Source organism: Alternaria atra (genome assembly GCF_907166805.1).
Source record: "Alternaria atra isolate CS162 genome assembly, contig: 14, whole genome shotgun sequence".
In the NCBI taxonomy this organism is placed as follows: Eukaryota; Fungi; Ascomycota; class Dothideomycetes; order Pleosporales; family Pleosporaceae; genus Alternaria; species Alternaria atra.
This window is the reverse complement of record NW_025091311.1, coordinates 1-111,285: the sequence shown is the minus strand read 5'-3', so window position 1 is coordinate 111,285 and position 111,285 is coordinate 1. Positions and strand designations below refer to the sequence as shown.

Genomic DNA, 111,285 nt, shown 5'->3' with positions numbered 1-111,285 from the left:
GCTCACGTGGTGTCCCATGGTCGTTGGCGCAGACGGAGTTGCGAGGATTTGGTGGGTGGGCCGAGGACTGGTGGAACACGTTAACGTGTTCCACCAGTTATCCGGCCACACCACTCATCCGCCACCCCAAAACCACCAAAAATGACAAGAATCGCACCTTGAGATCTCAACAATTACTACGCGGAACAGTCTAGGATTTTCCATATAGTCTTTTTTGCGCTTCTAGAGTATATTTTGTATATATGGAACAATTAGATCTAGTAATTCTTAAGATACAGTACTAAGCCAAAAGTCTGTTCGCGCTAAATGCACGGGCCACGAACTCAGAAAATCTCACACATTTCAACTTAACGCAACTCTATCAAAGTAGCTCCAAATAAAAAATTAAAACGACAGAAATAATAGCAATTGCCTTAGTATCGTGTCTGGTAGCCTCTAGCTTGAAGAACTGCGTTGATACGTCGCGGCATAGATGTGATGAGGCTGCGCACCAGTTTTTCGGGTATAGCAGCCCATGTGATGGGCTGGAGCCCAGTGAGAGAATCCTCGATGATATCTCGGTCACGTGCGCGTAGTGCACTGTCCGCAGAATCCGGGTGCTGCCCGAGCACCTGGATTCTGTACAAGCGAGCCCGGCCGAAGGTTATCCCGAGCCGCCGCCCCCTGAACGACCTTCAGAACCCTAGCTACCTGTAGTTCTCTCCTCTATCGAATACAACTCCAGTATACCTGTGCGATAGCTCCTTGAGCGCAGCCCCTTACAGCCCACACCTCCTTCAAGCCCATCTCAAACTCAGCCCACTCACTTTCTGAGCCTCCCATATGATCGAGATGAGGTTTACGCTTATAGAGCTCCTTTTTAAGACTCCACCACAAGTGTTCTATAGGGTTGAGATCGGGTGAGTATGGTGGCCAATCGATAGTATGAACACCATGAAGCTCTAACCACTCCCTCGAGTGATAGGCAGTGTGTATTGGTGCGTTATCCTGCATAAACAACTCGCCTGGTCTGTAGTAATCGCGGAGTCCTTCCTCGAGAGCCCTAGTGTAGCTAAGGCTTGTATACCCGTTGCGCTTTGCTGATGCGTCGCGGGTCATGATTACTAGAGGACTACGCCCAATTCTACCCCCTGGAGTCATCCAAATTGCGGCCCAAACCATGCGAGCTGGTTGCTGGCTAGTCTCCTTCTCCTCTACCATCTCATGCCTCCATTTGTTCGCTGGTAAACGCCAAACCCAGCGAGGATTGCGGCCAGATCCGCGGGCAATGCTGCACTCATCGCTGAACTTTAGAGTAGTCGATCCCAATCGAAACCAGCCCATTGTAGAGCCCATTCACGGCGAAGTTTGGCAGTATTTGCGTTAATTTTTGGCCTCCGGGCGGCTTTATACTTGGAGTAGTTTGTACTTGCAAGTGCGCGGGCAATAGTTCGAAATGAAACTGGTGGTGTCGTCCCATCACCGTCCAGGCCCGCGGCTGTACGGAGAGCGCTGTACTCGATTGTAGGATCTTTCTTTACGACGATACGAAGCCGACGATGATCTCTACTAGTAAAAACAGGTGGGCGGCCCATACGATCGTGCCTGGTGTGGTAGGTAGTCGATTTCCATCGCGCGACAATCTTCTGTACAGCGCGTTGCTTGCGATCTCATGTTGTTGTTGGGCCCGTGCGTTTAGCGCGAACAGACTTTTGGCAAGGCACTGTATAAGGATTTAGCCCTATCTCAGCCCCCCGAATTTTAACATATTAACAACAGCTTAGTTATAAACCTTAAGAGTCTAACATATGTCTAAGAAGGAGTGTAAAAAGCTTATATTACAACATAAAGTGTTTCTGCATAGCGGTTGTTGAGATCTTAAGGTGCGATTCTGTCATTTTTGGTGGTTTTTGGGGTGGCCGGATGAGTGGTGGAACACGTTATATTAACCAGACGACGTCGTTCCACAGCAACTTGCCACCCCCACGATGAGTTCCTACTTGTCAGCGATAATAGAAATAACAAAGCTTGGTGCACCCTACGCTTCAGCAATTTGGCTACGCGGGGAAAGTGTTGCAAGCGCATGCAGGCTACTGTATCGCGGTACGAGCCATCACGATGTGTTCTAGCCAGTTACCTATTTGTCTGATTGTAAGCGTCCTTGAAAGATCGACTTTCCATATATGGTCACATGTCTCGTGGCTTCCGGGAGTATGCAATCTGTAGGAATCCAGGACTAGTCCTCGCTTTCAATGTTGCATGACTCCTTATACCCGCATCACCACCCTTCACATTGAGCAACGCCGTCCCCCATAGCCGGTTGATCTGCAGTGCTGGTTTCACACGTCATCACGATGGTTACACGAGGCGTTTGGCGGCTAAATCATACCTAGACAAACCCATGGCACGCGGCCCCCTCAAGCGCCCCGCGCTGCCGGTGGTACCAGGTCTGATTCGCCCAAGACAGCCACGGAAAATTCGTTCATGCCAAAGGACACACTCTTGCACTGCATCGAGAGCACTGCATCGAGAACAATGCAGCAGATCCTGCAACATGGTCGTCCTCGCCGTTGTACCGTGACGAGCCGACGAGTGTGTAGCTGTCGCTCTTTCCTATTCGTAGTCCCACGTGAAAGTGCCTAGCGCCGTCGCGTAAGCTATCTCGGAATGCTTACCTCACCAGATCTCGTCCCGCAGCTAGGGCTATCGTCGCGTTACCCCATCCTCCCGTGTCTGTCCTTTTGCCTGCTGGTCGCCACGACTACAACACCCTGTGATCTTTGTCTTTCTAGTCACCGCTTCCAACAGCCGACGCTACGTATTCTCTTCAATGCGCGGTCTAATAGCCCGTACTGGCCTTTGGTCTACTGGTTGCTATCAATCGCCACTGCTTCCCGGTGTGATATCATGCCGCACTTAGCATGCTCGCAATCGTCGTGGCTGCTTCAATGTCCGTGGTAATCGCAGGCTACTGTCCTGTGAAGTTTCCAGGCTCGCCATAAAAGCGTTACATCCGTCTATAGCTTCATTACAATACAAAACATTCTTCGCTATTATCGAAGCTTGCTGCTATCTGCTAATTGCTATCGACTAACTAACCGTTACCTCTAACTTCCCATTTTTCTTTCTTTAGAACAATCTCCAACACTAGTGTTCACCATGTTGCTTCAGGGTGACAGTACTGCCGAGCAGCGGCCCACATATGTGTACCGACGTCAGTTGACTTACGAGCGACGTCAGCTCAGCATCACCTCATTCAAGTCCTCGGATGCGCTCCACAAACTCAAGGAACAAAAGGGAACTCTTGCGGCCTCTGTCGAGGTCAGTACCTCTAATCATACATCCTAAAGATTATTTGCTAACATGTGGATTTGGCAGCCTCTCTACGCAGGCCTCACTGTCGCCCAATCGGACGATGGAGACTTTCGCTATTGCATTGCTTTGCACGATGGAACCTATACCATCAACTGCAAAAGCCGATCTCTTGAGCTGGCCTGGAGTGCAGGTGAAGGCAACTCATCGAATGAATCATCCCGCGTCGGATCAGGTGTCTCCACACCAATGTCCGTGGGAGACGTCTCCGAAGCTCTAGCCGATGCCTTTATCGAATTTCTTAGCAACTACCGAGAGAAGAATCTGTCCAAGCCTATGGGTGCTACTCTGACTACCCAACTCGCTAGCCTAAGCCCGCATCTTGCCGTACGCCTATGGACCGACTTGGACATCATACCATTCATCTTCCCAGCCGATGCGAAAGACAAGGACGAGCTATTGATACCTCTTGACCAAGAGGCTGAGCGCATTGCCAGGAAGACAGTGAAGCAATTCAATGTCAAGGGTGAGTTGCCTGTTCAGATGGGCCATCGTCGCCAGGTCTTGGTTGATCTTGACAGCCGAGTGCACATAGCCGAGCGCGAAAGCTACGATTCCACTATTAGGACGGACACTACGGGAGCTGCAACTATGCACTACGCCAACTCGTTAAAGCAGAGGAGGACCAAGATCGCGTTCTTCAACAGCACGGCACAAGGCGGAGGCGTGGCTCTCATGAGACATGCTCTGATGAGATATCTGAGTCTTCTCGGTATCAACTGCAAATGGTACGTTCCATACGGAAAGACCGACATTTTCAGAATTACCAAAGACAACCACAACATCCTTCAAGGTGTCGCAACTAGTGGTGAGCGTCTTACCGACGACAAGATCGCCAAGCTTGATGCTTGGGTCATTGAAGAGACCGAGAAGTGCCACTGGGTCGAGTTCGGTGGCCCGCTTTCTGCTCGCGAGAAGGGCGGCGCCGATGTAATTATTGTTGATGATCCTCAAATGCCGAGTCTTGTCAAGATCGCCAAGCAGAAAGACCCTAGGTTAGTCTTCCTAGTTTGCTGTCCAAAGTTCTCAGCGTGTTAGTTCTAGCTAACTCTGTCTTTCAGTCGCCCGGTCATCTTCCGCAGCCACATTCAGGTGCGAGCCGACCTGGCTGATCAAGAAGGAACCACTACCTCCGAGGTGTGGAACTGGATCTGGAACCACATCAAAGACTGCGACGTCTTCATCAGCCACCCTGTTCGAGCATTCGTGCCCAAGGTTGTCACCCCTGAGAAAGTGGGTTACCTGCCCGCGACTACGGATTGGCTAGACGGCCTGAACAAGCACATGCACCCTTGGGACGAACAATACTACCTCCACGAGCTCAAGGTTCAGTGCTTTGCAGCTGGCATGCGTCAGCTCGCTCATCCGGACCGTAAGTACATTGTTCAAATCGCCCGCTTCGACCCAGCGAAGGGTATCCCAGATGTTCTCGCGTCTTACGCCCGTTTACGCAAGAACTACATGAAAGACACTCCTCTTGCAGATATTCCACAGCTCGTAATAGCTGGACATGGAGCCGTCGACGATCCAGATGCGACCAGGATCTTCAAGGAAACTGAGACGGCTCTCAACGGAGACTACAACGAATTCAAGAACGATGTTATTATCATGCGCATCGGTCCATCAGACCAAATGCTCAACGCACTCATGTCCTGTGCCCATGTCGCCCTCCAGCTCTCTACCCGCGAAGGCTTCGAAGTCAAAGTCAGCGAAGCGCTCCACAAGGGCACTCCTATCATCGCGACTCTCGCTGGTGGTATCCCTCTGCAAGTTCAACATGGGAGGTCTGGCTTCCTGGTTAAGCCTGGTGACCACGACGCTGTTGCGAAGCACTTGTACGATCTCTTCACCGATTCGGAACTCCACTCAACCATGTCCGAGTACGCGAGCAAGCATGTTAGCGATGAGGTCAGCACAGTGGGTAATGCGCTGGCTTGGCTGTATCTGGCGGATGAGCTCTCCAGAGGTGTGCATGTCGCTCCCAATGGTCGATGGATCATTGATATGGCGAGGCAGAAGGCGGGTATCACATATCAGAGGGACGAGGATATTCTGGTCCGCGATGTGAACTTGACGGGTAACTGAGTATGAATGTCTTCGGGCTCTACTAGACATGATTGTATGAGTCGAGGGAAAGGTAGGATAGTTTCCCTCGTTTGATGACATCACACATACTACTATTCTGTGTTCAGTAAACATCCAAGTGCTGACTTCACTCGATTTTCCTACTAGCTTTGTAAAGGTCTTCCGGTGTCTCATTCTGGTACATAAGTTCTCTTCATGCTGTTTTGTTCCTCTCTCTCGTGCTGTCAATTTGATGTCTCTTCCATGCGTAGTATTTAAAACTACGTTTTGCCATGGCCTATTGTGTTATCTTCCTTCAGTCGCGAGCCTTGCACGCAGTGTGTTGGAGATTCTCCAGCTTCTGTATATGTTCCGCCCACTCGGCATCGCTTAGGTCTTGGATATCGAAGCAAATCGGGTCTTTAAGATTCTGTACTCTCGAAAGACGAGCGAATTCTGGGGGATCCTTGTCCAAGAAAGCATCGGAAACGACACCGAAGTCCGGGCAGAGATCGTGGAACAACCTTAACAAATGGTTCGGAACGGGCCCGTTGATATGGCACGTACGAACAGTGATAGTAAATTCGACGTTGGCAACAGCAGCATCGACTTCACGTGTACCAGCAGCCCCAACGTAGTAAGAACGGCAACTTCTGACAAATCGCAATATAGGGTGGTCGCCTTCTTTAGCGTGAATTGACAGTGCCTCGGGTGAAGTATCGAAGCAGGTATATAAGATGTCGCGAGTGGCCACAGTACCGTGTCCGTGCACCGAACGCCCGCTCCGGCACCTTCACGCCCACCACAGAAACGAGGTTATAGAGCCACATACAATAGCTATTATTACGAGAATCTTTGTAGTAATAGACTATAGGCCTATGCGATTACATTGATGCCTGCCACACCTTTTTTGGTTTAACTTTGCGGCCACGGCTGCTCTTTTTTGTCTTAGGAGTCAGGGAACGCTCATAGACAATAGGTTGACTACGAGCAGCTGTACTACTACACTTCTGCTTCTTTCTAGGTGATGCAACCTGTGGGACCTTGCGCTTGCCTCTTTGGGATAATTGTATAGCTTTCTCAGGGTCGCGAGCTTGCTTTTGACGCTCTCTTTCAGCCTTGCGTTCTGCTACTTCTTCTGCTTTCTTGGCTTTAACCTGATCTCGCTCCTCCTTCTCCTTTACCCGCGCCACACGCTTTTCTTCTGCAATCTTCTCCTTATATAGCTTATTAGCATGTGCCAACTCCTTCATCTCAGCTTTTTTTAGCTCCTCCTCCTCCTTCTCACGCTCTGCAACCTCTGCGCGAGTGCACGCCTCTCGGAAGGCTCTGGGTGACCACATCATCGCCCCACCATAATACTCCTGATGCTGCTGCAAGTCCAATTGCTTACTAGGTACTTTCTGACGCTTCCTGTTTTGGTATAGCTTCTGCGCAAGCCATCAAGTTCGCTGTGAAGGAGCTCGATTTGGGTTGGGAGGTGATGGATAGTTTGACCCAGCTTCCGCGCACCCACACTGCGCGGATCCTTCACCTCTGCACGCAATGTGCTGCAAGCTTTGAGCCAATCCTCTGCACAATAAGTCGTAGAAGCAGAGGAGACTGTTGCTGAAGTCTCAGGAGTAGTGTGGCGGAATCTATCGAGCATAACGTCGGCATTTACCGGGGATATGCCGGTGGCTGAGAAGGCCTTCTTTACGAGGTTTTCTTCGAACGTGTTGACCCAGGCAGGCCAGAATAGGTTAAAGAAGTCACCTTTTGACAGTGGGGATAGACCTTGAGATTGCTGGAGGTGGTCATCGAGTTCGCTGCTGTAGTGTGAAGAGAGAGGCTTGAAGCAGACTACATCTAACGGCTGCAGAGTCTGGGTACTGTGAGGGGGTAATACTGCCAATATAATACGATTCTGGTGACAGTATTCGAGAAATTCCTACGTTAGGTGACTCCCGTGGCCATCCACAATCAAGAGGCGGTACTTTAACCTAGCCTTAGGTTTAGTATAACGGTCAAACACCTGCTCTAACTAGGCTAGTCCAATGTCGTTGTTTGTCCATCTAGAGGATGAAGAAGCCACGTGAATAGTGTGTTTTCCGGCCTCAATATCCGCCACCTAGTGGCTCTGGATAGTAGAGTTTTTCGACGCGAAGATGATGCTAGGGGGAAGAGCAGTACCATCCGCACAAATCGCAGCCAACAGGCTCACCCACTCACGTGAGCCACCTTGACGAGCCTGCCTAACCTCCTTCTTCTCATACTGACGCCTGCTAAAGATGCGCTTTGACCTGCCCAGCACCCCGATAGCGAAACCCTTCTCATCCATATTGTACGTGTGCTCAGGCTCAAGACCATACTGAGTGATTTTCTGCTGCAGAAGCTCGAAGTACAACTTGTACCTGTACTCTGATTCAGCGTTGTGGCGATTGGAGTCCATGCCCGTGGTCCATTGAGATGTGAGTTGATCGTGGTGACGGTGGAGGAAGCGCGTAACCCAGCTCTCAGAAACGCGTCCTTGCGCAACTGTAGATGCGAAATTCTGCACCATACTCCTTGTAGGTGGCAAGTGACGCGCAGTAAGCTTTTCTATATATTTAACTAGATCATCTTCTTGCTGGTCGTTAAGTTTGCGGTTGCTGAAGACATCGACGTGTCGGTGGACCTGCACGCCTCGGTGCGCGCGCGACAACGTCGTGCGCGACACACCATGATTTTCTGCAATATGAGTATATACAAGTTTCTCTCTTGGCTTTAGTGCATCTATTGCTGCAAGTGCATTATTCAATCCTGGCATGGTGTTGAGTTATTACGCGTTAAAATGTGGTATGAATGTTGTGCTCCGGGCGTTCGGTGCACGGACACGGTAACGTCCCAGACCATGAGAAAGCGCACTGGTACATCCGCCATCGTCTGGATCTTGCGAGCCATGATAGGTGAAGCTTCTTGGTTGACTAAGCGACAAGTAGCTAGGATCGACATTTGTAGTGCTCCTCGAAACATGACAATCGACGCACTGTGTCCATCAAACCAAGTAAGTTACTTGGTTGACATCAGGGCTCCAAGCAACTGTGGGCCCTCTGGACCGACCGGTTCAACCGGTTGCTTTAACGTAAGCAGATCGTCTTGACGTGATTGGCCAGTGTCACGCGTCGGTGCTTAAGGTTCCAGCTAATTTAGTTCGGCCCATTGTAGTGCTCTAGCGTCCTGATGTCAACCAAGTAACTTACTTGGTTGATGGACACACTGAAAACCACGAAGTAAGCACACTCATGTGGGTGGGGTTCTCGCGATGGTCGTAGCCTTGTCGCACGCGGATTGACTCTTTCAACAATACACAACCTATATCAACATTCGACATATGAGCCAGCTCTGATTTCAGCAACACGCTGGCCGGTGGCTTGTAGCTGGCTCGGATCATGACATAGGCGCACAGCGCGACGATCATGCAATATGCCTCCGTAGAGCGCTCCATACCAACAGTTGCTTCTTGCGCTTTTTCCCAACTGAGAACGGGCTCCAAAGGGTAGACATAGGTAAAGAAGCATCTTGTGCAGCTTTCAACAAGACCGGGGGGCAACAAGTCTTGCGTACGAGCAAACGTCGAAAATAGTGACCGTCCATCGAAGCTAAGGTTAGTTGGAAATCCGCCAGCAAGCTGGATTTCGCGTATTTCAGATAGAACTTTAGCGCGGCTACCCTGCGGACCTTTCTTTTGTGGAATGGCATTGTAGGTACATACAAGACCAGCGGAGATGCAGTTCTTGCAAGGAGCCGTATTTTCGGCGATGCACTTGACCTTCCTTCGGTGACAGCTATAAATTGACAGAGTGAGTGATGGGGCTTGTGGGGTGTGCTGATTATACGTACCTGTCACAGGCTCGCTTGACGGAAGCAGTTGTGGTAGGATTCGAAGTCATGAGGGAGAAGAAAGCTAGTATAGGAACGTTTCGTCATCAATCTGACGAAGATTGCAGTCGCTAAGCGGGTCCACTGGCTCCTATTAGTAGAGCAAGCAGCTTGTGCCTACAGCAAAAATGTTTCTTCGGAAGTTTGTTTTGTCGCTGTGCTCCGGTGAGCATGCATTCGCACCCGGTTAACCTGCATAATTTGAAAGCCCAAGCGTCAGAGTGCATATTAGATTCGATTACGTAGCTTGAGTGGGCTAATCCCGGTAGGTCTGGGGGCTTGCCAATCCCACAGTCTAGCAAGGAGCAGCGGGGCGTGGAATCAGCCGAGTATCCACCATGATCGCACCTGTCAAAGGACAAAGATCTCTGTCTCGGTCAGCGGGATCAAGGAGATCGGTCGGCAATATGAACAATGCTGTGGAACACTTCTCAGCTTTGTGGAGAAGGCAAGCGGGGTTTCGCGAGGATGTCTACCGTGGAATTAGCGTAGCGTACTGGCCGGATCAATAGAGCGTTGCCGTCGCGCAGCAGTTCATGCCAGTGTGATTCCCAACAACTGCAGGACGGTATCACACGTAAGCCGGGCATAACCCCCACACTGCCTAGTTTCGTTAGAGCCGAACGTATGCAGCTTAAGGGGGACCTTGTTGCCATTCTCATAGCCAAAAATGCGGAAGAAGGCCTGTAGCTTTCGGTGATGTTCGTGGGCGGAAGGAAGCAGGGCGGTGGCGTAGATGCGCGAGTTTAGAGCATGTTGAAGTAACATCGAGACACGAAGGCAGGTTGACCAAGCGATCACAGGGCTTGAAGAGATCCATTATCTTGGCGTGATTATATCGTTTTACTCGACGCAAGCGGTTCGGATGTTGAGATAGGTAGCAGCGGAGACTATTATTTTATCTGGTGTCTAGATGGGCCGCGGGAATGCTTCAGTCCCCACTTGCCGCACTCGCCCCTGCCTTTAGCTAAGATCGGATGCAATGCTCCATAAATCTGCGTGCGGAACAGGGGCTTAGGTGGCGGGCGGCACGCGTGCAGATTCGGTACCTTGAGCGTGCGCGCAATACCTGCAGGAGACTACGACAAACTGGCATAGTACAGAATACTAAGATTCGAGTCTAGGCTTCGGCAGGCGGAGTGAGTGATACTGGAAGAGACCCTTCATTGCAAGCACGTACAAAGATGGAAAGAGTCTGCATATTTCGGGGATACGGCTGTCGCACGGCTGTACAACGAATGGTTCTTTGCATGAGCACTGCAATCATTAGGGGTGTAGTAACGCGCTTCAGTTTGATCTCTGAAGGTGCTGAAGAGTTTAGATCGTCGATGCTTATAAGCGTTGGGTAAGGTAGAGCAGAGATCTAATAGTAGCTTTGCTTGGTAAGATACTACACTATATCAGGCTGCATGCCGTCTTGTCATCGACAACGGCCCTTGTATCTTTTCGCAATGCAATCCGGTGCGGACGTTCATGATAAGGTTAGGGCTAAGCTAGCCCGTATACTTCCTGCGCACCCCACCAACGTCGCGATTACGGTCTTTGAAGCTCGCTATCACCACTACCACCCATAATGGACGCTCGCGAGGCTGCGATACAATATGTTATTGCTGATCTTGGATCTGGAGTTTTTTCAAGCCAGCGAAAAGCTTCTAGAGTGTACAGCATCTAAGAATCGACGCTGCGCGCATGACGCGCTGGTCACCACCAAGCCTACGCGATGGCTCACCAGAACCAGCAGCGGTTGACTCCGAAGCAAGAGGATTTTCTTGTCGATTGGATTATTGATGAGGATACCGGCGCTCAGCTTCCATCTCATGGCCATGTTCGTGCGATGGTACCCCGGATCCTGCGCATGAATGGCGATCACCAGCCTCTCGGCCGTCTCTGGGTCACAAATTTTCTCCTTCGCAATCTAGGTGTTGTGAAGGAGGTAAGAGGGTACGCAGACGGTTGAAGCGCGTTGTTGCCCATAAGGAGAGCTGAACAAGAGCGGTAGATACTTTGCCGTCAAGAGTCTTGGTCTCGATAGAGATACATATTGGCCAGAGGCGAACGCCTTCGTAGGTAGTGTGGCTGATGCTGGTGATGCTGGTGATCCTGTTTCTCGTATCTGCAAGCACTTGGCTGATGGCGATGAGGACGAAGTCAACGAGTTTAGATTCGGCATTAATGTCGCGGACCTTGGGAACAAGTTTGGCGTCCAATCGTACCGCAGTAACGTTTTCTTGCTGGATGCCAGGAAGGTTTTGGTTACCTGGCGCAACATCACAGCAGAGAAGGTAGGGGTAGAGTAAGTCAGACCAATAGAAATTCAAATGCAGCCTTTAGAATATTAACCAGCCCATAAGTCATGTTTCAGATCTGGCAGCATGGGTGCAGGGCGTGGCCAGCCACGATGGAAATCCAAAGGCTCCCAGTCGTCGCCCTTGCGCGTGCTATGAATGCGCTCCAACCTGATGACGAGAAGACTGGCGTCCAGTGCGACAACGAGGATGTTGACAAGAACCAGGTGCCGAATCATTTTTCCCTTGCGGCTCCCTGAATTTGAGAACGTGGTTGAGAGTGCGGGAGGCCTCCCAGATATAAATACCGGCGATGATGCACTCCTGGACGGAGAAGCCGGCGAGTTGGATCTTTTCGTAGATTTTGAAGACGTTGGTGAGTGAATTGAAGGAGCGGACATTGATGGCGAGATACAATGCCGACACAGGTAGATGGAGGACGATGAAGTTGGTGACGATCATGATTAGCACGCGGCGCGTCTTTTTCCGGTCGCTAACCAGATGTAGTCGCGAGTAAAGCACAACGGCATGGCCGGTCACCATGGCCCACCAACCCAGGACAACAGCGAAAGACATGGCCACGTTCGACACCAGGCCGAACATGCGTACTAGCATAGCGATCGCATAGACGGGGATACCGATGCATGCGATAAGCATACTCCAGAAATACAGCCCTTTGCGGTGTTTGAACCGGCGGAATATGAAGAAGAGGATTTCGATCGAGTTAGAGACGGACATGCCAAAATGGCAGCTATCGTCATCGCCCTAGGTAATGATAGATGTACGGGCCCTGACTCGCCCGCCATAGTGTCGGAGTTGAGTAGGAACGGCTGGGGGATTGAAGAGAAACATACATGGGCAAACCGGTTAACCGGTTTGGCTCACCGACCGAAACAACTGACCGATTTGACCGGTCCAACCAATCAGACCAGTTGAAAATGTAGACCGACCAGAACGACCGATCATTTTGCCCATGTATAAATTGATCCGATTGGTCATTTCGGTCGGTCAACGTAACCGGTTAACCGGTTTGCCCATGTATGAAGAGAAAGACACGGCAGGCGAGAGAGCAGTCACAGATAAAGGGTCCGTTGGGAGAGAGTGTCGCAAAATGGTGGCATTGAGCTGACCGTTTCAATTTAACGTCATGCCTTTGCTCCTCTATACAGCTTCGATTTGCGGCTGGGTGCGCACATACAGCCTCCTGTGGCCTGAACTGCCAATCAATGGGGTCACGAAGCTTTCTCTGCAATATTTAGACTCAACGATCAGAGTATGCCCTGCTTACACGAGAAGCTTGGCTGGAACATGATTGAAAGGCACCTTTGTCGCAATTTGAGATGGAGTTATGTGCGAGCTGGCATTATGGAAGCTCTGCGAGATTTCTGCAACGTCTCTTCCTGCAGCAGCGTGCGAGAAATAGTGGACGATGATCGACGGTCAGATAGCTAAAACCCAGGAGCCCGGGAAGTCCCGTCAAGCTGCGCCGCACGTTCCGGATCGTCCATCCAGTAAGGCTGGAGGATGATCGGGCACGGAAATTGGTTTCTTCACACGAGTCAACGGATCGTCGCCCACTTCCCCGCGCCGCTCTCGCCACAATTTTCCCACCCATAAAATTGCCAATAACTGACTTTGGCCCCATTCATACACACTCCATCGGAAGTATCATATCCAAAGAGCTACAGCGCTAGCCCTGGCACATTCTGGTCGTTCTGCTGCCGAACTCGACTGGCTGAATGGCTAGTCGCAGACCGTGTTTAATTTCGCGATAGTTTTCAGCCGCGGCAGGCACAAGAGTCTTGGATATTGTCCAAAGCGATTCTTTTGGTGTCAACATTTACGCGCACATGCTTAAAGATGCCTGAGGAAACGGGTGTGCACGGCATGGAACCTTGGCGAGCAGGTGACTTGTCTCTAAATGAATTCGACAGCGCCATACAAACCTAGTGCAATGGGAACCTCTGCTGGTATGGACTACTACCGTGCCCGTGCGCGTGACGAGCCACCATAACATTGAGATCGTCCCAACTTCAACGCGTCATGACTCCACCACCATGGACCCGATTCAAGAAGCGATTGAAGATATCGAATCGCAAGAACCAGGAGATAAATTCTCGTACGGCGAAGTTGCGAAAAGAATTCGGTGTTGATCGAACGAAGTTGTCGCGGAGGCACCAAGGGCAGCAGCGCACCAGTGCAACCAAGGCAAAGCGTCAGCAACTACTCAGCCCACAACAGGAGTCAGAACTAGTACGATACATAGAAAAATGCACAAAACGAGGCTTGCCACCGACGCGAGAGATAGTAGCAAATTTCGCCAGCGCGATTGCGATGTGGGAGGTTTCTAAAAGCTGGGTTACTCGGTTTCTGAACCGCCACGCTGACCAGCTCACCACCAAATGGAGCGCTGGTATCGATCGTCAGCGCCATGAGGCTGATAGTAGAGAAAAGTATGAGGCATGCTTTAATTTACTCCACTCTAAGATGCGCGAGTACGAGCTTGACGAGCGCAACACGTACAATATGGATGAGAAGGGTTTCTTCGTCGGCATCTCCTCACGCTCAAAACGAGTCTTCAGTAAGACAATTTGGCAGTTGAAAAAGCGTACTGAAGCGATCAAAGATGGCAACAGACAATGGGTAACGCTTATTGCTTGCGTATGCGCTTCTGGAGAGGCACTGCCGACCGCCCTTATCTACCAGGGATCCTCTGGGATTCAATCGAGCTGGGTTGACGACGTAGAGGTCTGAAAACATCAGGTTTTCTTCTCCAACTCGCCTACAGGCTAGTCAAACAATGATCTTGGGCTTGCCTGGCTCGAACAGGTGTTCAACCGCTATACTAAAGCCAAAGCGCGTCGACGATGGCGCCTTCTGATCCTTGACGGCCACGGCAGCCACGTTACCGCCGATTTCCTGGATTTATGCGACGCCAATCGAATTCTGCTTGCCATCTTTCCCCCGCACTCAACTCACAGCCATCAGCCGCTCGACGTGGTGCTGTTCTCGCCGCTCGTGAGGTACTACACCACAGGGCTCAACCACAAGCTCCACCAATTGCAAGGACACACGATAGGCGCGAAGCGAGCTTTCTTTACAAACTTCTAGGCGGCGTGGAGCTCTGCGATAAAGCCGGAGACGATAAGGAAGAGTTTTCAAGCTACAGGCGTGTGGCCGATGTATGCGGAGCCTGTACTAAAGCGCTTCAACAACCGCACTTCGCGACAAGATCACGACTCAGAACTTAGAGACAGTAGCGGCAGTGATATACCGAAGCAGCTGGTGAGTTTATGGGAAGCTTTAGTCGAGGACGGTGCCAAAGAACGCACCAAAGAGCTGCTAGAGAGAGTAGAAGCGCTACAGGTCAAGAACAAGCCGCTTCGCGACGTACCAAGACACGGAAAGCTCATTGCCTTTTCATCAGCAAATCGCATCGCTAACCAGGTAAAGTTCGAATCTGAGGTTTTAGTTACGACTTTGTATCAGATTAGTGGAGGTTGCCCAAGTGAGTCTAGTGCTCGATTTAGCTTCCACAGAAAGATTCTAGTCGAAGCAGCCTTTCCATGCGTGCCACAGACAGGTGTCGTGAGCTACGCATCCGTAGAGACATTGACTGCGTGCTGTTTCGGGATTTCCAAGTCGAAGATGCAGTAATTGCAACGAACGCTAAGCACACGTACGATGTCCGCGCAGCGGAGTCAGTGTCTTCAGCGGTAGCCCAAAGGTCGCAGCGCACGCAGATACGAGCGTTGTACTTTGTGAGATATCCTTCGCTGCCGAGCTTGTTCGATGCAACGCCTAGTAACGGAAGAATACAATGGTCCTTGTACGTCCCGATTCTTTTCATAACCATCCCTCCTTGGCATTTTTGTCTCCCATCACATAGATCTAATGATTTGTTTTTGTGTAGGAGGGATGGCTCCATACCATCTGTATAGTTGTAGTCCGACGGGGACAGCCGTGTGATGAGACTGTAGCATTAGTGACTTTGCAAATGCACCTGCCAAGTTGGTCTGTACGCATTGACAAAGAAGATGTTGCCTCGTCTTGCTGGCTCAGGGATGGCTTCGCACTATGAACCAGTAGGCTCATTGCTCATGCCAACGCAATCCGATATCCGAGCTCATATCGGATGACCCTGTCGCCTAGGTATCCCCTGGGGCATGTATGACCTACCCTCGTTCTGATGTGCTTCCACATCGAACTGGCAGACCATGTGGAGACTAGGTATCGCGTATACGAAGTGAAACTATAGTATGCAGGAGGATGGCACGAAGACATATCGTTGATCGCGGTAAGCTGTGCAGCTGTGGCTTTGTGGGCTGATGGAACCCTATTGGAGGAGCTGCTCTTGTCGCCTTCTTCTGGTTGCAGCATGATGTGCATGCAGCGATGTGTGCTAGGTCGTGTCTTGGGGCTCCTTCGATGCACAGGTAATCTATGGCCACCTAAATCCGGAGCGATCGGCGACATGTCTCCATAAGGTCTCGGCATGATCGAAGATGTTGTTTCCTCAATCGAAATGAACGGTCGATGAAGATGGGCGCATGAGTTTGATGCCGTTGTCGGCGGCGACGGCTGTGCTTACTGCGCAGTCTGCGCCCTATACCTCGATGCGTACTTCTCATCTTCCGTATGTTGTAGCGTTGCTAGAGGAAGCTTAACATTCGGCATTAGAGACCAGCATCGTCGTTACACCTCCAATTGTCCATCAACTACATGGGTTTTCGAATCGAATCAGTCGTTCTGACCAGGTTTGTAGATTAAGGCTTCTTATATTGCTGAGGCGATTATCAGGAGCTTGTCTAGTAGGCCCTGGAATCGTGTGCGCAATCATTTCGGCTTCTTCAGAGTGCTTGACAGTTTGCTCGGCCCTAACGTATGTCGATCGAACAGCACCGCTTCCAGAAGTGGATGTCGCCGCCACGATCTTTTCCCCGTTCATGGTGTTGAGACCTTTGCTTGGGACGCTCCAGCTTGTGTATCACTATTTCCTGAAGTGGCGAGTTTATGTCATATCCACCTTGAAGGTTTCGATGGCAACAGTGTCGCGGCACTCGGACCAACGATTATGTAGCTTAGATGAGCTAAAGCCCTGTTCGTGATTTATACCAGCTTTCCAAGGGCTGCATTCCTTGATCTTCTTGTAATTAACACTAATGCCCGCGTTATATTGAACGAAGGCTTCTTGATCAGGCTTGGATGCGAGCGACTTGTCGTCCCCGATGTAAGGAATAGATGAACACGTGTCGTCGATTTCTGGCGTGGCTGGATGGCTTGATCGGATTGGTTTCGTCTCATACGTCTCTCGCTTCTGCTGCTCTCTTAGTAACCAAAATGCAGAGTGTACCTACAAATGTAGGATCTGAACTGGAAAGTAACGTTAGTTGGATGAATTACTTAGTCATGCCTACTAAGCAGTTATGTGATGTGGTCTTGGGCTTACAGAAGATGTCGGCATGGTCCACATCAGCGACTGTGCCGTGAGGTTTCCTATCGATAAGTCAGGCTGAGATGCCAGAGGAAAGAAAGGCTCACACAGTTTGCTCGTCCCATACATCCACGACTTCCCTAAGTTCCCTTACGCAACATCGCGACACAGAGCATTTACATGCACAAGGTATCACGAATCTGGTTCAAACAGTTAGCTGATTGCGGGTAAGGGAGTGTAGAATGTTGTCAATTCGACGTGCAAATTGCTTCAAACTCAACTGACGACGGCTGTGATATGTGTTTCGTGCGCGCAGGAAGATCGACATCAGACCTTACTGATCAGTCAGAGCTTGTACAGAACCAGCAGACACGATCAATGATTGCTTACCTAATGGCCCATCGCGCAGTACATCTCAAGAGCGAGGCCAACCGCTGGCTTGATTTCGGGGTCAGGGCGCTACGAGATAGCTGTTAGCAGATGACGTCGCAGTTGCAAGCAAAAGTACTCAACGTCGCGTATCGGAACTCAAATCTGCGGAAGATTTGAGAGTCGGAGCGCGCTTGAAACTACGTAGCTACCTGCTTGAGGCGCTATGTGAGTCCAGAAGCTATATTCGGATTACGACTTCTTCGACCTTGGCCGGTGCGCCCCTTATATAGATGGTACGCTGCAAAGATTTGAAGGCACAAAGGCTGATTGGCGTTAGCGAGATCCACGGACACACTTCCATGGGACACGACGGATTGTAGATACGCGCCTCAGCGTCATCCGAACGAGGTCTAGGGGTTTGTCGGTCAGCCTTCAAGCTTATTCTCACAGCTTTGATGCATCTCAAATGATCATCGAGGGTCTAGATAGGACTTACTGTCTCTTGCGGACCTCGAGGATCTTGATTCAGCTCGACGGAGGTAGGGTCGTAGGACGAAGGTTGCCATTCGACAGGATCGAGGATGTCTACTGCCTTAGTGTCTGGGCTGACTTCCCTGCTACTCTAGTCTTGAAGGTACCGAATGACAGTTCCTGGTCATGCTGGTCATGTCGTCGTCTATCGACGCTGCGAGAAGTATGAATGAATGGCACATGCTTAGGCGGCGATTGCTCAAGGTCGGAAGATGTCAGCGTAACAGCAAGCAGCTATTCTAGCAAGCTCCAGATTGAATCCACGGCGCGATCGACCTTTGAACGTTGCTATACTTACACGCAACAAACGGAGTGATCGCGTACTTGACTGTCAATAGTTGCGGAAGTTTCGTCGGGTCTATGCGTGAAACACAATAGAACGGATGCCTGTAAAGCTTGGATTAGCAGAAATCAAGTGGCAAACCCGAGGTCAACGCCTCCACGCTTTGCTTGAGCACAGCCCCGCAAAGAGATACACAGCCTTATGGATCGCTCACCTGGGTAGACAGCAATAAGCGCTCTTGATCTATGTTTCGGGTACGCTGCACTACTATCAGTATGGTCGCCTGTATCCCAACAACGGAAGCAAGATCGTCGTCCGGAGTAGGACACAGCGACGCATGACGGAGCCGTCGTGACTGATATTCTGTTAAAGCTCTAGACACGACGGGGCTAACTGAGGCCTGTTCAGTGTTTAGCTACGGCCCTCGAGGAGGACTGGCCTGTTACGACTCTAATTGTGAACAAGTATGAGCAGCGCATTGGGAAGACCAGAGACCATGACGTTGACCTATTCCAGTAGTCAGTCGTGGAGCATTGATACTGTGAAGCTCGCCTAGCATTCGGTCATAGATCTTTTTCATACCACCATGTGAGCTGACTTGAAGGACAGTTTTCTTTTCAAGTGCAGTCTTTTCTTCAGCAATAGGCGCTGAAGCATAGGTATAGAGCTGATAAAGGCGAACGAGCCGCTCACTCTTTGGGATCGGGACTTACGTAGAGTAGACGATCATAGAGAATATCGCAAAGGTGCGGACAAGCTACGAACGACTCCCGCGACTCGAGTAGTCTTCTCGATATTTGTCAGTGATTTCTTGAGGAAATCTTTGTTCAGATGCACCACCAAAACTGTGTGACTGGTTAGCATTGACTGCAACAAGCAGTTCAAGAACGGGCAAGCAGTTTCGGCGTGTAAGTCAGCTACACAGTTGTTGCACAGGAAGTATGGATGCTAGTCAGGAAAACCGGGCAGTTTACTGAAACTCGATTCCATAATTCGTATATGCGTATCAAGTTGCCCTGAGAGAGAGGTCAGCGAAGATCGTTGAGGTGTAGGTAACAGCAGTTACTAGAGATTGTACAAGCTAGTAGGATGATACCTCCTGGCTTGGCCATGATGATCCGCGCTCGCAGCCGACGCGACCGTGTGCACACCACGATATTCAGACGCACAAAATATACGAGACGGCTGTGGAGGAAGACAAATTTCCTAGAAGCTAGGCTTCGACTCTGAAAAGGCCTCTATAAAGCTCTCACACCTCGTAAAGCAGCCTGAGAAACACTACAGACCTAAGCCTCAAGAGCACGATTCGGCGCCAAGCGGCGCTGACCGTACTGGCATGCATGTTAGTTTCATGCAAAATGAAGGCCACAGGATACTCACTGTGTGGACAAAGCAGGATGTAGACGCGGAGTTCAGTGCGGAACTACCGGAAATGCGGAACCGGACGCGGAACTGAACACGCGAGGCTTTCCCTAATGTCAGCTAGCGCAGTACAAGCCTTCTCTCTAGTGTCTCAACAAAAGACATGGTGGCTAACATCGCAGATCCCCGCCAGAAGTGAGCCTTGAGTGTAGCGATGTATGACCACAGACGAGCTTTCCGAACATGTCGCACCGGCACCTTTATAGTCACTGACCCACAGTACGCTTATGCTGATAGAAGGCCATCTGTAAAGCAAGTGCCAACAATCTGCACTACAGTGTCAGCCTACATCACAGTACTTACTGTCCGCCGTGTCGAGAAGTCAGCCTTCTCAAGTGATGAAGTTCAAAAGTATGATGTATGTCCTCGGTGATAAGCAGGAGAATAGCATAATGCCAGCTGCTAGCATAACGACGATGGAAGCTGACCTCGACACGTTTACCATCGCTGACATGGTAGCGTACGGAGATCAGAGATAGGCACGACGGTAATACTGCTGACCGTGTTTATGGAGGTGAGCAATTGGTATCGAAACCATGGTTGTGGCAGCGCTGTTCGCTCCAAGTAGTCTCTGCTTAAGCTAGCGGACCGGGTTTCGAGTCACCCGGGGTTTCAACTCACTCATCACAACCCAACACCCTCATCAAAACACGTGTTTTCTCGCCACCCACACCGCCAAAATGGACACCCGTGAAGAATCTATGCAAGCAGCTATCCGCGATCTTAATGCTGATGTTTTCCAGAGTCAAAGAGCTGCCGCAAAGGCCTACAACATCCCTCAAGCTACGTTCTCTGCTCGTGTACGAGGCACACAGAACAGCCAAACCAGCCACGTATACCAGCAAAGATTGACTCCAGAGCAGGAGGACTTTCTCGTACAATGGATACTTGAAGAAGACGCACGAGCTTTTCCTCCCTCACACGCACGCGCACGAGAAATGGCGAACCGAATCCTCCGGATGAATGGAGACCACAGACCTGTAGGCAAGCATTGGATGGCTGCCTTCCTAAAGCGCAACGCACGCGTCGCATCTGTTGTAGGTCGAAAGATTGAAGCTGCTCGAGCTGAGGGAGCAACACCAGCACAGATACGCGCGTTTCTTGAGCTCTTTGAGAGGACTCGTACGAGGCTGGATATAAGAGCTAAGGATACATGGAATATGGTCGAGACTGGGAAGGCCTTAGGTGTATGTGCAAACACTAGAGTACTCGCAGACAGTCAGAAAAAGAAGGCTTACCATCAGTCGCCAGAGAACCGCGAGTAGGCATTAATAATCGAGTGCGTGTTAGCTACGGGCAAGAAACTGCGCAGTTCAGTCATATTCAAAGGGAAGAACCTACAGAGTACCTGGTTTCCTGCGACAATTCCTGACTGGCTTTATACAACCTCTAAGAATGGCTGGACATCAAATGCGATAGGAGCTGAGTGGTTGCAGCGGGTATTTCTGCCTAAGACAGCTCCATTACACGATCGCTGGAGGATGCTAATCCTAGATGGCCACGGCAGCCATATTAGCCTAGAGTTCCTATAGGCCTGCAAACAGAATAAGGTCTATCTCCTGTTTCTGCCTGCTCATTCTTCTCATGTCCTACAGCCTCTAGATCTCTCATTATTCTCAGTTGTAAAGAGGTTCTACTAGCAGCAGATCCAGGCTCTCTCGTATCTTGATGACGCAGCGTCTGTCAAAAAAGAGCGCTTTATCACAGCTTATTATCACGCAAGAGAGCGCGCAATTACTGAGAGAGTTATGCGAGCAGGATGGGCTACTGCAGGTATCTGTCCGTTCAATATTGACCGGGTAGTCAACTCATCTCAGGTATCTCAAAGGCCTATCACGCCACCTTCTCAGAATCAACCTCAACCTACTTAGAGCTATCTCTCTACTCCTTACGGACCTCGTGCGGTCTTTGTAGCTTAGAGACAGCTTCACAAGGTTGAGAGTATTACGCGCAAGACTCATCAGTTCTTTGAAAAAGTGGGTAAGGCACTTGCAGTAGTAAATACACGGGCAGCACAGTTTAAAACAGAAAACAAGAGACTTTATAGTTAACTTAAGGCTCTTAAGCCTCAACAACTACGAAAGAAAGTTTATACAAATTCAAATGAGCGCTTTGCAGAGATAGATACAATTATGGTTGCCGTACAGGCCTCACGGCTTCTTGAGGCACAACGAGAGAGCAATGCTGAGGAACGGGCTGCAGAAAGAGTAGCAGCTGAAACAGCAGCTTAAACGCTTCAGTCTATGTGTACAGAGTGGCAATTGTAACTCTGTTGAGAGAATAAACACGATTTTCATGTGGATGGCTGATTTCGGGTCAGTGAGTTGAAACCCCGGGTGACTCGAAACCCGGTCCGCTAGCTTAGCTTCACGTTTTCGGATGGCATTCCGAAGGCCTTGGGGTTATGCACGCGCTAGCCAATACACCAACGTTGGCCTTCACCTATACCTTCTGCTATACTATGATGCGGTGAGAATGCAAATGCCAACTCTTTGAAGTCGAAATCTGTCGGAAAGACCGCGATAGATGCATGGGTTAGGCGATTAAATTACAGATGATACGTACATTGCTTTGTGACCGTGAAGTGTTGAATGTAAACTCCTAAGGTTTCTATCAACGGCCAAGTGTTTAGTCAGCCAAGGCCTCAAACATCTGGTTGGTGGCTTCTCTTCCCGTTTGCTAGCTTAGGCAATCGGGCTTCAGCATTGCGACAACCACTTACACTGCTCTAAGTGTATGCAAGTCATGCTGTTGTGTGCGTGGGCCATTATGAAATATGGCAGGGACGTTTGCGCGACGTGACAACACAATGAAATCGCGATGACGCCACGCATACCAAGCAAATACGACGCGTCTTTATCCCACGTTAAGACCTCACCAACGCTGCAACCTTAGAACTCTTCCTACTACTACCTACACAGCCAAACTTACACAGTAATTACTCACGCGTTAACGCCTCAGTACTCATGCAGTCTATTCTACATCCCGTTATTGGCCCGAAAAAGGATATACACGATCTTAATGGCAGAGTCGCTCTCATCACTGGCGGTGCCATGGGCATAGGGTGAGATACGAAAGACTGTGGTCTGCAGCGACGTCTTATCACTGACTGTAACGCAGCTTCGAAATCGCCAAAGCGTTTGTTCAGAACGGAGCGCGAGTGATCATGGTCAACCGCAAGGAAGAGCAAGGTGAAGAGGCTATCAAGAAGATTAAGGAAGAGTGTGGTCAGGATGCGAAGATCGAATGGGAAGGATGCGATATGGGCACGCTCAAGGAGGTCAAAGAGGTCTTCACGAAGATACGAGAGCGCGAGGAGCGACTTGACTTGGTGAGTTTACACACAATGAGTGATTTGGCTGTTTAGCTGACAGGCGATGTGGCTCATTCTTTCCGCCGGCATTAATGCAAACCAATACGGAGAGACCAACGATCACATTGACCGCCACTTCCAAATCAATTGGCTTGGACAGTTCTATGTGGTCAACCTGCTGTACCCCCTGCTTCGGAAGACATCCAAGATGCCTGATACGCCTGCACCCCGTATCGTATTCGAGTCATCAGAGCAGCATCGCGCGGCTCCTTCGGTAGTCCATTTTGGCTCGCTTGATGAGATCAACAACCCGGAGATCGGCAATCTGGAAGTGTACGGCAGGACGAAGCTGGCCATCATCCTCGGCGTCAAGTACGGTCTGCTCGATCGGGTCATCAAGCCGAATAACGACAACATCTACGCTCTCTCGGTCCATCCAGGCGCGGTAAGCGACGTCCCTCTGGTTTGATATAACAGGTGTCGCTAATCATGATCTCAGGTAAATACCGCCATGCAGCAACAGTACGTATCCCCAATCTCGGTGGTCATTGTGCGCATTTGCTGACCAATACCGCGACAACAGGTGGAAAGATGCTTACCCCGGTCTATTCGGCAAGATAGTGACCGCTATCATGCTCGCCGGTGGACGCGACGTTGAGCAAGGTTCTTACAGCGCGTTGTACGCTGCGACCAGCCCTGAGGTCGAGGAGAAAGGCTGGAATGGCTACTACTTTAATGATCCTGGCCAGCCTGGTAAGGAGACGAAGCAAGCCTCTGATCCGGCTCTAGGTGCTGCCTTATGGGACCTGAGCACTCGGATCATCGAGGACAAGGTCGGTAATGATGCATTGGTGGACTGGAATGCTACTTCGTGAGCTACGGCCTGCTACTCCCTTCTTCAAGTCCGTCAACGGACGTTGGCTGTCCTAGTATGTCCGCTTAAAGCTAAATTATCTTAATGCAAACTCTTTCCTGATATGATCTGTCCTGAGCCACCCCATAGTTATCACATGCCACATCTGCACCAACAGCGGCCTTAAGTTTGTCCGCGTCTGCGTCCTGACAGCAAATTGATTGGAGACCAAATAATACGTCAGTTCTATGTCAATTTGACACGTGCTTTCCAGCTTGTGCTGCCACTTATGTCACTGTTGCGCAAAGTAGTTGCACCGGTGCCGTCTTCCTTCACAACCGCACGTCTCGCGCCCCTCATTCTCACAACACTCTCTCGCCGCGCCCCACGACCTAGCTTAATAATTCATAAAGACTGAACCGCAACCACTAATCATCATGGCGGATGCTCGTGTATCTGTCGAAGACAATGGTGATCAACAGTTTTCCCATCGCGCAATCGACAACGGCAACCCAACTATTTACAAACCTACATGGCTAGTACTCGACGACATCAATGTTGACCTCATCTCCTACTTCGAGCTCATCGCTATCGTAGCCTCCGTTCTCTTCTTCGGTCTCCCGGCTGTTCTAGCCCTTCCGATGGCAGCGGCCTTCCTCCTACCATTGCGCCTTTTCCTTCCCCGACCTAAACCACCCCAGGGTCTCGTCCTGATCACCGGAGCCTCGAGCGGTGTCGGAGCCGAGCTCAGCTACATCTTTGCGGAGAAAGGTCACGATCTGATCCTAGTAGGACGGAACGAGGAGCAACTTGAGGCGGTTAAGAATAATATCTCGGAGAGGTATGCGAGAAAGACTTATACGATCAGTGCCGATCTCTCCATCCCAGGAGCAGCTCAAAAACTCTATGACCATGTCACCGAGAGAGGTTTCATCGTGGATGTCCTGGTAAACGGCGCAGCCCTAGGAGGCGCAGGCGACACCTTCGAACAACCCATCGAACTGGCGGAGGGCATGACGACCCTCAATTGCACAAGTCTGGTTGTGCTTTCGCAGCTCTTTGGCAGAGATATGATCAAACGAGGTCGGGGATGGATGCTCCAGATCTCCAGCGTTGGCGGTGAGTTCACGCCCGATATATACACAGTGAGCATGTACTAACCAAGGATCCTAGGATGGATGGCTTCCCCCGGCCAAAACATCTATCACGCAACCAAGCACTACGTCCGCGCCTTCTCAGAAGCCCTCTCCGTCGAACTACGCGCCTATCCCGGCATCACTAACACGCAGCTCATGCCCGGCCCTGTGCACACGCAGTTCGTCACGCGCGCGCACGCTGATGAGACAGTCATGATGGGGGTGATGGGTCCTGGCGCCTTGGAGGATCCGAAAGCTGTGGCTATGGCGGGATACAGGGGCTTGTGCAAGGGCAAGAGAGAGGTGTTTAGCAGTTGGAACGCTGCGGCGAATGCGCTGATGATGAAGATGGCGCCCAGAAGTGTGCATCTTACGGTAGCAAGTCTGATGAATGCGCCGACTAGGGGGATGGCGAGGATGAGGGAGCCGGAGAAGGATCAGCGTGTTAGGGGAGAGAAGTTGGAGATGAAGAGGGAGCAGTAAGGAGACGTACAGCGGTAAATTGCATTGAGGACTATTGAGCGAATGGCGAAAAGGGAAATGGTGCCTAGGCATGACACATAGAATCATTGTGGCACTGCATCGTGCTCGCTTCTCGAAATGCTACATCTTTCTTAGAAGTTGTAGAAACATCTGATATAAGAGAAGTAGAACATTTTCTGATGCGGCGAGGACTGGAGGTACCACTGTCAGAGGATATGATCAAAGGTGCCGTTAGAAACGAAGAAAGTGGGAGGGGATATCATGCGTCTTTTTCTTCAAAAACGCGAAAGCGAAGTCGAAGTGACAGAAGGAGTGGTCAAAGCCGCTGCAGAAGACGTGAGAAGTGGGGAGAGACATCATGATCCTTCTTCTGCAACGATGCGAAAGCGAAGTTCAGGTGACAAAGAGGGTCATCAACGCACTCCAGGTGACTTCAGAGAGAGGTCACAAGGCGGTGGTGAAGTTACTTACAAACAAAAGCACTATCACGTGAGAACATAGCGCGGAAGTTTTCTCAAGGACAAAACACGCATAGTTGTCAACAAGCAAATAACTTGCAATTAATTGATTGGTTGATTAGTTGAAGCAATCGAATACCAAGTCAAGTAGAGGGTCGCGATAGCTACCAATCAAATCAAGTAACTAGTTGTTGTTTGATTGACTACTTAGTTAATTGCTTTAGTTGTGATCGCAATTACGGCCGATTTAGGCGTGTGGCTATAGTGTTTGGTGAGACAGGGCTATCGCAGTGTTTTGCTGATGTTGTTGTTACCGAGGCTGACGGCCATGTGAGCCCGACGGCCGTTTGGGCCACCCGAACACCAAAACCACCACCAAACTGGAGGTCGTGGAGCCTCACCCAATAGCTATTATCGCGATCTTTCTTAGAGTAGTGATCTAGACGTTGTATTACATATATCTATCTACTTGTATTTGGCTGATAACTTGATTGATCGGGCGCGACGCGATCGCGGAGCCGGGAGGCCTGTTTTTCGATCAGGTGGCTGATCACGATCACCATGATCGCCCACAACAGTGTCGTTTAGAGCTGGCGTTGTAGAAACTTTGAGAGTGCTCTTCTTACCCTTTTGGGAAGTTTTGAGAGCCTGTTGGAGTCGTTGTTGAGTCTTTTGAGCTGCTTTTCGGGCGGCTCGATCAGCAGCCTCCTCAGCCTTCTGCTGAGCGCGGAGTAGACGGGCCTCTGCCTGAGCCTCACGCCTTGCCTCAATCTCATTTGCCTTGATCACCTTTGCCTCTTTACGCAGCTTGATTGCCTCGGCTTTTTGGAGTTGTAGCTGTTGATCGTCGTGATCCCTTTGATGCTGGCGCTTGTGAGCTTCCCTCACCTTCCTTGGGGACCAGAACGCAGCTCCACCATTGTACTCCTCTGGCTCTTGGAGTAAGAGCGGTTTCCCTCGCTTCCTGCGCTTCCTCTCATTAATCAGAGCCTCCTTAAGGTCTCTAATCTCGTTCTGAGCAAGCTTCGCTCAGCTTAATAGCCGGTGGACTGTTCGGTTAAGCTGAGAGATCTTCGTCATCTCCTTGTGGTTGATAGCACGATCAATAAGCGTCCTAATCTTTCTCCAATCAGAAGCGCTAAGGGCTGAGGAGTTGCTGTCGCTGCCAGAAGCTATAGGAGCAAAGCGTTGCAGTATTACTTCTGGATTAAACGGTGATAGCCCTGTAACTTCGAAGGACCGGAGGATCGTCGATTGCTTAAATGAGGCCTCACAGGCTCGGTAGAACAACGGGGAGAAGTCTCTCTTACTCATAGAGACGAGCCCTTGGCCCCGAGCCATGAAGCTTGAGATCTCATTTGAGTAAGCAGTTGATAGAGGCTTAAACAGGGCAACGTCGAGCGGCTGCAGCGTATGAGTTGAATGAGGGGGATATACGGCAAGGAGGATCTTGTTCTGATCACAGTAGTCAATAAACTCCATCGTGAGGTGGGACCCATGCCCATCTAGGATAAGTAATCGATAGCTTGATCGTGCCTTCGCCTTTGTACTGCGATCAAACACCTGTTTAAGCCACGCTAGGCCGATCTCATTGTTCGCCCGGCCAGAATGGGATGAGGATATATAAGCCCGATGAACATAGGATCAAAGCCTTGAAGCTAGGAGTTCTGTATCGATCCAGATTTGCTCTGATAGATGAGACTAGGATCAGGATAAGATCCACCTGCGCAGGCGCAGGCTACAAGAGTAATCCACTCGCGAGAGCCATCTTGTATAGTACTTCTACTCCTCCGGTCCTCGTATGAAGCCCTGCTGAAGATCTTTTTAGTGCGGCCGACGACTCTAAGCATAAAGCCCTTCTCATCCATATTGTATATATGACGCGTCTCGACGTGATATTGATTGATCTTATCGCGTAGGGGGTTGAAGTAGAGGCTTTACTTCTTGTCTGAGTCGGCTTTGTGGCGGCTGTTATCCATGCCCGTAGTCCATTTTGAGATCAGCCTGTCGGGCCACCTCTGCACGAAGCGATTGACCCAGTGTACTCCAAGCTCTTTGTGCGCGATCTGAGAAGCGATCGATCGTATAGTAGCCCGTTTAGGTGGTAGGCCTTGCCCTGTGAGGCGATCAATATAGCCTAGGAGCTCCTGCTCTTGTTGTAGGTGGAGAGGTTGTTGATTGAGTGCCATGGCTTCGCGCGAGCCCGATCGGCCTTGGTGTCTTCGAGCGAGCGAGCAGCGTTCGGCTGCAACCGTACTGAATTGCAATTTTGCGATAGCTAAATTGTTCTCCTAGTTTACGCGACTCGATTGCCGCGATTGCGGCCTCAATTGGGCCCATAGTGGTGTAGTTATTAATCGTAAAAGTTGGTGATCGATTTCGGTGGGTAGCCCAAACGGCCGTCGGGCCCACACGGCCGTCAGCCTCAGTGGGTCTCGCGTTTTTAGATCACGCACCAAATTAGATTGAGTAGTTGATATTCACTAGCACTAGTGCGGGGGACACACCTCAGAAGGGGGACAAATCTTACCACCTCTGCGCGCAATGCGCGTAGGGACACAGTACGGTAGTGAATTACTCATGATTAGGCAGGTGAGCCGAACCAGGCACAAGTTTCATTAACAGGCATGAGGAGATCTAAATTTTAACAAGACATCATAACTACGAGATATTGTTGTTCCCCTAGTGACAAAATTGGAGCGTAATGAAGCAACATCTAGCCGCGGCCAACGTCCGCGTGACTTTACGACTGTTTTCAGTATGACCTCACAAGGAGCTATTATCGTGAACAACGTAAACCCTTTTTGGCTGGTGAATGGTTCTCTTACAACAACTGCATTCTATTGACCCGGCTTGAAATATGCTACAAGTAACCGCGACAATCGAACAAAAACTTACTCTCATTCTTCTACGTTGACTACTATGCGTCACATCTAGCCATGGACATCCCATCATCTTCAGAAAATTACCCCTGCAAGCCACGCTTACGCAGGAACATTTCCTATCCGCCTACTCCGCTTCTCGACGAGGAGTCATCCCGGCCGACTCTCCAAATCATATCCTATGATTCTGCAACAGTCCCGATTACGCCAATGGTACTCACCTACGACCTGCAGGGCAAGGCCAACCTGTCGCGTCACATCCGTTTCAGTCCATTGATAGGTGTATCGGGATCTGCGATGATAGAATTGCGAAAGGAACCCCACTACGTCTCCAATCTCCAAGCAGCAGAGAAAGAGATACGCAACGCTATGGAGTGTCTGCTTATGTCCATTGAATGTCGCAAACGTTCTTCATCGACTAGCAGCGGTGAGGTTGTAGCTGAGTGGGTTGGGGGGTTGGAGAAACAGGACACGGACGAAGTCGTCATGGATGACTTCGAGAGTGAAGACAGCTACTTCAATGCGAAGATGGCGACCTTAAGAGTGGGCTGTAGCTGTTTGATTGGCTGTTACAAGAGCGTTGCTTTTGCGGAAGACCTAGCCAGTCGGCCATGGCCGAAAGAGTGGGTGGTTAATGTGGAACACCGCAGTATCTTCGCCAGTGTATGAAAGCTCACATGGCAAGGCATGTTCATAAACTCTCGGATGAAGTGCTCACAAATCTAACTTAAGAATCAGTCGTCATCTATGACATCTCGGAAAATCTCATATGCGATGGCCATTCTCTGCACCTGGGCAGTTTCGATGGTAGACGACTCCTTAGGCGTACGAGCGTTGAGAGCTCGCACTAGGACATTTTGCACCAGCTTACTAAAAATGCGTTATGCGCCGAATCTCGCTCTTGGAGCTTACGATTTCATGGTCCTACGGTGCCATGACGATGCTCATTCCAAACTCCGCGGGATTGGTACCCTAGCGCAGCTTTGCGAATAAGTTAGTGATGTGCTCAAAAATGATTTCCAGGCCCGGGGCCAGGTATGAAGACCAAAATACTCCAATCTGGTAATCACATTTTCGATTGTTATAAAATCCCTGGAGCAAGGAGATTTCGCGAGTCTTGCAAGGAGACCTCAAAGGCAAGTTGATTCTGCGACAAGAAAACTACCAACCTCAGATTTGTAGATATACGTGACGCGCAGCAACACCCTGGAAGTCAAAATGCATTACAAAGGCCCAAACACGGGGGACGACTACGTTATATACATCGCGAGTGCTGAAACAACACGAGACTGGGAGAAAGACAAGACAATCCCACTCGTAGACGTGCTAACGTTAGATAGCTTCTTCGTCTTCGTCTCACAAAAATATGTTCCTCGGAATGGAAGCTATCCTGGAGTACTGCTGAGTCTTCATAGACAAGAAGCGCAAGGCATCCTGGATCCAGCGTCGAATGCGCAGCTGGAGAGTGAATTTAGAACGCACAAGATTGAGGAAGTCGCGCAGATGATTATAGAGAAGGGCTAGATTATTCAGAGTAAGGTAAGTGACTTACAGTTTATTCTTCTCGGTAATTCACAGGCTTCGTAGTCGTCGAACAAGGAGCGCGATAGGAACCCTACAAATGGCCCCGGTGTTAGTAGTGGAGGAGGCGTCCACCATTGAGATAATATATACGGTAGACGCGTGCTACTGTTAAGTTCGTACGGCAATTATGGCTAGAGTAATTTCTTTTATGTAGATAATTAGATTCGCTAGAAGAATTGTAAGAATTGTCCAACATTGTCGCACGGCTGGGTGCGGGTATTGTAGACGTAGAGAAGTTAGAAGAGAGTGTATGTGTTGTATTGTTTGTAGCATCCTAGCCGATGAGCCACCCGAACAACAACAGGACTCCAGAAAGATGAGGCTGTACAGCCACGCGCAAAAGTGATTATCGCGAGATTTCTTGGTGTATTGTTCTATAGATGTATGCGAAACTTTCTATCTATTTAGATTTTTCAGTTGGCTTGATTTGACGCTCGCGCTTTGAGACTCTAGGTGGAGGCGGCGGCGGCGGCGGCTCAGGTGCAGCCTCAGGCTGACTCTGAGCACCAACAACACGACGACGCTTTGTCGGACTTTTTGCAGTGTGAGACTTTTCGCTTAGCCTCTTTGGCTGTATTGTGAGATTTTTGTGAGGTTGCAGCTTCGCGTTGCTGCTTTTTGAGCGCCCGAGCTGCAGCCAGTTCATCAGCCCGCGCTTTCTTCACCATGCGCCTCTCCTCAGCGGCATATTGACGAGCCACCTTCGCAGCCTCAGCTTGATACTTCTTGTAACTTGTTGCCGCCGGTTTCCACTCTCTCCAACAGCTCTTTAGCTCTAACTTGGGCCTTGTCAGCGACTGCAGTTTTAAATAAATTCACCAGCTGCTTCGGTATATCGCTGCCGCTACTGTCTCTAAGTTCTGAGTCGTGATCTTGTCGCGAAGTGCGGTTGTTGAAGCGCTTTAGTACAGGCTCCGCATACATCGGCCACACGCCTGTAGCTTGAAAACTCTTCCTTATCGTCTCCGGCTTTATCGCAGAGCTCCACGCCGCCTAGAAGTTTGTAAAGAAAGCTCGCTTCGCGCCTATCGTGTGTCCTTGCAATTGGTGGAGCTTGTGGTTGAGCCCTGTGGTGTAGTACCTCACGAGCGGCGAGAACAGCACCACGTCGAGCGGCTGATGGCTGTGAGTTGAGTGCGGGGGAAAGATGGCAAGCAGAATTCGATTGGCGTCGCATAAATCCAGGAAATCGGCGGTAACGTGGCTGCCGTGGCCGTCAAGGATCAGAAGGCGCCATCGTCGACGCGCTTTGGCTTTAGTATAGCGGTTGAACACCTGTTCGAGCCAGGCAAGCCCAAGATCATTGTTTGACTAGCCTGTAGGCGAGTTGGAGAAGAAAACCTGATGTTTTCAGACCTCTACGTCGTCAACCCAGCTCGATTGAATCCCAGAGGATCCCTGGTAGATAAGGGCGGTCGGCAGTGCCTCTCCAGAAGCGCATACGCAAGCAATAAGCGTTACCCATTGTCTGTTGCCATCTTTGATCGCTTCAGTACGCTCTTTTGACGCGCAAACTGCCTTACTGAAGACTCGTTTCGAGTGTGAGGCGATGCCGACAAAGAAGCCCTTCTCATCCATATTGTACGTGTCAGACTTGTCAACAATCAAGCCAATCAAGCCGATCTAACTACATTTAGTAAGATCTTAACCTCCGCGAGTTAGTGGATTACCATATTAGGTTAGACCGGCTTGATTGGCTTGATTGTTGACAAGTCTGGTACGTGTTGCGCTCGTCAAGCTCGTACTCGCGCATCTTGGAGTAAAGTAGATTGAAGTATGCCTCGTACTTTTCTCTACTATCAGCTTCATGGCGCTCACGATCAATACCAGCGCTCCATTTGGTGGTAACCTGGTCAGCGTGGCGGTTTAGAAACCGAGTAACCCTGCGTGATGGGACGCCGCAGACAATCCCAAACATAACAATGTCAACAACAGATGACAAGAATAGATATTCTCGGAATAGCAGTCTTAGTCCGTAAAGTCCAGTATGTGGTAGTATCTTCTAGAAATAGGTTATTCTTACCGTGCAATACGATAATTTAGTATAAGCGTCACGCGACCGCCTCGCTTTAGGTAGCACTAGGTGCGTCAGAAGCTCATGCATCCTGTCGAAAGTCCGTCGGCTTACAGCTTGTTATATCATCATCCTATCCCGAGCAATGCACTTGAGCTTGAGTGATTGTAGTGCGCTAGATCGGAGGCTGTGTGGCTGTGTGGCGTTTTTGCCAAGCGCGCCATGACACCTGAAAACCGGCGCGGATTAGGAGCAGACCTAGGTCTAAAGGCCCCCGGCGTTTAGCTCGCGTCAACGAACACACTCATCATCGAAGCCGCAACTAACTTCCGATACAGCCATTATGCAATTTCGAGACGCAGTGCAATAGATGATTATAGCTAACGCGAAAGCTTACATGTTATAGAGATAAATCGTCGCGCCGCCCTACAGCTCCGCAGGCCCGCCTTTGATCCCTCGTCCGACCTACCACATCCTCGTACTTTTCGATCACATCGCAACCGATACATATACGAAGTAGCAGCTAAATGCTGCTTAAGCTCTTTGAAGGAGAATATAATGAGTTATGTGGCATCTAAAGAACAGGGTGGGCATGGCATGATGCAGAATACCAAGATCTGAGTTTAGGCTTAGCAAGCGCAGTGAGTGTTACTAGAAGAACGCGGTCGTTGCAAGCACGTACAAAGGTGGAAAGGGTCTGCATACCTTGGGGATGCAGCTGTCGCACGGATGTACAACGAGTGGCTCCTTGCATGAGCACTGCAATCATTAGGGGCGTGGTGAGGTGCTCCAGTTTGATCTCTGAGGGTGATGAGGAGTTTGGATTGTCGATGCTCATGAGCGCTGGTAGGGGTAGAGCAGAGATCTGACGGTAGCTATGCTCGGTAGGGTACTACGCTGTCCAAGGCTGCATGTCGTCCTGTCATCGACAACGGCCCTTGTATCTCTTTGTAATGCTATCTAGTGCGGATGTTTATAGCAACCCTGTGGCCAGTGCGGGTCGGCCACCTCCTGCTAGCGGTGGCAAGGCACGACCTGTGCTTGACTGAACACTACACCTAGCCACTCTGGATAGGATGCCATGAGTACTTCCATGTTAGATAGCTGTGCGAAGCCTATAAGATACTGTTGGGCTAGTTTCTGTTTAATGAAGATGCTGAAATTGCAGACATACGATGTCAATGGCCGAGAGCAGTTGACTAAAGGGTCATGCTTCGCAGAAGCAATGCATATTCATGGGATCAATAAGGTGCAGCAGACGATCCTTGTAGGAGAAAGGAAAGAATTAATATTTAAGAGAGATAAAGGTTGGTGACAATAGAGTACCATGACGGTTGTCGTCGACGCGAGGCTGTAGGATGCTGAAACTGGCGCTGATATACAGAGGTTCGTGGCGCGGCAGACGTAGCGAGATTGATTGGTCGAATACTCAACCGGCTGAATCAAGCTTTGCCACTTTTGCCACCAGTCCGCTACGTCATCTCTCTGCAATAATTCGTCATAAGAAGCTGTGAACGCTGCACCCTCCAGTTTGCTGGCTACAATCATACACTGTGCGTAATATCATCGTCACAGCCCCGTCTCTCACGTATCAGCTTGCACTTGCGCCCCGGTATCTTCTCCTATTGAACGATTACGCGAGCTCCACCCAGCCGACTCAAGCCACCTCTAAAGGTGCTTGACATCAATGGAGAGCAGCAGCGGCCCTGGCGCCAAAGTAGCCATCCCTCGGCTCAGGCGGCCTGACCAGCAGACTGTCCTTCCGAATCCACCCCGTATTCGTCCCGAGAGAGTGGATAAGGCAGTAAGTACCGTACTTCCATGAACCCGCACCATGACGCTAATCAGAGGTGTAGTGCAATAGATGCTGGAAGCGCAGTGAGTATAATATCTAATCGTGTCTTTGCGACCGTACCTACCAGTTGCTTCGTGTGGACATATTGTGCGAGCTAACATGTGCAGAAACGAAATGCTCTGGCACTAGACCGCGCTGCATCAACTGCGAGAAGCATGACGAGGATTGCATATACCATCTGCCACGTCGGGACCGGCTAAGAGAGTGAGTTGACTTGAATATCTCTTCAGTGCGCTTCTGACTTGAACAGGACCACTCACAAGAGTGAGGTTCTCTCCACACTGCTCCAGGACATCCGTGGCGCCCTCGATAATGAGCATACAAAGAGAATTGATGATGCACTCAAAGAGTTTGAAAATGACACGCCTCCACCATCGCCATCCGTATCCATCAAGTCATGGAACAAACGATCGAGGACGTCATCGTCTAATGAAATGGATTGCGACAGGCAGGCGTTTGACGAGGCTCACGTCTCATCCTCAGTGGGCTCTAACGAGGATCTCCATTTCCTAGAGGAAGATGTCCTAGGGGACCTCGGATCAAGTGAGAAGGGCTATATGGGTCGCAACTCTCAGATCCAATGGATGCGGACTTTGCAACGAAAGCTAGATCAGTCTGGAGGCGGGTCGTCCGACATGCCATATGCGGCACCTAGAGACAGCGAGGGGGCTCCCTTCAAACGCTCTGATGCACCTTATGAACGTCAAAAGCAGTCAGCGGGCGCCGGGCCTCTTTCAGATTGCTACTTCTATCCTGACAACACTGACATCAATATCGACATTGACGACCCAGATGTTGTTCCACCTGTCGAGATAGCCAAGAAACTGTTCGAGTCCTATCAGGTAGCGGTCCATGATCCGTTCCGGATCCTTGACAGCTCATTCGAGGAGCAATTACAAACGTATTATCGGGTTTCCCAGCGCGGCGGTACAATAAACGTCTGCGTAAAGTGGAAAGCCATCCTTAACCTTGTTTTCGCCATCGGAGCACGCTTCTCGCACCTTGTTGGCGACGACTGGCGAGCCGATGGCGGCGACCATCACATATATATGTCGAGGGCAGTACACTTCCTGGGATTGAATCAAACCACGACACTCATTTGCGCTCCTGACATTTCACTCATACGAGTAAGTGTTTCGGTCTCTTGTAACCCAGGAGTCAATCTCTGACTAACAGCATACAGGCGACTGGGCTTCTCTCCTTCTACCATCTGACTATTGGTTATGTTAATAGGTATGTGAAGTTTGCATAGAGCACGTCCCTAAGACGAGCTTTACTTCAAAGGATGCGCTCTAGCGTCAGTACAATATATTGCGCATTTCCACTAACATGTGTTGCACAGGGCTTGGTATGTGATTGGTATGTCCATTCGATATGCGCAAGCAGCTGGTCTCCACCTTAGGAACGAGGATCCCTCCGTTCCGACGAGCAGAAAGAATGCATTGGCACAACTCTGGTGGGCCCTCCATTCGATCGAATGTGTCCTCACTTCCGTAACGGGACGACCGCGTGCCATAGCAATAAAGGACTGTACAGTCCCCCTTCCGACAATCATGACGGAGAGATGTAGTCCGAGGAGCAGTTCACCGCCAGAAGGCTCCACGCCCCGATCGAATCCCATACCGCCCGCGCCATCATCGACCCAGAGTCAGGTCCGGCAATCGTTCAACTCTATAGAAACGGTCACAAATCCAGACTCGTTCCTAAACGCTTACGTAGGTCTTGATCTCATTCAGCACAAGATACTGTCTAACCTCTATTCTGCACAACCCGCTATTCACTCATGGAAGCGTATGCAGAAGGAGATATCCTCGTTAACCACAGAACTGAACGAATGGGCTCTGCAAGCACTTCCGCATGGTTCATTCAGTACAGCATCGATCGCGGAGCCTAGCCTAGGGCGCGAGCAATCAGTGCTCCATTTCTGTTACCTGAGTGCTAAGATCTGCATTACTCGACCTTGTCTGTGCAGACGGGACATACGCCAAAAAGGCCAAAGCGAGGAGTCAGTCGAGTTTAATTGGAGGACAGCCGAAGCTTGCGTTCAGGCCGCCCTAGATTTGGCATTGTTGCTGCCTGAACCCCTTGGTCCCCGATGGATCTACGAGAAAGGACCGTGGTGGTCGAGTGTACACATCAGTGAGTTTCAATTCTGCAACAAAAAGGGCCGACTAACTTTTGTAGTTATGCAGGCTATAACGGTGCTGCTCCTCGAGTTGGCGCAGGGAGCAATTCATTGGCCAACAGATCCGTCAAACATCGCCACATGCGTGGGGAAACTCACTCGATGGCTGAAGGCCATGAAGTCCAATGATGTCGTCAGTGAACGTGCATACAACATCGTATGCAAGATGCTAGGCAAACATGAACAATCTAGGGAAGATGTCGCGACTGGTCAATGGGCAGCGGAGATGGCGGAACAACCCTACAACGAGCCAACAGCCGCATCCTATATGGCTTCTCAACCGTACGACGACCTAGATCTCCAGTATCTCCAAGAAACCCCTTGCCTCGACACTTATTTCAACGATGATTATTACTCTCAAGCCAACAGCGGGAGCTTTGATCTCAACTCCCTGGCGTGGCCTTTCAACGAGCCCCCTGCAGACTTTCTGTTCGGCCAGGCACAGTTACCGTTGTTCTTTGGGAATCATCGCATGGCAAACTTCGACCAAGGGACGGAATACTACGGCCTGGACAGTTCTACCCAACACGGACAGCAGCCCCCACAATAGGATCGCGGCCAACGTGTTCAGTGGTTTCGGCGAAGGGCGAACCAGGCAAACAATCTTTTAAAAATATAACATAACGTGGTTCATAAGTGAGCGCCCCACCCAAGTGAGCGCCCCACCAAACACCAGCGCAGCGCACGCGCAGCGACAACACGCAATGTCACAACAACACTAAGCTCTAAGACTCTATACTGAAGGCGACGTACAGCTTGCTATCTCTGATGTTCAAAGCAACTAAGTAAAAAGCCTACGACGCGCTAAGGCAATCTACAGCGTTCCCCAAAGGACGATACAGCGGCACCGTAATGGGAAGCGCCCTCAACGCGACTGCGAGCCAAAATTAAAGCGCCTTACAAAGCTAGAAGAGGAGGCGATTGTACAGCGTATACTTGAAGAGAGTCTACGTGGTATACCGCCCTCGAAGGCAAACGTACGAGATATGGCTGATAGACTGCTAAGGGAGCGTGGTGGGAAGCCTACGGGCAAGAACTGGGTTGATAACTTTATTAAGCGTACACCTGAGCTGCGCACGCGATGGAGCCGTCCATACGATCGCCAGCGAGCTGCCTGCGAGGACCTAGCGGTTATCAGGCCCTGGTTCAGCCTAGTTCAATCCATAAAGGCGAAATATGGTATTGTGGATGAGGACATCTGGAACTTTGATGAGTCTGGCTTTCTGATGGGCAAGATATCCTCTCAGCTTGTTGTTACAGGCTCAGAGAAACCTGGCAAACAGAAGAAACTACAGCCTAGCGATCGCGAGTGGGCTACTCTAGTACAAGGTGTCGCTGCGACAGGGCACGTTATCCCACCCTTCCTCATCCTTGCAGGCAAGGTCCTTATCACCTCCTGGTTTGCAGATCTACCTCGCGATTGGATTATCACTGTTTCTCCTACTAGCTAGATCAACAACGACCTCGCGCTGGCGTGGCTTAAGCACTTTGACGCCTATACAAAGGCGTCTTCTGCTGGGGCGTACAGGATGCTTATTATCGACGGCCATGAGAGCCACTGCTCAATAGAATTCCAGGACTACTGCAAGGAGAACAAGATCATCGCTCTCTGCATGCCACCTTACTCATCGCACCTCCTGCAGCCTCTTAACGTTGTCCCCTACTCGCTGTTGAAGCGCCACTACGGCGATGGGATCTCGCTCTTAGCACGCAGCCGCATCTACTATGTTAACAAGGAAACCTTCCTACTAGCCTTCAAAGAAGCTTATAAGAAGACGTTTACACTAGAGAATGTTCACGCAGGCTTTCGAGGTGCTAGGCTAGTCCTATACGACCTAGAGGTTGTGTTATTAAAGCTAGATGTGCAGCTGCGTACGCCGACGCCACCTGCACTAGGCACTGTCGCCTGGGAGGCGCAAACACCGCGCAACGCCCGCGAGATAGAGGCGCAGTCTACGTTGATTCGAAATCGCATGCAAAACTACCAAGGGTCACCAGCAAGCTCGTTAGATGAGCAGGTCAAGCAGCTAAGTAAAGGCGCTCAGCAGATAGCTTATAGTATGGTGTTAGTGCAGGAGGAAATAGGCCGCCTTCGAGACGCTGTTGATACGCTCACAAAGCGCAAGACTCGTAAAAGGCGGTATATACGCGCAGAGGAGACTCTAACAGTTAGTGAGGTATCTGACATAATTGCTAAAAAGGAGGGTGGTAGGCGTGAGGACAGCAAGACGCCTGCGAAGAGGGTGCGCGCAGAGAGGCGCTGCGGCCGTTGCAGCGAGACTGGGCACAACTCCCGCACCTGCAAGGCAGAAATAGAGGATGTAGATAATAGCGGCGCTTCTGAATAATCCTATAGTATTGCGTATAGTATAGTAATTTGATGTAGTGTTGTGCTGCGTCGCTGCGCGTGCGCTGCGCTGGTGTTTAGTGGGGCGCTCACTTGGGTAGGGCGCTCACTTATGAACCACGTTAGTGGAATATGCAAATTATGGAGAGACAGCACATCGCTTCGTGTGAAGCATCCTTCTCCGCTGAACAGCATGGCCAACCCAGAAACATGTGGAAATCTAAGTGCTACGCTGAGAATGCTATGTACTCGACGGCGGAATGGTTTTAGCTAGAAAAGCTCGTCTCGATTCCTGCCATTCTTGGCGAAGCATTATAGCTAGGACTTCAAGTAATGACAAAAGATCGCAGAGAGAGACTTTCATCTTCGCCACACAGGTATGATATGTAACCATAATAAGTACTATTCGTGGAGATCGGTTGCCACCGCTAGCAGGTGGTGGCTGACCCGCACTGGCCACAGGGTTGTGACAGCTTGTCCTCCGGAATCAGGCAAGCGAGGATTTGGTGGGAGCGATTCAGCATATAATAACATGTATTCTTGTCAATAATACTAATTTAATTTTTCCTCCAATAACGTTATATCGTTCGTGTCCGCATCAGGGTCAGAATGTACTTTTGCAGCAATATCGGCCTTGCATGACCTACCGTGAACCATCAGTCCCCAATAATGTATATCGTTGATTATACCTATCAGCTGCTGGACACCAGCAAGGATGCAGCAGTCACCAGAGTAGATTGTGGACATGTTGCAGCCAGTCCAGGTAGTAAAAGTCTTTGGCACAGTACACCACAAGTCCCAAGTTGATCCAGTGAATGTGATAGAGTAGTGGCGCATTTGCTCTTTATCCTCCTCCTTCCACTCTTGCCCAGTCATCTGAAGTGCGCAGCTTTTTAGACGATAACGATTATACACTGCCATAGCCGAGGCGACGGCAACTTGCTGACGCGCCGTAGCGAGAGTGTCTTCGTCCCGCTTGAACTCGACGGTCAAGTAAGGGCAAAAAGCTCGCTTTTGTGCAACGGAAATGTGTTTTCGTACACTTGGGCGGAAGCCGGGTTGAAAGGCCTGAAGGGAGACATGGTACGCACAGTCTGGACGAATATCCCACTCGTAGCGTTTTCCGAGCGAGCCAATCAACGGGGGAGCAACCCATTCATCCTGTGGTAATCTCCGAACCAACTGTAGCATGCGAACGGGCAGCCATCGCTGATCGCCGTCTTCCTCTGGGAGCCATGGATGACGAGGCTCATCAAGGAATATGTCTCGCAGAGCGTATGCCGAATGCTCAGCCTCATTGCATTCGTATACTCTCATAGCTTTGTATTCACGCTGAACGTGCTCTGCGTCTGGCTCCAGCCATACGTCAAGTGAAAGTGCTTCTTTGTAAACATGGAGTCGACGCTTCGGGTCGCGTGGCAGTTCTTGGATGCGAAAGTGTTTGTGAAGGTCCTTGTTCACACCCTTGTTCTGGATGGTGATTCCATACGGCTCGAGAACTGTATCTATAAAGTCCGCATCAGTAACTCTCGCAGCCATCTCCTTCCTAGTCCTGACACTTGAGGCTTCCGATGTAGGAGGTGTTTGCCGCCAGCGATGTCCAGACGCCGATGCTGATTTCGACGTTGTGCTTCCAGATGAAGAGATCTTTGTCCTTCTTTTCCCCCTTGAGCTCTCTGTATCTGTGGTATGTGTCATGATTGTCGCCCACAACCGTGTGGTTTGTGCTGGATCGGTTGCGGGGACAACAAAGCGGTGAGCAGACTTGAGCGATTTCGAGGGTGACGACAACGAGGAAGACGTAGGGATTATCGACGGCAGAGGTAGGAGTGATTTCGTAGTATGTCTACGTGCAGAGGAGTTGGCGGTTGGGTGCATGTAGCGAGGGCGGCTCCAGGTCCCTTCGAGGTCTATCGATGGCCGCCCGTTGTGAGATCGAAGGGCTTGCGTCTTATTCCTAGAAGCTTGGTGGCTTTTTTCATCCGTTGTGATGGATTGCGACGTAGACATTGTCATGAGTCGCACGGCATCGCGACGTTGTACAAGGGCTGTCGGGACAGCGGCTCGCGCTTTTGCAGTTCTGACGCTTTGGCCGCTTTTGGTTGGCTCAGCAACAGCGCCAAGGGACGTAATCGTGACTAGCGATGAGCCAAATGGCGCAACAACAGACCTAAGACAGTTGCCGTTCCCACGTCCTAGCGGAGCTGAATCTAGCTCCCGCTGCGGGGTAGTTTTAGTCCCGGGATTTGGGTAACTGGGCATCCAAGTGGATGTGGGCCAGCGAACTCTTCATACTACTACCGGTATGGCCCCACTATCTTATCAAGAGCAGCTTGATCAAGTCGCTTTTAGCGCAGATCTATATCCTGTACGCTGTACGTCTGGCGCATCTTCTCTACAAGCTTGAACTACGCTGCGATAACGACAGGATCCTCGCAACGAGTGCGCTAGCTGTGGAACTTTCTATTCTACTTAGCCTGAAGTTTAGGCTGGCTGTTAATAAAGCGCGACACTCAATTCTTGCCTACAGGTCTAGGATCCACCGAACAAGAGACTTCTCCTCAACAGGATAGAGCCTTCGTTTCTAGGCGTTGGCAATCGCTTGAGGCTAGATACCTTGGAGGCAGCGTTGAAGAGTTGTACGACGCACTTTAAATAGATGGGGGCATTACGTTGACTTTTAAGTTGGTTTAGTTGGAGCGCTTGAGAAGCAAGAAGAATTCTACCCTCTTTTTGAGGCGATAGAGGACGTTGTTGTCGTGGCATTGTCGTTGTTGAGTTGAGCGTCGCGTCGGGTTTGGTGGGGTGGCCCGATGACTGGTCTGGCCCGCTGAGTGATCCAACACGTTACCGGTAGTCGCACTGCTGCCTGGTCTCCACCTCAGCCTCACTACCTCTTGCACTTGAAGACTAGAATCCGTTCGCAAAGTCTTTCATCCTATCACATTATGTCTGAATCAAGTCGCACTCCGAAACAATTAAACACGATACTAGTTTGCGACCCTAATGAAAGGCGCAGCCTAACTCGGTCTAACGTACCCGTCCCTGCCCGAACAGGTATGTTTAGAGCGGTTACAGCCACGCTTAGATGTTTAACAGTTGGAGCTGATTACTCTTGATCACTCTATAGAAGGGCCTCTAGCGTGCCTAATTGCTCAATGTAGTGGAAGGGGTGGGTGTACATGCAACGCCAGGCATACACTTTACGTAAGGAGGCAAGCCGATCGTTGCATGAAGAGCAGGGCTTGCTCCCGATCCAAACCCACTTCCTCATCGTCCGAGAGGAACTACCCATGTCAAGAAGAACAGAGAGATGGCACAAGCCGTAAGTCTTACACTCCACAGCCCACACATCAAGCTGTTCCTAACCAGAGTTGTGCAAAGAAGCCTTAAGGGTGCCTCGCACATCCTCCAGAGTAGCCTTTTCTTGTAAAAACTATAATTACGGACGTCTGGTCTGCCCGAGGACTATAAGATTGCTGGTGATCCATCCAAGCCAAGAGAGCACTTCGATATTGTCCTGTCATCTCAAAGTTGTTCCCCTGGACTCAGCACCATCTTATGAAGCACTGTCTTACACATGGTGCAAACAAGAAGATGGCTACCTGCGGTGCAATGGAAAGAATATCAACATAAGGCGGAGTCTGAGAGAGGCCCTTACACGCCTCCGTAGCACTGTTGTCGAGCGAGTTATATGGACCGATGCCATCTGCATAAACCAGGATGACGAGGAAGAAAAGGCAAATCAAATAAAGCGTATGCGGGAAATCTACAACAAGGCGAAGCGCGTCCTAGTTTGGTTAGGAGAAGATGTGCACTGTAAGGCTGAACAAGCATTCGATCGGATCAGCAGGATCGCTCAGCCCGAAAATAACGTCCTTTCTCCCAAAACCTGCTGGTGGGACCCGGTAGCTGCGTTTTATAGGTGCGCATGGTTTTCGCGTCTGTGGGTCTTCCAGGAGATAGCAATGGCAAGCTCTGCTGACCTCTACTGGGGAGCCTTGAGTATCTCCTGGCGAACGGTCGGATATGCTTCCGCCCAGATAAGGACACGACATCACCAAGCCATATTGTACCACTCTATGCTAAATGTGTACAACGCGTTCCTCTTTTGGAAGTGGTCAAATATCGGAGGCAAGTCCCATCGGCACGAGTCTTTGCTGTACATGCTGCAAGTCACCCGGCGTCTCCAGTGCACTTTTCAGAAAGATCGCATTCGCGCGCTCTCAGGATTCACGTCTGTGGATACTACTCCGAACAAGTTTCCAGAGCCCAAAGAACGCACGCAGTGGGTGTACCGAAAATGGGCTCTACAAGTACTTCGAGAGACCCATACACTCGACCTACTCTCAGCTGTTCAGCATGAATCTGCTATCTGCAAATTCAGTTGGGTTCCGAGATGGAACATTGGCACCGCTCACACTCTGGCACCGCTTGGACCAAACCTTGACACGTATAACGCCTCCCGACACCTCCCCCCTCTTTCGATTCAATGGACAGGGAATTGGGGAGAGTTTTTGCATGTTAAAGGTATCGAGTTTGATACTATTACTAGGACGGGACAAGTGGTGAATGAACCTGAGAACCTGAACGGACTGCAAGCAACGTTGGTGAACATGTCGTCTCAATTACTTGCCAGAGCTTCCCCTTACCCAACCGGCGAGTCCCTCGACCGAGTGGCCTGCTTCACTTTGACAGCAGGTAAAGATGAGTATGGGATGATGGTCGAAAATGCGCGACAACATCTAGCCAACTTCGATGCATTCTGGACCAACAGGGAGTGTGTCACAAACCGCTACTCGCCTCGATCGCCTTCTAGTATATCGGGCGACGCTGATTGCTTCCTTTTGGCGGCCCGATTCGCTTGCGTTCGCAGGAAGCTTTGTCATACTTCGAGAGGCTACGTAGGTATCGGTCCTGCCCTGTTACAGGCTGGGGATATAGTATGTATTCTCCCTGGTGGAGCTACACCATTCGCATTACGGCAAGACTCGCATTCGAACCCTTCAAAAAGAAGATTTCAGCTTGTCGGAGAGACGTACGTTCATGGAATCATGCATGGCGAGGCTGCCGGCCAATGTACAAACGGTAAACTGACAAATGTCGCATTCCACATAGTTTAGATATTGAACAGATAGCGGCGGCTCCAAACACCGCAGGCCAGGGAACCTGTTACATTGATACGTACCTTACGTATGTGGTCAGGTGCCGTTTGCCTTGACATGTGATTTGCCATGGTAGTGGGAAGTACTTTTGTTAGAGCTTGAACTGGTAGATAAAGGTCTGCACTCTGCAATGCGGAAGAACATGATATTACCATCTGGATGGAATCGGGTGGGCTGGGCCAACTCGGCACATGAATAAGTCGTTCCCACTAGCGTATATTGCCGATCGCTAAAAGCTCGAGCCTGCCCCTCCAAAACAAACAAGCCTGGCCCCGACCATCATCAGCTCTTCACATCCACTTTGCTCCAGAACTCATCGAACATGAACACCACAAGCGTTTACAAAATGGCGGGCTCCGATCGACGGCGTCGGTGTAACGCAGACTGTACATGAGCCTTGTCCTCTGACCGCACCTGGCGGGCGACAACTGACTATCTTCTGTTCCTCTAGCCCGCTTGACTTATACAGCCTGTTGCTCCCCAGGCAGCCAACGCACCCGAAACTAGCTAAAAGAACGATGCATCATGCAAATATATTCGGACCAACCATCTCGTTCCTCGAAGCGGCTCCATAACCTCAACAGCGTGCCCCGGTTTCCGCCCTCTCCGACCAAGAGTGCGACGAGCGCAACAGCATCTAAAGCCTCCGAATTCGAACCACATCAGAGCGGACGTTTGAGCCTCATGAGACAGCTCTAGATACCCGAAAACGTTACGGCGATGCGCAGGGCCACTTTGCAGTTTACACATCATATCAAGATTTTGGGAGCACAACGACACTTGGAACTATAAAGCCACCAAAGAGCTTGCGGAGATCAAGAAAGGTAAGGTGGATAAGAAAGACGAGTTGACAGAGGAACTGGAGAGGGAGGCCACAGTTCAGTGCAAGGCGTTAATCCCCCGTATAAAGGAATTGCAGAAAGTCATCTTTCCTGGTAGGAAGCGCTGGCTAAGAGAAGATCGTCAGTTGTACTCGCGCATGAAATCTGTTCTCCAGGGGGTTGCAGAGGAACTCGATGGTATAGAACGACAATAGCATCAAGTAAACCGAGCCCTACTCTTACTAATGCACTCCACCTACGTCATCTCTCCTTGGGTATAGAGACCTGCGCGACACCTGAATGTGACTCTATTTCCAGACAATAGGTTTGTTATCTGTTCTGGGTAGAATGGGTGTTATGCAGGGATGGTTCCTAGCTAGGCAAAGGCTCCGTTTTGGTTCCCATGATGGGTCCCGGTTAGTAACTCGGTTTTGGGCTTTCGCAAGCCTAAGATGAGGCTACGAGTGGCAAACCCGTGTGATGTATACTAATTCCTCTCCCCAGTTATGCAGCAAGGTTCAACGCCTCCGAGGCAAGGGTGTGGCTGGTGCGGGTCGGCCATCATCCTTGCTTGCGGTGACGGAACTGCGTTACAAATCGCTTGTAAGCATGCTGACGTTTATTGTGCTTGATTTGCCTAGCATCAAAACGAGACTGAGCAAAACACGACAAACAGCGAGAAATCTATCTTTGGAATTACCCATCACAACAGCCTCAAGAAAACATCTGCCAGCGGCCGCAATGGTCTCTACAGGCCATCACGCGTCCCCCCGCGTCGATTTGGCACCTGTAGAGTCGCTGTTGCGGCCCTGGCAGACACAGACGAGCAAATCTGCGAGCAAGCTACTTAACATGACACGTCCACCAAACGCAGCGGCAGCCATGTAGCCACGACACAGCAATGCAAGACGCGACGACGGAGCCCAGACACTTTTTGAGCGCAACAGCAACAACACACAGCAGTCACTGATGGGCTTCCTGGTCAGCCTATCACCAACCGACAATGTCTGTAACGTTCCGCATCGACGAGCCCTCGGGCTGAACAGCATCACCTTTCACGCGAATCAACTCACAGACACCCGGCATGCTACCATCGGTGCCACAACACACTTACAGATCATCAGACAGCCTCGTCCACTGTCGCCCTACGTGTTGAGGGAGTGGTGCCCCTTCGACACACTCGACTAGGTCTGAGGAAATTCGCGTGGGAGCTCTCATGCTCAGTAGGCTCAACGGCACGCACGAGCGGAGCATCGCCCTTGTGGAGCCGCGTTATGACGAAATGCTGCTGCCGCCGCGCCCGATGGCAGGTCACACCACAACACACAGCCGCATAGGAACCTAGTGGACGGCATCACAACACTGAAGGATATCGGAGTTTGGAGAACATATTGCAGGCCCTGGGGCACGAGGGCAAGCTAGCACACACGACAGCTGAACGCTAGGGGGAGACTGAAGGTATTGCGGTCGCAAAGCATGAGGCAACCGTGCCTCTACGAGCCTTGAACAACGCTACACACACGAGGCTTCGAGTACGGCATACACACAGGAGGAAAACTCGAGGAACACAAACACAGGCAAACACGTCACTTCTAGAGACGAGATGTACATAGTCGTAGATAGAAGCCAGACAACGCCAGGCCTCTGGGGACAGATGGCTCTTTCGAGAGTGAAGTGGGGCGGTGCAGATTCACGTCCGCACCGCGTCGGCTGTCTGCCACGCCTGTCAACCGGGCATAGCTGCGATTCGCGGCTGAAACCGTGTAGGAATCAACCAACCAACCAACCAAACGAGACTGAGCACAGATGAATTAATGTAATTGATTATCGTGTAAGCAAGTGTGGTACAATATATTGTGTCTTCGAGAGATCTTCCGCGCTCTAATCTTACGTCACGGCACCTTTGTCGCGCAGTAGCCTCACCACCGCCTCGTAGCCTTGTTCTGAAGCGGCCTGGAGTGCGTTGCCGTAGACTCCACCCTGCGCCTTGACCTTGGCGCCCTTATCCACTAACATCCTCACCACCGCCTCGTGGCCTCCAGCTGAAGCCGCCTGGAGTGCATTGCCGTAGCGTCCACCCTGCGCGTTGACGTTGGCGCCCTTGTCAAGCAGCAGCTTCACTATCGCCTCGTGGCCTACAGCTGAAGCCGCCTGGAGTGCGTTGCCGTAGCCTCCACCCTGTGTGTTGACGTCGGCGTCCTTGTCCACCAGCAGCTTCACCACCGCTTCACAGCCTCCAAGTGAAGCCGCATGGAGTGCATTGCCGTAGCGTCCACCTTTCTCGTTGACGTTGGCGCCCTTGTCAAGCAGCATTTTCACCACCGCCTCATTGCCTCTGTACGAAGCCACCTGGAGTGCGTTGCCGTAGCGTCCACCTTTCTCGTTGACGTTGGCGCCCTTGTCCACCAACAGCTTTACTACCTCCTTATGCCCATTCTCGGCCGCCAACAACAGCGGTGTCTTGTTGTCATCGCTTGTGGCCTGTATATTGGCTTTTTCCCTCAGCGACTTTTGCGCCGTCGCCTCTTGGCCATGTCGGGCAGCCCACAACAACGCTGAGCTTCCAGATTGTTGTACATTGTAGCGGTAGAGGTAGCTATCTAGGAGACGATAAAGGCGGCGGTTGACTTGTGCAATGGCGTTGATATCTCTCTCGGATTCTAGGTATTCTGATATATTTTGGAGCAACTCATTTGGTAGATCAAGCAGTGGCATTGCTGAAGTAGCACTTGTCTGCTTTACTCAAAACGACGCGAATGCTAAGCGTGAGAAGGGTAAAGGGCGGGAATAGATTGCGACAGCAACGCGTAACATTGTACAAGTCATGAAGGCACATACCAGAGGTGATCATAGGGTCACCGCTTCTTCTTACGCGATACATGAACCATAGGTTTAACGTACGTTTAGGACATTATAATCAACTATTGTATTGCGTTTATCTATCTAACGTCCATCCCGGCGTAACGGGACACCCTGCGTGGCGGGACGCCGCAGACACTCCCTAACACAACAAACGCAACAACAGGCTAGAAGCACAGATATTCTCGGAATAGTAGCCTTGAGCTACAAAGTCTATTCTCCTCTCGTGTCTTTTAGAAATAGGTTGTGCTTACCGTGCAATACGACAATTTAGCATAAGCGTCACGTGACTACCTCGCTTTAGCTGGCAGTATGTGCGTTAAAAGCTTTTGCATCTTGTCGAGAACCCGTTGTTATACAGTTTGTTATATCATCATTCTATCGTGAGCACTGCACCTGAGCTTAAGAGGCTGTCGTGCTTCTGTGCTAATTCTAAGTCTGCCTGCTAGAAGTGCCAGACGCGGACGACCCGCACACCTAGCTTAAAGCAACTTAGCGGTAACGTATCGCTGCTGACGCCAGATCTGTGGCTGTGTGGCTATGTGGCGCTCTAGCCAAGCGCTCCTGGACACCCAAAACCCGGCTCGGATTGGGAGCAGGGGTACGTGATGCTGAACCCTGGTGGCTTAGTCACCCTGCCGCCGCTTGCCCCACCATCGTTCTCAACTCTCTCTTTTTGGGCTTCCTTCACAACACGTGCTACTTCAGCAATGCCACTGCTTGATCTACCAAATGGCCAAGAGGCGACGGCGCAAAATTTGGTGAGGGAAAAAGCCAATATACAAGCTACAAATGATGATGACCAGGCACCGCTGTTATTGGCAGTAGAGAAAGGGCATAAGCAGGTAGTAAAGCTGCTGATTGACAAGGGCGCCGACGTCAACGCGCAGGGTGGACGCTACGGCAACGCACTCCAGGCGGCTTCAGCTGAAGGCCACGAGGCGGTGGTGAAGATACTGCTCGACATGGGCGCCGACGTCAACGTGCAGGATGAATACTACGGCAACGCACTCCAGGCAGCTTCACAAGGAGGCCACGAGGCGGTGGTGAAGATGCTGCTGGCATGGGGTGCTAAGTCATCATGAGGGGAATCCATGCATGGCTGGCTGACTGGTGTCCTTAAAGAAGATAGCTACCTTCTGAAGCCTATATCTTGGCAGTAATAGTAGTCTGGTGAACATAACGCTGACAGCGATACTTTATGCCGCTGTAATGAAAGCAACGTGCGGCAAATTTGCCCCCACAAGCTAAGTAGATGGCGAACCCGCACCTGCCACACCCTTGCCATGGACATGCGGATCGAATGGCATTGCGAAGAGATAGAAGGCCCATGATCGACGACAGGACTGCATGCAGCCTTAGATAGCGTAATTAGTACCTTACCATGCATGGGTACCATCAGATCTCTGCTCTACCCTTCCCTTAATAGCGCTTATAAGTATCAACAACCTAAACCCCTTATCACCCTCAGGGATCACACTAAAGCACCTTTCCTCTACGCTGATGATTGCAGTGCTTATGCGAGAAGCCGTTCGTCGCATGACCGTACAACAGCTATATCTCTAAGATGTGCGGACCCTTTCCGCCTTTGTATGTGCGTGTAGCGACGGCGACCGTTCAGTAACACGCACTCCACTTACTGAAGCCTAGACTCGCACCTTGTTACTCTGTGTTATGCGTATATGTATACGTTGCGATGTGCTCGAGAAGGATGAGGACGTGGTGGGTCGGACGAGAGATCCACGGCGGGTCTGCGGAGCTGTAGGGCGGCGCGATGGTTGATTTCTATGGCATGTAAGCTTTCGCGTTAGCTATAGTCGTGCTTACACCTCATCTTGAAGTTGCACGATGGCTGTATTGGAAGCTGGTTACGGTTGCGGCTTCGATGCTGGGTGTGTTCGTTGACATGAGCTATACGGCAGGGCCTTCCAACTTCGCCCTGCTCCCAATCCGAGCCGGGTTTCGGATGTCCTGGAGCGCTTGGCAAAAGCGCCGTTCAGCCACATAGCCACACAGCCATACAGCCATACGTCTAGCGTCGGCAGCGGTAGATCACAGCTAAGCTGCTTTAAGCTAGGTGTGCGGGTCTTCCTTATCTGGCACTTCTAGCAGGCGGGCTGGGAACTAGCACAGAAGCACTACAACCTCTTGAGCTCAAGCGCAGTGCTCGGGATAGGATGATGATATAGCAAGCTGCAAGTTGACAGACTTTTGACAAGATGCATAAGCTTTCAACACACCTACTGCTTGCTAAAGCGAGGCGGTTGTGTAACGCTTACACTGAATTGTTGTATTGCACGGTAAGTAGAACCTATTTCTAAAAGACGTTAGGATAAAATAAACTTCATATATTAAGGCTACTATCCCGAGAATATATGTTCTTCTAACCTATTGTTGCGTTTGTTGTGTTGGGGAGTGTCTGTGGCGTCCCGTCACGCAGGGTGTCCCGCCACCCAGGGACGGACGTTAGTCTATTCTTCTCTAAATATGTAACTTCGTCGACGTCTCCTCACGTGTGGTATCGCCCCTGCTGCGCACCAGTTGCAAGGGCGACTGGGACTCACCGGCCGCAGAACATGCTACTGATAGGCACCGCCGCTCCGCTTCCGCTCATGTTCGTAGCGGCGCTGCTATTAAAAACTTTGATCACGTCCTGCGTAATGGCAACACAGCGGACTAGCGCAAGGGGGAAGAACTTACCGACACGTGAAGCTTGCTCACTTCCCGTAAAGCCGAGCTGGTCAGTGACTCCTGTGGCTATGAAAGAGCTAGCCATTTCTGGGAGTGTGTTCTCTGCGGAGATCACTCCTGCTATCGGTTAGCATCCGGTTAAGTCAGTTAGACCATCAACCTCCCTGGCGAGTGTTGTAGCGGCTTCCTCAACTCTGCGTCGGAGCAATTAGCGAACAGTGGCAGGAAGAATTCTCTTGCGGGGGCCCCAGAGCCTTGCGCTGCCGTGATTGAGATTGCTGGGATGCCATCAACACAGTCCGCAACAAGCAATCCGGATTGAACGGATTGATTGACTTGATTGGTTTAACCAATCCAATCAATCCAATCCGTCGCTTCTTGAATTTGCTCCAATCTGCAAGCAAATCAATCTTAGACCTTCAGATTGATTGACTAGATTGGTTAGATTGGTCAGATCGTTATTCTAAGGATGTAGATAGAGATCGAGTAGTCCGCCTCTATTGATTGCGATATCACGTGATGATAAAAAAAAGTCACGTGCTGATAAGCCGATGAATTAGCTTATTGCGAGTTCGGCATCTGCCTCGGAGATTCGATAACCCCTAACATGGTTGGCAAGCGAGCGGCGCAGGCAAGCGAGCGGCGCACCCCACCAACTTTGATCATCTTTAAAGCTCTACAACTCAACAACGCAGTAGTATAGTATATAGAAATTAATAGAGTAGATTAAGTAGTATCTAACTATCCTTTTTGCACGTACGTGAGTTATGCCCAGTCTCTCTACACTTTGTGCAGCGCGCTAGAGCCTGGCGGCTCACGCCCGATCGCTCTCCTCCTTAACGCTGCTCACAAGCAACCTGCTGGTCAGCCTCATGTTGAGCGAGTATATCCTCTCCAGCTCCCTTCGTAAGGACTCCACGCTTCTGTATACGCTTTTTCTTACGCTGTCTACGCGCAGACGCTGCCTTGTTAGCTCTCTCAAGACTGGTGATCCGATCGCGCATTAACTCAGCTGAGAGCATCATTACCTCAGCGCCCTTTTTAAGCTAGTTAATCGCTTCAATAATTGAAGCTGGTGATGAGCTCTTGTGCCGTCGTACGCGATCACGTATCAGCGTCGATTGAGCGTCAAGCTCGCGTACGTTACTCGGTGTACGCGCCTCCCAGAGCGCCTCTGAGAGCGCCTCTGGTAGGGCATCTGGAGTAGGCGTACGCAGCTGTACGTCAAGCTTTGATAGAACTATATCTGGCTGGAGAGGCACAAGGCCTGCGCCTCGAAAGGCTGAGTAGATATTGGCTGAGGTGAATGATCGACTGTACGCTGTCTTGAACGCTGGCAGAAACTCGAGCTTGGTGATATGGTTGATACAGTGGCGGATCAGGCTCTCAACCTCACGACCGTACGCATGCTTCAACGGCGAGAAGCAACCAACATTAAGAGGCTGGAGTAGGTGAGATGAGTGAGCTGGCATACAGAGAGTATAGATATTGTTCTCCTTGCAGAGCTCTTGAAACTCAAGAGAGTGGTGGCTCCCATGCCCGTCAAGGATAAGCAGGCGACGCGCGCCGACGACGCGAGTCTTCGTATGAGCGTTGAAGTGCTTTAGCCACTCTACTCCGAGCTCATTGTTTGTCCAGCCGTTATCACTGAGTGCGATCGCCCAGTCGCGTGGGATATCTGCTTCCTCATACCAGGCAGAGAGGTGATACTGGCCAGCGAAGATGAGGAACGGCGGAACTGACCAGCCAGCAGCATTGATCGCAGCGATCAACGTCACCCACTCACGATTACCTGGCTGAATAGCCTTTGGCCGGCCTCTCCTCTCTGACCCTGTCACGACAAGTTGAGTCGTGATCTTGCCCATCATAAAGCCAGCCTCATCAAAGTTGTAGACGTCATCATCACAGATGCCGTACTTGGCCTTTGTCTGCTCTACCAGATCAAACCAGCTCTTAATCAGCACAGGATCCTCACACAGAGCTCTCTGCCTATCGTACGCTCGGTTGAAACACGTCGTGAGACTGTCTGTACGCTTGACAAAGTTGGCTGGCCACTTCTGTCCAACCTGGCCTGCGCCGCGCGCAGCGAGCAGCTTATCAGCCATATCACGTATAGCTGCGTACGTAGGTGCAAATCCACGTAGATCCAGATCAAGTATATAGCCAACAATCACCTGCTCCTCCAGCTGGGTGAGCTTCTTTGAGTTGGGCTGGCAATCACGTCGAGCAAGCGTGCCAGCGCGTCGGCGGCGGAGCGTTGTTTCAGCTACGCTGTACATTGCAGCTGCAGCACGGTTGCCTCTAAGTTGTTTGGCATCAATAGATAAGATAGCAAGTTGAATATCTGCTTCATTCGAAGCTAATAGAGTAGCGCTGCGTTGAGCCATTGTACGTTGTGATGGGAGAGGTGATCAAAGTTGGTGGGGTGCGCCGCTCGCTTGCCAACCATGTTATGTATATATTAGCCAATCAAGTCAATCAAGTCAATCTGAGCTACTTCAAAATAGCTTCAATCAATCCACAATCAATCAGCAGCTAGGCTGCTAACAATCAAGTCAATCGACGACTCTGAGATTGATTGGATTGCTTGTTGCGGAGTCTAATGACTGGTCATCAAGCGCTGCCCTGTTGCCAGGACCCATACATGCATTTCGCGATCGACGCATACGATCACATGGTTTTTGCTTAGATGGCGTTTCGTGATTCGAAGGGCGCAGCTGGCACTAGATCGGATTTATGCCCTTCATAGCGCATCCATCCCAGCAAACGCTATTCATTTGTTCTGGCCTTTGCTACGTCGTCGTCTCTTACGACAGATCTCATCCTCATTCTCTTCTTGCTTATCGAGACATTGTCCGATAACAATATGCAGTTCGACCTTCTCCAGGAATATTGTGAGGTCCAGCTCAGGGCGGGGCAGGCTGCCGACCAGCGGGAGCCCGAACGCGGGCCTACCGTGGAGGCGCGTGTTGCCCCACCAACGCAAGCCGTCGATCCGCTTACCACACCATAAAGGTGCTTCACTTACTTCTCCGGCGCGCATGCATGCGCTCGCGGAAACAAGACGGCGGCGAGCCCAGTCGAAAAAGGACAAAGCCAGAAATCGTATTCAGTGCGATCGTGATCTCGGTCCATCATACGCATCCTTCATACGAGACGTTGAGCTTACAGCACCTGCTCAAAACGACAAGGAGATGAAAGCAGTTATGCCAGTATGTTTTTCTCTTACCCCTCAGATGAATCCCTGATGCTTTGTGGATGCCGATCTGACACTAGATATAGCCTGCAACGGACTTCCCAAATTTAAACTTTGTCAGCAAGTATGTGCTAAACGAGGCCTACTAATTTTGGCGCCGCAAGACAGGCTAATTTATCGGTCAGAATGTTCAATAAGCAAGATTACTCGGACGTCACCATCTTCATCCATGGCACTAGACTTTACGCGCATCGTTTCGTAATCTGTGTTCAAAGCCGCTATTTTGCGAAAGCATTCCAGGATAAGATGTTCGCGGAGGGTTGCGAAGGCGAGATCAGATTCGATGAAGGCAGTGCCATGGCTCACTGGAGAGTCTTTGAGTATCTTTACACTGGCGACTACACAGATGATCTCAAAATTGAGGGCCTGCAAGGTAAGCATCTCCCCTCAGACCTGTGCGTCTGGCATGCTAACCTAAAGCTAGACGATTCAGCCATGCTGAAAGACCCCAGAGTGTATGCTTTGGCTGACATGTTCTTCCTGAAAGATCTAAAGGTACTCGCTCTGACCAAAATGAAGCACCGACTGAAGGCTGGTTGGCAAAGTAAGAGCTTCCCGATCTGCGTCGAAGAGATCTATGCCATTACCAGAAGCTCCTGTTCCATGCGCTTAGCCGTCGCTCAGATCGCAGCTGAACACGGTAAAGACTTACAAAAAGAAGAAGCGTTCCTGGGTCTCTTACATGGAGGCGGGGATTTTGTGGTCGATTTCTATAAAGCACTCCGGATCTGGTAGTCATTTTGAAAGGGTCACTATTGTTACGAGGGTTCCGGTGTCGATCAGTCTTCAAGTTGAATCCCTCCATTCTCATCCGAATCGCTGACAAACTCTTCCAGAGGTAGCTGCAAAATTTGCAATACATTGTCTGAGACAACATCGTCAAAAGCGCCCCTCAGAACATTGATTCCGCTCTCTTTCTCAATCGTTTTCAGGATCGGAGATGCTCGCCCAGATCCCAAAGTGCGCGGGCTTTCAGAGCGCTCACAAGACACGGTTCCGTCGGCTGCTAGGCCCAGAGCATTGCCCATCCCTCCTATCACCTGCTCGCTTCGAGCAGACCACGTGATGTTGGTGAGGGAGTCCGGATGCCAAGCCCTAAGCGCAGTCTTCCCACGGAGTTGATGCAAGGCTTCTCTTCGAATCTCTTGATTCATGGCATTCAGAATGTCTCGTTGGTGGTTTGGACTGATTATGCCCACTGTTGCGCTGAAATCAGGCGGCCGCCAATTCAGGTAGATTTTGTTGTGAGAGACGGGCTCCACCACGTGTCCTGGATGGTGTCGAAAGTAGAGAAGGCAGCAGAAACACGCGGGCTTGCTGCAGGCAATGAATGGGTCATCGCATGCAAACTGCATCCCATGTGCATAGAAATGTTCCAGCACTTGAATCTCAGCATGAACACAAGAGCCCCGATTAGGCCTAGCGTAATTATCCATATACCGGCTGAATAGCTGGTATCGACCGTCCATATGTGTAAGCGCCTCCTGATATAGATCTAGCTCGGGAGAATTAGCTGGCAGCATACGGACGAGTATCTTATCAAGTGTGGTCATTTGGGCTGGCGGAGGTATTGCGGATTTGACCGGGACAGGAACGCTGCAGACTTCGAAATCGTGAAGCAGATAGAAGAGTCTTGGTGCGCAAGCCACTAATGTATCAGCCGCTCGGAAATGGTAGCCCAGCCTCCCGATGTAGTGTCGAATCATGCCGAAAGCCACATGTATCGCGTCTCTGTTGCTTCCGTAAGTGGGCTCTGCACTGAGTCGAGCGAGGGCACGCATGAAATCCGATTTACGGCTTGCATATGCAGAGCAGCACAGGTCCGAAAGACTGCTCGCATGCTCCCAACTCTGCAGCCATTCGAGGAGGCCGGGTTCTGTGAGGAAATTCTTGTATCATCGACCACGATAATCATATTTGAGTTGAACTCACCGACCGCTTGCTTCGTCTCGGCAAGATAAGAAGTGCATTTTCGAAGTAAGGGTTTGAGATGGCTCCTGTATTTCTTAATTCTTGGGGTCGCAAAGCAATACACTGCGATGCCAGCTCTGTGGCAAGTTGCGTTGCTTTTGAAGCAGCCGATACATGGACGATTTGCGCCAAGATCGAGCGAATAAAGTTGATGGTCTTCGTTTTCGAACCCACGTTGGACGCGACCCAGAATATGTGCCTTTGCGGTGTGGATTGCAACCCAATCGCCGTCACAGTTTCACCGCCTTTGTCGTAGTCGCACATATATGCCAAGTCACTCAGAACCATTCTTCTTATATCAAGAAGCGGAAGATGTGCAATGTCCTTCTGTGAAGGCATCACGGCGCGCACATGGTCTCCCCTCGTACGCCCAAGCGTATAAAGCAGGACGAGAGGCTCGTAGAATCGACTGAGCAGACGTTCTTGCGGAATGATGCGTGGACGATTGGGCGAGGCAGAATCTGTCCTAGTGCTTGCCTTCGATCCTCTTTTCCGTTTCGTCATTTTTCGATGCAAGTCAGGTTGATGAGCAGTATTGACAAAGGATGATCGGAAGAGTGCGAGGGCGCAGACCCGGTGGGGTTGAGGATCAGGCAGAAAGCTAACGATGCGGAGAAAGCGAATGGGCTCAGCTTCGCCTCTCTTCACGCATGTGGGGTACCGTGTCCGTGCTCGCAATGCGCATGTGCCGCAACGCGCACTATTAGCACCTACGCTACCTATAGAAAATAAAGCTCTACAGCCACATACAATAGCTATTACAATTAGATTTTTTAACAAAGTGATCTATGGACCTATGCGACAAAACTTGCTACCAATATTTGCGTAGCTAAAGTATTTTGCGGCCGCAGTTGTTGAGTGTTGGTGTAGGAGCTGAGGGCTGCTTATGCACAACACTATCACTCCGCACAGCTGCAGAACCACGATTTTGCTTCTTTCTTAGTGCTGCTTTCTATAGTGCCTTGCGCTTACCTTTTTAAGTAGTCTGTGATAATTTTTAAGAGTCGCGTTCGCGTTTCTTGCGCTCTCTTTCTGCCTTACGCTCATCAATCTCCTTGCGCTCCTAGATGCGCCTCTTCTCCCTCACACGCCGCACACAAGCCTGCTCATCGCGCTTATCCTTAAGTAGCTTCTAAGTCTTCTTCAGCTCACGTTCAGTAGCTTTTGCTGCTTCTTGTTCAGCGGTGTAGGCTTCGTATGCCACTTCACGTGCGTCAGCCTCTGCCTTTGATGTAGAAGACCACCACCTCGCCCTGCCATGCTGCTCAAGAGTGTGCGCGTACAAAGGCAAGACCTTCTGTTTATCCTTCATCTCCGCCTTCTCTGTCAGAGCTTCTCTAGCGCCTTGCAGCTGGTGTTCAAGCAGCTGATTCTGCACTGAAAGATGGTGGATGTACTGCATAAGCTTACGGCTGGCAACCTCGTCATTCTCCACCACTGCTGCACGAAGTAGAGACTTTGCTTTAAGCCACGGTGGCTCACTGATTGCTGCAGTTAGTGTAGCTTGACGATGAGGCGTTGCAGCTCTCTCAGGTGTTGTTGTTTTGAACTTATTGAGTATGACGTTGGCGCTGGGTGGGAAGATTCCTGTGGCGGAGAAGGCCTTCTGCACCAACTTTTCCGTGAAGGTAGACGTCTAGGTCCTCCAAAAAAAAAGAGGGAAGAAGTCTCCCTTCTTGACCGGCAGCTATCCCTGAGTTTTCTGAGTGCGAAAATTGAGCTCCTTAGTGTAGTTACTAGCAAGAGGCTTAAAGCAGACTACATCTAACGGCTGCAACGTATGGGTGGCGTGTGGGGGAAATATAAGCAAAAGTATCTTGTTGTTATCACAGTATGTGATGAAATCTCTCGTTACATGGCTGCCGTGGCCATCTATTATCGACAGCCGCCACTTTCTCCGCGCTTTGCCCTTGGTGTAGCGGTCAAACACCTGTTCAAGCCAAGTTAAACTGAGATCGTTGTTCGTCCAGCCATTGGGGGAGGTGGTGAAGTGCACCTGGTGCTCTTTCTTGTTAATCGAAGCCACCCAGGACGCCTGAACTGCCCGGCCGGTGGCCGCGTAGATGATGCCTAGAGGAAGAGTAGATCCATCCGCGCATATGCATGCTAGAAGCGTCACCCACTCGCTGTTGCCGTCGTGCAAAGACTGCTTTAAGTGCTTCTTGCCATAGAGTACCTTATCAAAGATCCTTTTGCTTCTGTCTGTGACACCAATAGCGAAGCTTTTCTCATCCATATTGTACGTGTGAGCAGGCTCTAGATCATACTGGGCGAGCTTGCGGTGCAGAAGCTCGAAGTATAAGCGGTACTTCTCACCACAATCGGCCTTGTGACGATTGCGATCCATTGCGGTGACCAGTTTTGGTTTGAGAAGATCTGGATAGCGCTGAACAAAGCGATCAACCCAGTGGTAACCAAGCTCTTTCTGGGCAAGCTGTGAAGCAATTCTTCGTACTATATCTTTACTCGGTGGTAATCCTTGCTTGCTAGTTCGATCGATATATTGTATAAGCTCGATTTCCTGTTGTGGGTGGAGAGCTTGCTGGTTTTGGTAGCAGATAGCGCGTGAGGTGGTGAGACCTCGATGCCGCCGCGCGAGTGTTCTGCGGTCAACGCCAAATCTTTTCGCGATCTGCGTGTATACAAGTTTTTCTCTAGGCTCTAAAGCATCTATAGCTGCAAGCGCAGCCTGAATTGAGCCTATATTGATAGAGTTATGTGGTGTTGAAGTTGAGGTGCTGTTTGGCTAGGCCGCGCGTTTCGCCGTAAAGCTCGGTATATAACGTGGTTCACAAGCGAGCGCCCCACCCAAGCGAGCGCCCCACGAAACACCAGCGCAGCGCACGCGCAGCGACAACACGCAATGTCACAACAACACCAAGCTCTAAGACTCTATACTGAAGGCGACGTACAGCTTGCTGTCTCTAATGTTCAAAGCAGCCAAGTAAAAAGCCTACGACGCGCTGAGGCAATCTACAACGTTCCCCGAAGGACGATACAGCGGCGCTGCGACGGAAAGCGCCCTCAACGCGATTGCGAGCCAAACTCAAAACGCCTTACTAAGCTAGAAGAGGAGGCAATTATACAGCGTGTACTTAAAGAGAGTCTACGTAGAATACCGCCCTCAAAGGCGCACGTACAAGATATAGCGGATAGACTGCTAAGGGAGCGTAGTGGGAAGCCTACGGGCAAGAACTAGATTAATAACTTTATTAAGCGTACACCTAAGCTGCGCACGCGATGGAGCCGTCCGTACGATCGCCAGCGAGCTGCCTGCGAGGACCCAGCGATTATCCGGCCTTAGTTCAGCCTAGTTCAATCAATAAAGGCGAAGTATAGTATTGTAGATAAGGATACCTAGAACTTTAATGAGTCTGGCTTCATGATGGGCAAGATATCCTCTCAGCTTGTTGTTACAGGCTTAGAGAAACCTAGGAAACAGAAGAAACTACAGCCTAGTAATCGCGAGTAGGTTACCCTAGTACAAGGTGTCGCTGCGACAGGGCGCGTTATCCCACCCTTCCTCATCTTTACAGGCAAGGTCCTTATTACCTCCTAGTTCGCAGATCTACCTCGTAATTAGATTATCGCTGTCTCTCCTACTAGCTAGATCAACAACGACCTCGCGCTTGCGTAGCTTAAGCACTTCGATGCCTATACGAAGGCGTCTTCTGCTAGGGCGTACAGGATGCTTATTATCGACGGCTATAAGAGCCACTGCTCAACAGAATTCCAGGACTACTGCAAGGAGAACAAGATTATCGCTCTCTGCATGCCATCTCACTCGTCGCACCTCCTGCAGCCTCTTAACGTTGTCCCCCACTCGCTGTTAAAGCGCTACTACGGCAATAGGATCTCGCTCTTAGCACGCAGCCGCATCCACCATGTTAACAAGGAAACCTTCCTACCAGCCTTTAAAGAAGCTTATAAGAAGACCTTCACACTAGAGAACGTTCGCGCAGGCTTTCAAGGTGCTAGACTAGTCCTATATGACCTAGAGGCTGTGTTATCGAAGCTAGATGTGCAGCTGCGTACGCCGACGCCGCCTGCACCAGGCACTGTCGTCTAGGAGGCGCAAACACTACGCAACGCCCGTAAGATAGAGGCGCAATCTACGCTAATTCGAAATCGCGTGCAAAACTACCGCAGGTCACCAGCAAGCTTATTAGACGAGCAGGTTAAGCAGCTAAGTAAAGGCGCTCAGCAGATAGCTTATAGTATGGTGTTAGTGCAGGAAGAAATGGGTTGCCTTCAAGACGCTGTTGACACGCTTACAAAGCGGGAGGGTAGTAGTCGTGAGGAGGGCGAGACGCCTGCGAAGAGGGCGCGCGCAGAGAGGCGCTGCGGCCGTTGCAGCGAGATTGGACACAACTCCCGCACCTGTAAGGTAGAAATATTAGATGTAGATAATAGCGACGCTTCTAAATAATGCTACATTATTGTGTATAGTATAATAATTTGTTGTAGTATTGTACTGCGTCGCTACGCGTGCGCTGCGCTGGTGTTTCGTGGGGCGCTCGCTTGGGTGGGGCGCTCGCTTGTGAACCACGTTATTTGTTCTTCTGGACCGTTTCCTACCGCATGTAAGACGATGCGGCAGGGTATCTTCTTGGCCAAGAGCATTCCCAGAAGGGGCTTCATGTCGGCCACTTTTACCGAGAAGTCGATAAAACTCGATCTGGCTGGCGAATGCGAACTGTTCACTATCTCCAAGACGACAAGTCCGTGTCAAATTGACCAGTCTTGCCGTTGCGATGAGGTAGTGGCGAAACGCTTTGAAGTTGACAGGCAGAGGAGGTGCAATTTGAGAGCGCGAGACATTTCCAACAACGCGGTCAACGGAACACGCCAACGCTTACCGTACCTTGACGTATGATCCAAATTCGACAGGCTACAACAGCGAAGGGCACTATTCAGGGCGCTAACAGCTTGACAGGCACACTCCAACTCGAACATTTATTTCGAATTCCTACACATGGGGTAAAGTCCGGTACCCAGCTTACACGTGAAACATATTGCTGACTTTGTACAGTAAATTCCGCTCCAGGAGCGGCTGGTAAGTAAACCTATAAGGTTGTGGCGACAAAGTTCACTGATATGTGCAAGCCTTACATGTCGAGCGCGCCGCGTCAAATGTATGTCTGGTATTCAGAGTGTTCCTCATTCCTTCGATACTAATTCTGCGGGCAGGCGATGAGACCCGTCCAGTGTGCAAAGCCTGCGGCAAGAAGAACCGCCCTTGCCAGTGGGAAAAGCCACATACTAATTTCAAGGATTACCGACCTGACGGACCCTCGTCAAGTAGATCTGCTGCCGGCGGCACCGACGACGAAACCGAGACCAAGGAGGATACGACGAATGTCGATGTTGATGGTGTCGATAGAAGGGATGAGGCGGTTCGTGCGAACAGTTTCACCATGGAAAGTTTCACCCGGAACACTTCACCGAGAAAACGGAAAAAGGGTCGGACCGATGGGATATCGGAAGGCCAGTCTACTAGTGTCTCCTCGCCACTAGCCCAGTTGTCGCCAGGCTCGCTATACTTTGTTCCCCGATTCAAGCGCACGACGGGTGGCATGTCGGTGGCGAGTTTGCTACAATCGCATAACCCAGAAGGCATACCAGAGGTCCCCCTGCCGGTGCATACCCGCCGGGTGATGCAGCAGGCGAGTTCGCATTCGCATAACCGTAGGGATATACCAAAGGGCACGAGAAACTACTTGCCACAGCCTGTTCCTCTGACACACGAAGAGGCTTTGCTGGTGCACCATTACACCGAACATCTCGGTCGCTGGCTCGACTGCACCGACGCCACTCGTCCATTTACGCTGTGGGTACCGGAGAAAATCAAACAATGCTCAGTGCTTTGCTACGCCATCATGTCCTTTGCTGCTCGCCACTGTGGAAAGGACACGACAGCGGATGCAGCCTATCAGCGCTGCATTGCTCTGCTCATCGAGCGACTAAATGAGGACGCTGCTAGCCACGACGAGACTCTCTTGTGCGCCATTGTCATACTGCGCTTCTATGAGCAGCTAACCGGTGCGTACCAACGTGTCTATTGTGCATCTCCTTCCTAACATGTGCTCCTAGTCTCGTCCAGCACTGGTTCAGATCATGAACAGGACCTCGCAGGCTGCTCGGTCATCATTCGATCATCCCAGGGAAACCACTATGTAGATCCATCAGCGCCCACCTTGCGCGAAGCCGTCTTCTGGGTATACGTACGCCAATGCCTCTACGATGCCACTATCAACCAGCAGCCGCCTGATATTGACTTCTCGTTGCAACTGCACCCGACTCCGGTCTCAATGCGAGATGCGCACCCGCTGGCTCGGTTAAGGTTAGAGACAGCTTGGGCCAATCAAATGACATGGAATGTTGCATGTGTCGCGAACTTCTGCTTCGATGGTAAGGAACCCCAACACGAGAAAGCTCACAAGATGCGACGCTGGCAGGAGCTGTGGGATCTTGTTCAGACGTGGATGCATGACAGGCCGGATACCTTTAATGCGGTTTTCGAATGTCCAGCTGGCGATCAAGGCTCGTTTCCCGAAGTTCTGTTCACGGCCGATTGGCACAGTGAGTCTTGTAAATCTACTTCTTCACCCAAATGCTCACAAATCTATCAGCTGTATCGTTTGGCTTTTACCAATTTGCGTGTATTATGCTGCTATGTTATAAGCCAGGCCCGAAGTTCGCGATCCGCAATGTCGGGAGCATTTCGGATACAGGCGTAAGGACTCAAGCCATTGAGAAGCACTGCCATGTACTCATTACAATAGCATCAAATTCTATCGCACGCACGCGCCATTTGCGGGGCTAGCAATAGCTCACCGGAGACTGTCCCACTGGCGATTACCGTCTGCCATAGCGTCTTCATCTGGGGACCGCTCGTATGCAATCCTAGAGAGAGGGATCAAGTAGTACAGATCCTGAGCAACTTCGAAAAACATCATGCCTGGCCAACGACATGGATCATTGACGCATTAAAAGCTGAATGGGGCACCCCTACTTCCTCGATCTTTCCGACATAGCACTATGGGAGTGGGAATTCCACTCGGCATCAATCCTTTACTCAGTGCCTGCCATTGGGCCGGTTTGATAGTACTTGAGGGTTGAGGATTGACTTAAAGTGAAAGTTGACTTGAGGTTTCGGTTGCTTTGAACTCGATGGAAGTGGATTGCGGGCGTATGAAAGTCCGTGGGCGGACAAATCTCTTTATACACAATTATCACTGTTTTGAACCTGTTTTCTTCTCCACCCTATACGTCATCCGTTTGCTTCTATAGATTTTTCCACTGCGTATAGAATACCGAGTAGTGACGCCAATTGTTTGCGGATCTTGCTCTGTTAGCGGGAATGATCTGCGTTTTGAAAGAGATGATGGCGAGGGGTAACGTGGTTCACCAGCGAGCGCCGCACCCCAGCGAGCGCCGCAGTTTCTCCACCAAATCGCCTGCGCAGCGACGCAGCGCAACACCACAACAAATTATTATACTGTAGGCAATAGGATAGTATTATTCAGAAGTTTCGCTATCTTCTATATCCTCTATTTCTACCTTACAGGTGCGGGAGTTGTGCCCAACCTTACCGCAACGGCCGCAGTGCCTCTCTACGCGCACCCTCTTCGCAGGCGTCTCGCCCTCCTCACAGCTGCCACCCTCTTTTGTAGCGACTAAGTCAGCTACCTCACTAACTGTTAGGGTCTCTTCTGCCCGTACGTAGCGCCGCTTGCGAGTTTTCCGCTTTGTTAGCTCTTCAATTGCGCTTCGCATACGCGTCTGTTCTTGTGTTTTTCAGCCAACTTCGTGTACGAAATATCCTTATCTGAATCTGATGTGTCTAACTCTGCAAGGGCAGCTTCAACTGTCATTGTGGTGTTGAGTTATGGGGGCTGCAAACTTGAGATAGTATCATGGTGGGGTGCGCGTTAACTGAACAGGCGCGTTGAGTGCACGGACACGGTAGCCTAGCAATAGCGAGACGCTAACGACTTTAAAGGTGTGGAGAGTAGAAAGGCATAGTCGCGACAGAGCGAAGCAGGCAGAGGAGGCTTATGCTGGGCTGCTGTGAAGGCTGCCCGTCGAGGCAGTGCATGCGATCAGGCTGAGCGGATGCTGGGCACATCGAGCATCCTGCGCCGCCCCGCCTCACAAGTTGCGCTGTACAGCGTTCGCTATGTGAACTCACGTTAGACTACTGCGCACATGGACAGGGTACCATCGGGTAGAGCAGTCCTACTTAGGCTGCCATCATAGCGTCTCGCGACACTCATGTTAACACAGTGGGTTGCGCAGCGATGTAGATCGTGTAGAGGTAGAGATATGGTCTTCCTGCGCACACTTTGCGCACTGTTCCGCAGACGTTCGATAAAAAGTTGATTAATTACTTTAATGTTATAGTGGAAGTAGTGTACGCCTGAGCTAAGCGCCATTTAATAGCAAATTCTATAACTGGTGAGCCGCTTTGCAAAGAGATTATGGAACGAGTTGGAAGCGCGGCTGTCTGCAACGCGCGCGTGCACGACTGGACCAACAGCTGCCTGCAAAGTCGGGAATAAGAGCTGCCTGGGGTGCTCAAAGCCGCAGTTCTTCGCCACAGCGAGCAGATATTTCAGCACGCTACTGCAAGCTGCCAGATGCTAAGAGCTGCTAGCCGCGCACGGCCGGTTGGACGCTTTTCGACGATCTTGCTGTTCACGCGGAGTGAGTGAGTGAGTGAGTTGTATTTAACGTCTATATATAAAGCCTCCCTTGGGGCATGTAGACGGGCTATGCCCATGGCCTGCCGTGCTCTGCCTAGGATGCCTATTCTTGTGTACATGGTTGTAGTGGTCTAGTAGTGGTCGGTCCGCCTGTTGATCGCCAATACAATAGTTGTGCAGTAGGCGTGTATCCGCCTTTAGTTGTTGTAGCTGATGCTTACTAAGGAGTGTGTAGTAAAGAGGATAAAGGAAAGAAAAGAGGAGAGAAAAGGAAAGAAAAGAGGGAGAAAAGGAAAAAGAGAAGAAAGAGAGAAAGAAGAAAGACAGAGAGGAAAGATCCCAGAAGTGTAGGCTCTAGTGAAGCCTACATATTGTGCTGTAGAAACCTGTGATTTCTAGGAAAGCAGCAAAGTCCTCTGGCTCTTCCCAGAGCGTCTGGAGGTACTTGGCTGCTTCACTAGGTGTCCTAGGGGGTGCTGGTGGCCGTTTCGGCCAGCGCCGGAAGACGCTTGCTGTTGTGGTTTTCCGGCATAGTGCGATGTGCAAGGGGGTCTTTGGGCGCCCACAGGTGCACTTCAGAGTCGCGTTGTGATGGTGGAATTTCTGATGGTACCATGCAAAGTCTCCATGGCTAGTCCGGATTGCTAGCAGTCTTGCTAGGGTAGGGCGTGTTAGCTCTAGCTCATGTGGTGGCCGGGTGGGTTGGTACGGCAGCTTCCACTGGGTATACCAGTTGGAGAGCTTGCTCTTTGCGTTGCTCCACCAGGCTGTACTAGCCGCGGCTAGTGCTGCTTTCCTTATTGTCCGTATGCCTGATACTGTTGGTTGTGCTGCTAGTCCAAATGACCTAGAGGGTTCTTGCCTCAGTATCCGCGAGGCTATCCGCTGCTTCGTTGCCTTCAATGTTGGTGTGTCCTAGTGCCTATCGGATCTTGAAATTAGGCATTGTATCCATTATCTCCTGACATTGAAGGAACGCCCATTGCGAGGAGTCTGAAGCTGTTCCGCGTAGGCACCAGATTACTGAGGTGCTGTCTATGCACATATAAACCGCATCTGTTGGTCCTGCTATCTGGGCCGCGTGCTGAAGTGCTCTGCATGCCCCAATCGCTTCAGCATCGAAAACATGTGATAGCGAGTGGAGAGACCCGCGTCCTGTAGTTACCTGCTCTTGGGCCCGGTATATGGCATACCCGTAGGTGACTCGCTTTTCCCCTTCACGGTGCTGTTCCGATCCATCAGAGAAGACTGTGATCGTGCTGCTATCCAAAGAGGCCCACCATTCTTTGAATTCCTTTGCAGCTGTTTCCTTCTCTACTCCTAGTGTCGGATCTGTGCGGCACCCTTGCGAGAAGTGCGGCGCTATCAGAGCCAGAGTTGCTATCAGTCAGTTCAGTCAGTCCGGAGCTCTCTGGACTGACTGAACTGACGTCGCCGCCGCCTGCAGACTGGCTGGACTGACTGAACTGAGTTACCTGACGTCGAACTGAGATAATTGCTCCTGTATTTTCGAGATTTCTTCCTCCGATAGTGTACGCGCTAACCCCAAAGCTGACGTAGTCGTTGGCTGTATACCAAGCCTCTTCCAGCTCTTCAAACTCTGCAAAGCTGAAACAAGCTATGGCTTCATATGGAGTCTCCGCGTGCCTAGCATGTCGCCAAGCTCGCTGAAAGTCCGCTCACAGTCTGCCGCTGCCGCTGGTATTGTCAGAACGTCAATAGCAAACTTTGAGAGTATGGGGAATTGCCCAGCAACTGACTCCTAGTATAGAAGCGGATTAAAAGACAGCTAGTCCTCCTCAGCTAACGCTGGCTGCCGCTTCCAAATCTCATACTCATCCTCCGCAAGGCTTGCCTCTACCTGTCGTATACTTTGCTCGATCGACGACTGTAGAAAAGCTGATCGCGACGTTGACAACCCTAGCCGGGACTTCTTACGCGGCGGCGTCACTGTCTGAGCTGGAATAGCTGCGGCATCCTTTCGCCCCTGCCACATGCGCAGGAATGCCCGGTGGTTATTATCAAGCCAGCCGTCGCGATAGTGAACACCGTCACGGGCAGTAACATGGGTGTCGGGTACCTTCCAGAGCGCTGAGAGGTGGTGCTTGTAATGCGGGTGTAGTATCGTAGCAGTGTAGTAGACAGGCGCATCGTCAAATTTTGCGTAGTACTCAGCAAGCTTACTGTGAGCAAGGTTGACGTTCGTAACAAGATGATCTTCAGGCGCGTCTAGACCTTTGTAATCTACATCCTTAAGACGGTCTTTAAGGGCCTTAAGCTGGTCGAGAAGCCACTCAAACGTTACTAGAACTTCCCAAATAGCGCCGTGGCGGCCGTGTTGTCCGCGGCCTTTAAGTAGCTGTGTAGCTTCGGCAAATGGCTTAAGGAGTCGAATGTACTCTGTTATTGTCGCCTAGTCCTTACCGCTTAGACCGCCTTCACGTATGTATAGTCGCGGCTGTGCAGCGGGCAGCTGCTCGCGGTTCTTCTGGCGTTGTGAGGGTGCTGTTGCAGCACTATGCTCCCCAAGTTTACATTCAATATAGCTATTGATAGGGCCGTGTAGCTTAGCTGCGCGCACAAACGTGCTAAAATAGCTATTCCAGCGGGTCTTGACAGGCTTAACAAGCTGCCGGATGTGAGGTGTAACACCTAGAGATTCTGCCTCCTCGCGCTGTGGGCGCTCTAGTAGTTGCCGAGTTTGAGGCGTGCAGATAGACGCAATCACGTCAAAGAGGACGCCAATAGGACCGTATTTGCGCCACTCATCCATGTACTTCTCCTCGTCCTCAAGGTGGGCGGCGTCATTCTCGTACGCGCTACGGTCTTTGCCCCAAATTACTAATTGCGCGCCTAGGTTAAGTATATGGCAGCAGCACCGCAGCCGCCGCTCGCTTGCGATAAAGCCAAACTCCTCTGCTAAGGACTCAACTGCAGTATCGTTGTTACTTGCGTTGTCAAGCACAAAGTACCCAACGCTCGTGTTGTCAACGCCAAAAGCCGAAGTATTGTTGTTGCTACAGCGGCAATATTATTGCCAGTGTGCGCTCCGTGTAGCTTAGGCAACCTAAGCAGGTGGTCAACTAGCTTGCCCTCACTGTTGAGGTAATGTACGCAGAGGCCAGTAAAAGCATACTGCCCACCAATTGAAGTCCAGTTGTCAAACGACACGTGTATAAGCAACCGGGCTTCACGAAGGTAGTTGGTAACAGCTGGTATGTATGTGTTGTACTCAGCAATAATATGATCGCGGAGCGTTTGGTGGCTACGCCAAAGGAGGGCTTCAGCTAGCGGGTTCACGGCTGCAATCATGGCTCGAAACTGCGGCGTTTCTATTACGCGGAGGCTCTGGTTGTCCGCGACTACCCAGTCCTTCAGCGCGTCCTGAAATCGAGAGGTTGAAAAGCTTGCTGCCATCTCATTTGCCACCTCTTGCGATACTTCTATCCCTTTAGACCTCATAATATGTACCTGGGACTTTGCGAGCGCGCCTATAATATTGCCCTCCCTGCTAGCAATTGGTATAGGTCCGTTAGGTCCGTGTGAGTGCCTAGGCTTGTTGCTTGAGAGGTGTCGGCCGGCGTTTGTAGTGCTGTCAGCCTCGTAGCAAGCCTCCTGCTTCCGTCGTTGATGGCAGTACCGGCAAAGCCAGTAGTTCTTCTTGTACTTGCGGTGCCAGACGGCCCAGCCGTGGCGGTAGATCTAGCTTTTTGGCCCACCGCGACTATTGCGCTCCACTTGGCGCCGCTCAAGGTACGGCACACGCTTAAAATCAAGCCCGTCGTAATTATCGTCGTCGTCGCCGTCGTTGGGGAAGTCCGCCTGTACTGCCACGGGCTCATCAGCCTGTGCCTCGCTCGCAGTATCGCCAACAGTAGGCGCGTTCGATAGCGATGGTAGAGGAGAATTGCGCTTGTCGTATTCTACAAGGCGGCGAAGGCCTAAATTAGAGGGAGTAGACATGAAGTACACTAAAAAGTATTATGGCAACAGTAGTATAGCGTCGTGTGTATAGCGGACGCGACGCGACGCGAAAGGCTTGCTAGATGCGGCTAGCGCGCTTCTATAAATTCCGATTGGCTCGATGCTCTATATGCTAACTTGTATAGGATTAGTGTTTATGTATCTAGGACTAGCGCGGCTTCGAAGCTGCACTAGATGTAGCTATCACGACTGCAAAATTCTGCTTTAAAAACAGCCAACGTCAGTCCAACATCAGTCAGTTCAGTCAGTCTAGAGACCTCTGAACTGACTGGACTGACGTCCAGCGGCCTCAAGAACTGACTGACTGAACTGAGTCTTGGCAGTCAGTTCAGTCAGTTCGAACTGAGTTACCTGACTGATAGCAAGTCTGGGCGTACGTGCGAGACGTTATCGAAGGCGCCGGAGACATCGAGTAGCAAGAGGCTCGCCACTTGACTGGTGCTTTGGCTCCATGCTTCGTAGATCTTATGGGTGACGGCATGGAGAGCGTGCTCAGTAGAGCGCCTCTTCCTGCCGCCCATATGTGTCGGCGGTAGGACATGATGGGTCTCAGCCAGGTAGCTGAGCCGTCGTGCTATGACTGCATCCATGATCTTGCCGGTGGTGTTCATCAGCGCAATAGGCCTGTACGACTTCGGTGCTGTGTAGTTGTCCTTGCCCGGTTTGCGTAAGACTACCGTGGTCGACTCGCGGAAGTGGGCCGGGCAGTATCCTAGGTGTAGGCTCTGGTTGAAGATCCTCGTCAGGTGGGCTGCAAGCTGGGCTGCTCCCGCTTGCAGGGCTTTGTTGGCGATACCATCCGGACCAGGTGCTTTGAGTGATGACGCTGCTCGTATGGCATCACTAACCTCCTTTTCTGTCACCGGTGGCATAACCACTTGGTTGTCGTACTGTGCGTCTCGTATGTCCTCCAGATCTGCCTCCGGTGGCCTTGGAAAAAAGGCCTCCAGGAACACATCCGCTTTCTTGGCTGGATCCGTTATTTCCAGCTGTGTCTCTGGATGTCGTATAGCGGGTGTGACTAGTGGGGCCGGGTTTCCTCTTGTCTTCGCCCATCTGACGAGTTTCCACAACGCCTCTGGCGACTTCGCGGCCTGCTCTACCCGTCCTCTATGGGCATCCCTTAGTGCTTTTTTAATCGTTCTTGCTTTGTGATTCCTCGCTACGCGGTACGCCTCCCACGACTCGTCCGTATGATGTTGGTTGTGTGCTCTTTTGAGTCTTTTCGCTTCCGCAAGAACTGCGCTGCACCCTTCCGTCCAACCCTCCTTGATCCGGTCTGACGGACGTGTGTGTGGTACTGCCTTGTCTATAGCTTTTTGGGTTGCCTCGATAGTCTCTCGGACATATGTGTCAAGCGCTGTTTTGTTTGCTGGTCTACGGAGCGGCGGTAGAGCCTGTTTTAGTGTCTTCTGGTAAACTCCCTCGTTCAGCCGCTTCCAATTTCTCTTTGGCGTTGCTTCCCGTTGCTGTACTCTCATATCTATTATGGTGCTGATAGGAAGGTGGTCGGAATCGTGGTCGAGATCTCGATCGACCTGGCTTCTGATCACCCGATCGACCAGGCCCACAGTCACTAGACAAAGGTCTATAGTGGAGCGTGAGTTTCTTTCCTCGTATGTGATAGTTCCGGGACGTAGTGTACTGTTCAGGTCGAAGTCTTCCATAATCTCTAGCAGGTCTGCGGATTCGGGGTCGGTATGTCTCACGTCTGAGCCACCCCACACGGCGGGGTGGTGCAAGTTGAAGTCGCCAAGGAGTATCTGCTCATTGGGCCGATTGTCGTGCATGATTGTACGAATATTTGTCAAGACGGTGCTTTCGCTCGTGATGCGTCTCGCCGGATTGTATACGTTGTGTATAATAAGCTGTGGTCCATCTTGTTGATCGTCGTTGGGCTCGATTGTGAGAGAGCAAATGTCTCTGCTATGCTCTTTGAACTGCCATTTCTTGTGGTCTAATCTTTTGTTGATGAAGAAACAGACCCTGGCGGGTCCTGCCTCCTCTTCTGCTGGACAGCAGAGATGAAAGACGTCTTTCGCTGGGTGGTTGTAAGAGGCTGAAGCCTTGGTTAGTAGTACTTGGCCTGTGGCCTTCGTTATAGCTGGTTGGGATAGGCTGCAACCCTCGGAGCGTTGTCGGGGCTTCATCGGCGCTCCACGGACCCTTAGAAGTTTCTCGAACCTAGCACTACGTGATACATAGACTCAGCGCAAGCGTAGTGTAGCTTCTCTATCGAATTCATTACTGTTATACCTTGCACTTATGGTCAACCCATCGCACCCTTACAGTGGTGTGTTGTCGCCGCGAAGGGGTTCCTCCATGGTTCCTGGATGGCCAGAATGTCGTACTCGTGGATCCGGGGGTCGCGCAGCATGGTCGCCATCACCATGTCTCTTGATTTGTGCACGTTGTACTGTAGTATGCTTAGTGTGGTGTGTCTATTCATGCGTCGTCATCGGAAACGATCTCCATGTGATGGCTGTGCTGCGTGTGAGAGGTGTTGCCTCCGTTAGCTTCTAAGGCTCTCCTACTGGGTATAATTTGCCGATGTGGTCTTTGACTTCCGTTCCCCCGTGTCGACTGATCCTCCCGGTTCGTCGAGTCGATAGTGGTTCCGGCGTGGGTCCTTTTCTGCCCTCGTCCGGCTTGCGACCGGGTCCTGGTAAGCTGCGTTGCCAGGATGGGTGCAGCGGTCTGACCGGATCTGCTCCTTCGAACGGTGGCTACTGATACATCTAGCTGGGCATTACGTCCCGCTGTCTCTGCTATGTGGTGGTAACGCGGCCGCATCTCGTACGCGGCCTTCGCTTTGGCCATCTCGTCCTTCCTGGTCGGGCACTGGCGGCTCCACGCTTCATGTTCGCCTCGGCATGCTGCACATTTCCTGGGTACGCTCTGACCGGCCCTTGATGGGCAGTCCCGGGTGTCGTGCTCCTGCGCACAGTGGCCACATGCTGTTGCTGCCTTGCACTGGGTTCCTATGTGGCCGTATCTTTGGCACTTGAAGCATTGCTTCACTCGGCACTGTCGCTGGTATCGCTCGCACTGAAAGACCTCGCCCTGCTAGATCAGGCCCTCGTCAATTATCTTGTTCGCGTCTTCCGGTTTGGTGAACTCGATGGTGATGGTCGATGCTGTCTTGGCAGCAGCGTCTCTAGTCAGCCATCCTATGTGTCTTATCTCCGCCCGAGGTATGAAAGGTCGGTTGTCCTGCAGAATTTGCGCTGTGATTTCGTCTAGCTTGCTCATGTCTATTGTGCTCGTGCGTATGCCATGCGCTAGGACACCGTATGTTGGGATCTGTACTGTAGTTCCACTGCCTATGCGGTGGGCCCAGTCGTCCGCAAACTGTCGCAGCGCCTCGACCTCGCTGCTGCTAGCTGTCTTGATGCTCAGATCTCCGCTCTTCAGCTGGTTAGATGAGACGATCTTCACGTTGGCTATGTTCTCGTTGCCGCTCTGCTCAATGGCACGCTGGCAGACTTGCTATCAGTCAATTCAGTCCAGACTGTAGTCCGTGCACGCTAACTCTGCTGCCACACTAACCTAGCCACCTACCCCTCTAAGGCTAGTGCGAATGAACAAAACGGGTAAAGCTGTATCTCTTTCTTCGTTTCCACCCCTGCCCGTGATGAGATATAAGGTTCTGACAGCGTGCACGGACTACAGTCTGGACTGAATTGACTGATAGCAAGTCTGCACGCTGGACATGAAGTTTAAGGTTACTGGGGTTCATTGCCCTCAGGCTCTGTATGGTGAGTGGGTCTCTGATGTTCATGATGACCTCACGCTGTGTCTGCACGGAAGGTGTTTTGAGACTTTGTGCATTGTATGTACCTGCTAGTGGGACGCCTCTGGCTGCCGCTGCCGCGTAGCTCATCGGTCCGTTCGCCTGCTCTTGCGGTCTTTTGTTCCTGATCTCTCGCACCACCTCCAGCGTTGCTTTACCCACCTCTGTGGCGTCTTTGGCCGCTGCCCTCGCCTCCTCTGCCGTGTTGCCATTCCGTTGTATGTTCGCTGCGGACTGTTGAACGAGTTCTACAGTAGACTTGAGCTCTTGCTTGATCTGGTCGAGGGTCTGCGCCGTGTTTTCTACTGCTGCTCTAGCCTCGGTCTGCGCAACGTTGAGGGCATCACTGAGGCTGCTGAGGTCGGGGGCGTGCTGCGTTTTCAGGACGAACGTCAATGCGCCGCGAATGATATCGCCAACGATGTCTGCTGGCAGAGGCTGTTGGCCTCCGTTGCGCTCGATTAGCGACAGCACCTCACGAAGGAAAGCGCTGAGATTGGTAGCATGCTCGTCTATTGGAATCGGCCAGGTCGACCTTCGAGGCCACAGTGTCGCCATGGCGCCTCAGCAGCAGTGGGCGCTACTTCTGAGTGCTGGCTAGTCGAGTGCCGTCTCTAGCTGACGTTTGCGTACGTTGAACTACGTTAATTCCAAAAAGTGAAATTCTCGCTGTTGTCGTGTTTTTTTTTTGATTCAAGTTACCTGATTGATTTGATTTGATTAGATCCTACACGGTTGCAGCCGCGAAAAGCAGCTATGCCCGGCTGACAGGCTTGGCAGACAGCCGACGCGGTGCGGACGTTGATCCGCGCCGCCCCACTTCATTCCAAAGAACCATCTGTCCCCAGAGGCCTGCCGTTTCCCTCCCACCACTATCTACATTTGCCTGTCCGCTCATCTAGATAATGGCTCTACTAACTGAACACTGTACTTCTAGGCTCGTAGAGGCACGGTTGCCTCGTGTTCTGCGTCTGCAATACCTTCAGTCTCCCCCCAGCGCTCAGCTATCGTCTTCGCGCCTGCGATCCCCATTTTGCCCAAGGATCTGCGTCTGCTCTACATACTCGATGGCTTTGGTGGCTAGCTGTGGCGTGCCTAGGATGGTCCGGATGTTGTCTCGTCCGGACAGGTTGGCGAAGTACAGTCCCGGAGATGCCTGTGCTTGCTGCAGTGGAGAAGGATATGTGCGACGGTCTGTCGTCTCGCTCCGCAGTCGCAGCGCGGGCTGGTGACGTCTGGCACTCTTCGGGCGAAGAGAAAGTCGTTAAGTCCGATCTTCTCTGTCCGCAGCTGCACCAGCAGCGCGCTCTCCCTTAGTGAGCCCCTCGTGGAGCCGGGTACTTTCTTGGTGGGCGTTGGAGTGTGTCTGTAGGTTGCTCGGCCCTTGGTGTCCTTGCGTCACTTTGCTATCCATGCCCGTTCGGCTTGTATGCTGCACCATCTTTTACAGTCGACTTTATAGTGAACAGCTGGGGAGGCGCGTCTGCCGGCAAGCTTCTGCGGCCGTCTTCTCTCCATCCGGTGGCTTCCTTGGCCGCTTTATCGACGGCCTCGTTCCCGGGTATGCCGACGTGGGCCGGTATCCATCGGACGGTCACTGTCCGTCCGTTGTCCGGGAGCCCCCGGGACCTGTCGCGCGATGTCCGCGAGGATGTAGGCGCCTGATCGTCCCTCCGCCTTAGCGATGGACCAGACGGCGGCCTGGTTGTCTGTGTATATGGCGACGTCTCGTCGCGCACCGTTTCGGCTCGCATACTCTTGAGCGATCTGCAGTGCTAAGCTGATGCCTTGTAGTTCTGCTGCATATACCGTCGACTCTATGTCTGAACCCATGTGTACGGATCGCGCCTGTTGTGTGAGCGGACACAGTGCCGCAGAGCCTATTTCGCCTTCGATGCCGCTGCCATCTGTGTAGATGCTAAGGCTGTTTTCCCTTTACGTGTTCTTTGTCGTGTCGCGCCCGTGCTTCCTCAGCGGTCGCATCAATGTAAGTGGTTGGGCCCTGTCTCCAGGGCGGCGTGAGGAAGCACGGAATCTGCTTGCCTGTCGAAGTCTTGGGTTCGCATGCTCGTTATGTCGTTGTAGACCTTCTGCCAGGAGCTGGTGTGTCTGCAGTCTTGTCTGGGACTGTCGGCTGTGCTGTGTTTGTCTGAAATCCTGAGGTGGCTGCGATGTTCTTGCTCGAGAGTAGGCGGACGATAGTGTATGAGTTGTGCTTCCATATTTGCTGCTCGATGGGAGGAGAAATGTCTCTACGTCTAGTGCCGCTCTTGATGTAGCTTTGTATGCCCCGCTGATGACCCTGGCTGCTCTTGCTTGTATGCTCTGCAGTGTGTTGAGCATCCTCTTAGTGTAGAGTTTTCCTTTTATGCTAGCGTTTGACCACACTGAGCATGCATACATCATCTGCGGGAGCACTGTGCCTTCGTATATTCGCCGCAGGTCGTGGAGGCTAGCGCCCCAGTTGGATCCTCCCAGACAGCTGAGCGCATTCACTGTCTTCGTCGTTTTCCGCCTGATCTCCTCGGTGTGTTGCTTCCAGTGCAGTTTCGCGTCCATCGTTAAGCCCAGGTATTTGCATGTTGCTTCGGGCCGTATCTCGCCCCACGCGGTATGAATTAAGGCCTCTGTGTTAATGCGCTTGCGTGATCTTGTAAAGTGGGTGAGTTGGAACTTGTTTGGGGCGAAGACCGATGCGTGTGTGCTGGCCCATCGTTGTGCTTTCTCAAGGATTTTGCCCAGTGTCTCACACGTCTGCTCTGTCGTCTGGCCCCACGCAAGGATGCCGACGTCGTCAATGTAGCCTGTGGACATGGCGTCTGGCGCTTGGTTGCATTCATCTATCAGATCGGCGTTGTAGAAGAGGTAGAGGATAGGCGATAGCGGCGAGCCCTGGGGTATACCCGTGTTGATCTGGTATGCTATCGACCGGAAGCCGTCGATTGCGATGCTGGTGTGTCTGTTGCTGAGGAAGCTTGCGATCCACTTTACTGTTTTCTCGTCTACTCGTCTCTTCCGCAGATCGTGAAGCATGCGTGTGTGAGACGTTATCGAAGGCTCCGGAGACATCGAGCAGCAAGAGACTCGCCACCCGTCCAGTGTTGTGGCTCCATGCTTCGTATATCTTATGGGTCACGGCGTGAAGAGCGTGCTCAGTCGAGCGCATCTTCCTGCCGCCCATGTGTCGGCGGTAGGAGGGATAGGTCTCGGCTAGGTAGCTGAGTCGCCGTGCTATGACTGCGTCCATGATTCTGCCTGTGGTGTTCATCAATGCGATGGGCCTGTACGACTTCGGTGCTGTGTAGTCGTCTTTGCCCGGCTTGCGTAAGACGACCGTAGTCGACTCGCGAAAGTGGGCCGGGCAGTATCCTAGGTGCAGGCTCTGGTTGAAGATCCTCGTCAGGTGAGTTGCAAGCTGGGCTAATCCCGCCTGCAGGGCTTTGTTGATGATGCCATCCGGACCTGGTGCTTTGAGTGGTGATGCTGCCCGTATGGCATCTCTCACCTCTTTCTCTGTCACTGGCGGCATGTTCACCTGATTGTCGTAGTTGCGTCTTATGTCCTCCAGATCTGCCTCCGGTGGTACTGGGAAGAAGGTGTCTCGGAAGATGTCTGCTTTCTTCGCCGGATCTGTTACCTCCTGCTGTGTCTCTGGGTGTTGGATGGCAGGTGTGACCACAGGGGCCGGGTTCTCTCTCGTCTTCGCCCATTTGACGAGTCTCCACAGTGCTTCTGGCGACTTCGCGGCCTGCTCTACCTGTTCTCTGTGAGCGTTTCTTAGTGCTTTCTTGATCGTTCTCGCTTTGTGGTTTCTTGCCGCACGATAGGCCTCCCACGACTCGCCTGTGTGACGCTGGCTGTGTACTCTCTTGAGTCTCTTGCTTCTGCGAGCACTGCTCTGCACTCTTCCGACCACCCTTTCCCCTGATGCGGTCTGACGGCCGTAAGTATGGTATTGCTTTGTCAATGGCCCCTTGAATTGCCCCAACGATCTCTTGGACATACGTGTCAAGCGCTGTCTTATTTGCGGGTCTGCGAAGTGGCGGCAGGGCTTGTTTTAACGCTTTGTTATAGACGGCCTCATCTAATCGTTTCCAGTCTCGCTTTGGTGTTGCATCGAGTTGCTGTATCCTCATATCTATCACAGTGCTGATGGGCAGGTGGTCGGAGTCGTGATCGAGGTCCCGGTCGACCTGGCTTCGAACCACCCGATCGACCAACCCCACGGTCACCAGACAAAGATCAATGGTTGTGCGTGAGGTTCTTTCTTCGTACGTGATGGTTCCAGGTGGTAGTGTGCTACCCAGGTTGAAGTCCTCCATGATCGCCAGTAGGTCTGCAGACTCAGGGTCGATGTGCCTCACGCCTGTGCCTCCCCACATGGGGTGGTGCAAGTTAAAGTCGCCGAGCAGGATCTGCTCGCTGGATTGGTTGTCGTGCAGTATTGTGCGGACATCCACTAGTACGGTACTGTCGCTCTCGCTGCGCCTCGCTGGGTTATAGACGTTGTGTATGATCACGTTTTGCTCCTCCTGTTGATCGTCGCCAAACTCTACTGTAAGCGAGCAGATGTCTCTGCTGTGCTCCTTAAACTGCCACTTCTTGTGGTCTAATCTCTTGTTGATGAAAAAGCATACCCGGGCGGGTCCTGCCTCGTTTCCTGCTGGGCAGCAAAGGTGGAAGACGAGTTTCGCTGGATGGTGTGTCGTCGCCGCGAAGGGGTTTCTCCATGGCTCCTGGATGGCCAGAATGTCGTACTCATGGATCCTGGGGTCCCGCAGCATGCTCGCCATCACCATGTTTCTTGATTTGTGCACGTTGTACTGTAGTATGCTTAGTGTGTTGTGCTTATTCATGCATCATCGTCGGAGTCGATCTCCATGTGGTGACTGCTGTTGTTCTGCATCGCCCGGGTGTTGAGTCTAGTCGATTCTAGAGCTCTCCTGCTAGGTATGATCTGTCGATGCGGTCTTTGGCTCGCGTTTGCTTGCGTTGATGGATTTTCCTGATCCAACGGGTCGATAGTGGTTCCAGCGTTGGTTCTCTTCTGTCCTCGTCCGGTTTGCGATCGGTTCCTGGTAAGCTGCATCGGCTGCGTAGCTGCCACTGGTTGACTAGTCCTTCTCCTTTGAATCGTAGACGTCGGGATATCAATCTGCACGTTTTGTCCGGCTGTTTGCGAAACGGGGTGGTAGCGCGGTCGCATCTCGTACGCGGTCCTTGCCTTGGCTATCTCGTCTTTCCTGGTCGGGCACTGGCGGCTCCACGCTTCGTGCTCGCCGCGGCAGGCGGCACATTTCCTGGTCACGGCTTGTCCAGCCCTCGATGGGCAGTCTCGTGTCGCTCTGCGCACAGTGGCCACATGCTGTTGCTGCCTTGCACTGGGTTCCTATGTGGCCGTATCTTTGGCACTTGAAGCACTGCTTCACTCGGCACTGTCGCTCGTATCGCTCGCACTGGAAAACCTCACCTTGCCAGATCAGACCCTCGTCGATGATCTTGTTGGCGTCCTCTGGTTTGGTGAACTCGATGGTGATAGTTGTCGCCGTCTTGGTGGTAGCATCTCTAGTAAGCCAGCCTATGTGTCTTATCTCGGCCCGGGGTATGAACGGTCGGTTGTCCTGCAGTATCTGCGCTCTGATCTTGTCGAGCTTGCTCATGTCCATCGTGCTCGTGCGTATGCCGTGTGCGAGGACGCCAAACGTCGGGATCTGCACTGTAGTCCCACTGCCTATGCGGTGGGCCCAGTCGTCCGCGAACTGTCGTAGCGCCTCGACTTCCCTGCTGCTTGCTGTCTTGATGCTCAGGTCTCCGCTCTTCAGCTGGTTAGATGAGACGATCTTCACGTTGACTATGTTTTCATTGCCACTTTGCTCGATGGCACGCTGGACATGCATTTTGAGGTTGCTAGGATTCATAGTCCTCAGGCTCTGTACGGTAAGGGGGTCTCTAATATTCATGATGACCTCACGCTGCGTCTGCGCAGATGGCTGTTTGACACTTTGTGCATTGTATGTACCTGCTAACGGGACTCCCCTGGCTGCCGCCGCAGCGTAGCTCATTGGTCCGTTCGCCTGCTCTTGTGGTCTCTTGTTCCTGATCTCTCGCGCAATCTCCAGCGTCGCTTTACCCACCTCTGTGGCGTCCTTGGCTGCCGCCCTCGCCTCTTCTGCCATGTTGCCATTTTGTTGTATCTTTGTTGCGGACTGTTGTACGATTTCTACGGTGGACTTGAGTTCTTGTTTGATTTGGTCGAGGGTTCGCGCCGTGCTTTCTGCTGTCGCTCTTGCCTCGGTCCGCGCGACGTTGAGCGCGTCGCTGAGACCACCGAGGTCAGGGGAGTGCTGCGTCTTCAGTACGAACGTCAATGCGCCGCGAATGATGTCGCCAACGATGTCTGCCGGCAGAGGCTGCTGGCCTCCGTTGCGCTCGATCAAGGATAGCACCTCGCGAAGGAAAGCGCTGAGGTTGGTAGCATGCTCGTCTATTGGGATCGGCCAGGTCGACCTTCGGGGCCACGGTGTCGCCATGGCGCCTCAGCAGCAGTGGGCGCTACTTCTGAGTGCTGGCTAGTCGAAAGCCGTCTCTAGCGGACGTTTTGCGCGCGTTGTACTACGTTAATTCCAAAAAGTGAAATTCTCGCTGTTGTCGTGTTTTCGATTCAAGTTACCTCCCACACTCTGTAGCGAAGGACTCCTTCGTTACGAAATTCGTTACGTAAGAAACTAGGTAAGCTCGGACCCCTACCGTGTTGCCCCACCGAATGAGCCAACCCACACAGCCACGCAGCCTCCCATCCATCCGAGAAACCTCCTCGCTTGCAATCGACTAACGTACCCCATCAATCCGCACAGCTTCCACCGCCACCGCCACTCCATTCGCATGTGGGTAACCCAATCATTTATCCCTATCTTCCACGCCATGAATAGTCGATTGGGGCTCACAATGCGCAGCTAGGCCTACCACAGTATCCTATTTAAGATCTCGATCTCGTGGCTAACAGACTTGTCAACAATCAAGCCAATCAAGCCGGTCTAATCTGATATGGTAATCAACTAACTCGCGGAGGTTAAGATCTTACTAAATGTAGTTAGATCGGATTGATTGGCTTGATTGTTGACAAGTCTGGTGGCTGAGATGTCAACGTATAAGAGGGTCGGACATATCTGGTCTAGCAGAATGCCGCCAAATCATTTTCCTACCCATTTCGCTCCACCAGCTTGGGGCTGCATGGAGCACACCAGACGCCGACTTACTCTCAGTCAGCCAATTCACCGGCAATCTTTGGGTGAACCTGCCTGCGCTTGTCTCTGAAAACGCCTGCTGTTTCCTAGCCTCTTTGAGGATTACAGCTCGCTCGTTCGCTCCTAGAGGCATTTAGTCAACGGTACGTGCGCTCATTCTAGTCTAATCAACAGTGCCCTTGTGCACTTTACCTACCTTTCATCATTCTAGCAGGCTCTAAGATATATCCTCTTGTCACAATATTTCTTCTACCGCTTCACGATGTCGTCGCTATCGCTGACGCGTCCGTTTAGACGGATTTAATTGCTTATAGTGCCGGTTGTTATACTTCTCAACCCTGTGGCGTATCCGAAATCACGAACACCCTTTGCTGACACTTGAACCTAGTGCTTCCCCTTCGTGTCCCTCCCTTCCGTTGATGGGTGTGTGTCCAGATACATGACTGGCCACTAGGTCCATCTAATCACCGTAGCCGGGACTACTAACTGGCCATTCCTCTAGCGTACTAACCTTTCAATTATAGTACTTGACTTCTATTATCTTCAACCTCTACGCACGCTCTATTATGACCGACTTGGCAGAAGAATTGGAGCGATTAGGGCTGTCAGAATATTTGGATGTTCTTGTGGCCGAAGGCTTCGATACCTGGGAAACGGTGTCAGATATAACGGAATCAGACTTGTGAGTCGCTGTGGCATTGCTCAGCAGAAAGGAAATTTACATATACAGTAGAAACTCCCTCAATGTAAAGATTGGTCATCAAAGGGTATGTGCAGCAATGCTTTTGACAATGTCACCACGCTAATTCTACCTATCAACAGAAACTTCAGCGGGCGATTGCGGAATCGCGCGGCCCGGTTTACAATTACCGCCCTCCAATCGCTCGCATGAAACGAAAGTACATGCGACACCCTAAGGTCCGTGTTTCCAGGCACGCCATTCTCACGTCCTTTGTCACGATCAGACAAACTATTGATGTATTACTAACCTTACTTAGTCAGACGAGCATGCACCCGGGCGACCTCTATCTGCCTATGTAGTTTTCGCCAACCGTTAGTGGCTTTTCCTCCCTGTACACGTTGTGGGACTAACAAAGGTTAGATGTAAGGGAGACTTTGAAGGGCCAAGAATTATCTTTCACAGAGATTGCGAAATTCGTTGGTGAACGGTGGCAAGTTTTACCAGCGGAAGCTCGAGAAGTCTATCAATGTCAGGCCAAGGCCGGAAAAGAGAAATACCACGCGGAATTAGCAGAGTACAAGGGATCTCCCAAATACGATGCTTATCAAAAGTACCTGAAGGAGTTCAAGGCGAAACACGCAGCACCATACAATAGTTCGTTGCGTTAACCTCTTGTTGTCGGTGTTTTACTAACATTGGGTAACAGGTACGGAAAGGATACATTCCAGGTCAGAAACCCACACAAGGACTTCGACGCCAAGCAGTACCCACGAATACGGCGACCGACGGGCAAAGAAAGAGGCCAACTTAGCGGAACTGAATTCTTTCATGGCGGAGCACGATCAGGAGAGACTAAGTCCAACCGTGAGTCTTCTACGGCTTTCTGGATATTCCTCCTCGTCAAGATTAACATCTCCAACAATTCATTCTCGTGACGAATCGAACTCCGCTTGCCCAGAGGATCCTGGCTCACTTATGTTAACATCGTTAGGGTCTGCAGCTCTCCATCAAGAAGAACTATATGATCTTCGCCCTACTGCTGCGGCGCATGACTCGTTGGAGCGGAGTTCGGACTTTAGTATCCCGATTCGCTCTTCGTCCTTCATATATCAACCTGGGAACACATCAACTACACTTCCCCCCTCTCCTATACTTTGCAGTACGACGATGTTATCAATTCATCCCTAAAACGGCCGTTTCAGGAGTCTACATGGCTACCGTCCATTACTCACGAAGGCAGGATACTCTAACTTGGGAGAGGCCGCGTATATGACCGCGCGGATGATGTAGGATCTTCAGCCTGCTTGTAAAACACCTACAATCATTCCGGACTTCACTGCATCCAGTGCAAAGTCTCGAGCCGACTCTGTCCTCGCTCGATCGATCCTTCCAGGCTTCTTCCCCAAGACAACAGGCTCAAGAACCCCATGACTTCTCCTCCTTCGGAGTACTAGTAAGAGCTGGTAAATTGGCCCGAATCACCGACGCGGAAGTTGTGGACAAGAACGGCTCTCTTTAAGCTTTGTTCGCTCAAGATCCGTTCGCATAGGATGTCTGGCGGTGGGTGGAGAAACCTTTCGGATGATTTCCAGGCCTGAGATCAACCTAATGTTGATTTACGGGATCGAGCCATGACACACCAGGCGCTCACTGAGGCATTGACTGGGATACAGTGGCATCAAAATGTGGCCGATTGCATCGTGCGGCTCGCTATTGGAAGATATGAACGGCCTCGTTATTATTACTAGATAGAAATGGAGACCTACGGATCGCAAGGCTCTACTGATGAAATACGCTGCACAAGAGAAAAGAGGTAAGACAATAGATCCTAGGCAAGCATTGGACGCAGTGGAAGCCCTAGAATAACATTCGGTTAGAGAGGATTGTGGATACCCGGGGTCACCTTTTAACAATCTGTCAGAGGCGCCAGAGCGTCCATCTACGTCACCACCGTATCCTGCATGTCAAACACTGATAGCACGGAACATCATGCGATTAGTGGGGCACTGGAAAGGTGTATGCCAGCAGGAAGCGCCAGAAACAACTGTTCCCTGGCAGAATGCTTCCAATCAGCATATCTATAGCCTCAACAGATGCCTAGTCTTGCTCTGCATTATTCAGCTTCATTAGGCGAACTTGAACAGTGCACGCCGAAAATTCTGCATAAAAGTTTCTTAACGTAAACGGCAAGCGAACCGGCCACCCCACCAAGGTTGCGTACCTTTGTATATACATAACCTAACACCACAACAAGCTATTGCATTGTAAAAGACATCAAATTACTACTCAGTATCTACAGTATTTTTCTTGCACGTGCGCGAGTTGTGTCCTACCTCCCTACAGCTTTTGCAGTGCCTTTTGCCGCCTCTGCTTGCACCTGTTTGAGACCTACTTTCGCGCGTTTCCCCCCTCCAGTTGTGCCTCAACGTCCTTTTCAGCAACTAATTCATCTGCCTCCGCCTTTGATAGGTCTCCGCCCTTCTGTATCCGCTTCCTTTTGCGTTGTTTGCGCTCAGACGCAGCCTTGTTTGCCTTCTCAAAACGTGCGACCTGGCCTGCCAGCAACGACTGTGAATGCACCATCATCTGGGCGCTTTTCTTCAGCTGATCAAGCATCTCAATGATAGAAGCAGGCGAAGAGCTCTTGTGCTGTCGAATCCGATCGCGAATAAGCGTTGATTGAGCCTCTATCTCATGGGCGTTGCTTGGTGTTTTAGGATTCCATTCAACAGCCCCTAGTAAAGGTGGTGTCGGCGTTCGAGGCTCTACTTCAAGCTTCGATAACACAACCTCTGGGCTGTGTGGAACTAAACCAGTTGCTTAGAAGCTTGACTAGATATTCTTCTTTGAAAACGAGCCGCTAAATACCTCCCTAAAGGAGGCTAGGAATGCCTTCTTGTCGATATGGTCGATGTGACTGGTTGCCAAGCCCCTGATCTCTTTCCCATACGCCCGCTTCAACGGCGAAAAACACCCCACATCAAGCGGTTGCAGGATGTACGACGAGTGTAGAGGCATGCAGAGGGTAATAATCTTGCTGTTCTCGCAAAGATCCTGGAACGCAAGCGACTTGTGGCTCTCGTGGCCATCAATAATAAGCAGCCGATGGCTACCCGCCGTACGGGCCTCTGTATGCTGGATAAAGTGCTGTAGCCAGGCTAAACCAAGCTCATTAGTGGTCCAGCTGTTGTCGCTAACCCCAACACGCCAGTCTTTTGGTATATCATAGTACCAGGACCGGTCGTGGTTCTTCGCTTTGAAGATAAAGAAGGGTGGGATAGCCCAGCCCTTCGCGTTGACTCCTGCGATCAACGTAACCCACTCACGATTGCCAGTTTGAACGCCTATAGGCCGATTGCGTCTCTCTGAAGCAGTAACAACCTTCACGCTTCCTGCGACACATATAGTAGAGCCAGTCTCGTCAAAGTTGTACGTATCTTCATCTAGGATGCCGTACTTCCTCTTTGTGTTCTGTACAAGGTCAAACCAGGGGCTAATAACCGCTGCATCGCTGCACAGAACTCTCTGGCGATCGCGCTGTCGAGCCAATCGCGATTTGAGTTCAGGCTTGCGACGGACGAGGTTGCTGGTCCATTCTCGCCAACCTGGCCACCACCGCGTACAGCAAGCAATTGGTTAGCCATTTCGCGCACATAACCTAGCGTAGGCGCAAACCCTCGCGCATCTAGCTTTCTTATGCATTGAACAAGCGTGTCCTCTTCGTACTTCGTAAGCCTTAATGAGTTAGCTTGGGAATCGCGTCGTGATGTCGTTCCGGCGCGTCGGTCATGGAGGGTGCTTCGACGAACGTTGTAGATTGCTGCAGCGCGTCGCTCACTTAAGGACGCGTCTTCTTTTATTGCTTGAGTAGCTAGGATAACTCTATCCTCATAAGGGAGTATTTCTCCGTTGTGTTGTTGAGACACTGCAGCTGAAAGTAGAGAGTTGCGCAATCTTAGTGGGGTGGCCGGTTCGCTTGTTACATCAAAACATCTATCCGCAAAAGTTATCTACAATCACGCAAACCCTAGCCCGCTGACCCGCTCTTCAAACGCCCGTTCCTACGCCGACATCACCGACTTCGAACTTTTCAGCGTCCCTTCCAAAGTGAAGACATCAAACATAACACCCGCTCTCGCATGCACCTCGCCGTCGTTCAAGACGCTATCTAGGGCTTTAGCGGAAGTCATGAAGCGCGGTGAAGCTCGATTTTTAGCCTGATCTTCTTCGCTTCCTTCGCAACGCGCATCGAACGGGCGAGAAGTTCTAGTATTGGCAAATTAGGCTTGATCACAGCATCAATACTAACAACTAAATGTCTTACCTTGATAGACTCTGACGATTCGGCCAGATGCCCTTCCTCGATTGACGGCTGTAATAGCTTGCTGTGCATTGCATCTTGAGGAGAACTGGAATTATTCAATGCCCAGGTGATAGCTCTTTTCGGCCCATGCGCATCGGAATGCAAGTACTTTTGCGGTTGCTTGCTTTCCTTGGTCATTGGGAACACAGACCGACTCTTGTGGCGACCAGAGAAGGACAGCATATCCCTTGCCAAATTGGAGTTGACCTGAGCAGTTCTCACTCCATGGATGGCAGAGGTTCTGACTGCGAGTAGCCATCCATAGTGGCTATCACCCTCTGAAGTTTGCGACGGTGACCGAGCTTGAAGCCAAGGCGGTCAAAGTCCTCCTCTTTGGCCGTCATTAGCTGCCTCCACGAGTCATACCCCTCCTCTTCAGGCTGCCTTAGTTTTCCCTGAAGGCTCCGTAACCACTGGACCTGAGAGTTGCGGCCCATGTAGTCTGTTTCACTTTCGTCTTCGTTTTGTAGTTGATCTTCCTCTAAAAAATCTAGTTCTTCGATGGAACCAACTGACGCTGCGACCTGAGCTTCTCCGGAGTTGGAGCTGTTGTCATCCTGTTCATCAAAAGATGATGCTTGCCTCAGTCGTTTGCCAATTGACTTTATCGGCACGGCAGGCGTAAGAGGCGTGTCGTCCTCAAAATCATTGAGAGTGTCCTCGATTCTCTTCCTGCTTGTCTCAAGATCGATGCTAATATCGTTCAATAACGTGGTCAAGGTCTGGTTCTTCTGTAACGCCCTGTGCGAAATAAGACAACGTAGATAAGAATGATTAGATCAACAAACTCTCTCAAGCGATCCCTGCGCTCTTCGTCATAAGGACATTCCAAATTCTGCGTCCCACAGACGATGCAGCGCGGCCTGGTGCCAGAGCATTTCGTTTCTGCACATGTTAGCTCGCACAATATGTCCACACGAAGCAACTGGTAGGTCGGGACGGAAGGATTGGTTTAGAGATTATACCCACTGTGCTTCCGGCATCTAGTGCACTACATCTCTGATTAGCGTCATGTTGCTGGTTAATAGCAGATACGGTGCTTACTGCCTTATTCACTATGTCGGGACGAATACGGGGAGGCTTCGGAGGGACAGTCTGCTGGTCAGGCCGCCTGAGCCGAGGGATAGCTACTTTAGCGCCTGGGCCGCTGCTGCTCTCCATTGATGGCAAGCTCCTTTAGAGGTGGCTTGAGTCGGCTGGGCGGAGCTCGCGTAATGGTTCCATAGAAGCAGATACCGGGGCGCAAGTGGAAGCTGGTACGTGAGAGCGGGGCTGTGACGATAATATTGCGCACAGTGTATGATTGTAGCCAGCAGCCTAGAGGGTGCAGCGCTCACAGCTTCTTATGACGAATTGTTGCGGAGAAATGACGTAGCCGGTTGGTGGCGAAAGTGGCAAAGCTTGATCAGCCGGTTAAGCATCGACCAATCAATCTCGCTATGTCTGCCGCGCTACGAACCTCTATATCATCGCCGAGTGTCAGCATCCTACATGTGTACCACTCCGCCTCGCATCGTCGACAACTGCCTTGGTACTCCATTGGCACCAACGGTATTTTTCTTAAATACAGTACTAAGTCATAAGTGTGTTCGCGTTAAGCGCACGGGCTCCACAACAACATGAGATTGCGAGACAGGTATCTTCTGCAACACCACACAACTCCATCAATATGAGGTCTTTTAGCACTGAAATTTCGGGCAATCGAATGCCCAGCGGTGAATTATCGGAAGCGCAACGCATATATATCTTAGCCCAGGTTGACGCTGGTGTATCGACGCGCAAAATTAGTGAGACGCTCGGTTGTACACAACGCGCTGTACAGAAGATTGTCGCGCGATGGAAATCGACCACCTACCACACCAGGCACGATCGTATGGGCCGCCCACCCATTTTAAGTAGTAGAGATCATCGTCGGCTTCTTATCATCGTAAAGAAAGATCCTACAATCGAGTACAGCGCTCTCCGTACGGCCGCGGGCCTTAATGGTGATGGGACGACACCACCAGTTTCATTTCGAACTATCGCCCGCGCTCTTGCAAGTACAAATTACTCCAAGTAACGAGCCGCCCGGAGGCCAAAAATCAACGCAATTACAGCTAAACTTCGCCGTGACTGGGCTCTACAATGGACTGGATTCGACTGGGATCGAACAGCTCTCAAGTTCAGCGATGAGTGCAGTATTGCGCGCGGTTCTGGCCGCCATCCTCGCTGGGTTTGGCGTTTACCAACCGATAAGTGGAGGCATGAGATGGTGGAGGAGAAGGAGACTAGCCAGCAACCAGCTCGCATGGTTTGGGCTTCGATTTGGATGACTCCAAGGGGTAGAATTGGGCGTAGTCCTCTAGTAATCATGACCCGCGACGCATCAGCAAAGCGCAACGGCTACACAAGTCTTAGTTACACTATGGCTCTCGAGGAAGGACTACGCGATAACTACAGCGCGGGCGAGTTGTTTATGCAGGATAACGCACCAATACACACTGCTCATCGCTCGAGGGAGTGGCTGGAGGTTCACGGAGTTCATACAATCGATTGGCCACCATACTCACCCGATCTTAACCCAATAGAACACCTTTGGTGGGCTCTCAAAAAGCAACCCTATAAGCTTAAGCCTCACCTCGATAATATGGGAGACTCAGAAAGTGAGTGGGCTGAGTTTGAGTTGGGCTTGAAGGAGGCGTGAGCTGCCATACCCGAGAAACAGGTGCGCGACCTCATCACGTCCATGCCGCGACGCATCAACGCAGTTTTCCAAGCCAGGGGTTACCAGACACAATATTAAGGACATTGCGATTATTTCTGTCGTTTTAGAATTTTATTTGGAGCTACTTTGGTGAAGTTGCGTTGAGTTGAAATGTGTGAGATTTTCTGCGTTCGTAGCCCGTGCGTTGCGGGCGTACAGACTTTTGGCGTGGCACTGTATCTCCGTGTAAGATACTTCGTTGGTATCGTGCTGGGCTCCTTCCATGGCGCTGCGTCTATACTTCCTTCCAGGTCAACATCCGCCTCCTGTTCACTAATAGGAGCGCTTACTTTGAAATTCGGCGTCTGCCATTTCTTTTTTCATGGAGCCGGAGATCATCGCCGCCTGCTCTTCGATGCCTTCCTGCTCTTCTACGCTCGCCATTCAATACCCTTCCGTCCTAATTGTAAGAGGCTGAAGCCTTGGTTAGTAGTACTTGGCCTGTGGCCTTCGTTATAGCTGGTTGGGATAGGCTGCAACCCTCGGAGCGTTGTCGGGGCTTCATCGGCGCTCCACGGACCCTTAGAAGTTTCTCGAACCTAGCACTACGTGATACATAGACTCAGCGCAAGCGTAGTGTAGCTTCTCTATCGAATTCATTACTGTTATACCTTGCACTTATGGTCAACCCATCGCACCCTTACAGCAGCGCGGAGATTAATCAAGAGATAGTCTTCAGGCGCCTCGTTGTGCGCGTTATAGTCGACGGACTCGTAAGTATATACTCAAAGACTGGGATAACCTCAGCGATAGCGCCGTAACGGCCACCTCCAACGCGACCGTCAGCGTCTCTGCCACGTCCTTCAAGGCGCTTTGTTGCAGACTTCAGCGGCTTCAACACATCGATATACTCAGTAACGACCGCCCAGTCAGTAGCTGTGAGGCCGTCGGATCGCATCCAGGTCGCAGCCTCAGGCAGCTTGCTACCACGGCTGATCGCGTACGTGTCCTCATCTCGTATCCGACGTATATGATGATTAGCGTAAGCGTTAACAGCGCGCTGTAACTTAACAGCACGCTCAAAGGCGGAATAATATGAGTTCCAGCGAGTAACAACTGGCTTAACGGGAGCAAGTATTTCGCGCTGATCAGCGGGCAGCTCACTGTTAGCTAGGCCCTGGAATGTTTCGAAAAGCTCGAGCTGCTGCGGCGTTTTGATGTAGTTAATCACGCTGAGAAGCACGCCAAGTGGCCCATCCTCGCGCCAGTTGCGTAATAGCTCGCTCTTAACAGCAGCCTCGCTGCTATCGTTGTCGTACGCGTCGTTGTTGTTGCCCCAAAGCAACGCCTGGCCGATTAGGTTAAGAGTATGAGCACCGCAGCGGAGGCGACGATGGGTGGCATTCAAGCCCATCTGCTCCGCAATCCTAAGGACAGCAGCGTCGTTATTAGTAGCGTTGTCAAGCATAAAGTAGCCAATAGTACGCGAGTTAATACCAAACTGCTGCAGAGTTTTGCTAATAATTTCAGCAATTTTCTCGCCAGTATGGGCGCCTGTTAGCTGAGGTAACGCGATAGGGAGGTCTACAAGGTCGCCAGCGCTGTTAACGTAGTGCGTAACAACGCCTAAGAAGCCGCGCTTACCGCCCTTCGTCGTCCAACCGTCAAAGCTGATATGGATCTTACTAAGCGACTTTGACAGATCAGCGACCACCTGGGGCAGCATGAAGTCAAAACGACGCATCACGTACCGCGAAACGCTTGCGTGAGACGTCCACAACGCTGCAGCTGCCTCTGGGTTTGCAGCTTCAAGCATCTGTCGAAACGCAGGCTTCTCAAACTCAGAGAGCGGGTGGTTACCGTCTACGAGCCAGGCGACTGCGGTATGTCGAAAGGCCTGACAATCAAAGCCTCCAAGCTCGTTGGCGATACCTTGCGATACCTTAGCAGTGGTAGCTTTCAAGATAGCGCGTAGGCCACCCTTGCCTGCCTTCGTAGCGCTGTGCACTTTACCAGGAGCTGCGAGGCTGTGGCCGCGTCTGAGCTGCTCGAGATGGCGTGCTGAGGTTGACGTTGAGAGCGTTGTTTCGTATATACCACCTTGCCCTGCGTCTATCCACTTGTGCTGGTGGCAATAGCGACAGACAAAGAAAAGACGATCGGGGTCCTTAATAAGCGCAACGCGATAGCCGTAGCGGTATACCCAGCTTTTGCGCTGTTTCTGGGTAGCTACAGGCTTGCAATATAGCGGCAAGCGCGCCCAATCTATGCCATCAAAGTTGTCGGCAAAGCGCTCATCAAGACCCTTGTTGCAGTCCTCACTACTGTCCTCGTCCTCCTCAGTTATAGCAACTGTCGCGGCGCTGCTGCCTTCGGTTGGCGCTACAATAGCGGCTTCAGGCTGACTCTCGCGAAACTGCGACTCGAACGTGGGCGGCTCGGTAGCCTGAGACGCGGCAATCGCTAGGGCTTTGCGTGGTGAAAGACGCTGAGGTAGCTGGTGGCTCTCATCGATGTTGAAAGGCTGCGACTTAGTGCCGCGAGCAGCGACTTTGGCGCGCTTATTTGGTGTAAAAGCGTTTTTATGCGGACGTTTAGGGGGTCGGGGAGGCGACATAGCGACGATAGAGGCAAGTATAACACCAAAAAACGCGTCAGTATACGCGAACAGGTGGGCTTTAGCGGCTCTAGAACGGAGATAATCACATCAAGGTTGTGCGCTAAAGTATAGCTGACGAAGCGAAACTCAACACTAGAAATGCATCGCGAGATCGCTCGTACGGCAAACTAGATAGCCTCACCAACATTGGCGCTAAAACATCAAGCCAATCAAGCCAATCAATCAAGCCTTAGGGAGGAAGGCTTGATTGACTGCAAAATTGCTAGGCAGAAGCTTGGCTTGATCGGCTTGGAGTTTCGATCAAGCCTCAATCAAGCGCTTGTATTCAGCTTGATTGTTGACAAGTCTGACTGTATCACTGGAGCATTGTGGCAAGCCACAGTTACACAACAGCATTTCATATGCATATGTCAATGCATGGTCTGAGGATCGCCAATGCAATACCACTTAGTCAATCTGTGGGCATCCGTGAGCTATACTTGCAGTGTAAAGTTGAGCTTATGATCGCCTATTGGGCTCGAAGATTGTATAGACCCTAGGGTAGTCAACAAATGCATGGAGCATAGCTAGACTATGCGACTAGGGATGAGACAATGAACAAAATACAGTAAGTCCACACGTTGAGTGCGCAGACACAGTAGCCCGGTAAATCTCTACTATGTGTGGATCTTGATGTTGTTCCTCGTTACTGCCGATCCATGCTGGCAACAGATTTATGACAGATTTTAGCATTATCTTAACAAGCTGGCTTCATTAAACACGCTACGACTGGTATGAGCTTACGACTGCACGTTACTTAGCAATGCATGTCGAGAAATGCTCAGTACAGTAGCGCTATTGCGTCTCCGTCGCCACATCTCAAGCGTGTTGAGATGACCGAAGTGGAACAGTCTTGCTTTCTGCGCTTTACATCGTGTTGATGTCATGATCAATATGACGTTCCGGAGAAAGACATGAGTGGTTGAAAATGATACATTGGTGTTTGCACTAATGTAATTCCCAAGGATATCAGTGGTAGATGAACTGAGGTCGATGCAGAATGAGAGAAGCCGCGTACGGGCTCATGCATGCTTGCTTGATTACGGAATACATACTAGTAGGATATTTATTCACCTAAGATGATGGTTTGATAACTCCACCAACTCCTCCATCGCCTCTTACATTTGTTTATACTGCGGCTTTTACCGCAATAATCACGCTCACACCATGGCATTTTCATTACTTTTGATCAGTACCATTGGTCTCACTCTTGCTATTCCAGTTTCAGCGGGACCAGCCGCCTATGGATTGTGTCAAGCGGGTTGTTCTGCAGTAGTTATGGCATGTTACTCTGCAGCCGGGTTCACTTGGGGAGCCACTCTCGGCGCTTCCGCACCCGCTAGCATCATTGCCTGCAATACTGCCTTTGGTACTTGTCAGGCTGCGTGTGCTGCCGTGCTTTTGGCCCCAACGCCGTAGAGGGTACGACAAAATACCTATGTTATTTTTCGTGTATTAATTCCCAAAGGACTTCAAGCTACCATTAGAGACGGTTGCTACGCCCTTGAATTCTCGAGATGGGACGTTTGAAGTTCAAGCGCGATATTAGTACAGACATTAAGACAGGAGGAGCTTACGCGAGGTTGTAAAAGTCCCATGCAACGCACAACAAATTGGAGAATTGGAAAGCCGATGCGAATTTTTGTTCATTCTGACGTGATATACCTGTAACCGTGGATTCGTGGCCGTGCAAAGAATTCTGGGAAAAACGTTGAATGATATACGCGTGCATCTTTTCCTGGATGTAACGTGGCAGCCCTTTTTATTCCTTGTCCCGCTGACCGATGTTAACTTAGCACTTGAGTGCACACCAAGCAATTAAACAAGAGAGCCGCTTCCCTGAAGACTGCCACAACCCATGAGCTCCAGAGCCCAGTATATCCCAAGGTAGATCTCATAGTGCAATCAGTGTGTCCATCAACCAAGTAAGTTACTTGGTTGACACCAGGGCCTCAAGCAAATGTGGACTCTCTGGACCGGCCGGTTCAACCGGTTGCTTTAACGTAAGCAGATTGTCTTGAGGTGACTAGCCAGTGTCGCGTGTCGGTGGTTAAGGTTCCAACTAATTTAGTCCGGCTCACTGTAGTGCTCTAGCGCCCTGATGTCAAGCAAATAACTTACTTGGTTGATGGACACACTGCTTGTAAAGAGTGAGCCTTGGTGTGGGTGGGGCGCAGTTTGAACTTGTCGCACTCCGCATTAGTTTATGCGTGCACTTCCGGGAGATCGACCCGCAGATGCAGCCACAGCGCGTAATGTGTCACTGTACCATTGGTTCCAAAATAGCATAGGACCTCCACAAGACACTAACCTCGTTCCGATTCATGTCTTATAAGCTGAACTCAGCGATCGTTGACACTTCCCACGTAGCCGCGATCCTACCTCGGTAAGCTGCAATTCTCTGACAGACTGCGACTGGACACACAATGAGCATTTGCATATTGTGCAACCGTACTTTCGGCAGCGACAGAGCTCTCAAACAACATGAAAAAAACTCATCAAAGCATGCACCCTTTGACCCAAAGGCATGCAATCGCTCCTTCAATAGCGAGACTACACTGAGCCAGCACCAACACGATTCTCCAGTCCAGCAAAAACTCAGAAAAGACTCAGTCACTAGCTCCGTCGCACCTGTTCCCTTTACCCACTATGTCCCTTTGCTGTTCTCGACATCTCGTTCAATAATACACAACGGCCGGCGCAGTCGCCACACCACGACGGAGAGCAGTTCACGCGCAAAACCGACCTTTGACCTGCCTGGCACCCCACTCGAAGATCGATTGCGAGCTCTCACTATACCGGATGTTGATACAATTGTCGCACCGCCCGAGACGGATCAAGCACACATTCCCACACGACAAGAGGAGACAAGGACCTCATTCACGTTTCCCGAACTGCACCAAAGGATTTGCGAAGCCGTCGCTCCCGGGATAACTTCGACGTGGTTCAACAACAACACGGACGCTTATTTCGAAGACGAGTACACGACATGTGTTATGGGAAAGTTTATATGCGACAACAACAGATGCAGAAAGAACGGGTGGAGCAGTAAACTCGTAGCAATCTGGATTAGACGATACCCTAGTAGTGGGTACAACGCTATCGTGTACAACCAGCATTGCAAGTCCTGCGGCCGGCTGGGAATCTTCAGGCTGAATGAGGAATCGTACGTGGATCGGATTGCGTACAGGCTCAAGAGATGGGCAGGCGTGGCAGTTGAAAAGCCACCATTTCGTGAAAAGACTCGTATCCCACATAAAAGCGACCTCTGCGAGGGCTGTAAGGTGGGAAATTGCCCGTGGATAGACTGCCAAGAAGAATCTTCATAGAAGCTACATATAGAGGTGAGGCGAGGCGGGATGTCACTGCATCGGTACAGACAGGAATTAATATACGCCACACCAATAGATCGGTTATCGATGCTGCCCTGGTCGTACAATCCCCACCTATGTACACAGATAGCGCTTAGTCTTGTCAAACATACTTGTACAAATCCAGCCGGCATTTTGCACTTCGATGGCCAGTCAGACACTAAATTCAGCAACATCGCTACCATTCCACACTCAAGCGGCGGAACGAACACCTCGAGCGCTTCTCATACCATAACTCTAAGATATATGACCATGGCCATCAAGCCCTCAATGGCGTTTTCAGCCAATCACCTGCGGTAGTGGGAGACACCCATGCGCTTCCACCTCGATCCTACTTCGGCGCCAAACAGCAACAACAACAATAAACCCGCGTCGACTAGCACGCAACGCGTACGCGTTTCTTCTGTCAACAAGCCGCTGCTATCTACTAAGAACGCGTATTATATTGCTGATATCTCTCTTCCTTGCTTTCTACTGCTTGCCGCTACTACTGCAGTTACTGTACAGTCCCTAACTATGGATTTGTTTACTTTCTAAGATATAACGTGGTTCACCATCGAGCGCCCCACCCCATCGAGCGCCCCAGTTTCCCCATCAAAACGCCAGCGCAGCAACAACGCGTAATGTCTCAACACCACAAAGCCTCTAGACTCTACAATGAAGCTGATGTACAGCTTGCTATCTCTGATATCCAATGTAACCAACTAAAAAGTCTGCGACACGCTGAGACAATCTACAACGTTCCCCGAAGGACAATACAGCGGCGACGCAACGCAACACACTCTCGACGTGAGTGTGAGCCGAATCGGAAGAGCCTTACAAAACTAGAAGAGGAGGCGATTGTACAGCGTGTACTCGACGAGTCTTTACGTGGCATACCGCCCTCGAAGGCACACGTACGAGATATGGCTGACAGACTGCTGCGAGAGCGTGGCGGGAAGCCTACAGGCAAGAACTGGGTGGACAGGTTTATCGCGCGTACACCTGAGCTGCGCACGCGGTGGAGCCGTCCGTACGATCGCCAGCGAGCTGTCTGCGAGGATCCAGCGGTTATCAGGCCCTGGTTCACGCTCGTTCAATCGATGAAGGCGAAGTATGGTATTGTAGATGAGGATACCTGGAACTTTGATGAGTCTGGCTTCATGATGGGCAAGATATCCTCTCAGCTTGTTGTCACAGGCTCAGAGAAACCTGGGAAACAGAAGAAACTACAGCCTGGCGATCGCGAGTGGGTTACTCTAGTACAAGGCGTCGCCGCAACAGGACGCGTTATCCCACCCTTCCTCATCTTCGCAGGCAAGGTCCTTATTACCTCCTGGTTCGCAGATCTACCTCGCGATTAGATTATCACTGTCTCTCCTACTGGCTGGATCAACAACGACCTCGCGCTAGCCTGGCTTAAGCACTTCGACGCCTATACAAAGGTGTCCTCCGCTGGGGCATATAGGCTGCTTATTATTGACGGCCATGATAGCCACTGCTCGATATAATTTCAGGACTGCTGCAAGGAGAACAAGATCATCGATCTCTGCATGCCATCTCACTCATCGCACCTTCTGCAGCCTCTAGACGTCGTCCCCCACTCGCTGTTGAAGCGCCACTATGGCGATGGAATCTCGCTCTTGGCACGCAGCCGCGTCCACAATATTAACAAGGAAACCTTCCTACCAGCCTTTAAAGCAGCTTATAAGAAGACGTTTACACCAGAGAATGTTCGCGCAGGGTTTCGAGGTGCTGGGCTAGTCCCATACGACCCAGAGGTTGTGTTATCAAAGCTAGATGTGCAGCTGCGTACGCCGACGCCACCTGCACCAGACACTGTCGCCTGGGAGGCGCAAACACCGCGCAACGCCCGCGAGATAGAGGCGCAATCTACGCTAATTCGAAATCGCATGCAAAACTACCAAGGGTCACCAGCAAGCTCGTTAGATGAGCAGGTTAAGCAGCTAGGTAAAGGCGCTCAGCAGATAGCTTATAATATGGTGTTGATGCGAGAGGACGTGAGCCGCCTTCGAGACGCTGTTGACACGCTTACAAAGCGCAAGACTCCCAAAAGGCGGTACGTACACGCAGAGGAAACTCTAACAGTTGGTGAGGTATCTGACTTAATTGCTAAAATGGACGGTGGTAGGCGTGAGGTCGGCGAGACGCCTGCGAAGAGGGTGCGCGCAGAGAGGCGCTGCGGCCGTTGCAGCGAGGTTGGGCACAACTCCCGCACCTGTAGGGTAGAAATAGAGGATGTGTCACGGCGCTGACCTAGATAGCCTATTAGAGCGCGCCAAGCTGCTAAGCGAGCAGCTGCGCGATCGCTGAAATTCCTGCGCGAACGCGCCCTGTCGTACGCTCCTTGAGCTACGTCCTTGTCTTAGCCTGACCCCGTACTATCAGCGATATCGTAGTGAATATACTGATCACGTGCACCTACCTTCCCTGCCTGCCGACCCCGTGACATTACGTAGCTCCTATCTATAGGTGCCCGTCCCCGCGAGGCCCGCTATGGATCGCCCTGAACCTCCGCAACCCCAGACTCAGCCGAAGCCCTTGTGGCTGAGGTGCAGAAGACCCCAATGCCTGGCTGCTGTACCTGCGCAATAACCACCAGTACCTGCAGAGCCTCGAGGGCTCCCTAAGCGACGCGCGCACCACTGAGCAAGAGCTCCAGACCTCTGTTATCGAGCGCGATGGAATTATCCGCTACCAGAAGGAGCAACTCGCCGCCGACCAGAAGCAGATTACCCAGCTCGAGATCGAGAAATCTCACCTCGCTGCCGCCGCAAGCCCCGCTGTACAGACCCCCGCGCCTCTACCCTATCCCCTCGAGCTACCACTGAAGCTCGTGCAGATAACCAGCGAGACCGCCTACGCCTGTTACTGCCCCACATTCCGGAACCGCCAGCCTCAGCGAGAAAATACCTGACCCAAAGGAATTTGATGGAACTCAAGACGACCTTCGGCGCTTCGTCCAGCAGATCTATGGTAAGATGACTGCTAACGCCGACCGCTTCCCTCTAGCTACAAATCGGATGACCTACGTCGCTGGACGCCTAACTGGAAGAGCCTATCAGCTTATGCTACCTAAGATCCGATACGGAATCCCCCAGTTCGTGGACTACCCGCAGATGCTCGAATACCTAGAACAAGCGTTTGGGGACCCAGACCGTACCCAGAACGCTCAGAACAAGCTTTTCAACCTAAAGCAGAAGAACCTTGATTTCAGCACCTACTTCGCGGAATTCCAGCGCCTAGCACTAGAAGGAGAAATGTCAGAGAGCACCCTAACGCCCCTGCTATTCCAAGGGATATCTCGCGAGCTGCAGGATATGCTCCTGCACAATCCACCGCCCTCGCAGGAGTTCTCCGTGTATGCTAGCCACCTCCAGAAACTTGACAACCGCTACCGTCAGCACCAACAGCAAGTCTCCCGTAACCGCACCCCTATAGCTAGGGCGTTCCCGAGCAGCTACGCCGCAGCCGCTAAGCCTACCGTCTACTCAAACGTAACCGCCAAACGACCCAGCTCTCCCCGCTCCGGCCCACCAAGTCCAGCTCCGATGTACGAACCCATGGACCTCTCTTCTCAGAAGACGTTCGCACCAGGCAGCCGGAGGGAGAGAGGCGAATGTTTCCGCTGCGGATCAAAATCCCACCGAGTCGCCCAGTGCCCTGAGCCTGACACCCGCCAGTCCGCGGAACGATTACTAACCAGCACCAACGCTACCCCAGTCCGCCAGCGCCTACCAGGCTCTCCGCTCTGCGTCCCCGCAGCCTTACCGCCCCGCTAGCCCCCCTAGGTCTCCACTACTCCGCCGTGCCGCCAGCCCGCCCTCTGAGACGAACTACTCGTTAAATGGAGTGAGCCTGAACTAAGTCGCGTGCAGGCTCCTGAACGGCGCATCAAGAAACCACTTCCCTTAGCCCAATTATCCGCCGCGTCTATTAAGGGACTATCGGTGCACGAGGAAAGTGACCAGAGGTCTAACATGATTATCCTGCCTATCACGCTAGAGATAGGGAAGAAGGCGATACTAACATACGCCATGACTGATTCTGGAGCAGAGGGTAAAGGATTTATAGACCGAAGCTGGGCTGATAGCCACGGGCTACCTCTAAGGAAGCGAAAGAACCCCTTTGGCATTGTTACGTTTGAGGGCGACATGTCTGTTAAGGGGATAGTAACGCACTATATAGAAACCACCATGCGGGTAGAGGACCACCTAGAGACGATCCGGCTGAACGTGACGCAGCTAGCGCACTACCCAGTAATCCTAGGAATGCCTGGCTAAAGCAACATGACCCGAAGATTGGCTTCGCTAGCCACACGTTGACGTTTGAGAGCGAGTACTGCCAGAAACACTGCAACACGCCTGGAAGGCCAAACAAGATCCACGCTCTGCACGAGCTCCCGCCAAAATCCCGCCCGATTGACCTGCCCGACCGCCCAAAGCTGCTGAGGAATCGAGATATCGCGAAGGTATCGCTGAACGCTTGCGCTGCGTACGCCCGAAGAAACTACCGTATGTTTACGATCACGATCGAACAGATAGATCGCTATCTGTCCCAGCCTGACACGCCTGAGTTACTAGACCCTAAGTCCCTACTGCCAGAGGAGATAAGGGACTTCTGGGACGTCTTCTCGCCCAAAGAAGCGGAGAAGCCCTCCACACCGCTCACACGACCATGACATCCGCTTACTTGATGGCAAGACGCCGCCCTTCGGGCCGCTGTACCCTATGTCCCGAGAAGAACTTAAAGCCTTAAAGGAATGGCTAGAGGAGAACCTGCGGAAGGGCTTTATCCGGCCAAGCTCTTCGCCTGCCGCCTCGCCTGTACTGTTTGTTAAGAAGCCGGATGGAGGCCTCCGGTTCTGTGTCGATTACCGAGGACTAAACAACATCTCAGTAAAGGACCGCTACCCGCTGCCGCTCGTAAAGGAGAGCTTAAATAACTTGAAGGGAATGAAGTACTTCTCCAAGGTTGATATCATCGCTGCCTTCAACAACGTACGTATGAAGGAAGGCCAGGAGTATTTGACTGCATTCCGAACGCGATTCGGCCTGTATGAGAGTCTGGTGATGCCGTTTGGCCTATCTGGAGCACCAGCTACCTTTTAGAGGTTCATCAACGATACCTTGAGGGAATACTTGGACGTTTTCTGCACTGCCTACCTAGACGACATTCTGATCTACAGCCGAACTAGAGGAGAACACGAAAAACACCTGCGCCTGGTACTAACCGCGCTGCGAAAAGCCGGACTGTACGCAAAGATCTAGAAGTGCGAATTCTTTAAGGAAGAGACTACCTTCCTAGGCGTTATTGTTGGACGCGAAGGGATTCGCATGGACCCACAGAAGGTCGAGACAATACAGGAATGGAAAACCCCGTCCTGCCTGACTGACGTACAAGCGTTTATCGGATTTAGTAACTTCTACCGTCGGTTTATACAAGACTTCTCGAAGATTATCGCCCCGCTAGTCGCTCTTACAAGAAAGGGTATTAAGTTTGTCTGGAATAGTGACTGCCAGAAGGCCTTCGACCGTCTGAAAACCGCATTTACAGAAGCCCCGATCCTGGCCCCGTTCGACTGGGAAAGGGAGATTATCCTAGAGACGGACGCATCCGACTATGTATCCGCTGGAGTGCTATCTCAGTACGGAGACGATGGGATACTTCGACCCGTAGCGTTCTTCTCTAAGAAACACTCAACGACTGAGTGTAATTATGAGATATACGATAAAGAACTGCTCGCGATCGTACGCTGCTTCGAGGAATGGAGACCTGAGCTGGAAGGAACCGCATCGCCAATTAAGGTTATTACAGACCACCGCAACCTAGAGTACTTTACAACTACTAAGTTGCTGAACCGACGACAAGCCCGCTGGTCTGAATTCCTGTCCCGCTTTAACTTCCGGATCACATACCGCCCTGGCAAGCTGGGTGCGAAGCCTGACGCGCTGACCAGGAGGTCAGAAGATCTGCCTAAGGAGGGGGATGAACGCCTGCAGCACCAGAGCCAAGTCGTGCTAAAGAAGGAGAACTTCGATCTGCCTCCAACCCCGCTGGACACGCCCGCTACAACCCCCGTACTAGCCGCCGCCCGCCTTGTCAACAGACTCCGCAACAAACAAATCAATCAAATATCGCCTGCTGTATTTGATTGTTTGGTGAAGGCTTGGCAACCGCGCCGTATTTGATTGTTTGATTGGTGTTTTGAAGCTGTATATTTGATTGATTTGCAAATATTTGGTGTTGTATAAAAGTCTTGGCGTTTGTTTTTAGTGTTGTAGGCGGCTGCTAGACGCCTCATGCGTCGCTCTGATTGTCCTCTACCCAGTTTTGTATACTATATTTGCGGGCGAGCTCGTCGTCGCTGATAGCGCCGTCGCCGCTATTGTCGTCGCCACGCTTGGCGTTGTAGGTGTATCCAGCCCGGGTCCAAGAGCGTATAAGCTGCAAGGCGGCGAGCAGCTCACTGCTGATAGCGCGACGTTTTGGCTCTAGTAGATCGCCGAGCTCGCTGAATAGTCGCTCACACTCGCAGCTTGATGCTGGGATAGTTAGTATATCAATGGCAAAACGGCTCAATTGGGGGTATTTTGGCGCTATCGTCATCCAATATCGGACTGCGTTGCCATCGTTGTGATACGTTGCAGTACTCCAACTCGGCTCCTCCTCTAGCCAGCGATCGTACTCGTCGCCGCCGTCTCTCCTCGCACAGTTACGACGCGCGGTGAGGGCTTCGATCACGTCGTCGATCGCGCCTGTACGAGCTGGTTGTGGTGGAGGACTCGGCGGTGCCTTCTTATATGACCGCCACAACTCTTGAAATCTAGCGTTTGCAGTACGTAGCCATCCATCTTTATGCTCCCATGAGTTCTCGCAGTAGTATTTGTAGTACGGGTGGAGACAAGTAGCGGCGTAATATACTGGTGAGTCGTCGAGCTTACGGTAATACTCCTCAGCCTTTACCCAAGCGTTGCGTAGGTTAATATGAAGGTGATCTTCAGGCGCCTCCTCGTGTGCGTCAAACACTACGTCAACGTATGGCTCGGCTAGCTTTTCAAGCTGATCGAGTAGATACTCAAACACGGGCAAGACCTCGTGGATAGCTCCGAAGCTACTGCCATGGTGTTTGCCACGCCCCTCCAGCCGTTTTGTAGTGATTTTCAGTGGTTCAAGGCATCGTTGGTACTCAGTAACGACCGCCCAATCTGCTGCCTGGAGCCCGCCCGACCTCATCCACGCCGGAGCGTCGCTCTGGGTGCCACGCCGCTCCTCGTAGGCGACGCGGCTCACGTGTTTCTCAATATAGAGATCGAAGCCGCCCTTGAGATAGGTTGCCCGCTCGAGAGCGCTGTAGTATGAGTTCCAGCGCGTAACAACTGGCTTAATCGGTCGCAGTATTTTGACGCGCGCAGCGGCGGGGAGGTCGTTGTTAGAGGCTTCCAGGCACTCAGTAAATAACGCGTATTGCTGTGGTGTTTTAATGTATGTGATTACAGAGAGGAGCGTACCGAGAGCGCCATGCTTACGCCACGCTGCTATGAACGCCTCCTCGTCGTCGATATGTTCGGCAGCGTTGTCGTACGCGTCCTTGTTGTTGCCAAACAACAGAGCCTGCCCGATGAGGTTGATAGTGTGAGGGCCGCAGCGGAGGCGTCGCTGCGTCGGGTTGAAGTCTCCAAACTCGCGCGCTACAGCCGCGATCGTAGTGTCGTTGTTGCTAGCATTATCAAGTACGAAGTAACCCAGCGTATCTGACGTGATCCCGTATGCCCGTAGTGTTGCAACAACAGCTGTAGCGATCGCCTCACCGGTGTGGGCACCGTTGAGCTGCGGCAGAGCGATAGGCAGGTCGTGGATCTCACCTGACGCTGTGGCAAAGTGAGCAACGATCCCAAAAAAGCCCCGCGCCCCTCCCTTTGTCGTCCAGCCGTCAAAGCTTATATGTATTTTGCTAGCAGCGCTAGACAAGGCGTCGACAATCTGCGGCCGTATAGCGTGGAACAGCCGCATCGCGTAGGTTGCAATACTGCGCGGGGATCGCCACAACGCGCCCTCTGCCTCTGTACTCACTTCTCTGAAAAGCTCGCGCGTTGAAGCTCTACTAATAATCTCCATTGGCAAGTTATTGTCAAGGAGCCATAACACTAACGCATGGCGGAAGCGCTGCATGTCGAAGTTGCCCATCGCGTTGGCTGTAGATTGTGATATTTCGAAGCCACCGTTAATCGCCTCGCGTAGTGAGAGCTGTCCAATCGGACGTTTTGGTGTAGTAATTGAGCCCGTACGGCAAAGGCTATGGCCCTTGATAGGCTGGGCGAGGTGGGCGGCGGCGGAGGACGTGGCTTTTGAGCAGTCGATGATAACGGATGGTGCCTTGTGTATATGGCAGTATTTACACACCCAAAGCGGGCGTGTAGGTTGATCTATACGCACGACGCGGTATCCGTGTGCATATACCCAGCTTTGTGTTCTCCCGGGTTGCTTCAAGGGCTTGATATAGCGACCCCCAAGCCGCTCCCAATCGAGCCCATTGAAGTTATCGCCGCCGTTATCGATATAGCCATCCTCAGCTATCTCTGTTGTTGTTGCTACAGAGCCAGTGCCATCGTGGCTGCCCTCGGTGGGCGTGGACAGTGATTCTTGAGGTTGTGACTCGAGCTGCTGCCTCTCCCAAGCTTGTGAGGGTGTTGTGGGTGGTGGCGGGGTTGCTGAAATTCTCAATCGCTTCGTTGAGGTTGTAGGAACGTTTGACGAACGCGCGCGCTTCTTAGAAGCTTTGGGGGGCATAACAGTGGGCGTCGCGATGCTTTGATTGTCACGGGATCGCGCGCGTCGGCCGGGCTGAGGTTGATAATGTGCGCTAGCGTCGTTAGGGGCGAGTTCAGATGGCTAATTTAGAACACCAAAACACTAAAATCAACGCGCTCACAACCTAACAAACTGCAAAAACTTAGCCTAACAAAACACTAAATACTTGCAAATATTTGCAAATGTTACAATCTTTATGCTTGTTTGTTTGGTAAAAAAAGCTACCTATGTTTGATTCATGTTTGTTTGTTGCGGAGTCTGCATCCATGCAGTTTCGAGCCGGTACCTACTACTGCAGTCTTCTGCGGCTGCGCGAATAACCTGTCATTTCGAGCAGTGATTGTTCGGTGCGATGATCGTTCTTTTAGATTTGCAAGTAGATGGAAAGTAGTTTTGGGCTCATTCATTATTTAGCTAACGACTCGAGATAAAGCTGCAAACACTATGGATAGGCCTCACGGGCAAACTTCAAATCATTCTCGGATAAACGGGTATTCCAGTTGACGGTCTTGTTGTCTTCAAGTTCGCCTCGATCAAAGGCGTAGATCATGATTGAGTCGAGATCAGTCTTGTCTCCGAAGAGCTTGACTTTATCTCCGGTGACGGTGCCAAGAACGTTTCGCTGAATATCTTCTATGCTCCAATTCTTGTATGCCTCGCTCTTCTTTACTTCCTCGATATTTATCTTGAAGGGGAAGTCTGATCGGAGCTGCTCGTGCATGAATCCGAGGGCGTGACCGAACTCGTGGATGACGTGGCGACGGACAGCGTCTTCGTTTGTTTCGTTCTCGATGTCGAGGTTCATGGAGGCGCATTCTGGGTTGTCGTCTTTGTCTTCTTGGGTGCGACGGTTCCAGATTCCGGAGGTGGCAAGACAGTCTGTACCGAGATAGGACCACCATTTGCCGTTTGACTTGAAGCGGACGCGGATGTGGGCAAAGGCATCGTTGTCCTTGACCTTGACGAACTCGATGTTTGCACCGCGGCCTGCGCCGGCAGTCTTTGAAATTTTGCTCCATTCCATTGCGTAATTCATGACTTTCTTCTTTGTCTCCTCTTTACCGTTGAGGAAACTGACCGTCAGGGTAATCGGCCCAGGTTTATTGCCGATGTGGTGCCACATTTTATCGGTATCTTCGACGGCGAGGTGATGGATGTGACTGTTTGTTGGTTTCTTTGGTAGCTGAGCTATTTCTGCATAAGCGAACATGGCAGCGACGCAGAGGGAGCATTGAGGATGCCTCTTGAGTCTTGCTGGAGGGGCAGCATCGTATCTTGGAATTGGAGCATCGGAAGGAGGACCGACAGCACCGCCGGTGGCTTCAGAAGCGTCGCCGTCACTCATTTTGTGGATGATGATGTTTGGAATGGATTGCAAGATTGGGTTGTGCCTCCATGCTTTGCAAACTGCTCACTTATAGCTTGAGCTGGTGCAAGGAATGTTGATTGCTCGAAAATGCGAGGTTTTCAGCTCTCAGGTCAGCTCTCAGGTCAGCTCACGCCCAAGCGTGCGAGCACACAGGAGCTTGTTTGCTCGAATGTGCCGCTCCTGCAAGCAAAATGAGCAGATTGCATTGTAAGATACCGGAAAGAGTCGCTGGCGATCAGGTCATGCAGGTGGATGGGATTCTAGACCGCTGCCAAGCTTTGTCCTATTGAATGCTTCGCCTCAGCCGTACGAGATGCTTTTTTTGGGGGTTGGGGGATGGATGGTTAGATGAGCTGAATCGAACTGCAGACGAGCTGAAAGATTTCCGCAAAAGCGCTCAGAGTGCAAGAGTCGTGTTTCATGCGCGTAGTGTTACGAACAGACCAATGGAAGTGCAAAAGATAATCTATCCGTCTGTGTATTGTCATGTTTCCAGACACCGGCAAGGAAGGTGGAGGAGGACGGATCGGAGCTGCAACAAGTTTTCATCGCCGTTTTTACTTCAAGGGCAAAGGAAAGCGCCGTAGAGCTGAAGATGATTCCAGACCCTTTTCCACATGCGGAGTTGGTCGCCGTGACTGGTTGCCCGACCACCTGCTAAGCCCTACCAAGCCCCTAGTCTCCCGTGCACTTGGTTCGCTGAATACGAATACCGCACTGCCAATTCTAGCTGCGCGAATGGCGTATGAAAATGGGACCATGCGAAAGACGCTACAGACGGTCTCGCAACACCGCAAGCGATGTGGCAGCTGAGATGATGATATATCTCATTCTAGATTGTGTTTCTAACTGCAAGTCTGATGAGCTGAAAACACAGTCTCATTATCTCAGAATCTCATTGGCGAATCGACCCATGGTCACCGTACACGATGCAGTGAAGCTGATCGCTCCTTCAAGCGCCGAATCCTCCCAACCGCAGCGACGCTGGCCAGAACACACTGCCATGGAGGCATATCTTTTCACCGACACGTATATTTAAGATACGCCAACCTGCCCTGGCTCGTTTAGGACGACCAGCTATTTATCAATCCAGATTTCGAAACATCCACAATGTCTGTAACATGCACCATTCAGGTTAAACTTCCCCTAGCCACATTAGCTTTCCCGAACCAGCTATTGGTGGCGAAGATACGGCCCTACGCCTTACAACAAGGGCGCAAGGACACGTCACAAGCGTGTACAGGGGAGCGCATGGACCAGCTATGTGGGGTGCTGGCCTAGAGTCCATATCACTGTAGCCTAGGCTAGACTGGGCTAGATGAGCCGTATATTGTAGGGCTGACTGGGCTTGGCTGAATAGGGGACCAAAGAACTCAAAACTGCACACCTATGCATGTATGCGGCTAAAACTGGAAGGCTGAATGCATGACAATGCGGACTACGGCTCACAACGTCTGACCGAAGACGCAGCTGACGGGTCTAGACCTTTCGGCCGTATGGGACGGAACGATACGCATATGCAGAGTATCAAGCCGAGCCATATAGAGCAGATCAAAAGTTGTCGACAACCACGCTACATATCAGCATCGGCATGCATCCTCAGCTGTGATTCAGGCTGCAGACATGCCGGAAGCAGTAGCATGAATCGAGAGGTAAGCTGGTGAATCTGGTGCTAATTGGCGTTCTTGCCCAATTGCTGGATTGACTTTCACAGAATTACTAGCAGCTGATGATGACGTGGCGAAGGCTCCGTAGTGGATCGAGAGCGAGATGTTTCTGGATGCACCCCTACCCGAAGCCGCAGCAGGCTTCATGAGCGAGCTACCACTTGACGAGGTCCTGGTGCACGGCAAGTAATTCTAGAGCTATAGTGCAGTGCACGAGACCGTGGTCGAGCTCACAGCAGAGAACGACTCTCGGAAATAAGCACCACTTGTTCCGTCACCAGTCAGATGGAATTATCTAGGGGCGGGGCGAAGCAATGCATGTCTATCAAATCACCATTGTGCGTGATTGAATGCCGCAGTCGTTGCGGTGGTGTTGCACATAGTCTAAGACTAGCTGCGACTTGCCAGCACCTCCAAGTCCCCACACGACAAGAATATTGGTATTGTTGTTTGCGGAAGGAATGCGTCGAAACACTAAATACTTGCAAATATTTGCAAATGTTACAATCTTTATGCTTGTTTGTTTGGTAAAAAAAGCTACCTATGTTTGATTTGTTTGTTTGGTAGTTATCAAACAAACAAATCAAATATTTGATTCATGTTTGTTTGTTGCGGAGTCTGCTTGTCAATGTACCGCCAACACCACCAGCTTCCCCAAAACCTAAGAAAAAAGTCCGCTTTGCCGTCGACCACTTCGTCCGCCTGTTCCCTATTACACGCGCCCGTGCGATAGGAAGTCCAGAACCAGCAGTGCCAGAACCAGCCGCTGAACCCGCCCGTCCGATACTACCACCTAGGAGAGCTGCACCGATACTACCGCCGACCATAAAGGATCTGTTCACGAAGGGATACAAGAACGACGAAGAACTGAGTTCTATACTAGAGGCCCTCCGTACTAGACAGAGTCGTCACAAGAGGATCACACTCGCCGAGTGTGTAGAGCGTGAAGGTTACCTGTATTATCGAGACCGCCTGTACGCGCCTAATGACCCTGAGCTACATGCTGAGCTACTACGGATGTACCACGAGAGCCCTGTCGCCGGCCACATGGGCCGATCCCGAACCTACGAGGCACTGTCCCGAGAATACTACTGGCCTGGAATGCTAGACTACGTCGAGCAATGGGTTCGGAACTGTCACACTTGTAGACGAATTACGACGTCACGAGAAGCAAAACAAGGAGTCCTGAAACCGTTACCAATACCTAACCGAGCCTGGCAAGATCTGTCGATGGACTTTATCACGCACCTGCCTAAGAGTAGTGGATTTGACGCTATCTTAGTCGTAGTAGACAGACTCACTAAGATGAAGCACTTTGTTGCTTGCCAGGGTACCTGCGACGCCGAGGAGGTATCGCGCCTATTCACGAAGTACGTCTGGAAGCTACACGGCCTCCCCAAGACTATCGTATCAGACCGAGGACCACAGTTCGTATCCGAGTTCTGGAGCCACCTAACCCGACGCCTAGGGATCCAGTCCATCCTGTCTACTGCGTACCACCCAGAAACTGACGGGCAAACGGAGAGAGCGAACTCCTTCCTAGAACAGTACTTGCGAAGCCAAGTTTCGTACCTGCAGGATGACTGGGCGAGATGGCTACCGCTAGCCGAATTTGCGGTAAACAACGCTAACAACGAGAGCACCCGCACAACGCCATTCTTCGCGAACTACGGCTTCCACCCCCCGCCTAGGATTCGAGCCTGTTGATCCAAGCCGACAGCCAGCGGCGCAAGACGCCGAAAATCTAGCCCTAAAGATGAAAACCGTCCACGAGTACTTGCGCTCTGAGATCTGTGTCGCACAAGCCCAGCACGAGAAGTACGCCAACAGGAAACGCAAACCTGCCCGCCAGTTCTTTGAAAACGACCTAGTGTGGCTTGACGCCCGGAATATTAAGACCGCCCGCCCGCAGAAAAAAACTAGACTGGAAATTCCTAGGACCCTACAGGGTCACCAAGGTCGTCAGCCCGTATGCTTACCGCCTAGAGCTGCCTGCTTCAATGAAGATCCACCCTGTGTTCCACGTGAGCCTGCTCCGCCCAGCTGCGACTGACCCCCTGCCTGGGCAGCGACAAGACCCGCCTCCTCCTGTCGAAGTCGAGGGAGTCGAGGAGTGGGAGGTCGAGGACATCCTAGACTCCCGCTGGGACCGCCGCGGCCGTGGAGGCCGGCCCCGACTAAAGTATATAGTGAAGTGGGTTGGATACGACGAGCCTACTGAAGTACCAGCCGACTACGTCGAGAACGCCCAGGAGATTGTCAAGAACTTCCACCGCCGTTACCCAGACAAGCCCCGTTGATCGCGTCGTCGGAGCTCCGCCTAAGGAGGGGAGTACTGTCACGGCGCTGACCTAGATAGCCTATTAGAGCGCGCCAAGCTGCTAAGCGAGCAGCTGCGCGATCGCTGAAATTCCTGCGCGAACGCGCCCTGTCGTACGCTCCTTGAGCTACGTCCTTGTCTTAGCCTGACCCCGTACTATCAGCGATATCGTAGTGAATATACTGATCACGTGCACCTACCTTCCCTGCCTGCCGACCCCGTGACATTGTTGCAGGAAAAAAAAATCGTGATAGGATTTTTGGTGTTGCAGTAGGTGGGTCTATGCTTACGATACGGTACGTAGTTAGCTTACGCGCCCTAACACGTAGCGTTAACACTTAAGTCGGGCACCATAGTTTCCGACACCCCGTAGTTTCCGACACCCCGCCAAAGTTCGACGCTGCCACCACTCTAGGTTGCGAAAGTGCTCACAACTTCATCGAATAATTCTGCCAACTACTATAAAAATTGCATTTGAAGCATTTTAGTCGCTTTTTTCATATGCATCAAAATCACGATCAAGATATCGTCGTGTTGGTTGTCGATTCCGTGCTGAACGTCGAATCAATGGTTGCTCTGCTCCCTCCTCAGAGCTCTCTCTTCTTCTACGATGATGACCTTCTGCTTTGCGCTTCTCACCTTGCGAACACGTTGAGAAGGCTCTTGATTAGTTTGAGAGAGAACCTCTGCAAGACTCGCGAAGAGATCGTTAGGATTTCTTCTGACTTTGCGGCGTTTTGGCGGGTTAGCTTGCTCCACCTGCTCGCGCAAGGAAGCAATTTCACGGTCTTGCATGGTGACCATTATTGAGGTACGATCAAACGCCGTGGCAGTAAGCCAAACACATCGGCGTGTATTTGGTGAGAAGCTCTTTCCAGAAAACAGCTTTACAACATCGCTGCCCCGTTTTGGCGTCCTAATGTCCGTGGTAGAAGGTGGTGGTGTTGACGGCCGTTCACGCACCACCACCCAGCGAGAACCCAAGGGCTTCCTCACGTTCTTGGGATACAAGCCTGTTGCTTTCCACCCTGATTGGATGCACTGCTCTCGAAGGCCGATTTTACGTGCTTCTGCATAAAAGCTGAGAAACTTGGCCTTCCCAAGCTTCGTTTTATCTGTCCAGGCCGTATACTCGCTGACGAAGCGCCGATACGCCGTCTTCAGACTCGAGAAACAGCCCAAATCCAAAGGCTGGAGTATATGTGAAGTATGAGCAGGTAAGAAGAGCAAGTGGACATTATTCAAGTAACATGTGGTCATAAATTCGTCTGAGGTATGACTGCCATGACCGTCGACGATCAGTAACCGTGCCTCGGAGGGATCGTCAGGCTCAGTCTGTGGCAAAAACACCCTCTCCAGCCACTCAACAGCGATGTCATTACTCGTCCACCTGTTTTGGGAAAAGGTAACGTACCAGCCGGGATTCTGAGCCAAGAAACTCTGCTTGAACAACTGCTCCTGGATGCTCTTGGCCCTAAAGATGACAAGGGGGTCCAGAGCGACACCAACTGCAGAGATACACTCTACCACAGAGGTCCAAGTACGGGCATTTATCGTCTTAACTGGTACGGAGTTCGGACTCTCCTGCGAGGAGCCTATGACAAGCCCATTAATGCCCTGGCCCTCCATGATACCGCCCTCGTCGGCATTGTACCTGCGCTGAGGGGGGATCCAGCTGACTGTTTCGTACAGGTTGAACAAGTGCCTGATGTTTTCTGGAGTGGCCTCATTGATGCGTTCCCAGCTAGTCCGGCGACCTAACTTTGACTTAATAGCCGGGTGGCGCTTCACGAAGTGACTGGTCCACTTCTTCCCCAGGTTCTTGTGGCCACCCTGTCGCTTGAGAACGGCGATTGCGATGGCCCGCACTTGCGCGTGCGTTGGCGCATAACCAAGGGCCTCTTGCTGGAGAATCCATTTCTCTAGGTGCTCTTCTTGAACGTTTGTAAGCCGTTGTTCACCGTCGTGAGCGCGCTGATGAGGTTGGGCACCATTAAAGCGGCCGCGAAGAGTGTTGCGTGGGACCCCGTGCCGGGTGGCAGCAGTGGCCAAAGCGACCCCAGATTCGAGGTCTGCGAGCGCATTCTGGACATCTTCTTCTGTGTATCTAGCCATTCGAAAACAGGGATAATGATGTAGAAATATTTTTGAAATTGACGAAGAGTTGAATTGTCTAGAGTTGATGTTTGGTCGTGGTGCATGGTGGGGAAGCGAGGTTGCGGGGCTGTCGGGAACTACGGGGTGTCGGAAACTATGGTGCCCGACTTAACTAAGCTACGATAAGTAGTCTTATCCTATCTATGCAGAAGATGCGTTCCGTCGCCAGAAACCAGGCGCCCTGTTGAAATCTTCCTCCCAACGCATGAGCGGCGGCCTTACATACAATTCCGGCCAGAAATCATCCTCCTGCAACTGATCCTGAACATCAACGTAGTCACTGGTGTCGACGTACATCCAACCGACATCTTCATGGTCATCATTTGTTTCTCCGCCCTCCCAGTCAAACTTCTCGTCTTCTTCGTCTTCCTCGGCTTCGTCTTCTTCGCTATCGGGCGCCCAGTTTCTCTTGACGAGCTTGAACACGGGCTTGCCCATCATCTCGATTGATTCGAGGCAGATGTCGTCAACAAGAAGACAGAAATTGTAGCGAGATCCAGCATGGTGCAGATAATCCGTGCTGCCGGCTGCGCCAGTTATTTCGTCCTTGGTCGCGGGCTCGCGGTCGGCACGCCAGTTACGTTGTAGCTCATCTACGGCCCAGCTATTGAAGTGCTCGCGGATCTTCTCGGGACCTGCTCCTTCGAATTTGGACTGATCATCCATCACGACCAACTCATGTCTTGCGAGAAGGCCTGGTTGAGCCTGATATACTGCTAGTGATGACTCGATATCTCGGCGGAGCACAGAGAGTATACGATGCCAAGCCGCATCGTCGTTGTACGAGGCACGGTACACGGCCAGACCCCAAGGCGCGTCTGGTTTGAGGATATTAAATAAGTCGTTCAACACCCTCAGGGGGTCAGCCGTTTCTGTCAGGACCTCTGCGCTATAAGCCTGGAACAATTCCTTGCTAACGGGATGCGCCCTGGCAGCCGCCTCGTGAGCAGCATTGACCTTGTCGGGATCGAACTCTGACTTTGTGATAACGGCCATAGCCTTGTCAAGATGATCCATGTGAGCCCGAACGCGGGCTCTTTCCGCGTCTGTAAGTGGTTGCGCCATGGCAGGGGCTGTCTGGGTGGACCGGGCACGGTGGTGGTGAAGTGGGAGGCTGAAGAACGAGCGACTGGAGGATTGGAAAAGACTCTTGCTCACTGTGATTGCGAGGTTTGGACGTATAGTACCCCTCAACCAGATGAGCATGCGGACTTGGATGAGATAAGGAGAAAGATAGGTCGAAGGGTGGGGGAAAAGGGGGGGGCGGGTTATTATACAGCAGCAGTGCTAGTCAACAACGTGTTCCCCTACCTAGTAAGCTAGCCACACTAGTAAGCTGGCCGCCCCACTCAACCTCACCCGACGTGACGCACAATAAATTTACAATAACATAATGAAATGAGATAAACTTTAAAGATTTGTTATTAAGCTTGATATAAAGTCTAAGTATAACGTGGTTCACAACCGAGTCGGCCACTTTACCCTACCAAAACGCCTGAGCAGCAATGCAGTACATCACCACAACATATTTTTGTACTATCGCGACAGTGTAGTATTATTCAGAAGCGTCGCTATCATCTACATCCTCTATTTCTACCTTACAGGTGCGAGAGTTATGCCCAACCTCGCTGCAACGGCCGCAGCGCCTCTCTGCGCGCACCCTCTTCGCAGGCGTCTCGCTGTCCTCACGCCTACCACCCTCTATCCCAGGGCGCTATCCCAGGGCGCTATCCCAGGGCGCTAATAACATTCAGCCCTCCATGTCGTTAGGGTATTATTTTAGTTAGTGCTCAGATATCCAGATTCCGGCGTAATTTTAGGTACGTAGGCTCCATGGCGTTACATTTAGAAGCTGGTGTCGTTAGGTTCCCGCAGGCTGATGTGTCCAAAACTTAAGTATGTTAATTAGCGCATCAAGTTGCACTATGCGTCCGATTTGCATACCCGTCAGGTGTGTAG

General features: G+C 51.4%; 14 protein-coding genes across 14 annotated transcripts; 8 read left to right on the top strand and 6 right to left on the bottom strand.

The window, feature by feature from the left end:
* Positions 1-3,138: 3,138 nt before the first annotated feature.
* On the top strand, positions 3,139-5,436 carry ALTATR162_LOCUS58 (uncharacterized protein; the record flags this gene model as incomplete). The annotated part of the gene is made up of 3 exons (XM_043307651.1): positions 3,139-3,300; positions 3,358-4,346; positions 4,413-5,436. 3 exons carry the CDS (start codon positions 3,139-3,141, stop codon positions 5,434-5,436), a joined length of 2,175 nt encoding a protein of 724 aa, XP_043163586.1.
* A 5,771-nt stretch (positions 5,437-11,207) lies between these two features.
* Positions 11,208-12,215, bottom strand: ALTATR162_LOCUS57 (uncharacterized protein; the record flags this gene model as incomplete). The annotated part of the gene is made up of 2 exons (XM_043307650.1): positions 11,208-11,572; positions 11,819-12,215. The coding sequence occupies 2 exons, from the start codon at positions 12,213-12,215 to the stop codon at positions 11,208-11,210; spliced, it is 762 nt and encodes a 253-aa protein (XP_043163585.1).
* A 10,393-nt stretch (positions 12,216-22,608) lies between these two features.
* On the top strand, positions 22,609-23,830 carry ALTATR162_LOCUS56 (uncharacterized protein; the record flags this gene model as incomplete). Its single annotated transcript, XM_043307649.1, has 5 exons — positions 22,609-22,706; positions 22,763-22,973; positions 23,017-23,400; positions 23,455-23,477; positions 23,539-23,830. 5 exons carry the CDS (start codon positions 22,609-22,611, stop codon positions 23,828-23,830), a joined length of 1,008 nt encoding a protein of 335 aa, XP_043163584.1.
* Positions 23,831-24,245: 415 nt separating this feature from the next.
* Positions 24,246-25,427, top strand: ALTATR162_LOCUS55 (uncharacterized protein; the record flags this gene model as incomplete). Its single annotated transcript, XM_043307648.1, has 2 exons — positions 24,246-24,927; positions 24,982-25,427. 2 exons carry the CDS (start codon positions 24,246-24,248, stop codon positions 25,425-25,427), a joined length of 1,128 nt encoding a protein of 375 aa, XP_043163583.1.
* Positions 25,428-34,855: 9,428 nt separating this feature from the next.
* ALTATR162_LOCUS54 (uncharacterized protein) lies at positions 34,856-36,955 on the top strand (the record flags this gene model as incomplete). The annotated part of the gene is made up of 4 exons (XM_043307647.1): positions 34,856-35,347; positions 35,404-35,453; positions 35,563-36,359; positions 36,405-36,955. 4 exons carry the CDS (start codon positions 34,856-34,858, stop codon positions 36,953-36,955), a joined length of 1,890 nt encoding a protein of 629 aa, XP_043163582.1.
* A 2,349-nt stretch (positions 36,956-39,304) lies between these two features.
* ALTATR162_LOCUS53 (uncharacterized protein) lies at positions 39,305-40,450 on the bottom strand (the record flags this gene model as incomplete). The annotated part of the gene is made up of 1 exon (XM_043307646.1): positions 39,305-40,450. The coding sequence occupies one exon, from the start codon at positions 40,448-40,450 to the stop codon at positions 39,305-39,307; it is 1,146 nt and encodes a 381-aa protein (XP_043163581.1).
* Positions 40,451-53,670: 13,220 nt separating this feature from the next.
* On the top strand, positions 53,671-54,073 carry ALTATR162_LOCUS52 (uncharacterized protein; the record flags this gene model as incomplete). Its single annotated transcript, XM_043307645.1, has 3 exons — positions 53,671-53,917; positions 53,969-53,999; positions 54,064-54,073. 3 exons carry the CDS (start codon positions 53,671-53,673, stop codon positions 54,071-54,073), a joined length of 288 nt encoding a protein of 95 aa, XP_043163580.1.
* Positions 54,074-60,106: 6,033 nt separating this feature from the next.
* ALTATR162_LOCUS51 (uncharacterized protein) lies at positions 60,107-62,552 on the top strand (the record flags this gene model as incomplete). Its single annotated transcript, XM_043307644.1, has 8 exons — positions 60,107-60,385; positions 60,452-60,495; positions 60,548-60,571; positions 60,622-60,650; positions 60,706-61,557; positions 61,609-62,097; positions 62,148-62,251; positions 62,301-62,552. The coding sequence occupies 8 exons, from the start codon at positions 60,107-60,109 to the stop codon at positions 62,550-62,552; spliced, it is 2,073 nt and encodes a 690-aa protein (XP_043163579.1).
* A 17,258-nt stretch (positions 62,553-79,810) lies between these two features.
* Positions 79,811-80,861, top strand: ALTATR162_LOCUS50 (uncharacterized protein; the record flags this gene model as incomplete). Its single annotated transcript, XM_043307643.1, has 5 exons — positions 79,811-79,926; positions 79,978-80,011; positions 80,243-80,297; positions 80,347-80,584; positions 80,633-80,861. 5 exons carry the CDS (start codon positions 79,811-79,813, stop codon positions 80,859-80,861), a joined length of 672 nt encoding a protein of 223 aa, XP_043163578.1.
* An 819-nt stretch (positions 80,862-81,680) lies between these two features.
* ALTATR162_LOCUS49 (uncharacterized protein) lies at positions 81,681-82,056 on the top strand (the record flags this gene model as incomplete). The annotated part of the gene is made up of 2 exons (XM_043307642.1): positions 81,681-81,739; positions 81,804-82,056. 2 exons carry the CDS (start codon positions 81,681-81,683, stop codon positions 82,054-82,056), a joined length of 312 nt encoding a protein of 103 aa, XP_043163577.1.
* A 2,926-nt stretch (positions 82,057-84,982) lies between these two features.
* ALTATR162_LOCUS48 (uncharacterized protein) lies at positions 84,983-87,344 on the bottom strand (the record flags this gene model as incomplete). Its single annotated transcript, XM_043307641.1, has 7 exons — positions 84,983-85,030; positions 85,078-85,092; positions 85,140-85,174; positions 85,259-85,280; positions 85,334-85,344; positions 87,190-87,267; positions 87,323-87,344. The coding sequence occupies 7 exons, from the start codon at positions 87,342-87,344 to the stop codon at positions 84,983-84,985; spliced, it is 231 nt and encodes a 76-aa protein (XP_043163576.1).
* A 14,911-nt stretch (positions 87,345-102,255) lies between these two features.
* Positions 102,256-103,158, bottom strand: ALTATR162_LOCUS47 (uncharacterized protein; the record flags this gene model as incomplete). The annotated part of the gene is made up of 1 exon (XM_043307640.1): positions 102,256-103,158. One exon carries the CDS (start codon positions 103,156-103,158, stop codon positions 102,256-102,258), a length of 903 nt encoding a protein of 300 aa, XP_043163575.1.
* Positions 103,159-107,733: 4,575 nt separating this feature from the next.
* On the bottom strand, positions 107,734-109,284 carry ALTATR162_LOCUS46 (uncharacterized protein; the record flags this gene model as incomplete). Its single annotated transcript, XM_043307639.1, has 2 exons — positions 107,734-108,334; positions 108,584-109,284. 2 exons carry the CDS (start codon positions 109,282-109,284, stop codon positions 107,734-107,736), a joined length of 1,302 nt encoding a protein of 433 aa, XP_043163574.1.
* A 183-nt stretch (positions 109,285-109,467) lies between these two features.
* Positions 109,468-110,391, bottom strand: ALTATR162_LOCUS45 (uncharacterized protein; the record flags this gene model as incomplete). The annotated part of the gene is made up of 1 exon (XM_043307638.1): positions 109,468-110,391. One exon carries the CDS (start codon positions 110,389-110,391, stop codon positions 109,468-109,470), a length of 924 nt encoding a protein of 307 aa, XP_043163573.1.
* Positions 110,392-111,285: the final 894 nt, after the last annotated feature.